The 117,707-nt window shown below is 41.8% G+C and overlaps 2 protein-coding genes across 7 annotated transcripts; one reads left to right on the top strand and one right to left on the bottom strand.

The window, feature by feature from the left end:
• The first annotated feature begins 249 nt into the window (after nt 1–249).
• Nucleotides 250–80,053, top strand: sulf1 (sulfatase 1). Of its 6 annotated transcripts, XM_080305989.1 has the most exons (21): nt 46,413–46,830; nt 59,597–59,891; nt 60,283–60,522; nt 61,210–61,361; nt 64,010–64,179; nt 66,776–66,926; nt 67,016–67,191; nt 67,345–67,473; nt 68,017–68,073; nt 69,905–70,031; nt 72,504–72,717; nt 73,249–73,495; nt 73,583–73,679; nt 73,775–73,869; nt 74,065–74,136; nt 74,893–75,065; nt 75,254–75,396; nt 75,689–75,812; nt 77,266–77,299; nt 78,216–78,266; nt 78,946–79,127. In XM_080305989.1, the coding sequence occupies exons 2-21, from the start codon at nt 59,717–59,719 to the stop codon at nt 78,977–78,979; spliced, it is 2,661 nt and encodes an 886-aa protein (XP_080162115.1). In that variant the 5' UTR covers nt 46,413–46,830; nt 59,597–59,716; the 3' UTR covers nt 78,980–79,127. The 6 variants fall into 6 exon arrangements, with proteins under 6 accessions (XP_026035279.1, XP_080162115.1, XP_080162116.1 ...); XM_080305990.1 differs by lacking the exon at nt 78,216–78,266 and having other exon boundaries at nt 78,946–80,053; XM_026179494.2 differs by lacking the exons at nt 46,413–46,830; nt 77,266–77,299; nt 78,216–78,266 and adding an exon at nt 250–370 and having other exon boundaries at nt 78,946–80,053.
• Nucleotides 80,054–82,615: 2,562 nt separating this feature from the next.
• Nucleotides 82,616–117,475, bottom strand: slco5a1 (solute carrier organic anion transporter family member 5A1). Its single transcript, XM_026179497.2, has 10 exons — nt 117,358–117,475; nt 115,381–116,863; nt 99,088–99,220; nt 98,767–98,987; nt 93,030–93,194; nt 90,201–90,399; nt 85,793–85,952; nt 85,137–85,378; nt 84,972–85,036; nt 82,616–84,124 (listed from the first exon to the last, which is right to left on the bottom strand). Exons 2-10 carry the CDS (start codon nt 116,339–116,341, stop codon nt 83,667–83,669), a joined length of 2,604 nt encoding a protein of 867 aa, XP_026035282.2. The 5' UTR covers nt 116,342–116,863; nt 117,358–117,475; the 3' UTR covers nt 82,616–83,666.
• Nucleotides 117,476–117,707: the final 232 nt, after the last annotated feature.

Below are 117,707 nucleotides of genomic sequence, written 5' to 3'. Positions count from 1 at the left end.
AACGATAAAAACGATAACAAAATAACGCTGAAAACCGATAAAAACCCTGAAAACGATACATTTCACACCTGAGCCTCAACTCTCGCGGCCCGGTACTAAACGACTCACGGACCGGTACCGGTCCGAGGCCCGGGGGTTGGGGACCGCTGCACTAAACCACGTCTTCGTTTTTCCAAACTGTCTCGAAATACGCTCAAAACAAGGATGTTACTTCAAAATATCATTCTTTATCATTTCATTTGAATAAATATTGTGTATTTGAGTTAACTTAGCTCAGTTCCTCAAACGTTATTAGCTAAAAAAAAAAAAAGTTTGAAACGTGATTAGCATCAGAAATGAGACAAAGCGACGTTCAAAATGAAGTTTGAAGGTAAGTCCAGCTGAATTATGTGGTTTGGTCGGTTAATTCGTTTGCTTTTATGAATGCTATTTAAAAAAAAAAGTTTTATACCTCCAGCTTGGCGGTGGGCTATCTGTTATTGCGGGGGAATCACATGTCCTTTGATTGTCAGCATGTCCACGTGTGTACGGAACATCTTAAATCACCCCAGTATTTAATTTTCAGCTATTACCCCAGGCAGCAGAATGAAACCGTTGACCATCCTTAGCCCAACAATGTAAACCAGAAGATATCTATCATTGTTGTGTGGATAGTTGAGGCTGTTAGGTTTGGCCGGGCTCCTGGTGCGTTGAAGGACATACAGCCTGTATTAAACAAGTGCGATGTTGTTTCTAGCTCGGCAGTTTTCCTAACGTTTACAGCTGCTCTGCCGTGGCAGATTATTGGCACCCACGCTCAACAGCTACAAATGATAGCAGAGACATTAGTTTAACGAGCTTTTTCTTTTTCTTCCGGTATTGCGATCTTAATTTTAATGATTAACGACATGGAAGTGACTCATCTCCTTTAGTGTGTCTGAAAAAAAAAAAGATCCCTATCAGGATTTGTAAATGCGTGCACGGGTCCACTGGAACAACATGTATTTAATGCTGTTTAAAAGAAAATCCAGATGGACTAGTGAGGGATTACAAAGTGGATGGATAAACAGAAATCCTGTTGTGATCTCTGGCTGAGCGTGAGGCTTTTTCCGTCAAATCTCCATAAGAATCACAGGCTCTGGAGCCCTGAGAGTACCCCTGTAGACTGCTATGGCTGAATTGTGAAACCTCACTATGTGAGAACAGTAGTCTGAGCTGTCATGTCTATATCTCTCCTTTTCTTTCTCGCAGACAAATTTATGATTCTTCTCCCTGACCGTGATGTGGTCAGTATCCAGATGTTTGGAGATCTTTTCAAAAGCTCTGTCTGTGTGTGTGTGTGTGTGTGTGTGTGTGTGTGTTACACACTGCCAGGCTTTGTGGTGGGTGAGGCTTAGACCTGGATCAGATGAATCATCCAAACTCAGCGTCTGTCTCTGGGTCAAGGAAATCTTTGTGCTAGCTTTAGTGTTATTAGTCTTTCAAATACAGGGTTAAAATCATGGTGTGATGGTGCACAGTGTGCTGGAAATGTTTGGGGTGGACTGAAATAGAATATCGCCTTCTGTTGTGGTAGTTGACAGTAGGTAGCCACCAAAGCTCCCTTAGGCTAAGGAAAATCACCTTCAGTGCCTCGGTTAAATCATACTTGGGTTTCATTTCACTATCATGCTCTCAAACAATCCCTTCTGCTCCTTTCTCTTTTGTGTTTTCATTTACATATAAAGTTGCAGTGAATTTATTGAGCTTGCACATGGTGTTTTTTACTCAAGCTGTGATTTATTACACGTTCTCATGGTGCTTTGTTCTAATTGTCTGCAGGGTACTTTTGCTTTTTTGCGTTTTCTCCCATTAATCCAAACCTTCTGCTTGGGTCGGTGTTTAAAATAACTATTTGGCCAGTGTCAGTATTTTATTTTTCTGGTTGTTTGTTTACTTTTTGGTATGCATTTCCCTTTTTCTTCATTATTCAAGTCCTTTAGGTCTCTGTCACAGTATTTTTTAGCATATTACCACTGCCTTTGGTAAATGTCATCCTGTTTGCAGACAGGTGCATTGGTGCATCGCCACTTGCTACAATAAAAGGTTTCCACGGAGCAATAACCATCTCAGAAAATGTCACGGCATACAAAATTGTGCAATTATAATTCTTTTCAGATACAATGACTCTTGAAGGAATAAAAACAGAAGGGAGTTTGGGGGTCGGACAGGCTGTTTATTATAATTAAAACTTCAATTTTCTTTTTCTTTTTAAATGGAACTCTGTAAGAAGCAGCGAACAAGTCTGAGGATAAAAGAGCTGAGATTGGTTATCTTAATCCAGATGCTTTGCACTCATGTTTCCATGTCCATATGATACTCCACTGCCAATCCCATACGATCAAAACCATCATCTTGACTGAGATGCTAATTGTATTTGTCTTGAAGTCAAGCCATTGTCATGTTTCTGTGTTCCTTTGCTGATGTGAGGAGATAAATATTTAGGATGTCAGCAGGAGAGATTTTGGGATGAACTGTCAGGTCCATAAATAATGTGGCCTTTTGTATAATGAGAAGTGACTGTTTTTGTAAACTCGAGACCTTTTTTTTAATCACTTTGGACACATCTGCAGCCTGATTTATGTCTACACTCAAAAAAACCAACTGTAAACTGCCGTATGAAAGTTGTATTCTTAAACAATATTTGACGGTCCATTTCCCGTGCAGGAGTATTTATTTTGATTTCTGGAAATTACAGCGTTGGAAGTATTACTCACAGAATATTTTTTGTCTTGGCTCCTTCTCTGATGATTTTTGTAACACTTAAGATCCATGTACTGTAGGGAGTAAGTTATCGGTTGAAATGATACTGAACTTTTTATTTATCGGATGTTCATAAATATTAGTAATATGCATGGTAATATTCTGTCAAAACACATTAATTGCCTTTACTTTCATACTGTTCTGAAAAGCCTGTTGTGAGCCAAGAAAAAATTCCAGGTATTATGTTTGTACATTAGATTAGGATCCCTCATGTGAGGAGTCGCACATCTATTCATTTGCATACATCGATATCTGCATTCAAACTGTAAATGTTGGCCAAGCATGAAGACGGAGGACTTACCCCTGATGTAGTTACACTGGAAGCCCTGACACATCCTGACACATTTGCTATTTTCCTCTGTTGCTGCTGTGTTTCCACATTGAAAATACGCTGCAAATGCAAAAGACAGCTTGACAGAATCATAAAATGGGAAGGAGGCGCAGACCTCCTTGTCCCTTACCGCTGACGGCCTCTACTAAGTGCTCATATACCCAGTCTCATTGCACCTTCATCTTCAGCTGCACATCTGTCAAGCTCTGTTGCATTGTTACAGTGCAATGTTGACACAACTGTCTACAAAGACTTTGTCTGTCCAGATACTTTCTAAAGTACTTAAAACTGCCTTTGTGGTCTCAGGGATCAGATTTTTGCTGTGATGACATGGATAGACATGCTGACTGACTCAGAAGATAAAAAAAACAATATTGGCCGTGCTGTCACAGCTGGTAATCATTTGATTTGGTAATAAGGGCTCTTTTGTAGTGTTCCTGTTATTTTATCAGCTCTCCGTGGAATGATTTCCCATGCAGGAAAAGGGTGGAGCAGGAATAAATGATGCTGCCGGCTGGTCAGATGAGGGTTAGCTGCGTGATTAGCTCTGTTCGTAAATTTGTGAACGCCTGACCACAGGAGGACAGAAAATGTCTGTAATAATGCCAAAAAGCTGCACTACACCTGCTGCCTTCACTCCCCTTTCTTCGTTCCTTTACTTTCAAGCGAGTAGTGAATGATTTACCTTTTTTTTTTTTTTTGCTGTTGTTTTGTTTTAAATTATTTCCTTCTTGTGCATCCAGTGCATTCACACTCATTCATCTGCAATTCAGGGTCACTGGCTTGTAGGTAACAGCAGGACAAATGGCAAAGATTAATTGTCACTAAGTGAGTAACATTGGAAGTGTTTGGTTCTTTGCATTCCCGATCATCAAGATGACGCCGTTTCCCCTCATCAAAGGCTTATCCTGCCAAGAGTCTGATGTCAACTTCCCAGCAATGCAGTGCAAAATGAAATTATTCAGGGGTCATGATACGTTAGCTAGGTTTTGCTGAATTGGAACACGATGGACATACTGGAACAGGAACCAGTCACATTTGTTGTGATGAAGTTTGTCATGATTTGCTTTGGATGTTGTTAGTATCAAGATACAAAGAAGATGAATCCCCAGCACGCGGTGAAATTCTGTCTGACTCATAAGTGTTTTTGCTCTGGCGGCACAAAGCGCTTTCCAGTTTCTGGGTTTCAGTTTCATGATTTTGAACAAAGAACGATTTGATGTTCATACCAGCTGTCCCAATGTATTTTTTCATCAAAAGGCAGGCTTAAATCTTGTTTTGATTTGGGGCTTTTTTTAATCTTGGGGGTTATAAATGTAATATTTATTCAAACTAAACAGGTCTGAAACCTCAGTAAGTGATTTGAAACCCCAGGGATAGAAGTGACTTGAAAGAAAATTTTGCCTTAAAAGATTACGCAGCAGGTAGGCTACCTCAAACACTGACTTTGGATTCGTTTTGCAGCCACACAGTGTTTAGCCTCCGATTAAGTAGAGACCATAAAGATTTAAAACTGTAGGTGAAAAAAAAAAGTACAATGTTGTAAAATTCTGTAACCCACAAGTGTGATCTATACAATATGTACTATACTATAGGCTTGAGAGCAGATGTAATAGTAAATGATCTCATTGGTGTCGGCACAAGAACGAACAAGAGAATAAAAAGGATTTATTGGGTAAGAGAAAGAACAAATCTGCTTCTTTTTTAATCCAAAGCAACTCTGCACTTACCATTGTACATTTAAAAAAAACACACGACTGTATAATAGGCACATCCACCAGTCCTAAGTACCAAGAGGTCTGCCCACTTTATCATTTACAACCTTTAAAAATCACTTAACCACTGCTTGATGATGATCCTCTTCTTTAGATCCTCTCAAGTGGGCATTAACAACTTAAAAGAGAGATTTATCAAATTATTCAGTCCTGAGACTGAACATGAGCCATAAACGATTTTTAATCACAGTTGATGACTCCTGTGTACCGACTATTCTGTTCTCTGTTCTCCTTTCTAATGGTTCCCATTACGGGATCAGCACTCTGAGTCCTCCTTTGTCTCCTGCTTCATGTCATAGGGCAGAAGCTGCCTGTATAATTCCCCGATTGCTTTTGATATTTGGCTTTGGCTCATTTTAAAGAAAGACCGGTGAACGAATAAAAGGAAATCACTGATAACCAAGCAATTTTACTGTTCCTCCATGATGTCAGTGACAAGTTTAGCTCATAGTTGGACTTAAGTTTATGGATATAGCGCACTGAAGTTTAATAGTCTTTCAAGTCAAGGCCAAACAATAAGGGGTTTGGGGCTGATACCAGTTACTCTGATGTATTTCATGCTGAGAGGGGTCTGGGTCTTGCCAACAGTTTTGAGGGAGGAAAAAAAAAAAAAGACGTGCAGAGAAATAAGAGGGGGTTGGAATCGCTGTTGATGAATGTGTCTTGCCAGGAGCTGTGGTCTTTTTGACTCAGATTAGCTAGTAGATGCTTGGAGTCAAGGTTTGTGAACTGTGCCATCCATCCACAAGAGGGCACAGATGATGTTGCTGGATAGCCTCCTCCCCAAAAGTGTTTCTGCTGATAAGTCTAGTGGGTCGGAAACTCCATCTTAACCTTCAGTCTGGCTCAATTCATAATCTGTTTTTATATGTAGAGATGTTGTGGGTGGTTGGCTGTTGTTCTTTTTTCCTTTTAAATTGAGCTTTAGGAAATTGCAAACTTTTAAACAAATTTCAAGGGTCTAATACATCAAAAACAATTATTATACACAATAGATCATTTAATCGGTTATCAAAAAGGATCACTTGTGCCAAACAAATGTGAATTTTAACAAGGGAAATTATAAAGGACCGTTGGTACTTGCGATTCAGTGGTGTGAATTTGCAAAGACATTTCTTGGCGAGCTCTCAAAAGTTTGACACATCTACAATGTTTGGGGTTTTTTTTGTTCTTTTTTTCCCTTCCTCAGGACAAGGCTTTGTGCTTCGCTGAACAGCCTATGATGCATTACTATGCAGTGATTATGATGATATCACCTATCCTTTAGTGCTGGATGTCAGATGTTGACACCGAAGACCGCAGGCTGGGCTTGATTTACAGGAGCATGTGGTCTGGGCTGCTGTTTGTCCTTGCAGTTGGTGTGCTATTACAAAGCCTTAGACTCTTTAGATGGGCCCATATGGTGAAGAAAGACATTCAAAGTTGTCTTCCTGTGGCTGGAGTTTGGTTTGGAGTGAAAAGTAGGAGTTATTTGTTCCAGGGAAGTGATTTTTTTTTCTTTTCTAAACTGACTTGACATTTAAAACTGGCCTAACTGATGTCAAATACAATAATCTTTCTAGATGAAATTTGGGCTTGAATTTATAACATCAAACCATATTCTTAGCCATCATGTTTTTCATTAGAGTACATTGTTAAATTCTTTTGTCATCGTCGTGCCTTCTCCGTTCAGTGTTGTCAGTAATCTGAATTCAGTCCATGTTGTACTATTAGCCTCCTTGTCCCCATAAACCTAATTGATACCTAAGGCTAGCAGTGAAGTGTAAACAAACAGGCAGCTGCTGAGACAGCCATGTGTCTTGGATGGAGCAGCCACCCAGCCCATAATGTAGTGCAGTTTGAATTGTTCACTCCCTCTTCTGTGGCTGTCAGGGCAGAACTGAGGCGTGGATACGACCACATAAAAGAAATATTTGTCCAATCTGTCCAAGCAAACTCCCCAATTGAGAACTGAATTTTCCCATCGCTTTGCTCTGTGTCTGTGTGACATGTAATTGAAAGAGGAATAATGCTTTGAACTGAGCAGGAGGCAGCCTTTGAATTGGGGAAAAAACAGAAAAGGAAAAAACAGTTGTGAAGTGTAATGACCACTTACAAACTTTACACCTGTTCTGTGAAATTTCTGGCACATTTATTTAAATATTTTTAATCAGCACAAGCTTCTGTGTGTTTCTAAAGGTGCTTTTCCTTCTTAACAACGCAACTTTGCGTGGATCATACTCATTTAATTGAATTGAATGCACTTCATGAAAGTATCTTAAAGCCTTTGAAAAATAAGCTAGATCCTTATGTTTGGTCAATGATTACCATATGCTAATGTCAAATACATTCTCATTGCACCATAGTTTAAAGCTTGCTCTTTAAACAATCTGTTTCTCAAAATGCTGCGGTCCATAGATCTCTGCAATGTTTAGAAACTGTCAGAGCCTTCAAGTTTCCCAGACGGCTTTGCTACCAGTGTCACAAAGAGCCCGGAAGTCTTTTTCTGGTTGTGACTACGAAAGCGTTTATCTCTCAGTTCATGAGAGGGTGTTGGGTTTGCTGTCAAGAACTTTGATTCGTGTGTGTGTGTGGACTCCAGGAGTTTGCCAGTGTGAAGTGAAAAGAGTTGCCAGGGTGGTGAAAGCATGCTGTTTGCTCATGTCCTGACCTGCCGAATGGCTGAGGACACAGAATGGATTTTTCTTTGGTGGACTTTTCTTCTGACCTAGCCCCTCTGTGTTTGGAGAGACATGGAAACCCCAGCTGAAATGCACAGGCATTTTATTGAATGAGGGGAAGACTTAGGGCTTTCACCAAAGATAGTTTGAATAGGATGTAAGAGACGGGCAGTGAAAGCGGGGGGAGGTTGTTAGGATGAGGTCAGTATAAAGCGAATGATTCATGCTGTCATCATGTTGTTCTTCCACTAATGACTTTGGGTCAGAAAACACATTTTTGGTCAACTATGTGTCTAGAACATGTGGTAGAGTGATAGCAAATCGTGGTCTGCACCATAGTTGTCTGATGCAACTTGGGCGAGTCTGGGATTTGCCCTCTGAGGCAGTATCATAAAACTTCAAAGCCTGGACTTAAGAAATCATCTGGAATTGTTTCTCTACATGCTCTACATGCACTTCTGGAGCTGTGATACTGTGGAGATAGTCACAGAACAGCAGCACTTTAAAAAAAAAATGGAAACGACATGCACTCAGGAATTGCATTCAAGAAACACACCTAAGGGCAACCTCATGGAAAGAGGAAATAGCTTCAGTTCAAGTCATTGCCTCATTTGCCCTTGGTTAAAATGAATTTAACATTTAAAGGAGCAGTCTGCAAATAATTCCTGTGCACCATGAACTTTTCTTCTAAGTAATTGAGTTCACAAAAGTCAGGATCTTATCCTATAATGAGGGTAAAATTGGCGTGGGGGTGGGTGGCATGGATCGCACATGGAACTGATACTTGCTAACAGGTGTAGCACAACCAGGGGTGAAAGGTCAGTGAAGTTTTAAAGGCAGTCCCAGCCTGGAATTGCTTCTGGTAATGCGCTACTTGGACAGAACGAGCAACTGACACAAGTCGGGTTGTTGGTCTTGTAGTATGATCAGGAGTCTCTTTGTGTTGTTGTTTGTGTTCTGATTTTGTCATGTTTATGTTTTATTTCTCCATTTATGGTTAAAATTGTAGTTAAATGCCTTTGAATATATGCAAGGATCACTATTTGATTGATATTTAAGTTAATATTTGTGTTTGGCAATCTGGTTTCCACTTATTTATCACAAACAGTGGAGCTAAAATGAAAAAACGAAACAATATTAAGTAACCCTCAGTCCAAATAACAGCAGCTGCTTCCTGATGTTTAGACAGGACTGACCTATGCATTGTGTTAACACTTAATCATGGGTTTGCCTGGAGTTTGAGGTAACTGGTGGGGGGTAATAACAGCTAGACTACCCACAAAACACATTGTGCAGATTCACAAAGCAAGCCAAGTATCATCAAAGTTCACAAATGCCTGAGACTTGAAACCTTAATGACCACCTCTTCCTTCATTTTTATCTTCCGCCCTCTTAACATTCTTTGCACGATACAGTTCGCTTGACAAGTGCTTGCATTCAGTTCAATATTCAAACTTTGCAAGCAAAGCAAAACAAGTGATCCAGAAACCAGTTTGACACAACATGACATTGCCCCATTGAAATGATTAAGATGTAAGACCAATGAATCCTTTAACAGGTGCTTTGGTCCTGCCTTAGGCAAACCCTGACTTTACTGTAATTGACACTGTTGAGTGTGGTAAAGAAATACATTGTCATTGGATAACAAAGGCTTTTGGAGATACAAATTATAACATTAAAAACCTGTTCCTACTTTTTCACCTTCTGAGAATACACCTATCAATTAAGCCAGTTAGCTAAATTGTAGGTTAATATGCAGCCCTGTAGGTGAGGGGCATGATTGAAGGATTTGGCTCGCAGTGAACTGTGAAAAGACCAAAAACATATTGCCTCTGTCTTTCTTTTTCTTTTCTTGAATTGCACCAGCATTTCTTATTCAAATCAAACCCGTTCATAATAGACTGATTGCAGCTTACAGCCAATCTTGAGTTTTATTGCTAGACAGAGGTTATTATACTCCTTGTCTATTGAGAGCTTTTGAAGGACTCCTCAGGTACTGAAAGGTGTCCATTAGACATTTAATAAGAGGCTGTTGCATTCACAGCAGTTGCCACATTTCAAGAGGGTGCTAGGGAGTAAAGTTTGTCTGACCCCAAACAGTTGCCAGCTGTGTCTCTCATTGTTGTGATAGTGTTACAAGAAACCAACGTTGAGCTAAAATTAGGGTTACACATCAATACGAATTTAAATTCAGTATTTGAATTCTTTGGATTTCTACACATGCGCCCATCAAGTGACAAATAGATCAGCTGAACAAGTAAAGCTAAGAACAGACAGGCTTTTTTCAGAGCGTCCTTTCTTTAGTGTTTAGATTAAGAGTCAAGAATAAATGTTTGAATAGATCTAGAAAGACAACAAGGATCTAATCAAATCCTGAGCGAAAATTCTCCCTCTCCTGATTATAAAAATAAGCCAGAAATCAGCCAGTTGTCAGAGATATAATCACTGTAGTTCACTCAATATCTCCCCCATGGCTGCAATAACACATGTGGCTACAGATGTACGAAAGTAGTCTTTCTTGTTTAAGACGGTGCTACTTAAAACTCTATTTGACAGCGGAGGTGACCGAGGCTAGACGTTCATTAGGCATAGTGGAACAGAACTTTGTTTCAGTAGCACAGAGCGGGCATATTAACATCAGGTTAAACCAACATTAGGAATGGGAAGGGGCCAAGATCATTAGAGAGGGGGTGAGAGCACTATGCGGGGTCAGGTTACATGTTGTCAACCCCAGACCTGCCCTGAACCTGTCTGTCAGAGAGGCCGAGGGTAAGAGCAGAGTGAAGACGAGGAGGAAGAAAATTGACGAGTGAAACATTTTGACACGCAGGCTTAGCTCAATAGCTTCTATTCAGCCAGACTGTTTCCTGCTTTAGGCTTTACAGTAGGAGAGGCTAATCAGACCTGATGGTTGTATTGGAAGTGTTTCAAATCAGAAACAAGACTAAGAGAATAAGAAGCATACGTACTCTTATCTTTACACTGCCAGTGTCTTTTATTGGTCTTTTGAACTATTAAAAAGCTAACAAATTAGCAGATTAAGAAAAAGAACAATAAACCATTTCAAATATTTTTAATCACTTTATTTATCATGTTATGGTAATTTTCTTTTCTCTTCGCAAACACAAGTAAAAGAAAATGTCTTCTTCAGTGAGTTAGGAATATTTTATAGTTTTTTTTGTTTGTTTTGTTTTTTGTTTTTTGTTTGCCTGTCCCGTTTGGCTCTTTTGCCATCAGAATTGTTGTCTAAAGGCAAAGAAAGATGCCCAATGGATTTACTTTACCAAATTGACCATCCCAGCCTTGCCGTAATGGTCCATTTGATTCACCTTTTATTGTTTATTTTATTTTCACTTACTGAATACGGGACAGACTTGACTGGGGGAAAGAAGGGGAGAAAGAAAGAGGGAAAGAGAAACAGCTGAGAAGAGGGACGGGGAAGAAGGGCAAAAAACAAAAACCAACAGAATGAGCAGAAAAAGAAAAAGAAATAAAAAAAGCATATATCAATCACCTGGATCACCTGCTGAGAAAGAAAAAAGAAAACAAGCAGAAGAGAACAAGAGTAATAGAATAAACAGCATCACAATGATATATGGGAATATGACAGTAAATACTAAATATTAAACATTATTGTGCAGCACATAAGATCAACAGAACACAGTGTGCTTTGAGGTAGGAGCCAAAAAGGGTGTAGTTTGTGTGTGTGAGCACCCGTGTGTACACCTGTGAGCATGGACGCGCTTGTTTTTTTTTTTTTTTAAAGGTTCCTTCATGTAATGATCTGCTAGAGGGTGTGGGGGGGCCACAGCCCCGTCCTCCAGGGCATGAAGCAGGTATGGAGAAGATCAAAACTCCAGACATCCAGAGGCCCCCAGAACACAAGAGACCAAGGAAGACCAACAGAGGGGCAGCCACGCCAAATCAAATCGAATCAAATCACTTTTATTGTCACATCACATGTGCAGGCACACTGGCACAGCACATGCGAGTGAAATTCTTGTGTGCGAGCCCCACAAGCAACAGAGATGTGCAAACACAACAACACAAACGAGCAAAATACAAGAATGGCCAACCTGAAACTAATAAATATATGTACAATATATAATAGTGTATGCATTTCTGGATGTGTATACTAAATATTTTCCTACGTGTGTGTGTGTGTGTGTGTGTGTGTGTGTGTGTGTGTGTGTGTGTGTGTGTGTGTGTGTGTGTGTATACACATTTTTACAAATTAAATAGTAAAAAAAAAAAAAAAAAAAAATAATAATAATAATAGTAATAATAAAATAAATAAAATATACAGAGTTGAATATGTGCAAAACAAGTGGCATTTATATACAGTGTGGAGTGCATAATGTTGAAGTTCCAGTAGTGAAGCTGAGGTGTCTATGACGTGTTCAGCAGTCTGATGGCCTGATGGAAGAAGCTGTCTCTCAGTCTGCTGGTACGGGACCGCATGCTGCAGAACCTCCTTCCTGATGGAAGCAGTCTGAACAGTTTATGGCTGGGGTGACTGGAGTCCTTGATGATGTCCCACTGTCCCAGAAAGAGCTGAGGAGAGTCCCAGATGAGGGCTCACTCAGCAGCCGCGGAGCAGAAGCCAGGGGGAGTTGCAGTGACGCGCCCGTGAGCTCCGCCGGCAGCCAGCCGTGCCTGAGTGACCGAGCCCCAGGCCGAGAGGCCGGGGGCACCCCGCCTCCGAAGTGGCCCGAGCGAGCCCCAGGCTCCAGGCCCCGATAAGCGGCTGCCAAGGAGTGAGCCGGTGTGTACCAGGACGCCCACCCCCGGACACAAAGAACCACCAACGCACCGACACCTGAGGGAGTCTGCCACCGGCAGGGGAAGTGGTGGTAGGGGGAGATAGGCCTCCAAACCTTGGAGGGCCTGAGATGTCCCCAGAGAGGTGGCGCCTGACACCCAACCTGAGATTACCGAAAAGCACCACTGAACGACACAGGAAATCATTCCTGCCTGTGGCCATCTCCCTGTACAACGCATCCACTTAACACACTGTTTGCTGCTACAGCTACACATGTTTCTTTTCCAACTATTTATTTATAAGTGACTTATGTATGTATGTATGTGTATATATATGTATATATTGTACTATTCTTAGTTAGCGTATTGTCTGTCTTGTCTTAATGTTGGTTTAAAATGGAGCACTGTAACAAAAAATAATTTCCCCCAGGGATCAATAAAGTATTCTGATTCTGATTCTGATATAGACACAGAAATACAGGCACACACATATACAAACATCCATTCCCACCTTCATGCTCTCATATGCACTTACTCCACACTCAACCAACGTGGAGACAGACATAAAGAGACGCTGTACACACGATCACACTCCCCAAGCGTACTCTACAAACCGGGTCTAGGTACCCTTACCCCTGTAGGGGGAACTGCACCCAGACCCAGGTGGTGTTACCCTTTTCCCTGCGGTGGGGGGAGGCAGACCGCCCCGACTCCGCAGCAGCAGGGAGGCCCCACACTCCAGACCGCAGTCGGACAGCCAACTCCTCCTCCTAGCCCCCCCCGCTCCAGCAGGTCGCAGAGAACGGGGGTGAGAGAAGATTCCAAACCTCCCTCCACCCGCTCATTGTAGTGTTGATGCATGTGTGTTCTAAGGTGCATTTAAAACCCAGGAGGGCATGGAGCTACATGCCAGAGAGCAGCAGGTAAGCGCATAGTCCCTCCTGCTAGCCCTCAATGTCTACGTGTATTTAACCTTGAGAGGTGGGCAACGACGCCAGGGGTGGGGTGTACACCCTGATGGTACTTTGATGGTAAAAAAAAAAAAAAAAAAAAAAAGGAATATTTTATAGTGATGATTTAACTTCACAGTATGTTACACACTGTATTTTTGCATTAACCACTTAAAGTGTGTTAATCTGAGGCATATAGGTGTATGCGCCGTGCTACAAGCGGAGTCCCAGTGCTCTAAGATTATAATTTCCACATATTCGGTCTCTGCATTTATTATGCGAACCCTCTGAACTGGAAGTATTATGTTAGTGATTTGTTGCTTCACTCTCTATTCAGCGCAGGTTTGTCTGTGCCCCGGATGTAACATCCTGCAGGGAGGTATACCCGGCGCTGGGTCAAGCCCTAGTGGGACCAACAGGAGAGTCATTAGTTAGTGTGAGAAAGTTAAAACCGTGGAGAGTAGCAAAAATACGGGTGGAGCAACCCCCTCCACCCCACACTCTCCCACCATCCTCGTCTTCCACCAGCTGGCTAACAGATGGAAGGACCTGTTGGCCAAAAAAGTGAAGGGGAAAGATGGAAATCAGGGCAAGGAGGGGAGGGGGAGAAAAAAAGCAGTGACACATATATTGAATGATGAGCAAATTTATGAACGCTCAAATCAGAGCTTGTGAAGCAGTTACATCTCTTCCCCCTCAGTGTGGAGGATGTGCCAAGTGCATGTGTGTGTGTGTATAGAGGTGACATTTGGCTAGGGTCGCTGCTTGGGTTATGCAATGTTAGCATTTGGTGTGTTTGTTTATCGGGCTTGCAAAATGGAGGAAGTCAGATTGTGCGGGGGAAGGTGATGAGTACGTCCTCAGATGAGAGGGAGAGTGGGTAGCTGCACAACTTGCCGAGCTGACGGTTGTGCGTGTGTTTGCATTAGCGGTCAAGGAGCGCTGCAGTCAGAATGATCTCTGTCCTGCTGTTATTTACCTTTCACAGAGGAAACCAGTGGGTGTGGTGGGATCAACAGGGACTTGTCCTTCTAAATTTATACAAACACCGCCACCTCAGATCAACTGACTTCGCCCTGTTGTGCTACTGAAAATGATATTTTTAAGCTCTGTATGTGTTAATGAGTGCAAAACTTTTAAGATGTATGCACAGGTGGTTGCAAAGGAAAAAGAAGTGAACTCCCAGTTTAACTGCTTTTTCTGGTGGTCTTGGTTTCAGTAGATATATTGTATCTTTTTAATGGTGTATTTCTCAAAAACCTGTAATTCATTTCTAGATATTTTATATAGTATACTATAGTATAGTAAACTACAGTTTTTGAGAGCCAGCCTATTTCTATTTTAGTCATAATAAATTCTCCTTTATTTGACCACTTTTAAAAAAAATAAAATGACAAGTTTCAAACAGCTGAAAAAACACTTTTCTCACTAGTGTTGACAAAGATCGTGCACATGTTTCATCTACACTGTTAAAATAAACCTGCTGTCACTGATTGAGAGACCTCTAACACACGGCACGATTGGGTGTGTTTTCTTTTTGTAAACGTCTTGTGCCATAGAACTATAAATGGCCGCTGTTGTTATATGCCCCCTTACAGATTTGTGATCGGGTTTATATGGACTCATTTGAGATTTTAGGATTAGAGATATTACTACTGCTCGTACAGCTGGTTTCAATAGGGAAAAACTTGATGCTCCCTTTCGTATTGTCTTCAGTTAATAGGAGAAGGAAGGGATTCTTGGGGGGATGGAGTGCAGGTGGGGGGTCTTCCGTGTGAGCCACTGTCTCGCATCATAATTTATCACCATGCTCTGCTTATCTTTGTTGGACATTTCAAAGACATCTTGATGTGGAAAACCTTTCTTCTCTCAACTCAACTGAGTTTTCTTTCCCACAGCTCTCGAGATATTTGGCAGTCAGACTATCTCAGCAGGAGTGCACTGTATATGCTGTAGTATGGGTGAGGAGGTTTGCTTTGATTTGTCTGTTACTGGAGCCTGCAATGCCTTCTTGTAATGCAGTCCTGTCTGATCAGTTCCAGTAAGATACCAGGTTGGTGTGCTTTACTTTCAGTGTGTTAGTGTTTGATGATTCCTGGTCTAAGCTGTTTGGAAATAACTTTCAGGTCTATTGGAACTCTTATCAGTGACTTATTTTTACTGTTTTACTTCGTGAAATAATCTCCAAACATACATTTTGGACAATTTAGCCAATTCTAACAAGCTTGAAAGTTAATATTTATCATGACCACCTCTATTCTTCAAACCAGCCTAAACTATCTTAGGCAAGATTGTATAATTTCTTTAAGTAGTCTTCAGGAAGAGTTCTCCAGGCTTCTTGAAGGATATTCAAAGCTCTTCTTTGGGCGTTGGCTGCCTTTTGTTGTTTTCTGTCGAGATGATCCCACACAACGTCAATGATATTGAGGTCTGGGCTCTGGGGAGACCAATCTATGATGATAGCAATGCACTGGCAGTGGGTTTGGGATCACGGTCATACTCTCTCCTGACCTCCTCCATACATATTGACAACTTAACCCATCCTATTTCTTAAGGATATGGCTTTCATATGCTGTTAAAAATTACTGACCTTGACCCTTAACTAACCAGATTCTACTTCCTCTGTGAACAGTTTTTCCTTTATTATCCATTTATTTAATTTACAGTGAGCTTTACAACAGTGTGAATGACAGTTCCTGTCATTACTGTATTTTTTCAAAGCCCTTGCTTCCTCTTTCCCACCATCTTCTCCTCCTCCTACCTTGTTCTCTGCTGCACCTCCTTTACAACCCACAGCTATAAAATGCTAATTTGGCAGCCTGTTGTCTTTGAGTTTGACCTGGCTTGGAGAGGTTAGGGGTAGGTGAGGCACAGATGCTCTCCAGTTCACTGACTGTGAGACAATGGTCGTCTCAAGACTTTCTCTGGGAATTTCCTGTTCTCCTCCATGTTTTATACAGAATCATATCCCTGTCACAGCGCTAACAGATCCTCTGCTGTTTCCAGCTTTAAGGGAATTAGTCTCAAAAAGCTAGACGTCACCTGGCTTCTCTGAAAATCAGACTGAATATAGCTCTGTCTTAAGGGCCACACTTTTCCGCATCTCTCTTTATTGCCGTCTGCTCTGAAGGACATTCTTGGAAAATTTAATAGTGTGAGAAACATGCTTGACTTGAAGTCCTGAATACCTCGTTGAACAACCAGGAATGTTTAAGTGAGCATGCCTTTATTCTCTGTAAAGCTTGGGCATAAAGATGGATGGCATCCTGTTGGGTTGATTGACCCACTCATGTGTGGCACTTGCATACCTTGTGTTAAATGTGTTATTTGTTTTTTGGTACTTTACAATGCACTCATTGGATTTATGTCTGTCTGAACAGTATTTTTGAAGTTAACCCCCAGAGAATGTGCTAAAGTAAACTGTTATGCTCCTATGCATCCTCAGGGAGTGCCCATAAACCCAAACTCCTCTCACAACTGAAATCCCTTGTCTCTTGTAGTGGAAATGTGAGTGGAAAATTGCAGGGCATTTGGTAAGCATTCAAGGGTTGTTTTTGTTAGGTGTTGAGTCTTTTATACTATGTTATTGACCTAGACTGTCTGCTAAGTTAGAGATTATAGATGGCTGTTGTTCATATGTTTGAGGCATAGCAAAGGTTCTTTCTGTGTTTTATGTGTTCATCATGTTTATCCATTCACAACTACATACTTTGTCTGTAGACCTATAAACTGTTTTAATTAGCTCAAGTGGTAAAAAGCTGTAGGTGAGAATGTGGAAAATACCTGAGTATTCTCAGCAGCCACAGTTTCACAAAACTGCTATTTGTGCTAATGTAGACAAGTTTAGTTTATAGTGCTAACATCCTTCATTGTGTGATTAGTCATAATGACCTGCCAATAAGATGTATTATGGGAGTACCTATTTGTGGTCCTTTTTTTTACAACAGCAACATAGGCAGCACCTCGATTATCTCACCTTTATAGACGTGAAAAAGAAAGACTCTATGAAGTCCTGTGAAAAACTAAGTACACCCTCATGATTCAGTGGCTTGTAGAGCCACCTTAAGCAGCAATAAATTAAGGTTTGCATGACTTTATCAGTCTTTCACATCATGTCAGTTGAGTTGAGGTCTGGACTTTGACTTGGCCACTGAAACACTTTTCTTGTTGCAGATTTGCTGATGTGGGATCATTTTTCTGTTGCACGACCTAGTTTTAGCCACGCTTTAGCGGCGGCCTCACATTTAGGAATTCATGTTCAGCTCAGTGACTGCAAGGTGACTAAGTCCTATGGCTGCCAAACAAGCCCAAATCATCACCCCTCCACCACCGTATTTGACAGTTGGTATGAAGTGTTTGTGTTGATATTCTGTTCTTGGTTTCCACCAAATGTGGTGCCGTACATTACAGCCAGACATATTCCCTTTGGTCCAGAGGATATTGTTCTTGTGGTTTGTACAGATGCAACTTTGCAAACCTAAGACATGCTGCCCTGTTCTTTGTAGAGAGAAGTACCAAAACTGCTTTTACAGAGGTGGTCATGCTTGTTGATGATCGGTTAATCTGGTTGCTGCTTACCTCGTAATTCATATGGAACCAGTAAGAGTGCAAAGTTCTGTATAGAGTCCTGTGAAAAAGAACGTTTAGATACAGACAGAAAAGATGTGAAGGAGGGGAATGTTCTCGACCTGAAATTCATTAAATATTGGGTGCGTGCTCAAAGTACACCAAGTTCAAAAGAGGTATACTTGTGTGCATTCATGTGACTTGATTTATCCTGTCATTCTGTACAAAGGATAGCTCAGGACTGAACAAAGCATTCCTTTTCTGAAATCCGCCCCTGTTTACAGACTCTACAAACAAAAATATCCAGTTAGTCTTTCATATAAATTTGCTGTTCCCCAGAATTTTATGCTTTCATAAGTTAATAAACTTGGCTGAGGATGAACTCTAACTGTAGATAAGCACCAGCACATGATCCTGGTTTTCCTCAATGGAAAGCCTATTTTATAACAGTGAAAAAAATCCAGAGCCCAAGTGCTGTTATAATTCATCTGCAGACTTTGTTTTTACAACTTTATATATAGGGTTTCTGGTATTCATCTTCTGAATATACAGTGTACGACAAAGGCGAGTATACCCCTGTGCAATTTCACTTAAATGTCAAATGAAACAAAAAATCCAGCACTTTAAAATAAGGTGCTTTCCAAGTTGAAAACTGGGATATTTGCTTGTGGGTAAAATGAAAAATAAAAATAACAGTTTAGAAATGATTTGTTTGAAGGCTTTTATGAAGGTTAGACAATGGAAGGCTTAATCTCTCTGTATTGTGCCTTAGAGACAAGATGGTAATACCCTGCAATTACTAACTAGAATAGATTGATCTGTGGCTCAAGAGATGAAGTAGATTGTCGACTAATCAGAAGGTCAGTAGTTTGATCAGTGGTTCCTCCTCTAGCATGCATGTTCCACTATCCTTGGGGAAAATGCTGATGGCTGAATTGCATCTAATGCTAGTGTGTAAATGTTAGGTTTAAATCCTCTTTATATAAAAATGTGCTTTTTTGAATATGTAGTAAGAAAGTGGCTTCATTGCTCAAATAGATTAGAAAAGGCACTATACAAATAAGAGTCCAGTTATTTGCAGATATGTTTCCATTTCAGTTTAAAGTAATTTGTAAATATATATCCCCCACCATGCCAAAGGTTTTGCATCTTAGCTTTCCATTAACTATTTGCTCTATAAAATGCTGACTAATTAATATAAAGTTCCTGGAGGAGTTTTGTTTTAAAGATTAATATTTGTAGCATCTAACAGCCAAAAGACATTTTTCAGTACACATATATTTAAAAGGCAGAGTAAATGAGTGTTCTCATTTAGAAAGCTGCTAATATCAAATCTATTGTTGTCATCTGAAACCGTTTTTCACTTATTTTCTCTTAATCAAACGATTTATTATTCTAGTATGCATTTCACCACTACTTGCAACATTATCCTTTTTATGAAGTGCAACCATAGGACATCTGAAACTCTTAGCTTTCGGAAGCCTAAGGCTACTGGGACTCTTATGTGACATAATGTAAATAAACTTTTGTATGTAAACTGACCTTCTAAAAATCTTTTTAAAATCTCCTTTCAACAAAGGAAAATATTAAGCAGTCCTTATGAGATGCTTGACTCGTTCTTGTATCTCAGGTATCCCTCTAAAATAGCTCTTAATATGACCCAGCCGGTGCAATGTGATCAATATGTTTTCCTTTCTTCTTTCAAGTCAGGGACGCTCCTAAATGGGTCCTCCAGCTTTGACTTGTCTGGCCTTTCTCCCAGCTTTACTAATCAGGGACCTTTGTGTATGCTTGTCTGGCTCTTTCACAGCCAGCCTGGGAGCTCTCATAATTTATGAGTCATTTCCTAAGGAAAACATGCTGCCTCAGCAAGTCCTCATACAGGGATACCTATGGGTGGGACAGTTGAAGTCAGATTTGGTGGCTGGGAGGATGGAGGGGTTAGCAAAAGAGATGCAACAGAGGACACTGAGTCATTTTTGACATGATGTGGGATTTACGAAGCACCAGTGACAGCAGTGAACATCTGGAAGGATGGCAAAGGGCAGAAAGGATTAGCGGAAAGCTAACAGAAGGAAGGAGGAAAGCTTTGGTCAGTTAAAAAAATGGTTGAGAGTGAGTATCCAGAAGTAGTGGTGCTAGGACAAAAGGAAGTCACTGGGACAGGGAATGTTTTAGGACTCATCCTGGGTGGCTACAGGAAACATCTTCATGGCAATCCATCCAATAGCTAAAAGTTAGTGTTGGACAATGTGCTCGCTAAGTGTCTCAACGTTAACAGATAGTTTTCTCTTGATCAAGTCAAGATCACCCAACTGACAGACTGACAGCACAAGTCTGTTAGCTAGATAAAAGCTCATTATATGCCCAAAACCTGCTTACGGTATTAATCATTAGTAATTTTATTCACATAAAATCATGTTATATCGTCCTCTGAGTGTTCATAGTTGGATGTCTTTATTTCTTCTATTCAAGGGTAATTGGCCCACAGCAACAGTGATCCATTACAGTGTAACAGATATTAATGATAGACTGCCATCCTTGAGCTAAATACAAATGCTGTTTAATTACTTTTACATAAGAAAATTGAGGCTTTTTCTGTTTCCTATTGTGCCACAGTCCCACCTACTTCTCCAGTCTGTCCATCGCTCTCATTGCTTTCTTTTATCTCACTTCATCACACTCTTAAATCTGCACGTCTTAAGACAGGCAGCCCTTTAACCTTTTTGTACCCTAAGGCCACAAAAATAAACATTTCCAAGCATGAGGCCCAGCGTCTGTTCTCTCTTAGTCAGGAATTATACATGGGATAATTGCCATATTAATGTGTATACATATCAACAGGTGTGTTTAATTTCCATTTCTGTTTGTCAGATTGTCATGGTTCTTGGTGTATTTTTGGTCAAAATGAATACAGGAACTGACTATAATGATCCAGAACATAATGTTCTGATTTGAGCGATTGATAAATGCCTGATTGCCTGATCTGATCTCCAAAGGTAAAATGCTTAAACTGTGAACATTTACTGTTCTGTGGAATGATTTGATTGATGTTAAGATGTGTATTTGTTTTTCATAAAGTCCATCTCTCGTTTACATGTCCTACAAAAATTCCATTGTCCATGACAAGTGGACAAGCATTAAATGTCCAGTCCTTATTACACTTTAAAGAAGCTGAGCCATTAAGCTCGGTAGTTTTGTTGGCAGCAAAATAATTTTTCCAGCATTATACCCATTTAACTTTTGTATCTTTGTATCAAGTGACTACATGATCTTCAATTAGTGGACTAATTTAGCAAATAATGTTTTATAGACAGTGTGTTTTAGAAACCCCCAGGGATGGGGATGTTATCTTCTCTTTTACCTCACTTTTGATAATTGTCTGTATTACAGAAAAGAATCTGCCATCATGGATTGGTTGTAGGAATACATAATGGAGTAAATCCACTGCCCTTAGTTGATGGGCGGTGCAACCAGATGTTTCTGAGAAGCTTAGTAAACAGAGAGCACGTTGTCATAGAAGCAGTAAATTCTGAGAGTGGGAACAAGGGAAAATGATCTTTTCAGATGGCTAATGGTAGTGGAGTAGTTTTCAGTTTACACCACAGATCTGAGAAGTACTCCCATCACAGGACTTTGTTCTTCAGTTGTGGTCTTGTTTTAAACACGCAATGACAGGTGTTTTTCATTGATGTTGTTCTTAACACAGTTTTTTAGTTTGCCATCTGTCTGCTACTATCCTCCTACTTCCCAGGGATTGGTGTTTGTCTGATCAAACCTTGTCCCAGAGAGCTGGTTCTTTTCCTATCTGGATACTCAGTAGATTCATGTCTGTTTTTAAAGGTATAGATTCAAACCTGGGCCTCAGCTCAGTGAGTGAATGACGAGCAAAGGACCCGCCCTAGCAAGAGAAAAGCAGTGACATTAGACATCTTTTTTTCTGATAATGATGAAATTATTAAAGTGCAAATAAACGTGCCACCCCCACATTAGCGCAACCCTGCAACAGGGTCCTGTATTACTAATTATAACATCCTGTTGGGTATACGCCCACAGCCAAAATGTTGCAGTTTTAAAACACCACAGCAAAAAAGTATGAAAATAATATAAATAACTGAGAGTAGGGTCTTTGCAGATTAATGGACCATCCCAATTTTTTAGTGGGTCAAAAATGATGACTTTTGTATGAGTCTACTAATATAATATATATAATACTAATATACCAATAAGCCTGCATATTGAAACCTTTAAAAGAATGTGCTAGTACTGAAATGTTTGGCAATTCGTCTAATTATAACATTTATGCATCAGCTTGCATGCATCTCACACTGTAAATAGACAAATGCATAGAAATGAACTCCCTGCACCTTATAGTAATGTTTGTGTCTGTGTTGAAATTTCATTCCTGCATTTATTGTCAAGCCTGGCTCAGATTTTTAAAGGCTCAGTTGCAATAGCACAGCAAAACTGCTGTTAAAAGTTGGCGCACTCATAAATCAGCTTGAGGCAGGACAGCCACAAAGGATCTCAAGGGCATTACTTTGAGCAGACTTTTGACACTGCTAAAGTTCTTCTGAGTGAGTTTAGCTGGATTGGTTTCTCAGTTGGGAATTCTGAACAAAGTCGTCTGGTAATAGATAAGGACTAATGCACAGATGATGACAGATGTATATGTTGTGTAGGTGCTAATGCAGGTTCATATAGCTGCTTATTTCTGAGGATGGGGAGGACATAGAAGAGTAGGTCATTGAGTTTATCTAATAGGAACCTCCCATCACAGATGTTTCATTTAATGGTACATGGCATCCTCTGAGCCCCCGGTCAAGTCAAAGTCCATACATGCTCTTTTTTTTTGCCTTGTTGTTGTTTATACTGTAATTAAATAATAAATAAAATATGAAATGCTAAAAAAGTTCAACTTGACAATTCAATTCTCAAGTTAAATCTGCAGCGAAGTCCTTTTTGTCTCCCAAGTGAACAGTAAGGCCCTAAAACAGATTCATATGGACAGCAGCGACAACTCAATTTACAGTGCAAAGTTTGGTAACATATAACACAAGTGGCTTCACCAGCATCGAATGCCATAAGCATCCCACAGGAGTTATGTTTCTGACCACCTGATAAATTTAAGTCCTGTGTTCACTCCCTCTGTAGCTGTGATGTGGTCCAGCAGCTCTTGTGAAACGATATTTAGGGCCTCAAGTTGCTGCAAGTCAAGTATATTGTCTTCTAATAAAGTCCTTTTGTGACTGTAAACTGTCTGCTTCAGTGGCTGTGTCAGCTAGATGCAGCTAAAAGCTTTGAGATGGTTCCAAGAAAGGCAAAATTAAAAATCTCACAGGTCAGATGTATTTTTAACTTTTATTCAAGGGCTACCAGAAAAGATCACATAAAAAATATATATTTTCTAAAGTTCAGAAACAAAGTTGTATCACCTGCAGAAAGATACAATGCTGTGAAAAAATATTTACCCCTTCCTGATTTTTATTTTTTGTTAATTTTTGTTACACTTAAATGTTTTGGATCCAGTTTTAGTGTTACGTTTTTAAATTATGTTTTAATCTATTAAAAACACTTATCCAAACCTACCTGGCCATGTGTAAAAGGGGGGGAAATGACCCCTCTTGTTAAATCATGAATTAACTGTGAGTAACCACATTCTTTGGAGAGCTGACTTCAATTTCACTGTCCACACCCATGACTGATTACTGCCAGACCCTTTGAACCAAAGAAATCACTTAAATAGAGCCTGTCTGACGAAGTGAAATAGGCTAAAAGATCTCAAAAGCAACATATCCATATGCCATAATTTTATGAAACTCAAGAACAGAAACAAAGTAAGTGACATCTGTCAGTCTGGAAATGGTTACAAAGCCATTTCTAAGACTTTGAGACTCCAGTGAACCACAGTGAGAGCCAATATACGCAAATGGGACACTGCTGACCCTTCGCAGGAATGGGTAGCCTACCAGAATCCTCCAAGAGCTCATCGACGACTCATCCAGGAGGTCTCAAAAGAACAGAAGAACTACTGGCCTCAGTTAAGGTCAGAGTTCTTGATTCAACAATAAGAAAGAGTCTGAGCAAAAATGGCTAACCCATGGGAGTTCCAAGGAGAAAACCACTTCTGACCAAAAAAACCCAAGAGTTGAACCTTTTCAAAGGTTTAAGTCCCATTTCATCTGCCATAAAACTAACACAGGAAAAGAACATCAAACCAACAGTTAAACATGGTGGTGGTAGTGTGATGGTCCTGGGCAAAATCATATTTAAAGACTATATTTTGTTATTTACTCTGGTTGTCTTTGTGTAATATTAAAAAATTGTTTGATTATCTGAATCTAAATGTGACAAATATGTGAGAAAAACAAGAAATCAGAAAGTTGGCAAATTCATTTTCAGAGCCCTATATCATATTACATGACACATGAGTAAGAAATCCATGTGTCATGTGGATCCCAGCTGGTATCCCTCTCAGCTAAATCCATTGTGAGCTTGTGAGCTGGTAAACAAGACCATCGATTCAGTGGCTGGACAACACGGATATTAATCAGAGGAGATGGTAGACCTTTGCCAGCTTCCAGTTATGTGCAAATAAGGACCCTGTTTTTGTTAACAGTACTGCCTTTCTTCATGTCCTTGAATAATATTACATAGACACTTCCTAACTTATGGGGTCAGCAACTTGTAGAACAAGGTTGTCTTGGAAACTTGTAGTTCCTGACTGGGAAAGTTCTTATGAACACACCATTAGGCCATAACATGGACATAACTGGAAAGTGAGAGAATTTTGGTACATAGGTTTTCAGATATATTGTCATTAATGCAGAAATGTCTAGAGAACAAAGGTAACTGTTACATTTAATTTAGGTTCACTGTTAGATACTTTGTTTGCTATATTAGCGGTAACCCTGACAGCAAGTCTGGACTTGGAAATGGACTGTAAAGAGTAGAAAGTTTTTCTAGCTCTGTGAATTCAAACATTGAACTGTGATGTGCCAAAAAAAACCCCCATCAAAACAAAATCTCTGAAGAAGATTTTGCTGTTGCATTCACTTTCTGGCCTACCGTAGAAGAATTGCTGGGTGGTCACACGTCATTTGCTTTTGAGGATATTGTCAAAGAAGTCGGTCGAGGCCAAGATTTTGCGTGTGTGTGTGTTTGTTTTTTGGGTTTTGTTTTTTGATTTATTGTTTGTGACATCCAGCCTTCTGTACAAGGGAGAAAAATATGTCCCACGCTTATATGTTGGTGGTCCATATCCAACCCTCCGGTAAAAGTTGGAATAATGCAAATTCTTTCACTAGAACATTCTGGTGGTAGTTTTCTTCAAATTTCTGTCTTTGCTCATTAGCGTTTTCGATATGGCCATATCATAAAATGTCACAAATGGTGTATTTGGACAGGTGTGAGGTTTGAAATGCTCCAAACTAGCTATGATGTCACAACGTGTCAAAAGTGAGGGTAAATTATCTTTCAACAGAAAACATTCCTTTGTTATTAAATTCTGCAAAGAACCCCCTGTTGGGCGTCTGAGGTTTATGGGATGGCACAGCGTGTGTCAACAACTGACAGTCATTACTTGCGATTTTGGTATCCATTAGTGGTGTTTTGTAATGGCCCTGTGGTGATTGTGTATCTGCCATAGATTTTAGTGGGTACAATCAAACTCCACAGAGCAGGAAGTAGGGGAGTAAATCATTTTTTTTGCCTTGCTGAAAAATAAAGACTATCATATATTAAGAACTCGCTCTGTCTTTATATTGACGAAATAGTCAGTTGAAGTTTTGTTTAACGATTGATGTTAGAAATGTTTGCGCTTCATTCAGTGCCTTATGAATTTAAGTGTGTACTGCCAAATGAGTGTAAATGCCATTACTTTGAAAGTTCTTGACTTACTGATTTATGCTTTCATTTATGAGAATGCAAAATCCTCACCCCATAAAGATCAACTGCTTCATATATAAAACAGTGTGTGCTTCTGTGCTCCCAGTGATGTGATGGAAACAATATCTTCTACTCCATCAATGAGGCAATAGGGAGTTTGATTAATGATGTTGAAAAGACATAAGTAGCAGATGGTATCCTGATTTCGTGTTTTGGGTGAACTTGTTAAGTGCAACAGCTGTGAGGCCTGTGCTTATCACAGCTGTCAGCAGAACTGGGGCTTTACAGGGAAGATGGAGTCCATGGTTGTTTTTCTGGTGGGTTGTGTGCCTTGTAGGCACAGCTAATGGGTGGGCAGATTCTTGATGTGAGCCTCATTGTGAGAGCGTGCAGTGGTGTAGAGCTGGTAAGTATGTCGGTGATTTTTCAAAAGAACTTTTAGACTGGTTTTCAGTGTGGTTATGCTTTAGGTTATGAGGTTATGCGCATGACGTAATGTCCTCAAAATGTCGTAGAACTACTGTTAATTCTTAAATGATTCTAAAGATTAAGCAAGACTTACAGGTCAAATATAGTATAGTTTCAGTATACACCCAGAATCCAGTTCATTGGATATAATTGATTAGCTAATAGCTAACTGCACATCACATGGCAGCATCTTATTGCATTAAGGCAAGATGGCCTGCTAAAGTTCAAACTGAGCATCAGAATTGGGGGGGTGACTTAGTGACTTCAAAGGTGACATGGTTGTTGTAGATGGCCTGTTCTTCAAAGTTCAGAAACTGCTGATCTACTGGGAATTTTCCCACACAGAAATCTCTAGGGTTTACAGAGAATCGCCTGGAAAAGAGAAAAAATCATCAAGCATCAGTTTTCTGGTTGAAGATGCCTTGTTGATGTCAGAAGAGAATAACCAGACTGCTTTGAGTTGATAGTAATTCAAATAACCATTCATTACAACCGAGGTATGCAGAAGAGCATCTCTGGATGCACAACATGTCAAGCCTTGAATCAGATGGGATGCAGCAGCAGAAGACCACACCAAGAACAGGAAGCTGAGGCTACAATTTGCATACACTCTGAAAAATGTCACCTGGTTTTAGGAGTCTTAATCGTATTGTATTGTGTTGTATCATTCACACCATTCTATTGTAATGGTGTGAATGATATTTTAAAAGTGCAGTGGCCTGTGGGGTTGATGGCAAATTGACCAGCGTCATGATTCCCTCTTAAAGCTTAAAGTTGTCCCACTTGTTCCAAGTGTGACACCTCGCACCCAAAAATTTCATTCAAGTCAAAATTAAGGAGTACTAAAACCCCATTTTAATTATTACCAGTGGTCATTTCAGTTGTTACCTCTGACTGTAAAATTATAATCTAAATGTCTTTACGTTGTGGGACAGGCAATTTAAAAACTAAGGCATAAAAGTAAGGTTGGATTGGATTGAACATTGTAATTTATGAATAGTAAAATTCTAAGTGCAGCATCTGTTCTTTCACTCATAATCTTAACTAGTCTAGGCCTATTCAGGGGGCTTAGATGATTATCCTAATCAGCTAAAAGAAATTTAAGTCAGTCTGTTGACTGAACGCAGGAAAATCAAGGCATCTAAAAAAAAAGAAGTCATTTTTGTACATATGATCTTTAATCATTACTTGCTTTGGCATTTGTTGTGGAGAATGGGCCTTTTAACTGAGACCTAAAAGGCTCATTTAAAAATGAGCATAATTGCCATAAATGGACCTATCACTGTGTGTTTTCTGACAGCGAAAGAGTCCTGATGGCATTAGGAGCCATTATTGTTTTCTCAGATGGAAACCAGGCCTTTCTCTAGAGCTCTGGCAGGTTCCTGTGTGTAACACACTGATTAGTGTTGCCACCACAAAGACCTAAATGAGCCTTTTGAGAATCACATGGAACATTTAGAAAGGAGCTTCTGAACTTCTGAAGAGCATGATCATCATCACCTAACCCGATCCTGAGATTGTGTAGTCATATTGAAGGTTAAGGGGCAGCAGTTAATAACATGTGACCTGGTCCCTTAAAGATGAATTGGCCTCTCCCTAAATACAGTTAGACAACATTTGGTTCTCATTTTCCATAACTGTATAGAGGATAATATATTAGCAAAATGATCAGCAGATGTACTCTGTCTTTAAGGATCAAAGGGCCAGAAAATGTAACATCATGCCTACTGTATTTCACATCTAGCCATACTGTTATGAACTGCAGCAAATGCTCTTAAATGCGAAACCAGGATTCTTTACAAAGCTGAAGATTTTCCTACTTGCGGTGACCTCTGAAATATAATTTGAATAAATGAGGTAGAGGATTTATTATACTGGTGGGAAATATCAAAATTGAATTGCTTCACTGAAAAATCTACCTTGGTGTAGGTCCTTTTGGTGTATGTAGAGTACCTCTCCAAATAGGAAATGAATTGCTAAGAAACAAATCCTCTTTTGGACAATGGTATACTTTTGCTTTAATTCAACTTCCTCAGGGGTTGTCTTAAGGGCAAGAAAAATGTTTCTGTCTTTATAGGATCAAACAAAGCTCATTTCAGCTGCTTCTAAAGGGGGCGGGGCACAGTGGGCAGCTTTGGGCGTTTGAAACGTATTTTATGTTTTTATGCTGATGCACTTCCCGACGCAACCACAAAGGGCTTTGTGGATCTTTTGCTTGTTAGGTGAATGTGTAAAACCAGCACACTATAGAGTCACTTTTCAGATAAAACATCTTCTGGTATACAAATCTAAAACTTGGAATAAAAATGTTTTAGATTGCAGCTTCTTTGCTTTCCTCTCCAGAGCTTTGGAAAGAAATGTATAATCTAGAAATGTATAAGCAGGTTTTACTGATTCTGACTCTACATCTATTGGGATACTCCATGTGGTGAGGAAGTCACCTGTGAGGACAGTCAGATAAATTATTTTAGCATTAATGATCTGTTTACATGAGCACAGCAAGCTTACACACTATGGCATTCTGCTAACACTGCTTCAGTACACATGATGGATCAGTGGTTCATACATGAAAGGAAAGTAGCTGGGGTTGTGTTCTTGAATCTTACTGCAGCTTTCAATGTCACTGACCCAAATATTCTAATTGCTAAGCTTAGACATTATGGTTTCTTGCTTTGATGAAGAGCTGCCTCACTGGTAGAGGTTTTTTTTTTTTTTTCTGAGAATAAGAAAAAGTTTTTTTTACTCTCGGGATATCTACTTTTTTTGGAGAGTAAGAAGATATCCTGTGATGTTCCAAAAGTTTCAGTTGTTATTAATGATTTAGCATATGCTGAAGTAGTTAAGTACGATGATCATTCAACTACGTTTTGTGATCTTGGTTGCAGACTTGGTCCCTGAAGCAACTATTTCAAAAGCAATCACAATTTCACTGCACACGTTCGAAGTAATCGTGGTTGTCCTTGGTCTCCAGCCACTGTTCTTTGCAGTGTTAAGGCAAAACTGAAGTAATGAAAGACAGACAACACGTTGTTTATGATGAAATTGTATATCCTGGATTTTGGCATGAACATATAACACGTGAAATGACTTTTGGCCAGCCAGCTTCATTGTCGGAATATTTTTTTGACGTTGTAGAAAAAGTAGTTTCGTAGTATTTAGTTGTCTTTTGTTTCTTTTTGGTGCTTCTTTAATGTTTCTCTTGAAATATATTTGATGTTTAGGTTTTAATGTGTAAATGGAAAAACTAATAAATAAAGCTGAATCCACTAAGCAGAAGCTGTAATAAAAGTAGAGTAGAATAAAGGAATATTAAGTGATTTCTTTTTTAAATAAATTGAGTCAAATGAAATTATTTCAGCCACCATTTGACTTTAATCTGTCTGTCTCATATCATTGAGTCTTTGTGACGATCACTGGAGCTAATTAGATTTGCATTACACGCACAGCTCTGTGGTGTATGTGTGGAGTTGAAGGAATTGTGGATACCAACTATCACTTTGGTTGGCTTTGGTCTTTTAAAAGGCATTTTGGGTTAAATTGGTCTTAAACATGACGTTGTGGCTAATTTCTATGTGTGTGTATGCACCATGCATTATTGTAAATAAGGAAAAACAACATCCTGGCCAGGCCCTCCTGTTCCTCCTCTCCTGGGCTCAGGTTGCAGCTCCCAGATGGTTCCTTAATCTGTAGGTCAGCTCCAGCACAGCCAGGTAACACGAGCCAAACTCATAACTCAACCATCCTCCAAAATGCATCCAGAAACAGATGACTTTAATGTCTTCACTTCTTCTGAAAGCAAAGCCGCAAGGAGCTCAGTGAGCTGTGGTAGCCTAACTGTAACTTATTATATACAAGACCTACAGCTGAGAGCTGAAATCCTCCCTGTGTGCTTTTGATGACAAAGCATCTAACGTGGAAAAGAGCTTGAATTTGATAGCAGTCAATTCACCCAAGACCCCGTGTGGTGTTAAGAAACACCTCATTTTCCATTCAATGCTGACATTTTTTTTTTAATCTCAGTCCTGTATAATGTATAGGTGAATAGACCTTGCACTGCGTTTAATGGTAGGACCAAACCACACCAAAACCCTCTGTGTCAAAGTCGGTGTGAAGAAATTACAGCACACTCCCAGGGGTTTGATCAACAGCCAGATAAGGAACTGCTTGATGGACTGGGTTACCCACCTTTGTAACCTTGGAAGAGAACAAGCACAACAGGTCCTGAGCCTGGATAAAATGCCTCCCTCTTGGAGTTCTCCCGTCTCCTCATGTATGATGTCTAATAATTTCCATGCTTGGATATCAGTTGACTTGACAGGATTTGGACATATTTCTGCAGCCAAGCTACAGCTGGAAAGCTTTTCAGGCCATCCTGAAGGGTGTGAATAAGCAGCTGACTCAGTTTCACATTCCAGCTTAAGTGTCTTGAAATTAGCCCCAAAAATTAAGGACCGTTGAGTCTGTCTAAATCTTTAGAATCTGCGCCTTTGATCTTTTTTATCCTGTCTGTTAGTGAATTTGACCCTTCTGTCTGACGTAAATATCTTATTGTCAGACTTTTTTTCACCCAGTTTGACTTTTTATGTGGTTGGTACTGACATTTTTTTATATATGAGGCTTTGAGTTACTCTGCAAGGAGTATTGGTGATTCAAACAGGATTATTAGTGTTTTTTTTTCCATAAGTGCAACATATGTACCTTAGCTTTTTAAAAACATAAGTAGATCCTTTTTCCTCTTAGCCTCCCTCTGGAAGCTATAAAACACCTCTTATTAAGATAAAATGTTAGAGTACAGGGCATGCTTTCAGCAACATGGAGACTATAAATGTGTCTTACCGGTGTGAGAACAGGGTCTTGTTGTTTAGAAACTGTCTCAAACTTTTTTTTAACATTTGCTTTATGAGTAGTGTACCGTCTTAGTAAATTGACGAGGGGAAACTACCCTAAACGCATTGTGTAGAGTAGTGGGGGCTCATGTTTATAAGAAGGTGCAGACGTTTGTGCTTGTCAACATGTGTTTTCTTTTTTTGCGCTGATCCTCAAAGGATTCCAGTGATCTTAATGAAACCAATTTTCATATAAAGACGCCTTTTAGCTCTGGCTCCTTGCATGAAGCCAGTAGCATTTAGGACGCAGCCACTGCGAGGAAACCTGGCCTTTGAAGTAGCCTCTGGTTATTTTTCTGCTTGACAGATCAGAGCAACTGTGCAGAAATCAAAAGGGAAGTGCCCTGCTGCCGCAGGTAAATGGTAACTCGGGACTGAGACGGCATTTTGAAAGGTAATATGGCTACTGCTGAGTTAGGGCCATCTGGACAATTTGCCCTCCATCCAAATTCTTAAAAAAAAAAGTGACACCTTATATAGTGAAATTGTGTGTTGTGAAGATTTGTGCCAGAGCTATATTGAATGACTCATCAGAAATACTGCTGCACAACTCAAGCAAGGTTTGGTAATGGTGAGGTGTTGACCAAAGCCATTCAGGCGTGTCTAACCAAGCTGCACTTCAATAGGATGAATGCAGGGGTGTGGACAAGTTCGGAAAATTCTTGGGACTCTAAAGATCCTACGTTGCACCTGGTGAAACTCATTTACTCCACTGGAACAGTAGGTACTGAGGGATGAGACACGGTCAATTTAGCTAAGTGAGATGCACTTCCCCATCACGGACTATCTGTTCTCTTAACCGTGGCAGTGGAAGGGAGGAGGGCAAAGTTTCCGCAACACTCGCAATTCATTTTTCAATACCCCCTGGAGGTTTCAAAACAAGCTCTGGGGTTAAGAACAAAATCACTTAGAGCTGTTACACTGCAATGGAAGCCTGGGCAAGTCTGCTTTTCATTGGAAAGGATCATGGGCGACGGAGATGGCTTACCAGGAAGGCTTAGAGTTGCAAACAATCAATGCCACATTGGTCCTCGACCCCCGCTAAGATCACAGATGCCATGCAGAGACACACAAACTAAACAAGATCATACATTTAAAGAGAATATAATGTTATATATATGAAAATTATGATAAATGATCCTGAGCATTTTATGTGTTTAGTAGTGTGCCCCTTTTGTTTGACCTGCATGTCTCTAATTTTCACAACATAATGGTTATCTAGTTGACCACTAACTGCACTGCAGATGTAGGGTCTGTAACAACTTTTCTATGCGACTTCAGATCGAGAAAATGTTTTTTTCTCCTAAAATTTAACATGTAAAATAGAAGTAAAAGATTCTAAACTATATGAGGTGTGAGGTTGAGGTTTGCATTTGTATTAATAAGTAGGTAGCTAGTGGCATTTATTGTCCTTTTGCATAACAATGCAGCTGTCCGAAGAGTGTTTCTGTGCATGTGCTGGCACCTCAGTCCTCAATAGCGGATGATATCACCTTTACCTATAGAGATCAATGCATAGAGTCCTCTGTGTGTATCTCCATGAAAAGGCTGCAGAGTCACAAGCCATGCATACAGAAACCATTGTGCGGTTGCATATGCTTTATATAACCATCAATGAAAAATGATTTCTTTGGTGTTTCCCGTCTGTCTGAAATCTTCCATCTATGTATCCTGGGACTGGGGCTGTGTACAGTGCAACTGCACATGTTTTTAAAAATAAATATGGCCTTTTTTGTGGTTTGCTCTATAGATTGTCATTATTTAGTGTTGTTCTTTCGCCAGGCTGTTTTTCTAGACCAGTGGTGGAGAAGATTTAGTTTTGTTTCAAAACGACAGCTTGCGGCTCTGCTGGGCTCAGGGAAACTAGGAGTTCCCGGAAAACAAGAAAAGAGTTAGAGAGCAGTGTGCGTAGAGGTTGATTTATCTGCAGTCTGAGCTTAACCTGAGCTTCCCTTTATCCACAAAACACCAGCTAGCCAGGGAGGCTGATATGAAAACATATGTTTAGGGTTTCTCAGAAAGCTTCATATCTGATGTCTAAAATTTCTCAGTAAAAAAGTGTTTTATAACAATAACATGTCTGCTATAAAAATGACAAAGATTGCACTGTTATCAGTAAATACTCTCTTCCCAGGACAGCGTACAGGTCTGTGATATGTAACAGATAACTTTATAGCACCTTTATTGTTTGAGGAAAGGGTTGCCTTAGGGTTAGGATGAAGCAGCACTGAGGGGTGATATCTGATAATCGTCTCCTATCCAGTGGATGGCCAGAACAAACTTGCCAATAATGAGTGGTATGTGTTTAAAACTGAGCCCAGAGCTGATGCTGATATTGGGGGGAGCCTGCTTTTGATTGGCTTTGCAACACATTTGCGCAAACGTCTGATCTTTTTAACCCATTGATGAGGCTCTTTTGTGTTGCTGCTTACCCTTTTCCAACATTAGGAGGAAGTGGGGCTTTAATTCTTGAATATGTTTTGCATCAACTCTGAGTATATTTGCCACCCTTGGGGAGTAAACTTTTTTTTTTTTTTAGCAAATAACCACATTTTCCCTAAAGTTTTTGCGTGCAGCCTCACTGTGTGCTCCAGTAATGGGAACAGAGTAAGGGCAGTCTTGAACTGTGTTTGAGTGCTTGAAAGTGGAAGAAATATGAGATGGTTTTGTAATTAAACAAAAACTGAGAGAGAATAAAGCGCTCGCAAATAAAAATCGATGGTTACCTTAAATACACAAAGTCCTTTGGTTTTGGCAGTTCTGTTTTTGTAGCTTTGCGGCTTGGTTTCTTTGTTCTTGTTCTTGTTAAAGGCCAGTTTTGGCTCGCCATGTGCCATTTCATCTCAAACACACTTCCAGCATGGATATTTGCAGCTCCTACTTATAGACAGAGACAGAAGCTGACTCTCCCTTGTGTCTCCGTGTGTGAGTCTAAGTGAGAGTGTGTGAGAGGTTTAGGCAAGCCCATCTTGGCTCTGTTTGAACACAGTAGGATAAAGTCTCATACATTTTAATAAATTGCCCCCATGTCAAGGAAGAAGGAGCAAACACAATGCCATTGGGGAAACGCTATTTGGTAAAAAGAATCGGCTTCCGAAGTGCAGCGCTTCATGTGTTTGTCTATGCAGAACTAGATCTTGGAGGTAGAGGGGGTGCCAAGTTAGCTTTTCAGCACCCAGATGGAGGTGAAGAATAGATTACATTTGGTTCCCTTTTTTAATACAATTGAGTATAAATTTAAAACCACTGATCAAAATTAAATTCTTTATATAGATTTTAAGAAACTACTTAAATGAAATGATAAACTGGGCCCTTGTTGACTTCATCAGCTACATTGCGACTGCAGTTTATCCGCCTGCTGCATGTGTCTCCACCTCATTTGTGCTGAAGAGGACTCTTTCAGATGAAGGGATTAAGTGAGAATCCATAACTAAAGTGTCGTGGCCTTCCTCTCGGACTCTCCCGACTCAGGTCAAAGGTCACGTGGCCGACCCAACACTCTGACTACATAAAATGTACTCGATGTCAGTTGGCCTGAAAGCAACAATGTGACGGTTAGGTGAAACAAAACATATTGTCCAAGTCTTGATGTGGAACATTAAGTAATACCACAAAGCCGCTGCATTGTTTGGGGATTATCACTGATTGTGGGTCTTATTTGTTCTATTTATAGCTGTAAATAGTGGCATTTCTGCCCCTTTCCAGATGGCTTTCATGGCTAAGACTTGCATGCCCTTGACAATTGACTCCAAAAGTTTGGCTTGTGTACAGCTCACTGGCACCACACACACATCTCAGCCAAGTGCTCTATTTGCCTGCTGTGTGTGCCTGTGAATAATTTGGACCACAGCGGTCTTGTCAGTCAGATGCAGTGCAAAAGGGCCCGGTTTTAGGTGTTTTATATTCTGGGATATATTTATGATGTCCTAACGGCGGTAGAAAAGACATTCAAGTGAAAGCCATTTGACTTCCTGTTGATCTAGATTTCTACTTTTGCGGGGCCAGAAGCCTAGTTTTCTTTGACTTGGATATTAAACTTGAGGTTGTGATTTCTGTTTGGCTGGTGACCTGAGAGGACCAGCTTGCCGTTTGACATGGAACACTATTGTGTAATGGCATAAGCAAAGATGCCAAGAACGTGGGGTTCATATGGCAAACTCAATGTGTTGTGGAAAGTGCAGAGAGCGCACTTTATAGGCAATTTCTGTCACACTTTTTGACTCTGCATATTTGTGGTTGAGCTGAGTTACTGTTTCTCCGTAATGGGATTTAGACAGCTTCCCAAAACAGAATGATTTAACCTGATTTGTCAATTAGCTTGCAGCATTTGGCTGGAATATGTCTGCTTGCAAAAGGCTTTAAAAGGCTTGATCTTTTTAGCAGCCCGCAATCCCACTTTACCTGGGCTACACCTCGGTTGTTTAAGGCTGTCCTCTCGCTAAGCCCCGCTTGGCCTGACAGCTATCTGTTTTAGGCGACACTAAAAAGCATGACGATGACCAATAACATTTTTTCACAGATCTTGTTATTTTGTTAGTTGTTTCTTGCATTTAAAAAAAATAAAGATTCAAAGTATTAAATTAGAATACTTGTCTTTATTGCTAGCTTTAAACCATCTTATATCCTGTCATTTTCTAAACGTACCTGTGCAGACAAGTGCTAAAAACTTCTCCACAGCTGCAAGGTTTGTATTTTTTTAATCCCTAAAGCATGTTTTTCTAAGCTATAGGCTATAATATTTATGACTGTTTTAATGCTGTAAGCAGATGTTTTGATTTCACCATGAGCTCAAGTGTAGTACAGTATTTGGCAAGGGGCCCATAAAGCCTTCATGTTAACCCCTTTCTTTCTAATGTGTGTGGTTTCCGTATGTCTAACACTATTACCATATAACGGAGGATGTTATTTTTCCAGTTTTTCGGGAGCTCAAGCGGACCCTCATTGAGTTCAGGATTTTTTTTTTATTATTATTTTTGAAAAAATAGTTTAAGTGATGTATAAGAAACCAGGCAAATGCCTCTAACCGACATTATTCCTGCACCAACTCACTCGTGAAAGTCTTCAGTGATTCAGCTACATTTGCACTCTAGATACCTTGGCCATCTGGACAGGAAATGAAGAACGGGGAATTAAGTGGGGATCTTTTTAGGATATGAAAGCTTGAAAAAGAAAGCCGAGCACCCCTTTTCACAGTTTAAGCTTGTCTTAGAGAGACTGAGCCGGTTTCCCTTTTCTTTTACCTTCCTTCGTACTTTTCTCATTTTTCATTTGCTCCTTCCTTCCTGTCTTTATTCAAAGGCTGGACAACTGTCACTGTCAAAACAAAGTCTGCAGTCGTTGTATATAAATAAAGGCTGACTTAAAGTTAAAAAACTTACTTGAGATCTTTTTTCTTTTTTTTTAAGTAAAATGTAAACTTCAGATGAGATTTTAGATTTCGATTTGTGCAAACTTTGATCTGTGTATGTTTTAAATGATCTAACCCAACAGATATGTAGAAAACAATTTGAAGAGGTTGTAATTGTAGCTCAAAGACCTGCTATGCCCATTTTCTCCTTTTCTGGCTAGTGTGAGATTCCTTGCCCCAAGAGGGAAGATGATCACTTGCAAGAAAGATGTTCAGAATTCCTTTATAGCTTCTGTTTCTCTTTGATGAAGTGCATTCACTCAGTCATTTCCACGTTATTTTTGCAAGAATATTCACATAATCAGAGATCTGTAACGGGAATCAGAGAATTAACGATGATATGCGGTCCAAGTTTCTTTGTCCGACAAATGAAGATTTCCGTTCTCTTATTATTCTTCATCTTGTCATTGTTCTCTCTCTATGTGAATATGAGGCCAGCTATAGAACGCTGCGCAGTGAAGGAGCCCCTTCACTCTTCTCATGCATATTCAAGCACGCGTGCACTCGCACTCACACATACTGTGAAAGACAACTTGGCTCTTGGTCAAGGGATAAAAACTAGTCCCGGGCAAGGAAGCTGATCGTCAGCCAAGCAGGACAGTTACAAAGTGGAGCACGGGAGGCCCCACCATGTTTGCAGAGATCTAAAGCCTCTTTTTCTAAAGCTTTGTTTGCGTTTTGTTCGGTGCAGCAGCTGAACAGTACACAGAGAAGTCTTTTCTTACCCGTTCCTCTATCCGTAGCCTTTTAACTTTTCACTTTTTCTGACTCGGCTGCTTTCTGACAGTCGATTCAGTTCCTGTGTACTAAAGGAAATTATGTGCTTAATTGGATTATTGGGAGTTTTCTTCAAATGAGTGCTCACCCACCCACACAGTTCCAGACTCCTCTGAATTCTCCTTTGGTAGGGCCGTCTGGTGCATTTTTTTCCCCTCCAGACTCCACAGTCTGCAAGATGAGCATAAAATGGAAAACCCTGTGCCCGTGTCACAATTTACTTTTTCGTTAAATTTAAAATATAAGTATAAGAAGTTATAATAAATACAAATATTAATTGTTCATGCTGCACTTTGTCTACCTTACTTATGCATACCATCACAGTAAAAATAAATGCTTTTGCCTGCAAGAAAGCAGGTCTAGCTGTCAGACATCTCTGCTGGCCATCACCTTCAGTGAGTGGCTTGGCCCAGTTTTAAAGAGGCACAATAGTGTCCAAGTGCACGCAGGCATCACTGGAATTTGCACCTGTTTGAGACCTAGCTTCTTTGGGGCTTCTTTTCTGAAAGCTGGCTCTTGTTGTGAAGTATACATTCTTTATAAACCAAGGATGGAGCTCTGAACTGATATATAAAAATGTTTAAGTTAATCTTAAAAGGAGAAAGGTGGTGTAGAACAATAAATGGGTACAGGGTATATGAGGAGAGGACCAGGGAGTATAAAAGAAAGGGCAGCTTAGTAAAGGGGAGGGCACCCGCTGTTGTACCTATTCTCTTACAAATGATCTCTTACGCTGTGTGGCCCTGCAGCGGGTCATAAACATCCCAGTGGTTGAGCCGTTCATCTTACTGATTTTCCCCTAGTGAGGGGAAGCGGAGTCCAGGGGCACAGATTAAAAGGCTTCTCTTCCCACCCGCGTGCGAATCACAAATCACACAGAGCCTTCCCCTTTCTCAGGAACCCAACAAACACCCTGTTAAAAGCCACAGCCACAACCCTGTGTTTTTTTTTTTGTTTTTTTTGTTTTTGTTTTAAATCTTAGTGGCCCCCAGAAAACATAGTTTGTATTCTGATTCAGATAGCATGTTTACCAAGTTTGCCATGTGGACAGCAGTGCTGCAGTAGATGTTTCCTGGCTTGTCAGTTTGCTTCTTCATCAGGCATTTTTTCTTGCTCATTGCAGTTAGTTTGATGGTTTCAGCGCATCATATCATTCGCAGTGCTGTTGTGTTGCACTACAGTATGCTCTAACCCGATCTGCCTCGTTCTTGCCCCGTTCTGCTGACAAATGAAAATTCTGTCCTTATTGTGGCCTGGGGCCAGTTAAGGCCTCTGAGGGGATAATTGAACAGCCTATCTGGCTAACGCAAATCCTAATTCTTCCTCTCAACAGGCCGCTGGCGGCATGCTTTATGGGATTATTTTCAACCAGGCATTTTGAATGTTGTAGCATACATGGCCCTTCCTTCCCACGTACCGCTTTCTCCCTTTCTCCTTGGTCTTTCCTTTCACCTTTTCGCCTGAGAGGATTAGTAAGTCAGGCTTCCGGAAATGGAGCACCACTCTGTGAGGATGAGACTTCCAAAAGCGCCTCAATGACACGAAGAAGCTGAGCATTATAACAACGGTTACTCCTTTCTCTGGGTCTTTCATGAGTCCCGGTTTTTAGAAGTTAACACAGAGGGAATATCAGTGTAAACAAACAAATTTTTTTCTGACCCAAGAGACTGTTTGGAGTCTGCGGAGCACAGGGGTATGAGGGGAAATGATTATTTGTTGAATGCATTATTGTTTAGTGGTGTGGAAACTGTTTATTTGTGGCTACAGAGGAACTCTCTCTAGAGGTCAACAATATGCTTTACCAATACATTTTTTCCTTTATCGCTGATTAATCTCTTTATGGTCAAAAGCATTCTTTGCTGAGAGTCAAAAATATCCATGTCCCATTGACAGTTCCAGCAAAAGGGTTCAAATTCAGGTTGGGCTCAGTGAGCAGAAATACTCTTTGAACAGACATCTAGTTCTTGTGCAAAACTGCAAGCCCTCTCTTCAGTGAACTGTGATCGTCTGGGTTACGTTCTGTTAATATCAGCAAATTAGATGAGCTTGTTTTAAAGTTTTGGACACTTACTAATAATTTGAATAGCCTAGTTATACAAGTTAGTGAAATAACTTACGTTTTAAAGCCAGCTTTGAATTAAGAGCCAAAGCCAAACTTATAACATAAACAAGAAGCGAGAGTTGGATGTTTTATTAGAGGGAAAAATCTGCATAGTTCCAAATCTACCTGGATGCCACCGTCTCATTGTGGAAAGTACCAAAACATGAAAATGCTGGTGTGTGAGTTTCAATGTCAGACTGATGCATGATCTACACCAGGATGATAAAAAGTTGCAAAGGTGAGCTTTGCAACAGCATGTTATGCTCTTGGATTATTTCATAATAAATGGCACTGTATGAAAGATGTATTATGTTAGATGGATTTCCAAGAGGACAGGACAAAATATGGGACTGAGAATGTGGCAAAAATGCAATAATTTCATTTTTGCATGAAGTTTTAAACTTGTGTAATTGAAATCATTATAATTCTATAAACTTTACATGCCTGAGCTACTTTTTTTCACTTGCTTAAAAACACAAAAGAAAAAAAAAGTTAATTAACTAGTTGACATTAATAGTTAGTTAACATTAATTCATTGTCAAAAGTCCCTTGGGCTTTGCCTGTGAAACCTGGTGAGTACATGATAACCATTGTCTTAGCTTTCATCTTACTTTGACCCAGGGAGATTGATCAGTATCTCTTCTCTGTATCTCATGGTTTACAGCACTGGTTCCCAGCCACTTACCGAACCTTAAGGCCATCCCAAATACATTTCCGTCATCCTGTGGTTTACCAGATCAGAACTGTGATAGTATTGATTTGTCTTGCTATCTGTTTTCTTGCTTTTCAGAAGCCCTTGAAAGGTCCTAATCCTACTTACAGAAAAAAAAAAAAAGCTTTGTGGGTGGTCTGTGAAATTTCTGCTGTTCCCTCTGCACTGTCAGTGAATTTTATTGTTTTTCTTAACTCTGTACATAAAATACTTTACATACTAAATAGAAGAATAAGGATATGATTTAGGGATTAATTGAGGGTAGCTTGTAAGAGCCAAGTCATTTCCCTTATTACAAAGAAATACTTTGGGAGGTGTTAATTCAGAACTCGTATGCAGTAGTTAGTAGGTATTTTTTAAATTTTTATTAGTACCAATACTAAGAAAATGGATGGAAATTTGTATGGAAATCTAATTGATCATTGCCTGACCGCACAGTATAAGAAGAGTTGTTTTTGGAAACGACTTGTCTCCGTGAATGAAAATGAATGAGCTACTCTGAACTAATCTGTCATGTTCTAACCTGAAGATTAGATTATCCAAACATAACAGTGTGTTTGATTGTGACCTATTACATGTTATGTCATGTAAACATCTGCCAGAGAGGAGATGGCATATGTGGCATTTGATTGAAACCTGTTAATGGGTGCTATTATGAAAAGACCTCTTAGTCCCATCACCATCACACTCAGTCAGGTTCCTGTAAATGAGTTCATAATACGTCAGTGTGTGGATTCTTGTTCTCTGCAGCGCTGCTTGTTAGCTTAATTTACAATGGGTTTGGAAGAATAGGTGTCACCTTTGATGTTTGCAGGAACAGCCTTTTTTTTATCTGCTACATGCAGTGAAATAGAACGTTTGCATCCAAACAAATTTCTCTATACAGGGAGTGCAGAATTATTAGGCAAATGAGTATTTTGTCCACATCATCCTCTTCATGCATGTTGTCTTACTCCAAGCTGTATAGGCTCGAAAGCCTACTACCAATTAAGCATATTAGGTGATGTGCATCTCTGTAATGATAAGGGGTGTGGTCTAATGACATCAACACCCTATATCAGGTGTGCATAATTTTTAGGCAACGTCCTTTCCTTTGGCAAAATGGGTCAAAAGAAGGACTTGACAGGCTCAGAAAAGTCAAAAATAGTGAGATATCTTGCAGAGGGATGCAGCAGTCTCAAAATTGCAAAGCTTCTGAAGCGTGATCATCGAACAATCAAGCGTTTCATTCAAGACAGTCAACAGGGTCGCAAGAAGCGTGTGGAAAAACCAAGGCACAAAATAACTGCCCATGAACTGAGAAAAGTCAAGCGTGCAGCTGCCAAGATGCCACTTGCCACCAGTTTGGCCATATTTCAGAGCTGCAACATCACTGGAGTGCCCAAAAGCACAAGGTGTGCAATACTCAGAGACATGGCCAAGGTGAGAAAGGCTGAAAGACGACCACCACTGAACAAGACACACAAGCTGAAACGTCAAGACTGGGCCAAGAAATATCTCAAGACTGGTTTTTCTAAGGTTTTATGGACTGATGAAATGAGAGTGAGTCTTGATGGGCCAGATGGATGGGCCCGTGGCTGGATTGGTAAAGGGCAGAGAGCTCCAGTCCGACTCAGACGCCAGCAAGGTGGAGGTGGAGTACTGGTTTGGGCTGGTATCATCAAAGATGAGCTTGTGGGGCCTTTTCGGGTTGAGGATGGAGTCAAGCTCAACTCCCAGTCCTACTGCCAGTTTCTGGAAGACACCTTCTTCAAGCAGTGGTACAGGAAGAAGTCTGCATCCTTCAAGAAAAACATGATTTTCATGCAGGACAATGCTCCATCACATGCGTCCAAGTACTCCACAGCGTGGCTGGCAAGAAAGGGTATAAAAGAAGAAAAACTAATGACATGGCCACCTTGTTCACCTGATCTGAACCCCATTGAGAACCTGTGGTCCATCATCAAATGTGAGATTTACAAGGAGGGAAAACAGTACACCTCTCTGAACAGTGTCTGGGAGGCTGTGGTTGCTGCTGCACGCAATGTTGATGGTGAACAGATCAAAACACTGACAGAATCCATGGATGGCAGGCTTTTGAGTGTCCTTGCAAAGAAAGGTAGCTATATTGGTCGCTGATTTGTTTTTGTTTTGTTTTTGAATGTCAGAAATGTATATTTGTGAATGTGGAGATGTTATATTGGTTTCACTGGTAAAAATAAATAATTGAAATGGGTATATATTTGTTTTTTGTTAAGTTGCCTAATAATTATGCCCAGTAATAGTCACCTGCACACACAGATATCCCCCTAAAATAGCTAAAACTAAAAACAAACTAAAAACTACTTCCAAAAACATTCAGCTTTGATATTAATGAGTTTTTTGGGTTCATTGAGAACATGGTTATTGTTCAGTAATAAAATTATTCCTCAAAAATACAACTTGCCTAATAATTCTGCACTCCCTGTACTGTATGACTGATGTTAAAAATTGACCTGTGCTAACTTCCATGGCTTTATAGCCAACAAGAATTATCAGAGCCTTTGTAGAATTTTTATTACATGTGACATCGAAACTCTTTTTTTTTTTTTTTTTTTTTATAAGAAATTGTTAGGAAGCTGTAGAAAATCTAAACAAAAATAGTATTTACTGATTTTAAACTTTATGCATTAAGTGAGAACATCTCAGATGCTCTTTTTCAATCACTTTCTTTATTTGAGCAGAAGAAAAATGAGACAAATCGTTTTCGTTTTGAACAGGAGGTGTTGTCTTATTCTTGCAGGGTGTTGGAATTGTGCTGCTTAAAAAATCGTAACATTTATTTGACTCATAATGAAACAGAAAATACTGCAAATGTTGTTGTTGAGTGCAGCCACGTCAATTTAGCTTAATAATTAGCCATGCTGATTTATTTACGTGAATGATGTAGTTTGGTATTTTCTTGCTAAAATAAGCAAGTCCTTGTCTTTTTTCATTTTACACAGCATCCCATCTCCCAACAATATTGCACAAATGAACCCTGGAGTACTGTTAGTTTATCTGCTCCTCTGACCAATTCAGTAGCAACAAATACTTTCAAATGCAAGCCTTGCCGCTCGGTAGCCTTCTTAATAAACCCCGCTGGCCACTTACCTCTGGTATAGAATTCCCCGGGGAGTTTTGTGGAGACTAATGTAAGGGGCCGATGTCATTGCTTACATTTGTGCTTGTATGTGTTTACGTGTTAAATACTGTGTGGCCTTGTTCCGATGTTTCATGTTTGGGGGCTTTTTTGCCTCCTGGGTCCCGGCTCTTTTTTTGTGGTCAGTTTTTTCCTTTCCAGAGGCAAACACATTTGTCCCTCAGGTTTTTTTTACTTATTCGTACATTCCCTCACGACCATTTTGGTAGCTTCAGCAATCTCCCCCCAGGAATTTGCTGACATTTGTGAGTCCTTATATTTACACTATTATTATTCATCTTTATATTGAGACAGTAATTGTTATTCTCTAAGTGATAAATTCTAAACTGCAGAAGAAATAATATCACAATATTTGCGGGCTGTGTTGACATGTAGTTGCACTTTTCAGGAGGTGCACGTGACGCTACGTGGAAGCTTACCGCTTAGGGTAAAAGGGGTTTCCAGTTACCTCATAAGTTACTAAGTCGGTTTACAGCAAAGGTCTAAATCCAGCGTTGTGTGAGCAATCATGTTAAAGCATTATCTAAATTAACTTGAATTTTAATGGCCTCTGGAATTTAAAATTACCAGTCAAATCTGATAAAAAAAATTTTTAAAGTTTGCCCCAAATGATGTATAAGAAGTTATTTCCCTTCTGACATCATCAGTTTTAGTTCAGATTGCTTTGCCATGTCTCTCTCATGTCTGGTACCGGTTCTTGACCTTTTCCATGGCACTACTAGTGTGGGTATCAGGTGAGATTCTTCCATATGTGTGGGGTATGTATTTAACGTTCACTGCACAATGACTTTAACTTTCTATTTTTTCCCTTAGACCTTCTTGCCTTTTGTCTATCACGTATTTATATCCCCTCTGCCCTCTGCTCTCTTTAATTCTTCTGCACTTTATTGACCAGCTGTGCATGTCATCTTGCATGACACTACTGTAGTACAGCTGGAGGTTAGAATGGTTTGAAAATACTTTATAAAACAAGACAAAATGACCTCATGTCTGCCCAATCCCCCCCACCTCTCAGCTTGAGCGTAGCACTTTATACTGGCACAGAGGCAGAATCACAGCTATGACACCCCTATATATCTCATTCAACCATAGAAAATGGAGCTAGTGAACCGAGGAGCCCCCCCACACTGGGCTGTGCCTGCACCTGCAAACCCAACTGATGGCTGGAAAGCTCTGAGGAAAAGGGGGGAAGTGAGCCTGAGGTCAGAAGAGGCTTGGATTCAGTTTGAGAGCAAAGCTTGCACAAGAGACAAGAGGTACCTAATAAGATAAGTATAAAATAAGAGAAAACAACTCATCTTAAAGGTAATTTATGTGCCTGATGTCCCCGCTGATGTGCCTGGTGAATTATTTGTGCAGTCAGGATAGGGAGAAGGAGAGTGAATAGGGGTTACCAGAGGACCATGTTGCCCCCCTGCAGGTCATTCAGTCATTCATAAGATGAGGCCGTTTTATAGACCTCCCCCTGCCCTTGCTTTTGTTGCCCTTGTGTCCATCAGCGGAAGTGAAAATGGAAAATAGAGATTAATGGCGGTCATGCAAAATGGTTAGCTTGTTTGCATAAACCATTGACCATTTTCTACCTTTTTGAAAGTTTGAATAGCCGTGGATAAGACTCTGGATGTTTTCTTCACAGAAACACACCTTTTAAGATGTTTACAGATGTGCTCAGCTTGTATAAAAACAGCCCCTCTCCCCTAGTGGGGCAGCCATCTTTAATCCAGTAAAGAGCACAGGGATTTGGTCGCCCCTGTCCTGCCTGAAGGCCCTTTTGAAACCTCTCGGCCGTGAGAATGGGGGCTTGGGGTTGTAGGTGTGGGTTGGGATGTGTGTAACCGTGCAGCAGGGGCTGGGGACAGTCTTTGTAAATTTAGTTAATCTAATTTGAGCTCGTTCCCCCCTCAGGCTCTTGCTCTGTCTCACCACTGCCCGTGTTTCAAACATCAGTCGGTGCTGGGAAGAGCATTACATGTCTAGGGCTTGTTTAGCTTAATGCAAACCTGCAGGGGAGATAACTAGTAGCATCCACTGAAAAAAGTCACTGTGTGTGGGTTTGTGCAGTAAAATAACATTAAAATATAAAGCTGATACAGATTTGGGACTGTTACACAATAAGGTGAAACTTTCTTTTAGGTATTAACCCCCCCCCCCCCACACACACACCCTCCCCCACCAAATGACTCATTATCAAGGGAAGTTGGAAAGTGGCACTCAAACTTTTGATTAATACCTGTCTGACAACTTCAAACAGAGGGCATTGTGTGTATGCTGCTCGTGCTTATGTAATGTAAATGAATCACTCACAAGCCTTTCTTTGCCGTTTCCCCACTCTGATTAACACATGATGATGCTGTTGCATATCAAACGGGCATCACCTCATTAGTGCTTGCCTTTGAATTTATCCCTGAATATCATTAGGGTCTCATAATCCCTTTTTAATGGATCAATGAGTAGGACAGTAGTTCAACCAACTGATGAACGTGACAACCTTTCTCACCTAACGCTCCTCGTGTTTTGAGTAAACTGAGAATTGGATTGATTTGTTTAGGAAACTGAGTAGTAATTGTGTTGCCATCGAAAGACTGATCGTCAAAGGTGTTTGCTTAAACAGCTGGCCATCATCTAGTCAAAAATATCTAGACGTCGCTTATCTCTTTTCTCCTTATCTTACTCTTTCCCTTAGCTTTGTCATTTTAGTGTATTCCCCTCTGCCCTCTTTCCTAACTTAAGGCAATAGGTGGTGAAGGGTTGGAATGCGGCCGGGGGACGTAAGGAGTTAACACACTAAGGTGTGAGGGCTGCTGCCTGCGCTTCTACGCTTGCAGATGTAACAGTTTAGTGCCAACAGCATTCCCACCTCGGAGCCAATATAGAATTTTATTGCATTTTTTGAAAAGTATTATTTCTTTAGACCACATGCGCTATAGATCCAGGGAGAGGAATTGGGCGGAGGGATTGTTATTTAAGCGACATTGCCAGCAACATAATGTGAAAGATACAAATTGTATCTCTCTATCTTCCCTACTTTAGCTCTTAAGCATGTGCCCCTCTCTCTCACCCTCTCTCCCCTCCCTTGCTCTCTCTTGCTTGCTCCCCTCCCCTTCCTCCTCCACTCACTCTCCCCATCCTACTCTGCCTCTCAGGTTACGATGACTGGGGGGTTTTCTTGCTCTCATCTCGTAGAGTGTCTGTGTGAGTGTGGGGTGGAGGCAGTGGTGTGACCGACTGTGCGTGTGTGTGTGTCTCCCTCTGCGCTATGCTGTGTCCTTGTCCCTGCCTCCTGGCAGCGAGGAGCCACCCAGCAGCCGGTCTGTGATTGGGCAGGGGAGTGGGGTTCTTGACACAGCGTGGTGCTGACTGCTTTGGGACGTGTTTCAACAGATGGTCGAGGTTAGAGAGTGTCATCACATTGGGGAGAGGATTAGAGGAGAGAGGTTGTCTTCCAGGAGCTGTGTGGTCCCCCCTACTCTTGAAACCAAGTCCCAGCACGAAGATACAAACCCCTCCATGAGCAAAGGCAGATCTGGTCAAGAAGCGTGGGGATAAAACTGAGAGGAATCGTATCCTTGCCTCTCAGTCAGCCAGCACTTTTCTCTCCTGCCTTCCAGGTACTGTACAACTTTTTTTTACTCTTTCACTTCTTTTTTTGTCAGGTTTCCAGTTCTTTTGCAGAGCGTGCATGTTGTTGTTCATTTAGCAGTAAATTTCTGATTCACATTACAGTTCAGGAGTCAGGTATAACTCAGTAAGTCTGGACTTGTGAGCTGCGCTGTTCCTGCAGCCTGTCTGTGCTGCCCGTACAGCAGCTCAGTGTGTGCAGGATCTCATAGTTTTCCCTGTGAATGACAGGAATTCCCTCGGTCGCAAATTCCTCCGTCTCAAGGGATTAGAAGGCAGCACATTCCATTAATGTCATTTTTTCCCCCAAAACATGAGCGTTCATCAGTTCATTTTTCATTTTCCGAATGCCGATTATATGAGCGTGAAAGGTAGCTCCATTACATTTTAAACTGCTCTCTCACTTAAAAGTATGTAACTGTCAGTATGGTGCAATCTATAAAAGATTACAGGTTGTATTTTTTCATGTTCTTATTTTAATGGTGTCTTTTTTTTTATCATACAGAAATCCAGTACTGAGTTTAAATTGTTTTCCTTTTCTGTAATAGCAAATGAAGACACTTTTTTTTTCGACATTTCCATAAATCAGCGTGGCATTTAATGTTCCTTCACTTCAGGCCAGATAAGTTTTTTTCATAAATCTCATTCAGAGTGCACCTCTGGCAGATCGTGTCAGTATGCGCTAAATGGATGAGCTGCTGAAGAGTTCTTTCCGGACAAACTGTCAAAGCTCAGCAGAGAGGGAGAGACGCTGGGAATGTGCACCTCACTTTAGCTATTTAGCTCAAGTCAAGTGAGAAGCGAAACTTGCCAGTGAAGTGGGAATATGATGTATAGTATTTATGCCTTGCTGCAGGCATTATGTGTGTGTGTGTATGAGGCATTTGCAAATGGAGACTGTGCAGCTGTGAAAAGTTGTGTGAACAGCAGCTGGGCTGAGAGGAGAGAAGGTTGTATGGGTGAAAGCTGCTGCTGTGTGAATTTGTGTTTACCTTTGTAAACCAGCCGTAGCTACACTTCCTGCTTGTTACTCGAAGTATTTAACACAACCACCAACAGGTAGTGATTAGTACTGCTTTAAGACCTGTAGAGTTGTTTGTATGAGCTGATTGTTAGAATCAATCAGCTGGAGACATGACCGACTGTCGTTGCTTTTGCAGTCTTAAATTTTATTAGGGACACTGAGTGAAACTGAGTAAGCTTCTTAATAAAGAAAAAATCCAAATGTGGAGTACATTTTGCCCCTGTCTGCTGTGTGTGTGGTACATTGTTGAAGTCCATCCAAGTGAACGGTTTGACTTTAATGTGTACTGGATCACTGTGCTCACCTACAAGTCCGCAAAAACCAGGGAATTTATCCTTTTGACCTAGATGGCAAAATTTTACTGTGGTCCCATTCAAATCTAGTTCTTTGAGTAGACTGGCTGACTTACATTTCAACACTTTGGCAGTGTCCATGTGTATTACTGAATGCGAGGCTGGAGAATGATGGGGAACTTTAACTTGAAACTTTCGCTACTGACAAGACTGATCCGCAAGCAACGCTTAGACTCAATATTCTGATTAACTTACTCGGAACACAGCAAAGCAGCTTTGGACTGCTTTAAAACGCCGTGCCTTATTGCCAGCGCAGAAAAGAAGATAGATCCTTTAAACAGTTTCTAGCTTAACTGTGGTACAAACAAGCGCATGAGCAGCTGCTGCAAATAATTACATTCTGGGGGGTAGGCGCTTGCCAAGACAAACGTTGTTCCAGTAGTCGCTTTGCCATCATTCAGATCTGCTTGCGGATGTATGTGCGTGTGTCTCTCTATGCGTGTGAAAGTATTCAGTGAGCTAATTTGTTCTTCTGATAAGCATGCCGAGAGACTGGGTGTAAGCGAATGCTACCAAACGTGCGTGCGTCTGTTTAAATACCAGCAGTGGATCAGAGATTTCCCAGACACGCATGCCATCTCATCATGAACAGGGCCAACACATTCATGGAAGAGTGATTACTGCAGGAAGTGGAAATGGCTCAAATATGCATATATGTGTGTTAGTCTAATAGACTGAACAAGATTCTGTTTAAACGGGATGCAAACACAGTTTTAAACTTTTAGGTAACGCTCCTGTGGGAAGTCACTTTGGAGAAAAGAGGAACATGTAATGTCATACTGATCCAAGTTTCTCCATTTGTGTGTGTGCGTGTGGGGAGATGCTTTCAGGTGAGTGCTCAGTATTTTTAGCTTTTCTATCCTTACTTCTTCCTCCAAATCAGAACCATGTTAGATGAGCTTTGACTTGCCTCTGCTTTTTGTTGTCGTCTCCGACTCATTCATCATGCTGCATTGCTTTGTGAACTTGATCCTATGTGACAGGAGTCAGATGTCTGAATTCTGTCATTTATTTTAAAAAAGAGTTTAGTTGGGATTGTGGTGACACAGGTTCTAGTATTGAATAATTATTTTGAATCAAGTAGCACTTAATCAGTTTAATTGGATTGAGACATCTTTGCTTTGAAGTCCAGTGGAATGACACTAGTTTAGTTTTTCCCCCTTTTCCCTCTCTGGAAAGTACAGAGAGCAGTGCTGTATAACTGTAGTTTGTGTGTGTTCTCTTGTGTGTGTGTGAGCATGTTAAGAAAAGATTTCCTAAACCACCCTCTCTCCTCCAGAACTTGTTTATCTCTTCAACTTAATGATAGTGTTCCTCATACTAGCCTGATTGCATAGTAGCGCTTGTGTAGATTGCACAGTCCTATCACTGCAAATGACCAGCATTTGAACAGTGAGCATTTGGCATGCTTTTATTTATGTGGGATCCAGAAAGGCTATCTTTAGATGAGTCAGCCACTTTCCCAGTTCCTTTGTTGACCTTACTGATCAAACATTGTTATGGAGTTTTGATCCATTTGCAAAGTGCACGTTAAATTAAGTCTTTTTTATTTTTATTTTTTTTTATTTTAGGCACCTATCTCAAAAGAAATCTTTTAGGCGGTATTTGGGAGCTCATGATAGCACCCCATATGTTTGTTCAGCTTGCTATTTGAATGAGAGAGGTCAGGGCATGCAAACATTACATCCATCTCATTATTGGAGGGAATTCCTTATCCCTCCAACCTTTGATGTGGTATTTAGGACACCGTAAAAGGAGCAGCAATCCAGACACACATTCAGTACTTTACTGTTTTCTATGGCTCTCATCCCCTTTGTCTCGAGCCTCTGCCTTGATGACTAGTCAAAAAGGAAAGATGTGTTTTATGAAGAAAATGTTCAGTAGGTGGTTCAGCGACACAAAAGCCAGGAATGACCCCAGACAGCCCGTGCAATTGTGGCCTGAGAATTTACACAACAGGGGTAAATGCGGGTTTGCTAATGGTGGCTAAAAGTGCACTTTAATGGGTAAATCCTTGGTGAGAGAGGGAGACTGAGAGAGAGAAGGTTTTAATGCTTTTTCTGTAATGTTCACAGCAGCGTTTGTTCAGATGTCACTGCACGTAGATGCAGCATGGACTTTAGAGTGAGAAAGAGAAAGCCAGGTCAAGAGAGCCACAGAGGGGGAAGTGGAAGCGGGATAAGATAAAGGAGAGGCCAAGATCAGAGAAAGGGAGGTGTGAATGTGTGATAAAGAGGGGACGAAAGAGAGAGTTTTAAAGTGGAAAAAGATGCAGGGAGGTTGGATAATGTGTGCACTTTTGAAACACATGGGTACAAACATAATCTTCTTGCAGGACAGGGTTGTACAAAAGACAAACACAGAAAAGCTATTTACACACATAAGCACACTATGCACGAGCTCACCCCCTCTGTCCTCCACCTCCCAGAGGGCTGGACAGTCCCTGCTTTGTCATTTCTCTTGTCCAATAATCCTCCTCCCCAGGGAGAAGCAATCTGTTTTAGATTTGAAAGAGAAAGGATCCTGCCTGTATCACGTACAATTAAGCAGCCGTCAGAATGCGTCGGCGAAAGTTTGGAGGGAGAAGTGCTGCCACTGGGGGGTTGCCCCTTTCATCCGCCGCCTTTCCAGAATGGATATAATGGGGTGGGAGGGTTGGGGGGGATGTTGTTGGGTGGGGAGGAGGCAGAGGGAATGAATATGTTTCCTCACCCCTTCATTGCGCTCTACAGCTCGACTAATAGAAGCCAGCATGCGTTTGTTTCAGCTCTTCTGCTCCCTTTCTTTCCTTCTCCCCTGGAGCGAGCAAACACATTCAGCTTCTGCCAGCGCTCTCCCCTCCTCTGCCTCTGTGTACGTACACGCACAAGCGCTTATATGCGAGGACTTGGCCGTGTTCTGCTGGTCGCCTCCAGTCCTGTTTGACCTTATTTGATCAACACGACTCGGCCGTGTGGATGCAGAATGGCTGCATCTTTAAAGTGTTTGAACAGCAACTTGCTTTATAATGAAAAGCTCTATGATGGCATGACTCACATTATTGTCATCTTGGTTTTCTCGAGTTGCCCGTGGCAACTTCAGCTGATTCTGTCTGCTGTCTCTTGAACATGTTTGGATGATGTAGTGGCTGCATTCTTCTACTTTTGGCTCAAAAGTAAAAGGCCTGGAAGGATTCGGATGGGTAAGCTTCCTGTTCAACGCTGTGCGAGCTAATTTATCTTTTTATCGAAATCGTGTTTTATTATTTCTTTATTTACAATGGAATTAAATATGGAAATTTTGCCAGAGAGGATAAAGTTAATTCAATTACAAATGACGTTGCTGCGTGCTTTGGAAAGCCACACACTAAGCCAGAGGCAATGGAAAGGAGATCTCCCCTGCGTACAAATTACAGGTTACGTGTCTGTCTGCGTCCAAGTCTGAGTGATTCATTCTCTGTTTGAGTGAATGACACGCACTCACAGAGTACATGATATCCAAATACCCGGCGTTCACACACACACATATCCAAAGGCATGATTGGGTGAGAGGGGGGGAGTGCTGAACTGGCACAGGTGCAATGAGTCCAATACATTTTTATGAGTGGTATCATGTTGGTGTGTCTGAGTCATCGAGAAGTCTGTTTATGACATTCACGGTCACACAGGCTGGTTCCCATGATCTATGTTTGTCTATGATTCCCAAAAAATATGCCTCCACATGCTTCACATTTTGGGGGTGTTTAGTTTCATGTGCCAGGAGCCGCACTACATTTAATAGAAGTTTCCTTTCTCAACTGTTGCCACCTTTTTCACTCTTTCACAGAAGTAGGGGGGTTTATAATACAACAGTTTTTCTAAGATTAAACTCATTTACAGTCACCTGTCTAGAAGCTAGATGTAATAAACTCTGATGAATTAGCATATTCTAAACAAAGATTTCATTAAATTGTTTTTATTGTCAATTACTAACTAGTGGACATTGACAGAGTAGCTCATTTGTTCCTATTAAACAAATTCACCACCTTAGAAATCCTTTGCTTTTTCAGTATTCACAGAGTGCAAGAGAAAAAAATAAAGTCACACTTTTCACATAAGGGAACAAAAATCATCCATCAGGCTTGGTGCATTGGCTCTCTCTGTGTTTCTCTCTCTCTGCCATCATGTTGCTGATTTCATGGAAAAGAAGTCAGTCTCTTTATTCTTGACAATTACCTCAGTGGAAACCCATTGAAGCAATTTGCCATAGCTCTCTTTTGTGGTAAAAGAAATAATTTATCTGGGGTATATTTGACACGTCAAAGAGACAAGAAAGCCACCCGTGAGTGAGCAATTCATTCTGCTCCCTCTCACTCTCTGGAGCACTTGTACTCTGATAGAGTGTTTCTGATGGGAGTGTGGATTTTGACAAGAACGTGGCCGGAGGAATAAAAAATGCGTTTTTATTTCATTCAGCTGAGGTCGTCTGTTGCTAATGGTTTCCATTCATGGCTTAGAATAGTTTAAAAAAGAAAATGCTTGCTTTAGGCTCGTATAACTGTGGTTGCTGATCCTCTGATTGTGATTCCATGTTTTCATATCACACTATAAATCAGTGGAGTGGTTTCCCTTCTGTTCACTTTCTTCTCTGCTTCCTACCCCCCTTACCTTTTTCCCTTACCCACGTGAACAGTAAATGAGCTTTTCCATTTGTATACTTGACCTCGTATACAAAGCCAAGCTTCTGGCTCTCTGGATATTCTATCTTTTCATTTAATCACAAACTAACTCAATCATGCTGAGATTGGGGTTGTATAAGGGCCAGACCATCTGTGGCAGGACTACTTGTTGCTCTTGTCGCTGAAGATGCGTCTGAGTAGTATGCAATTTCAGTTTAGGTCGGTTTTATTTATATAGCACCAAATCACAACAACAGTCTCCTCGAGACACTATTGTAAGGTAAAGCCCAAGCAACAATACAGAGAAACCCTGCTGGAAGTTTCTTCCTGTTGAAAGGGAGTTTTTTCTTTCCACTGTCACCAAGTGCTCGCTCATAGGGTGTCGTCTGAATGTTCCTTGAGGTGACTATCAGTGTGATTATAAATATATAAATAAAATTGAACTGAATTGTTTTAAACCAGACAAAAACCAGTGAGACAAACAAACTAAAATAAGGACGTGATGAAGGACGCCCTTCAGGCCCTCGGGGAAGAAAGCCGAAGGCAATAACATGCTATTATATAACACCTGGCTAGCTTACTTGGTGTGGTCTCTGGTTTAACTTGCTAACCTAAATTTGTCAGATACAATAATAGGACTTTCCACACGAACATTAACAAAAGTCTTAATGAGACTCTTTCGACAGAGCAATGTGCCATGTGTGGAACTCTTTAAGCTTAGCTCAACACAGTAGAGAAAGGAGGCGCTAACTTGTGGCACTACTTTGTTTTAATTACTGTGTTAAACTGACATGGAGGAAAACACCAGATTAGAAAGAAAAAACTGCCCAGCCGTCCTCCACCTACAGTTGTTTTATATACTTTGACAATGGTACAGCAGAGGTTACCAATAGGTGTAGCACCAGCACATCATAACGTTATATATAAAATATATTGATTTTAAATATTACCACTAATTTTAAATCATGGAGGCAGAAACGGGCCTCTTGAACTTTCTAAATTCCAGTCCGGTTACTGAAAGTATGATAGCCGTGTGTGAGTGATTGCCATGGATGCCTACATAAAGTTCTTGGTTTAGACTCAAAGAACTAAATAGCCGAGGATATGAATGTTTAAATACAGACCACCGTCAGACTGGGAACACACCCATACATAAATAAAATGTGACCTTTTGTGTTTTTTAATCATTTACCTCCTAATGTACTCAAAACCCACTCATGTTTCCAATAGGCTGCTTGTGGGCCCACAAGTCATTCCCACTTTGAAGTATTTTGGACCCGGATTCATTTAATTATACATTAAGATGCATCCATAATATTGATGGAGTGGAATGACAGCCATGGCACTACAAAGGGTCTCTCCCCAGGTCCGAGAGAAACATGTGGGGTTTAACTAATAGCTGTGAATGCACTAACTCCAGGTTCATGTTTCACTGAATTGAGGCCATTCTTCTTCATTAAAGTGGCCTGCATTGTACCCCAAACAAACCACATTCCAGTGAACGGGAAGCTTAAACATCTGAAGTTTTATCGTTTTTAATATTGAACAAAACAAAGATTCTGATTGTGCCTGTCACAGTAAAGGGTTTTGTAGCCATAAACGTGCTGGAACAGTGATCTCTCTTCACTACTTTGCACTTGGGTTTTCTCATTGGAATTTTTGCATAAATCTTACACCAACTTGGGCATTTTGGTCAAACAAATCAATGGAGTTAAGAGTCTGAAAACACCAAGGTTTGAGTCTTTTCCCAGTGCCTACCCACAGCCAAGTAAATGTACTGGGACAGAACTCCCCTTCAGTCGGCTCAGTGTGGCTGACGGGTGGGCCTTGATGGGTACAAGCGCTGCCCTTGGCCTGCCGGGCACAGCAGGCCCTGACACAGGCTCTCCTCAGTATAAAAGTCCCTCGTCAGCCCTCATGGCAGCAGACCAGCTGAATTCCCTCAGATTACAGAAATATTTGGACAAACCTCCATATTAATCTAAGTCCTCGTCTTATTCATTTTTTCCTCTCTGAAAGAAGGAGTGCAAAACATTGTGTCTTTATCTGTTAATCAGACCAGCCTGTAGTTTAGCATGTTTTATATCCCGACTCTGCGATGTTTATTTCTTTCTTTCAGCAGTTCTCCTATGGTCGAGGAATGACTATGTATTAAATGATTTTTACTGTTATTGCAAGTCATGCAGCCTACAGTCGCAGAGCAGCCTACAGAATTCAAACTATGCTGTTGGACTATAATTCCCCTCCATTGTTCCTCTGTGACTTGGCTGCCATAGAGATGGACTAGGCAAATAGCGAGGGAGCAAGAGAGAGACTGAACAGGAATAAGGGGGGATTTGAGGTGCTTTGAAATGGCCATTGTCCTTAATAGCAAGGCCTTTTTATGAATGACTGATTTACTTTAGAGGAGCATGGCATCTGGTTTGTGTTTGACTTGCATCTTGTTTTGGGAATGTGAACCCCCTCACCTCCAAACTCTCTGTGTTAACTTGGGCAAGATCCTCCTCTGTGAGCATGCATGCGCTCGTGGACAAACATGTGGCTGTTAGAGATACGCGAACTCTCGGCTGTCATCCTGCCTTTTTACATAAGAAGTCTTTCATGTGCGCTCTTGGGTAATCTGCTACTTTTCAGTCACAGCTGATAAATGTATAGACTGCCGCTCCTGAACGAACACGACTTAAGCCAGATGCAGACCATTGATGAAATGAAAATGTGGGCCAATCACAACCAGACAAGACTTTTGTTGCCTTCATACCTCTGTTTTCTTTTTTTTCTCTCTCGCTCTCTCTTCAGACTTTCACCTCTTAACCCCTGTGTGTGGGTAGCCTCAGGTTGCTGAGGTTAGGTTAAACAAGCCACCATCAAAGCCATAACACCACTCAGGTCGGAGGAGGGTCAGGACGCAGCAGTGTGTGGTTTGAGGCCCTAACAAGAGGGCACAACTGCCAACCAGCCAAATACTGCTGCCCTGCATGGCTACACAAGCAGCAACTCTATTATGTTCAGCTTTACTCGATGCACAAAGCACAGCTGTCTGTATAGACATACCAAATTACCGAGCAATGCTGCATGTGTTGTAGGAAAGCAAGTAAAAGAGCTGTTTTTCTACAAGTAGGAGAAAAAAATACCCTCATGAAAGCAAAGATTAGTACGGTGTTGAGGTGTGCTAAAAGTGTTGATTGCCATTAATCTGAAAATTGCACATCTTTTATGTATCTGGCAGCTGTGCATCTGAAAACTCCATAGTGGCCTTTTTGTTTCAGTCCTTTTGAACTCCTAGGCATGCTGCGTTCCTCCCATCCATGCCCAATATTTCTCCCCCCAGCTTAACCATGATGAGTACAGTAAGGGCTCATTTAAAGGGTCATTAGAGCTAATCCTTCAAAACAATGAGGAAGGAGAAACAATGTGCTCCCTAGTCCTCTGACTCTGTCCAGTAATAAAGACCTCTTGTTCGCTCCACAGATGTATAGAAGTTGCCTGTTCTGCTGATATCACGCTACATGACATAAATAAATGAGTCATTCAAAATGAAAGGCTTGCGAAAATGACATGAAAATGATCTGCGAGGGATCGTGAAATTGGAAACATGAATTTGAACTCTGGAGGCAAAAAAGAATCAGTGATGATAACAGAAGATGGATTTGGAAGCCTAATAATAACTTTCACATATCAGAAGTCATTCATATTGTTTTGTGTATTTAAAGTGTACAAAGTGCCTAATTTATGCCGATCCCTGAATGTGCCTGAAGCCATTAACTCTGTGTAACACTTTGTAAAGCTTTTGTACAAAACAAAATACACACACACGTGTGTTTGTACACACACAACTAATGGAGTTCATTCTGACATCTAGCGGTAGTTAAATAGGTGTTTAAACTATCCTGTCTGTAAAGCTTAGACACACTTTCAAATCTGGAGCAGATGTTTTTATTATACATTTTAAATAGAGCATATTAAACTATAAAGCATACCATGCTGCTCTAGAGTGCTCACAGGATGTATTCTATATTTAAAACAAGCCAAATTAAATCTTCATGTAGAGTGGACCTGTCTGAGGCAGAAATTGCTGCAGGGCTACTTATTTTATTCTGATAAAAGCACCACGATGTGGTGCATGGAAGGAATATCTCCTAAGCATCCTTGGGCAAATTACATTTTTAATTCAAGTAAAATCACTTTTTTGCCTCTTTCTCACTCTTGCTCAGTGAATTGGAAACTTTCTGCATGAACTAAAGGTCACAACAGCAGTTGCTTATCTCGACACTCTGACATGTCCTGTCACTCAGCTGCTCATTTCTAGAGGCTTTACGCTCCATATGTCACATTAGCATGAGGAAGTCAGGGCACTGAGGATATGATGCCAGCATATACTTGGGTTTTCTTTGATGATGGGTCACTTTGAGAAGGATGATCGAATGACTCAAGACCTGTAGAAGTCCTTTTGCTCCTAAGTGAACCTCAGATGGCCTAGTGAGCAAAGTGGATCAGGTGAAATGGACTACGAGCGGTAGTCCAGAAAAAGGGGAGGGGGCCTGCATAATAACAGCCCTCATTCTATTGGGGGGTTTTGTGTGGCGCTTTATTAGCCCTGCGGTCTCAGTCATTTCAGACAGAATAGCTATTGACTCCACTGTAGATCAGCACCACAAGGTTTGCATCAGACACCACAATGAACCTTCTTGTCTGTTTTGTCTAAGATGCAAGAAGAGGCCATTGCTTGGAATCGTTGGCATGTAAAATTGAATTTGCGCTGGGTGCTAACATTACACTCGCTGGCCGACTGGCTTACAGCTGATGTCAGGTCTTCCGCAGCTCTGATAGAAACAGAGACTTGAGCTTTGTCTAGATATGGGTTATGTGTCTTGTATATGGGAAGCGTTCCCAATTTGTGTAGGAGGACTTGGATCCACACGGCAGAAGAGTGTGTTTTTTGTGGGATAAAGGCTCGTCTATGAGTTTTTGCGTGTCACCATGTGTTTGTAAAGTAGTTTGTGTTGTGTGTGTAGCTCACTGCAAGGTTCTGTGCACTCTGCCACCTCGCACCAGAGGGGTGTTTGTCCAAACGGCGCCAGTGTTTGCACAGGGCTGTCACGATGACTGGGCTGGCTGGCTAGTCCAGACACAGCTTGTCTGAAACCCAGTACACCAAAGTACTCTTAAAGCTCTGTCTGAAGCTCTGCTTATCATATCTAACATCAAACTGGAGAAGCAGCTGAAATAAACAGCGTAGTAGAGCAGGGTCAACATTGGGAGGTGTTGGGTGTTTGAGATGATTTGCATCTATCTGATACACGACTAGAGTAGGTGTTTTAATTTCCTGATGCAAATTACCAAACAGAATCTTTACCGTCCTCGACTACCATCCGAACAACGCAGGTTAGTTCATTCTGGACTGTGCGATAGATCAAAATCATCAAGATACAAATCATTTATTAGGGTTGTTACTCTCTGCTGATTCGGACAGGCCTTTTGTGGAAATGATGGTAAGGGCGGAGCCACCCAGTGGGGTTTGGCCGGGCTCAGGTGTCATAGACCTGCCATTTGTTTTCAGGCCATTAACCCAGAATAGGGAGCAGTGTGGTGCCACTCAGTGGGACTGCTGTCCGCAAGGCACTTTTTCACAGGTGGTGATGAGGTTCTCATTATTACTGCATCACGGTTCATCTCACAGGCAGAAGCCATTCTTTCACATATATTTTATATATATTTGAAGGCATCTTTGAATTCTTATTACATTTTAACTTTAATTTGTAGCACAACACTACCGGTATAATGTTTTGAATTCCTTTAGACTGGCTTTTCATTGGTACAGGAATAAAATCTGAGCTCAGGTTTGTACTAGTATACATTTCTCTTTACTGATCACTGGAATTTAGTCGGAGCATTCAGCTATGATGACTGTTATAGTGAGCAAGAGGCTGCCAAGTGATGACTCAGTGGTCATCTGTGATTCCCGACAGTGGCGTTGCAGTTAATGTAGTGGAACCCTCTCCCCGCCTCCAGTGCCTTTTTTCTCCCCCCACTGGCCCTGTGTCATGCTTGACTCACCAGGGGGTGACTTTTGAGTGGCAGGTAAAAGGGGGGCCACAATTGGCTCATGCAGGCAAGTGGTTCTGGGTGTGCAGCCAATGGCCTAATCTCATCACAGTTAGCTAAACAGCAGCTGTCCAGTAGGGATGGAGACTTTCCGTGCACGAGTGTGTTCTCTGACACGGTAGAAGAGTGGAAAACCAGGAAACGATAGAGAGAGAGATAAAGAGAAAACTGTAAAAGTAGGGGACTCGCGGGATTCTCTGAGGTGAGATCTGTGTTTCTAGATCTTCAGTTTATTTGTTTTTGTTTAACTTTGACAGAGTTGAGTATTTTCTTTTCTTTCAGATCAGGGAGTTGAGGGTGAGGGATTTTTGTGTTCAGTATTAATGGAGTTTCCATCTGCACACAGCATATATTTGAACTGCTGAATAAGTTTTCCTTGCTGGACCGTTAAGGGCTAAAGCCAATCTGTTTTGGCTTCCCTGTTTATGGATAAACTGTTCTGTTTGAGTGTGATTTGTGACCATCTGCACAGAAGTTACCTGAAGTAAATGTGCTTAAATGTTCCAACAGGGATTCTGGCTTTCTGCAGGTGCAATGCAGTTTTCTCTTCCACTACTGCAAAACTGACCCTAAAGTTTCACCTCCCACCATGCTTATTGTTGTAATGTCTCCATACATTTCCCCCTCTTGTCTCCCCACAGTCCATCACTGCTGCAAGAGCTGCACAAGTGTGAGTGAGCGGCCCGGCTGGTTCTCTCCCTCCCCTTCTCTCCATTAATCTCCTCCATCTACCCATCCTCTGGCCTGTTGTTTCAGTCACCATGCTGATTCACTGGCTGTCCTGGTTGGCCCTCCTGTCGCTGGATTGGGCTCCAGGCAGCTGGGCCTTCACCACCACCAGGGCTCAGGGCCTCAGAGGTCGCATTCAGAGAGACCGCAGAAACATCCGGCCCAACATCATCCTCATCATGACTGACGACCAGGATGTTGAGTTGGGTAAGGCTGCCTGGCAGAAACCCCTGGTCTTCCTGGAAATTTTCATTTGGCTTCAATTTTTTTCCCTATTTAAAAGAAAAAGTGCACAGTTTATCTAAAATTCAGTGTTTTTCCCAGTCTTCAATCCTCTCTGTTCTAATGTGTTTCTTTGTCTTTGTGGTGATTTGCATCAGGACTTCTGTAGTCTTTCTTGGCACATTAAATATTAAGTAGAGGCCATAAGCCACACCGGAATGGCCATCTGGTCTCTCGTGTGCTGAATTGTAATTATTTGCCTTTCAGAGCACTGAATCACAGATTAAGTAAATACGAGTGAAAAACAGTATTTGCGTGTGTTTAATAAGATTTCGCTGTAACTGTACAGCACTGATCACGTTACCTCGCCCTCCAGGTTCTCTACAGGTAATGAATAAAACCCGCAAGATCATGGAGGATGGTGGCACTTCTTTCACCAATGCCTTTGTCACCACACCCATGTGCTGCCCGTCACGTTCTTCCATGCTGACGGGCAAGTACGTCCACAACCACAACACCTACACCAACAATGAGAACTGTTCCTCCCCTTCCTGGCAAGCTCAGCATGAGCCGCGCTCCTTTGCAGTCTACCTCAATGAAACTGGCTATAGAACAGGTTTGTGAATACACACTCACACAAATATAATTGAGGACTCTTTATTTCATGCCTGTGGTGTTCTCTTATTATTTATTTATGGAAAATGGCAGTTTTGATAGTGACGATGGTTCACCTGTATGAGGTTCTCGGTTCTGATTAACAGAGTGTCAGTCACTACTAGCTCTAATCTCCTCCTGGCAACGCCATTCATATGTTAGTCAATGCAAATTTATACAGTAAGCTAGACTCCACAAACCTGCCTGCCTGCCTGGCTGTCTGCTGTGAGAAATGCAAACACGTTGAGCGTGCCAGGTCGATGTCGTGTCTCATCAGACGCTGTCTGCCTGAGTGATGGGCAGGCGTTGAACTGGGCAGCTCAGTGGGGTCCTGTGGGCTGCAGCTCGACTTGTGGTTTTGGAGTCGTTGCGTTAGTCTGCAATTAGCCGTCTCTGGGACAGCCTGGCTTCCTGCCCAGCCTATCCGAGAATGTTGTCAGAGAATCCAGGGAAAAGGAGACAAGCAAAAATGTTAAACATCACATAAGCGCAGATAAAGTCGCACAGTCACACAATTATGTTTGTTTTTTTGTTTTTTTTACAGGCATCGCCTTAAGGAAGCAGTGCTTGTAAAGACTGCATATATAAAGAAACTGCATATTAAAAGAGGCCCATCTCTCCCTTCTTTCTCTCATCTTTTCTTCTGCAGCTTTCTTCGGCAAGTACCTCAATGAGTACAATGGCAGCTACATCCCACCTGGGTGGCGCGAATGGGTTGGATTGATCAAAAATTCCCGCTTCTATAATTATACTGTCTGTCGGAATGGTTACAAGGAGAAACATGGTGCTGATTATGCCAAGGTATGTGTTCTCATAATTCATACGAAAAGGCTCTATTAGCTCAGTCCCTAATTTGTTTTGCCGTTATGACTTAATATTAAGACTTCACATGACAAATTGCAGGTTCCACTCGCTTATAAATACAGACAGTGAAGCAGCTTATGGCTGTGTGGTGATTCAGGATGGCAGGAATTCTCTCTTGAGGATTAAAGGGAACGAGCTGAGTTGACGCCTCCTCTTTCTGCAGCATCCTTTTATTATGATACACCTTTCCTCAATATTTAGACGCTATAAAACTGGTGCATCTTTATGAGAAGCCAACTTGACAACTTGTGACAAAAACTGACCTGCACTTGTTTTTGTCTCTCACTCTTATTCTTCCTCTTTGTGTCTCACTATCAAGTTTTGCAGAATGACTTTGTGCTGTAACACCACTGTTTGCTACTGCTGGGGGATGACTGTGGTTACACTGTCTTTTTGTAGCTCTAGATGGCATCGGTCATCAATCTTCCCCAAATGTTTTTGTAAGAGCTGTCAGTTTGTTTTCGCAAGTCCGTGCCAATATCTCCCTAGGTTGCACAGTGCTGGATATACAAGAAATCCATGTGGCGGGCTGGCCTATGAGATGGGCAAACAAATGTTTGGATTGCTACTTCTCTGCCAACTTGGACCAAGGTGTAAAATTACCCACAGGCTTGGGCCGGTGTGTTTACATGACACGGACTTGGTCAGCAGATTGTGGTTTACAACCAAATGGACACAATATTTTCTGTTTACTGCCAAAGCCCATCAACCTGCTGCCACCAGGACAACCGCAGTTCTTTAGGTTTGGATGGGGTGAGAAGGTCAGAGTATCTGTGCAGAGTGCATCTTGCACATCATGACACTGATTAAGCTACAGACCCTGTGTGATTTCATCCAGTTAGGTCCTGTTTGATTTTTCTTCTGTAGGAGGATGAGTTAATTGAGGTTAAGGGTTTTGTCAAACACTCTTGAGTGAGATTTAGTTTCAGAATATCATCCATCAATATCAAATCCCATGACAGTAGAGCAACAACTCTAACAGCTGTGATATTATAAAGTGTCTCACTGCTAATTTGACAGATGTGCAATCTTGTAACTTTGAAAAAACAATAAATGTTGTAAATGTAAACCTATAAAACACTGGTGCATTGGCTGTCCTGTAGGTCATTTAAAAACTTATGAGGATTACAAATTAAATAGATGAACGATTTGGGAAAATGAAACCATGTACTAATGGGGTGCCGTTGGGTGAGTGCCACTTACTATTACCAATCAGCTCCAAAAGGGAAAAGTGATATTCTTCACCTCCCTGACTATTTTATAGTCACTGGCCAGGCATTCCCCACGACACTGTCACTTCCTTCTGACCTGCCAGAGCTCTCAGCAGCAGTGGCTCAGATTTGGGAGCTGGCAACATAAAGTGCACGGCGGTGCTTTGCCATGTGCACATAATCATCGGCCTCCACGGGCATGTACAGCCGCCAGGCCATTAAAGCTGGTCTAGCTGTAAAACCTATTAATAGAGACAAGATGAATCAGCCAAACCCACTTCTGACATTTCAAGGAAATCACCCGTTACCCTTTGATTCTCAGCCTGGCACTCCCTTTCATTTGTTGTATGCCAGGCAGCAACAACAGGTACAATGGTTGGTCTTCTCTTGGAAACTTGGCGAATGCTACTGTCATTTCAGTTCAAGGTGGGACTGCTGTACAGTGTTGTGACAATTTCACATTTCCTGTGTCTAAGCTCTTCACATTCATCCAGTTGTTCTCTCTTTGCCTGTGGTGTTTAATTTAGAGAAACACAGCATTTGGCATCTTGAGAACTGTTGTTGGCGCATGAGTCTACTTTCTGGTTTGATCCCTGGTTGCTCCGGTCTGTATGCCAAGTATCCTTGGGCAAGATACTAACCTCAAGTTGCTCTCCCATGCATCCATCAGAGTATAAATGTGTGTAAATGTCAGATAGAAGAAGCATAGAAAAAGTGCTTGTATGAATGGTGTGAATGGGTGAATGAGGCAAATTGTATAAAGCGCTTTGAGTGCTTAGGTAGAGGAGAAAAGCGCTGTATAATAACCAGTCCATTTACCATTTATATTACCCAAAGCCAATATCTCAGTTTCTTAAAAGATATTTTGATGTCACTTTGTGTGAAAAAGACAAAAGGAAGCAGGGAGATGTAGCAGAAAGTGAGCGAAATAAAATGAAGTTAGCAGAAAGCAAATTTATCACAACATGCTATTTAAAAGGGCCTGGCCCCTCGCCATCAAGTGGTGTCACATTCAATAGTGCAGAGATTCACTGATGAGGCAACTGCCCACATACTGTATACACATACGCACACTCATTTACACACACACACAGGCAAGCTGCCAGCTGTTGACTCGACAGATTGGTACCGTACTCAATGGCCCCACTTCATATCCCCAATGGCCCCTCTCAATTTATTTGAAAGTGACTAGACGAAGGCAAGCAACATGTCACGGTGATTGGACTGCAAATGAGTTATGAAAGCATGTGTTGTGTAATTTATGTTCTTTTTTTTTTGGTGTATATTTTCCCTCAGTTCCATATTTATTTCTAGGTTTTTTCTTTTAGACTTTTCGCCCTTTTAACGGGCCTTATTTTTGCTCTTCTTTCAAAGGACTATTTCACTGACCTAATCACCAACGACAGCATCAGCTTCTTCCGCATGTCCAAGAAGATGTACCCGCACCGTCCCGTGATGATGGTCGTCAGTCACGCTGCTCCTCACGGCCCAGAAGACTCGGCGCCACAGTATGCCGAATTCTTCCCGAATGCTTCGCAGCACATGTAAGCAATACTGAGGCTCACATTATCATACATGCTCAAACATATACACTAATCAGGGTTTTGACACAGGAATTGTAGCCTTAGAGAAGAATGAAAAATGAGTGTTTAGGGCCCAGATTTTGATTTCAGCCTTTGTCTCATTAACAGCTAAATTGAGTTTTTGCGATTTGGTTTGCCTAACATTATTACAGTAAGTATGCACCCCAATCCCCACGAGATGACAGGTTGCTCTGAAGCCGCTGGGGGCGACGACTTGGCAAGCGTGAAATCAAAATGATTTATCATCCAAGAGTAGCTGAGGCACATACCATAGGGAAGATCGGGAATGGTTTTTTAACGTAGCACTGTGCTCTATGCCAAACCCACACTGGCCTCCAGCAGCTCTCATTGAGTTAAGCTGCAGTACTTTGGGTTGTTTCACTGGCACCAAGCCCTACTGCCTCACTGCACGGCTCAATGTGTGGAGGCATGGTATTTTAGAGAACTAGATTTGGACTTGAAGACTCAATACTACCTTTTCTTTATGTTTCCCAGAGGTTTTAGTGTTCCTGCCTCTCACTTTCTGTCACACTTAACTTTGTCATCTATTTATACTACCCCTCTGTCTCTCTATCTGTATATCTCTGTTTCTATCACTCTGTTTACCTCTCCCTCCTTGTTTCCCAGTGTCATCTCCTTCTCTCTTTCCAGCTCGCTCTGCTTACCCCTTCCTCCCCGCCTGTGCAATTCGCAAAGGACTTCCTGACCCCATCCATATCAATCAGCAGTTTCGCCCTGGAGCTCCTAGGACCAGAGGAATGCATTGTGCGCTCTGGAACACCCTTTGTGACATTATTAATTTATTTTTAGCTTGAGTCTCCGGGTGAAGGGGGTGGAGCTGGGGCCCACGAGTGACTAAAGGGGTTGCCCCAGTTATTGTGTGTGTGTTTGTGTAGATTAAGTGGTACTAAGGAGAGCCCAGGTGGTTGGCATGGTTGGGTGTTTGTTTGACTATAAACTTTCATAACAGCTATGGAAACACTTTTTTTCCGATGTTCAAAAATTTCTTTTTATAGATGGGAATATTCTTGACACTGTTCCATTTTAAATTGGATTATGGAAAGATGACTTTGTAGTAGATGCCATCTACAGCTAGTGTGTTATGCACAGAGATGGAAAGAGACCGCGTGGCAGTTAAGGAGGAGCCGCTTCATAAATCAAAACAAGCGTCTGTGCTTTTGACAGCACCAGTAGCTGGGGATGGTTTGATGTTAATGTCATTAACATTCCTCAGGTGCTTTTACTCTCTCTCAGATGCGAAGTATGTTCCCGACCTATTTTAAACACCGTAGATTTGGTGCGGTTTGTCAATGGCATGTCTTTCCCTGCAGGGAGTGATAGATGCTATTCTGGCCATAGATTAAAAACTTGCTTTATGGAAACTCTCTCATCTTCAAGCGTGCCTCCTAACGTTTTAAGGTTAGGAGGCATTTTAGGGTGCATGGAGTGCTCCTGTAAGCCAAGGATAATGTAGACAATAAGGTAGACCTGCACTATATGCAACAGTATGCAGGTGTGACCTCTGCTACGGACTGGCGTCTTTCCACTGACATCTACATTCCTGGTTCCCTGGTGCTCAGCGCCCCCATACCTTGGTGGCCCATTGCCCAGAAACGGGTCCCTTTGTGGGTCTTATTAGACCGCCTGCTAAGTGGGTGAAGAGTTCACCCTTCTCACAAAGCAGTCCTGAGGAGACGAGGACAGAAGGCAGCTCAGTCACTGAGGGCAAAGTAGCTCCCAAAGCAAGTCTTCATTAAGTACGCAGATTTTGAGGCTTGGGCTGTTTATTCAGGGGTAGAAGCTGCTCATTTATAAAGTGGATTACTTAAAGCTGAAGGGACACAACTTCACTGCTACTGAGATTCTGTGGGTTTCTACATACATTATATATACTTAGTGTATATAATTTGTGTGCTATTTTGCTTTCAACTGCAGAAGATTTGCACAACATCAGATGTTCCGCTTCCCTTTACTGCAAGCAGGGGAACACTTTCCTTCAGCTGAACACAAACTTGACAAACGCAAGCACTTTTCTCTCTGTCTTGCCTTTGTCCAGTCTTGTAATTCCCCAATTTCAAATGAGCATGACTTCTTTGCTTTTTTAGACCAGAAGTTGTTGCAAACCCGACTTTTGGACCTATTATTTTCTTAAGCATGTGCCAACCCTCAAATGACTCGTCTTTGCCAGGAGTGTAGTGAAGCGAGGAGACTTGTGTCTGTGTGAGGAGGAGAGATCTGGTCTGAGAGAGGTGTGGAAAAACAGTCAAGGTGCTGGGTGCAAAGTATTAAGACATTTTCCCCCAGCAAACTGAGCGGCTATTGATGCTTGTCAAGCACAGTGGACAACTGTGACACCTGCTGCTGAGCAGAGGTTTGTGAAAAGTAGCAGACAGGTGTTTTTGGCATCTTAAATGTTTGGCTGTTAGGCGCTCTGATGTGGACACGTCCAAAATGTTTTTCGGACTTCTACGCGAGTTAAACGGCAACACAATGAAACCCAAATAATGCATTTTTTTAACATACCCGTCTCCTTTCTCCTTTCCTTTTGCCCTTTCAGCACCCCGAGCTACAACTATGCCCCCAATATGGACAAACATTGGATCATGCAGTACACGGGCCCCATGAAACCGATCCACATGGAGTTCACCAACTTCCTGCATCGGAAAAGGCTACAGACGCTTATGTCTGTGGATGATTCAGTGCAGAAGGTATGAGTAATTATTAATGGATATGTAGTTACTGTAAATAATTGAGTAATCTACCATGGATCATTTTACTGATGCTTTTTTTCACACAGATTTATGACATGTTGGAGGAAACAGGCGAACTGGACAACACTTACATCATTTATACAGCAGACCATGGATACCACATTGGTCAGTTCGGGTTGGTCAAGGGCAAGTCAATGCCTTATGATTTTGATATCCGTGTACCGTTTTTCATGAGAGGACCGAATGTGGAGCCTGGGGCAGTGTAAGTAACTACGCACATTTTTTCTGTTACTATAAAAACATTCAGTAAGTCTTTGCTGCACTCTTGTTGTCTTCTTTGAGTAAACTTCTGATATTTCAATCCATCAGTTTTATCACTTGAAACTTAATGTCTTTCACGCTTGTAATGTTCCAGAAACCCTCATCTGGTGCTAAACATTGACCTGGCTCCCACATTTCTCCACATTGCTGGACTGGAGATCCCTCCAGACATGGATGGAAAGCCCATCCTTAAATTGCTGGAACAGGAACGGACTGGCAACAGGTTTGTGTGGATCCATTATGCCATGCTGTAATGGATACTATGTACATGTAATTCCACAGCGTGCATATGTGCAACAACTCTTTCTATTGACTTCTATTGAGCAAATGCAAATTTCCATAGCCAAAATGATGGCTTTTGCTCCAGCTGGGCAGAGTGGGTTTGGGGCAATTTGGCAGATTTTCCTTGGCTGTGGGACTTTGGCTGGGAAACACTGAGTTTCTTCTTTATGAGGTTTCCTGTAGAATTTGTTTGCAAACTGAATCATTTTTTGTCTCCAGCAAACCCACTGTACTAACCGTGTATAAAAGGAATGCAAGGTTATTGTGCCTTGCACTATTTATAATAAATCTGCACGAAAATGTTTTTACAGAAAAACTTAGCACAATCCCTTTAATACTAAAAGAGCATTACGCCCGCAAGGTCCTGTTCTTGCTGTGATCAACTTCCATAATTCTGACTAGCTTTGTTCCCACCGTGCTGTTGCTGATAGTGAGTGCATAGGCCATATGAAGCTTATAAACTTTGTATGTTTTGTTTTCCCAGATTCAAACCAAACCGGAAACCCAAAGTCTGGAGGGACACATTCCTTGTGGAGCGAGGGTAAACCGGCTTTCTTTATTCCCTTTCCACACCACAAACACATCCGTGTCACTGTGTGTCACATAAACCTGATGAAAACATTTAAATGAACCCGAAATGTGCAGGGCTCGGTGCGTGTTCCCTTTTCGAGCAACGCATCTGCTTTTCCCGGTTATTTGTTATCTGACAGACATTTCCTGACCACATTCGGCTTGGACGGCAGTGTGTAACCAATTGAAAGTGTTGTAAGTTGTTTGGCGAAGCTAAAATTCCTGGAAAATTATGACAGTTCACGCAAGGGGCGCTGACACATGTAACCAGGTCATTTAGGGGGGGAAAAAAAGAAAAGAAAAGCTATCGAGTCTTTGTCTCCTCGGAGGGGAGGGGGGCTTGCATATATTAAGTACACAATCCTAGATCATAGTCCTAAACTTGACTTAGCTTGCATCGATGGAGACAGGAGGAAGATACATTTCAGTAACATGGGAGGACTAGACATACGCAAAATAAACAAAGGCTAGCCAAGCTCAGGATGATGTTACCTGAGGAATAGCTGGAAGCCTCACACTCAATCCACTCACAGGACATGTCACCAGCTTTCCCAGTGTGGAATGCAGGAGCCACACTGCAGAAAACACTTGACTATTTCCCCAAGGCTGTTTTCTGATTCCATCCAGTGTGTGTCCTTTCACAAACCCTGTCAGTTCTTTATTTAACCTCCTCTGCCACAAGATATATGTCGCAGAAAATGATACCTCCAAGCTGTCAGTCCACTTTTGTTCAATGAACATGCTTCGCTGTGCTAACGCCAGAGGTACACTGACAGAAACATGACAACCGAGGAGAGAAATAATCCCGTCAAGCTCGACTTTATGATATACAGTTGCCCGAGGGTTAAAAAAAAACATAGGTTGAAGAAACAAGAAAAGAAAGCCATGAGGGCACTCGTATGAAAACGACAGGCAAGAGAACAATCACTGGCTGAAGGCAGATTGTGCTGGCAGCACAGTCTAACTGTGTAAAAGGAGAAAAATTAAAATGAAAAATATTGTATATTACATTGTCACATTCTTCTTTACAGCTGCTGTTACTGCTACATCACCGCTATCATTTCTCACACGTTATCAAGAGAATAAAAGAAGCTTTTGTTAGCTTTACTGCTGCTCATGTCGGCCAGCAGCCTGCTGACTTTTAAATCTGTTTCTCAGTTAAACTCTAAACTTTTTTTAAATGACGTCCACAGGTCCACTTTTCTTTAAGTGATAAGATTAGCCTCCATTAACTTGACTCTATTGACACAAATACAGTAGTCGAAGTTTTATCTGCAGTTCCTGCACCAGTCATGTGATATGTTGTCTGATTTAATAACCTCACATGACCTTACAGTACTACATCTGAGCCTGTGAAATGCTGAATGACAGCTGGGACTGACTGTGTTGTTTAAAACTCCATCTACGTAATGCAGCAATCAGGGAGGGTCTTTAACAACTGTTTGCTCTTTAATCACTCTTGGCTGAAGGCAAGATACGTCAGCCAAGCTAGCGTGTGAACATTGGCTGGTTCCAGCCAAAGAAGACGGCAACAAAAAATTAAACACTGCAGTGGCCCTCCTGTGTAAGGGGACAGGCTGTTCTGTGCCTCACTGGCATCTTCATTCTGTCTGTGACTGCTGTGGCTAGTCGAGGTATAATGGAAGAGGAAGGACAGTGGTGTTGGCATGGCCGTAGCAGAGACTTAGCCAGTGTTTGTGGTGGTGGTTGTAAAGGAAAAGGGGACAGGGCAGTTGAATTTGACGCCATTTGACGTCACTCACCATTTGATATGGTTTTGCTTTCCTTGTTTTGTCGTGTAGGAAGATCCTGAGAAAAAAGGACGACTCAGCGAGTACTCAACACAGCAACAGTCTCCCCAAGTACAAGAAGGTCAGAGAGACTTGCCAGCAGGCTGAATTCCAGACACCGTGTGAACAGCCCGGACAGGTAAAGGAGAAACACCCATTTGCACACAAGCGCATTTCTTTTTTCTGCAACCTTTTGACCACATGAGTGCCCTGATATATCCACTAAAGAAAGCCGATGCAATTATTTTGAAGTGACCTCTTAGCTGCCTTTTGAACTGTTCTACAAAGCCACAACTGGTTTATAATTGGACCGCTTTACACCGTTTTGTGGTGCGCTAATTGGTACATCCCTTTGATCTATGCCCATGAATTTTCTGGCAGAGCAACAGCCAAATAGTAGAGGTTGTGGCCCCGGAACAGACAGGCCAGAATAAGACAAATTATTACAAATGTCCTGTAGTATTCAATCACAGAGATTTATAAGGGTTTGGCTAATGCAGTCCAGATCCATCATAACGAACACCTCACAGTGTGTATAACAATGAGTTATTAACAGGAGCAATAGGCATCAGAGGTGTATACTGCATCATATAATGCAAGTGAAAGCTCATCATATGTGCTCATAAGTACATCTAGTGTGTTGAAGTGATTGCAAGCAGAGATGGGCAGTAATACGTTACAAGTAACGTATTTTATCTTTTAACGAGTAAAGTAAGGGATTACTATTGCAAAAAAGGTAATTAGATTACTGTTACTTTCCCGTAAGCACGCTGCGTTACTGCGTTACTAAAACCGTGATTTTTTTTTTTTTGCGAGAGTGTCGTGACGTTCGTGGCAACAGCTGTGTGCAGATCAACAACGGATAATATATCGAGTGCAGGAGAGAGTGTGAGCGTGCAGCGTTTAAAGCGTGGAAGTACTGACCTTACTTTAAGTTTGATTCCGTAAAAAGTGACAAAAACATTAGCGTCCGCTGTTCACTGCGTGGGAAGAAAACTTTTTTTTACAGTGAAAAAACCCCTAAACTTCCGTGCAAGCACCCAGTGCGCTACCAGGGAAATTCACAGACAAACTCGCGGATTCTTCCACTGACCGCTGCGGCACACCTGCACCAGGGAAAACATCCGCCTACTATACAGGTGAAAATAGAGCAACAGGACCGCTGAGTCTTTGATTTTATTTATTTTCTGCTGTGTTTCACTTGCACTTATTTGAAAGACTGAGTGTAAACACAAAAAAATATTTTATTTTATGTGCTGGAATGTGCAGAAAATAGGTTTAAATGTTAAACAAATTTCTTCCAGTCAGAGAATGATGCATATAATTTAATGTTTGCTTGATGCATAAAGTTAAAAGATTAAAACAAGTTTTAAAAAGAGACTTTTCCATTTGATTACATTTTCTATGATGGATTACGCAGAAAAAGTAGAATTGGGCTGAAAGATCTATCGCTTTATCACCTATTCAGGTAGTAAATCATGTTTTTAAAAGGTAACTAAGTAACTAAGTAATTAATTACTTTTGAAAATAAGTAATCAGTAAAATAAAGGATTACTTTTGGGGGGAAGTAATTAGTTACTGATTACTTTTTTCAAGTAACTTGACCAACACTGATTGCAAGTAGCTTCTTATTAATGGTTTAACTATACCTTCATATAAGCAACCTGGAGGCCAGTAAAGTGTTTCTTGCTCAAAGCAAACAAATGCTTTTTCTCTCCTTTTCATCTATGCTAACAAATTTGATTACAGTTATCTTATTTTGTTAATATGCACAGTGGAAAATCTCAACATGGATCGGTCTCAGGATGAAATCCTGAAATTCTATATTATATTATTCTGCTTTTCTGCTGCTGCAGTGATACTCTTATACCTTTAAAGCACTCGCAGTAGGGCGAGGGAGAAGGAGAAAGAAATATGGAGATTGTTCTCGTCCTCCAGTGACAATACATCTCTCTCTCTCGCTCTCACGTCTTGTCTGATGCTGATATAACAGCCCTGTTTGGTCTGTAAGCTCTTCCAAAAGGAACCCGATCTGACTTATAGCCCTTTGTTTGGACCCTCGTTCCCACACTCAGCCCTCATCATCTATACCAAACTTTACTGATGTGTCTCTTTCGTTTACTCGAGACCCAACAAGCGGCACTACTCACAGCAATTAGCTTCAAAACTTTCTTTTCCCAGCGTGAATTCATGTTGGGAAATGGCGCGGGGGATGTCTGCGATTGTATGGACATGTATTTACACAATTACCCTAGTGACGCACATAGTATGGACATACCCAATGTGAAAACGATATGGCTCTCCGCTTTGTTTTCCAGAAACCAGACAGACCCAATTCGCCTCATGTTTTAGTTTTGGTTGATCTTTCTCGCTGCTTTTTGATGCCGTTCTTTCCCACAGGCTCTGATATGTCTGTTAGAAGCATGTGCTCATTTTCTTGTTTAGTTGTGAAATCTCAAATTGTGCTGTCATATCATTAACATCTAAGGCACTAATTAGCCATACCCAAAAAGAAATAAAATAAGATGTGTTCATTGCTGTTGCAAGGAAACTTTGGTTTATTTTTTTTTTTGCAAGCCTATTGTGCTACCAAAAGTAATTCTTTCTGCAGAAATGGCACTGCGTTGAGGAGATCACAGGGAAGTGGAGGATACAGAAGTGTAAAGGTGGTTCCAAAGAAGGCTCCAGGAAGAGAGCCCGCAGCCTAAAGCCCCGTGACAGTTACGACAAAAGGGAGAGGGCCTGCGACTGTGGAGACGCACAGTATAAACGATCCAAGACCGAACGCCGCTCCCACCGACAGTTTCCTTCCTCAACAAGCCGCCGTGAGTATACCCAAACCTGCTCTTTCTTCTTGTAATATAGAGGGACAGTGATTTAATTGAAACCATGGCAAAATGCATATACATGTGTGTCAGATTATTTCACTTCAAAAACAAGAGCTTTTGTTTTCTTAAAAAGTCCCATTAATGTCTGTCTCTCAGTACTAGAAAGAGAAATCTTTAAAGCCTCAAGTTTTTATTCCCGGCAATGGATTTTTTATGCTCTAGCGAGACCCATGCATGGAAAAAGCAAACATTGTTCAACAGGTCCTGGAATGTATGCTCTGGACGTGCCTTTGTGCATGCGTGGGCTGTTGGGGCTTTGTTATCAAATGGTCTGATGCCCTCTGATGTGCCTTGGAAATAGTACAACAATGGTATGAACATGTAATAAGCCTTAAAGATCCAGATAGGATATCCTACCAAAAATCAGTTGGTGTATTAGAATGCTGGCTTTTACTTCATTGCGATGTTGAAATGAGGTGGAAATGAGAGTAAAAAGAAATACATAGCATCCTTTTTTCTTTATAATAGGTTATCGCCCACGCTTCGTCCACACTCGACCTGCCAGGTCTCTGTCTGTGGAGTTTGAAGGTCAAATATATGATATTGACCTTCAGGCAGATGATCAGTCAGCTGTCCGTCCTCGTGTCATCTCCAAGCGTCACTACAACCCAGAGGAACCAGAATATGAGTTGGGGTCTGACGACGGTTCAGAGGAAATGCTGGCAGATGATACAAATGCAGTCGGATACCTGAACTCTGTGAAAGTTACCCACAAGTAAGCAATCAAATTTCCCCTCTCACTTACATTTCTCTGCGTCAATAAAGTAGAATACAGCAGGGGGTGTTTTTGCATCTTTTTTAGGTGTTACATCCTCGTGAACGACAGCGTCCACTGCGAGAGAGAAATCTACCAGTCCCCCAGAGCGTGGAAGGATCATAAGAGCTATGTGGACCAGGAGGTGAGTGTATGAGGTTCAATATGAGGCTCTTGGACAGTTTTCTGGATATTTGTTTTTATCAAAGGTCATTGGTTGTATTGCTTATGTATTTCTAGATTGAAGCACTTCAAGAAAAAATGAAAAAACTGCGAGAAGTAAGAGGTCATCTGAAGAGGACACGGCCAGATGATTGTGACTGTGGAAAGAAGAGGTCAGTCACTTATAATTTCACTTTAAAAAATGCATTTATATCTCCAGTATTGTTGGAAAAGTTGATTTTAAAGCTTGTTTTAGGCCTTATTCCAAACCCTGCTGGATTACATGGATTAAAAAATAAACAACAACAAAAAACAAAACAAAAAAACAACTTTTCTTCCACGGTCCCTTTTCTGTTCATAAAAAACAGCTATTATAGCAAAGGACACAGAAACAAGGCAGAGAGATTGAAGAGCAGGAATGATCAACTCCATCCGTTTAAGTGAGTTTCTCTTCCCCTTTTAATTCTGAGTTTGCCCTGTTTAGTTTCAGCATTTTATCTTTCAGTTAACACTGACCATGAAATCTGCAACTGATTGAAAATGTGCAAATGGTGTGTGCTGTAATGCTCTTTAACCGTACATCTGCATGGTGGTCCCTGCACGAATCCATCACTAAAGCTCATCTTCATTTTCGGTTGCTTTGTAGATCACAGTTGAAACACTCCATCATGTACGTTTACTTTGGTGTGTTAATGATGTATGCGATCCTAAAATACACACAGGTTTCTAAAGAAGGCATGCCATCTATAAATGGTCCCTCAATAGACTTTAAATGACAAAGCAGATGTTGTCATTGTGTGTCTGGAAGTGATTGAGTTGCATGGAAAGACAGAATGATCCAGCAGAGAGGGAAATCAGTTAGTCCCTCAAACACAGTGATCGGCTTGCACCAGGAAACACTGGGAACCGATTATGCTTATGTAAAGCAGCTGTTTCTCGCAGTGCCTGCCGTGTGTTCGGGCTGGAGGAAGAGGGGACAGTGGCTAGAATGTCATTCCAGAGAAAATTGGAAATACTGTAGTAAGGCCTCAAACATGAAAGTAAACAGGCTGTCATAGCCTGGCATCAGTGAGGCCTTCTGGAAGTCCCCTTTGTATCCCCCCAATTACTGCGGTTACTTGCACCAGGGAGGGTAAGGGCTGATGTCATGTTTGCATCACGCCTTTGTAATCCTCTCTCACGTTTCTGTCTGACAGAGAGGCTGCGCGGGACATAGACGGGAAGGCCCAGTTGTACAACGAGATCCGCAGGAGAAAGAAGGAAAGGAAGGAGAAGAAGCGCCAGAGGAATGGCGACGACTGCAGCCTTCCAGGCCTCACTTGCTTCACGCATAACAATGACCACTGGCAGACGGCTCCCTTCTGGACACGTGCGTTTATTAGCTTCAGTCTCCAAACATCAGCGAGATAATGATTGTTTGATCAGCGTTTAACATGATGTAGATCTGGTTGTCAAACATTCGTAAAATTTCCATTCATTTAATGAGTTTCACGTTTTCGCCTGAAATAATGGTCAGGATTAGGACTGACGGCAGCAGCTGTGTCATTTATTTCGTAGTGGGGGCATTCTGTGCGTGCACCAGCTCCAACAACAACACGTACTGGTGCCTGCGAACAATCAACGAGACTCACAACACGCTCTTCTGCGAATTCTCCACCGGCTTCCTGGAGTACTTTGACCTCAACAGTGACCCCTACCAGGTGGGTGAACATCTGTCTACAATCAGTCAGCTGTGCTCTCTCTCACTGCGTTTGTCTGCTTTGTCACTCTTAAACAATTTTCATTGGCTCCTGCGTTATAAAACTCATCTGTTAAAGAACAGGTGCTGTTAGTAATTTTGCAGGTATTTACATGGGAATATAACAAGAAGATATAACATCATGACAATAAAACAAGTGTCTGTGTGTGTGTGTGTGTGTGTGTGTGTGTGTGTGTGTGTGTGTGTGTGTGTGTGTGTGTGTGTGTGTGTCTGTGTGTGTGTTGTGTTGGCAGCTTACCAACGCAGTATATGCAGTGGATCGAGAGGTGCTGAACACACTCCATGCCCAGCTCATGGAGATGAGGAGTTGTCAAGGATACAAACAGTGTAACCCTCGCCCTAAAGGCTTGGATACAGGTAAAAAAAAAAAAAAAAAAAGAGTAATTAAAATAAAAGAATCTCCTTTCAGTCTGTTTGTTCCCCGTTTGAGTGAAGAACTGGGTTTAGTGGTGGTTGTGATGCCAATAAAGACAGAAACAGATTCTACACACAGAAGAAACAGACTGACTGAAGCGTGTAACAAGTGGTATCGTTAATATAACTCACAATCCGAGGGACGATGTGATAATATTTGTGTTCCAGTCTTCTGTGGTTTGAATCTGTCTCAGTCTTGTGTGTGTTTGTACATATCTGCATGGTGCATGTGTTTGGGGACGATCCACTCAGTTTGCTCAAATTTCAGGTGGAGGTCAAGTAATCATCACTGAGATATGCATTCCCTTTGTTTCCTGTGTTTTCTTCTCACATACCCACACACCTACACGTGCACTGTGACTTGTCTTTCAGCTCAGGATCTCCCACTCTACTGGAATATATTCTGAATTTATCAAAAAAAAAAGAAAAATACAGGGCCAGGTTACAGTTGTGCATCGTGGCCAATCTTCCCCTTTGTGAGTCACCGAGTGTTAGGGATATTATTTGGAGGACTCTGTCATCACAGCAATTGAGGCTGTCGTTTTATTCGAGCCTGTCACGCATCGGTGCTATAGGCAGCCACAGTATATTTATTTATTTATTTTTATCACCGCCAATTGGTCCAAGGATCATTAAAAGAAGACATCCCAGTGATGGAGGCGGTTAATAAGTAATGTCAGTATGACCTAAGCCTGTAAAGTCTGAGCTATACAGCGTTTGTGTGTGGCATGAACTGGCTGCGTTGTTTATGTCCCGAGGATAAAACTTTCATGTCTGTAATTACCAGCTGGAGAGTGGAGCACTGGAGCGGCCAAAGCTGCTCTGAGAAACCTGATTGTGTTTCAGCGCTGGCATGCTGGTCTTGTCAAATCCGTGCCAGCACATGTCACAAAACAGCCGAAAATCTCTTACTTGCACTGGCTGCCCTTTCTCAGTTACGGTGCCAGCTCTGTGAACCAATGAAATTACTGTTGTGGTTCAATCAAGTGATGTTTTAGTTGGAAAATTAGATTATTAAAATTTTAACTGTGGGGTGAAATGGGTCCAGCAGAATCTATTTGTGATGTGTGACTTAACCCTCAGCAATCACCTGACTGGATAACCTCGTATCCTTTTTGCTTTTGAAGGGGATAACCTGTAAAGTGAGCGCCTGATCAGACCACTTAACTCTGAATCTCCTCATCTCTAAACCCAGCCCAGTCATAAGACCTTTCAGACTTTTTCCTCCATTGTCTCCTCATTCCTCCTCCTCCTCCTAATCATCCAATGATTGCGTTTCTCCATAGCATATAGGAGCGGTGCATGAAGACGTCTTCAGTGTGAATGATCTGTTTGTTTCCCTCCCACACCTCCTTGAATCAAAACATTAACAATCGACTGCTTTTATTTTTATCAGGAGGTAAAGATGGAGGAAGCTTTGAGCCACACAGGTATTCTCCAAGTTTTTGTTTCTCTTCAGTGGCTTTTTTTTTTTTTTCCTCCCTTTAACACCTGCATGGGCCCAACTGCCTCATTCCCATTAATCCGTCATACACGGAGTGCTGACGCTTCATCTGTGGCTGCATGCTGGGAATGCGCTAACAAAGCATAACAGATATTTTGTTTGTTTGTTTCATCCTGCGCACACAGTCTGTCTTTATATTTGCTCGCTGTGGATTGTCGATTTGCAGCAGCTAAGATGCTCTCTGCCACATGTTTTCACAGCAATGCTCAAGATGAAACATTTCTATCAGTTTCTTATGTTAAAATATTGATCATTTTAGTATCTTTTTATAGGATAGCATGGCTGTTTAAATAGAATAATCCCAAGTCTTAATAATGGATATTTCTTTACTTGAGGCCAAGCATCAAGTGCATGTAAATGACAATGCATGATACCGCATCATCCCCATAATGCATCACTACCTGACATTAAAGGAATAGTTTGACATTTTTGGGAGATAAGCTTATATACAGCCCTGAATGGTGTGTACCTGCCAGGCATGAAGAATAGAAAGAGACTTCCAGGAATCTCCTCTCATCAACTCAATATATGTCTCGTTTGTTTGATCCTCACAAAAGCAAAGGGTAAAAACAGACAGAGGAGTATCCATCTCCTCATCTTACTTAGGCAAAAAATAAAGTTGCCCAAAACTTGAAACTATTCCTTTAACACTCGACATTTCATGCCATGCCAGCCACAGTCATTCCATTTTGTCCCGGTGTAACGCGACATTCAGGATAGCTCTTCATATCTACTCATGGCCATTAGCTAGCAGTAGAATGGACACTTGAGTTGCCGTGACCTCTCTGTCCAGGCACTGACCTCTGCACTTTTGACCTGTGTTTCTGGCACCTGCTTACCAGGCGGCAGCAGCATCGAAAATGGTCAAAGAGGAGAACAAGCCTCTCCTTCCTGTGAGTCCCTAAAAACCCGATGTCAGACAATCTCCATTTTCCTAGCTGCAAATAGTCCTGAAGAGAGCCGATTCCACGAGGACGGTCAACCAAAAGCGGCTCTGACGCTTCTTTTCTTGCACTTATCAAACTGAGACAAACTCTTGATTTTGGCTTTTGCTGCTACTTTTGTTTCTTCGTAGCATTTTGAATTCCTTTCTCATTTTTCCTGGGAATTACCGAGCACTTTCTCTTACTTTGCTTCATGAGTTTCATCTTTTGTTTGTTGACCATCTTTTTGTTTCCTCTGCCATTACATTCTTTTATTCCAGGTTGCCTGACTTTGCATTTCAGTTGAGCCCAGGCCCTTCATTAACTATATCATTACATATTACTTGTTAGTATATTATAATGGATCATTGAATATTTTTGTTTTTCCTCAGACTTTTTTTTATTTATTCTGAATTAGCAAAAAGCCAGCATGTGTTTGCACTACTCATGGCTTGAGCTCAGGGTGAATACTGTGTTTTTCTAATGCTACTTCTGAAGCGTGTGTGTGTTGCTTGAGGCCTCAGACTCCTATACGTTGGCTGCTTTGGTGAGAGTTGGGAGCTGAGCGTGACTGCATGCCGACTGAGTGAACCTGAAAAGAGCTCCCCGTATTTTTCTGCTCCTCACAGTCTCTCTCTTTCTTTGACAGCACACAGCCAATATGGGAAGGACAACAAGGTTAAGCTACCCAACTTGACAGATGAGGAGGTGAACTGGCAGGGACTGGAGGATTTGTATAGCATAAACGAAAGCCTGTATGAATGTAGGCCTGACTACAGCCCCAGCCCAGAGAATTGGGACAACTTCCAGAAGGATGTAGATAAAATGTTTGCACTGCGACACGTTTTTAACAACCAAACCCATAAGCTTGACGACTCCACCCTGCCAGAGCTGGGCTCCGGGGCCGGGGGTGGAGGGCTTGAAGTGGGCAGTGGAGAAGAGCTGGCTTCTGCCAGTGACGTCTGGCCGGGCTTAGTCACAGAGACTCGCCTCACCACCCCCATCCCCAGCAAAATACCATCGGCACGACCCACACCCAGGCCCACATTGGAACAGAAACTGGAGCCTGCTGTCAACGACCTTCCCGAGAGGCTTGTAAGCGGACCTGAGACGTCCGTTATGTCAAAATCAGCAGTGATATCATCACCAGGTCTGAGTAGAGGCAGGGATGTCCTCCACAGCGATACGTGGGCGCAGCTGCTTGAGGAGATTGAAGGCGAAACGTTTAGCGGGAATGGGCTGACAGAACTCGAAACGCGACACGATGATCTCTTGCGTACTCACAACAGCCTGCGAGCCCAGCTAGAACTCGGCCCCGGTCACCGAAAGACCATCAGCCCGCAGGGTCTTAGTCATAACCTGGACCCTGAAGAGGAGGATGATATTTTCCACGCCCAAGGCTTTCTCCCTTTTGTCTCGCAGACTCTGAGGCCTAAGGTCCAAGCTGGCACCACAGGGAGCCCTCCCACCACCACCATCCCCACCACACAGACTAGCACACAGAGTGTCAGGGTGGTGCTGCCTCAGTCAGCTCTGCCCATCACCTTGGACTACGAGGCCAGCGGCTCTCTGCCTCAACCCTCCAGTCAGACCCTCTGAGGCAGACTCACGCTCTGGCCAGCCAGCCAATAAACTTCCGGTCACCATAAAGACACGGTGACTAAGGAGTGCTAGCCAAGAGCGAAGCAAAAAGAATAATGCCACCTCAGTCAGTCAGAGTTGTATAATGAGTATTAAAGTTATTGTTTATTTTTTTACTGTTGCCTACAATTATTAGTAAACAGTGTTATGTTTCTTTTTCCTCAAAAAAAAAAAAAAAAAAAAAAAATATATATATATATATATATATTTTTTTTTTTTTAGAAAAAAAGCCTTAATGCAGCTAAACTTAAGTGTTGGAATTAAAAATGCTGAATTCCACATGGATAACAACACCATTGATGTTTTTAATATGTTTTTATGAAAAACGGTGTGAGTGGTTAAACCATCTCTAAATGGGTGATTAGCATCGAGTTAGTTACGCTCCATTCATCAGTTTATCCTAGTCCTGCCCAGTCGCAACAAACTCTCATCACAATCCACAAGCACTTTTAAACAGCCCTCCCCACCCAAAAAAATAACGACCCTGGTCCTCCACTGCCTGTCTGCTGTGAACTCAGATTTTATGAAATAATTTAAAAAAGGTTACAGAATCAACATAACTTTGTTTTGCTTTCAGACAATCACGGCACAGTTTAACAGTCAGCTACGAGGCGCGTGAAACACGACACCTGCTCACGTTTGTTTTGGGGTTTGTTTGTTTTTTTAAATAAAGATTTTCTTCACTGATCACAAGAAAAGCGCTCGCGTGGTAGAACGTCTTCCTCGTGTGGTTCTGTAACTTTGTAAAGAAACGTCACCGTACGACAGAGAATGGTGCTGCACATGGCCAGTTCATTTCAAGGTGGTTACATTATGACACACTGTTACAGGTTTGTCCATGTCAGTAAAAGCCTAAAAGGTTCTCCAAGGGCAACGTTTCACATCTATCTTGGAAACTGGTTTCACGAAGCTCCTTTTTCTTTGCAGCATTAGCTGTGTGTGTAGAAATTATGGAACAACTCTGGTTTCGGGAAAGCCACGACGCTGTTAAGAAATAAAACCTTTCACCCTCAAGTCTCCGTGTGTAATGATTCAAGCAAGTTCATTTTCTTTATTTATTGATTTTTTTTATTTTATTTGAATGACAAATATCAAGTATTCAAGGCATTTGTAAATCAAGTGTTCACAAACAGTAATTAGACTTTTGCTCCTGAGGAACACAAAGCAATAAAAGCTCAACTTGGAGAGTACAGGAAACTCACTTTCAGTGTAAATACTGAAGAAAAGAAAAAAGAAAGAAAGCAAATCTTGCAGTCAACACAAAGTCATCTGTGCCAGTAGCAATCCAGACATTTGAACAGCAGGACACTGAAATCCAAGTGTGTGTACAGTACAGCAAAGTCAGAAATCGCCGCCTTGGTGCGGCATTGCCGGATGATTCTCTAGCCTTCCCTGCAAGGAGAGCAGTTTGCTTCACCTCAAAGAGATGTTTTCATGCTTTAATAAAAATAAAAATCGAATTTTAAGAACACAGAAGGCCTTGGGCTAAGTAATATTTTGGAAATGTTACTGTTCTGCCTTGCAGTGAACATATTCCTAAGGTATTTTTGCACAGGTTTTAAGGATCAGAACAGAGTTTCATGAGCAGCAATCACAGTAAGTGAGCAGATGATTCGTAATCCTACGTTGCTAGTCCTCTTTAGAGTGCGTGATGAATACGACCCAGGGGAGGAAGAGCAGAGAATCATAATATAGGAGGACATTCTGGGAAGCATAGTTTCAACATTTTAATTTATTATGTTCAGTTGATGGATAACAGTTCAATAATCCCAACCTTTCCCCTTTGTGATGTAAAATGAACCTTCCCGTGTGAATAATACTGTTCAACCACTTTTTTTTTCATTTTTCTAGCTTTAAGAATTTTTTTTTTTTACCTTTTTAACTACAACATCATGGATTAGTTTATAAATATGCTTCTAACTACACGTGAGCTCTATAATATGATTCATTTGCTTTAATATTTACACAATGATGACTTATGAATATTTCATTTGAAGTCACGGTAACACTAAAAATTAATCTTTGATCTACCTATGATAATCTTTAAGTGGCAGGGCTGTTAACTCATACCAATCAGAATATAAAATACTGTTACTTTTATTAGACTTATGTATCCCCTTGCACGTGGAGAAAAAAATACTTCTAAAAATGTGGTTTAAAAAAAAAAAAAAGTCTCACATTTGAGTTTTTCAATGCACTTTTATATATTTCTAACATCAGAACACAACAAGGCTTCAATGCTCCTGATTAGAGGAAGTTAAGTTATAATTTACTTAAACAACACAAGCCCAGTGTTACGGGAAACTCAGCAGACTTTGCCAGAAAAAATTTAAACATCTGACTTAAATAAATAAATATCCAAGACAGCAGGTCATCTGTTCTCTCGATTATAACCTTTGGGGGTCTGAAGCAATTAATCCAGAGCAGTGATTAACTTAGAAACCCATAATTTCATAGTACAGTAGGTCTGACAAACAGCAACATTCACTGGCCTTCACGCGCCATCATTCTGTGTCCACTAGATGGCCCCAAACGCCCAATAAGTGACATAAGGGGTCAAGCTTGCTGCACTGCTACTTTTATATTCTAAAATACTACTATGTACATCTGATGATCAGTAGTATGGAGACGCCTTTACAATACAAAGCCAAAATTACACGTGTTCATCTGCAGGTTCATTCCATACAAATCATTTTACTCTGAAGACGACGCTTTTAAAAAGGGGTTAAAGTAAACGGGGGTTTTGCCACTTTAAAAATAAATCCTACTGTCACATCTTTGGGACATTCAGTAACTTCAGCACATGGTAAGAGATAATGTACCGTTCTTATTTCCTTTCTTCTTTTTGCCGCCTGACAAATAACATTTTAATAACACCACTTGCTATGAAATATCGTTTTCTTGCCTATAGTCATTCTACACTGTACCAACTGGTCTTTGCCTGCTTTGAGCTACATGGTTAACTTGCAGACGATCATCTGTGACGACCAATAAGTGCTGTCGCCCAGCTGAAGAAGAAATGACTGGCTTTTTAGTAGCTAGCGTTTACCCTGGTAGCTAGCCTTTTATACTGGACTGGCCGAGGCAGCCTGAGAGGCACTGTTAAGAAAAAAAAATGAAGGAGGTGAAAGGATTAGAAAGCAGTCCCACTGAAGATGTGGACAACACCAGACGAGAGAACAGGTGCAAAAGGTTCATATGCACAAGAGTATGCTTAACCTGCAAGTGAAAATGGGATTATCAAAGAATGGACAACAGTGTGGTGGTATGGGTGGAGCAGAGGAGGTACAGATGTGGAATACAGAGGGAGCTGTACAGTACTGAGAAGGGAGGAGCTGTACACAGGAGCTTGCATAGTACAGGTTGTGCTTTAGACGCTGTGTTGATGATGATTCATCTGACTGTACATAATGATAATGCCCTGCCCTTTAACAGTAGCACCATGAGATGTCTTTATAGCGTCCAAACCTGGAGGTCTGACCTTCTGTGTGGATGCCGTGTGGCTGCAGCTGATGATATGCTCTTGAGTGAAAGAACATCTTTCGCTCTCCTGTCATCGTAAAGGACGAGCAGCCCTTTAGGTGTGGTGGGCGCACTTGTGTCTCTGCCTGTCTGTCCTACAGCAGCGGCGGACCCCCCGCTTGGCGTCTGACTGGTGTGGTGAGCAGACGCCGTGTCGTGCAAATGCACAGACAGGAAGGCACGTGTCACTATGAAACCGGCGCACTCTCAGACATGGGCAGAGCCTCGGTGGTGATGTGGCAGCAAGATGGGGGGAGTTATTGCTTTGAGGGCGTTGCCTGGGCAGCTGAGGCTGCTGTGGCCGCGGTTAAGCAGGAGGGCGGCTGGCGGCTCGGGTCGAGGCGGGATGAACACGGGGCAGGAACGGGTGCGCGCGTGGCTCTTCTGGCCTCCGGCGTGGCATATGAGCTCGCTGACGGTACCCAGTGGAGGCAGGTGCTGACGCCAGCGCTCAGCTCGCGCCTCCTTGTGCTTGATTGAGTACCAGGTGAGGAAGATGAAGACGAAGCCGACGAACTTCAGGCTGGCAGCCAGGCCGAAGTAGACAAAGCGGAACGAGGTCACGTCGTACTCCCAGCAGGAGCCGTGCACGCCGCAGTCCTGCTGCCATAGCATGCAGGTGGTGTCGATCACAGCACCGAAGTAAATGGGCGTCGGTATGTAGGCTGGAGGGAGAGAGAAGCTGTAGTTAATTACTTTAATTTCAGCCAACTGAATATAAACTATACAGTGGGTTGAGGCTGACATAACAATATTTAATTGAACTGAATTAATTTAACTCAAATTAAACTTTCTTGCTAATAAACTTAATTTCACAGAATTCAAATACATCCTAATACATACAGCACAGTAGTAACAGTAACTGCACTGCAGTACCATTTCTCTACCACTTGGTGGCAATGTTTGTCTTTATGCCGATCAGAAGCGCCGCTAACTTCAGTAACATTGTATAGGTGTATATAATGAAACTCATTATTAGATTGTGTTAACTCTATAATCATACACACACAGGGTTCGGCTGTGCATCCTTGCACACATTTTGCAACTTTGTGACAACTTTATGTTCACACAGCAAGGCCAGGCTGATTGGATTCCACGCAAGGGTAGTGTTTACTCAGCCCGAGCACTTTTCTACACCTGTCTGCTCAAAAGTTCACAGAGGTGTGTTACAAGCTGGCATATCCCTGCTCTCTGTGGCGTTAGTGAGGACGAACAAGACAATAAAAGCTGGAGAAAAGTGGACTATGGAGAAGCTGTGAAAACATCAGATGACAGATTTGCTTGGCTACATGCTTGACGACACATCTTCAGCTGCTCAGAAAGCTGTTTGCTGTCTTAGTGAACAAAATAATAACAAATACTCACTTTTCACTAAATTAAAGCGTTTGCACTTCCTGTATGGGCAAAGTAGATTCAATGGGCAGCAATGATAAGAGATTCATCCAAACTAACAAGTTGGTAAAGCATACCGAGGACAGTTTTTCTATGTGGTGTAAATAATGAGAAACATACCAAGAGTTCGGAGTAAGACAAACTGCATCCCAAGAGCAAAAGGCCTCTCTTGTTCATCGACGGACCTGGGTAAAGGGAAACCACATTAGAATGAAAAACTGAGAACCCTTCAACAAAGGTTGTTAGATGTTCTCTGGCAAAACCTGGCAGGACAGCCTCCCTTACCTGAGTGTGACGATGATAGCGGAGGGCTGGGCACAGGCAGTGATGAGGGTGACAATGAAGAGGAAGATCAGGAAAGGGATGAGTGTGTTGCAGGTGCGATCACACTTCCCTGACATTGCGTAGCCGTTCTCGTTCAAGTACGTTTTAACAATGACGAGCTGGAGCTGGTTGACCTGGCTGCCGGAGGACGGGGTGATGACCTGCCTGCTCTGCACGCAGCCACAGTCGGTGTAGTTCCTGATCTGTGGGAGAAAACAACAATGAGAAATTGCAATTAAACTGAGTTAAATCAGAACAAAGCTCCTTAAAACAGACGTTTAGATTCACATACAGACTGGATGGCACCACCAACACGGTGCAATCAGTGATCTAGGCAAAGAATCCAAACATTTTCTTTCCTTGTGTTGTTATAACTTCCTCTGGGACATTGTTGTACGCTAATTTCCTCTATTTGCAGGGCTACAAGAAGAGAATGCACAGAAAACAGGTCTTTGTGTATCCATTATGATTTGTGTATCCTCTGGCAAACTCCTCGGATTTCTTTTTCCACTCATAATTCTCCGATTTATTTGACGCTTGTGCAATTATGTGACACAAACACAAAAGGAACTATGAGTGCAGCAAGTACGCAATCGCCCCCTCTATTGTGCACTCACCCCAGTGCTGTCGTTGCCGACGGTGCTGCATCCAGCCAGACAGGGGTTGAAGTAGGTTATGCCGTCAGAGCCGCAGACTGGAGCGTACTCGTGGATCCTGCAGCCGCAGTTCACGTTGCAGCTGCCCGTCAGGTTCCTGTGGGTCATCGTCAGAGTCGGGCTGCAGAGGAAAAGCGCAGACGCTAAGAACAAAAACACTGTCGCCTCACAGCAAGAAAGTCCCTGGTTTGAACCTCCTCATCGTCAGTGTGGAGTTTGCATTTCCTCCACGCAGTCCAAAGAGATGGATGTTAGACTAACTTTAGTTTTAAACTGGTTGTAGGTGTGAATGTGAGAGAATGCGTGTCAACCGATTGCGGCAGATGGCTGCCCCTCCAGAGGTTTTTTCCCTTGCCACTGTCACCAAATGCTTGCACGTTGGGGTTTTATGGGGCCAATCACAGCTTTGGCTGGTTCCAGCCCAGTAAGAGACCTCAGGTTAGATATATGTTTATAAAATAAAAATCAGTGGGTGGAAGATGCACCAATAGCAGAGCACGGTATTTTAAAAAGTGAATTTTTAATCATCATAAAGCCATTTTTTTTCCATTTAATTCAGTAATGTTATTTGTTTATTTTGCCCTCTGGCCTGACTCGGCGCTTATTTCTACCTCATATTTTCCAGCCGATTCAATTTTTCCAACTATATCAGTTAATGCTAAAATGCACCAAAGTCTTTTTTTTTTTTATATACCCCACCCCTCATTTTTAATTTAGCAATGCACACGAGCGCTGTGTTAGCAAGAGCTGGAGGCAAGGGGAATTGGCCATTCAATTTGCAGGAGAATTTAATAATTTCTTAAGCATTAATTTGTCCAGGTTAGCGTGAGTGCAATCTCTTTTTGCAAGCGTGAGCCCGCGGGAGGATCAGCACGTCACTTAGCTCCGGGAAAATTGAAAACAAATTTATGGCCCTATATGCAGCATTTTAAACCACATTCCCTGCTGCAAAGACAATTAAACTTGTCCCACTCTCCCTCTCAGCATGCCATAAAGTTTTGTTTCAAGGGTGGAGAAAAAAGGGGGGAAAAAGCATCAAAAAGCAATTAAAAAACTGAAATAGTTTCTGTGTGGAGCTGTATATTCAACAAAGAAAAAGTATTATTGAGGAGGCTGCTGATCTTCCTGACAATCTTTACAGTTGTCTCTATATATAATCCGCCTTCTGATTAACTTTGATCTAGCCGTGTGGAATGTGTGATGATAGAATGACAGAAACGAGGGGGGATGAGGAAGTGACACCTCCACTGGCTCTTTAGGCAGTGTGGGAACAGTCGCTCTAAGCCAGACAGGACTTTGGCTTCATCTAAGCCGGGAGCAGTGAAGCGAGCCCTGGGTTTTCTCTGGGAAGCTTCACTCTGAGCCCTGCGGAACAGATGGGGACAGGCCCTAACAACACAGCGGTCAGGAGTGACGCTCGCAAGCACACACAGCCAACACTGGTGGGGCCTCTCTCTCTGATTATTTTTGACATGCCGTGTAATGGTAGGTTACTCTCATTGCCAGTAATTTTTTTCATTACGTAAAATCTGCCAAACAGGGGAAAAAAATAAAAAACTCTTAAATCACTGGACCATCATTTTTCACAGGACCGGAAAGTCCAGGCTCATCTTTATTAGCTGTCACTGGAACGACACATTTGGGCTCGCCCTGACATAACAGTGTCACATTCCAGACTCTGTGTGTGTGCATACATTTTTTTTTTTAAGAAAAGGCATTTAAGGCTCATGGAGTTGCAGTCTTGCAGCACTGATTGCACATGTCCCTTTCTAGACCAAACCCCGGCCTTTAATGAACCCTGCAAATTTTGCATCACTGTGCCCAGGCAACGCTGCATGAAAAACCCAAGCACAGAGCGACGAGAGTGAGTGGTTTAATCGGCTTTGTCGCTGGCAGACAATGACCAGGAAAAGAAAAAAAAAAAAAGGACAACAACCAAACCTGTGATGTCGGCAGGTCATGAACAAAGGTCTTGTGGGAAGATGCTGTAGCTTTCAATTAAGAAAACCAGCCCAACACATTATCACATTACACTTTAGCAGACATTTAAGAACATTACATAACTCGACATGCCTCCTGGCTCTGTCCTTTTTTTGTCAGATAGTCCTCAGTCTGTCAGCAGGGGGAGAGCCGCGTCTAGACTAGCGTAAGAGTACAGACACAAAGGGCAGCTTGGGTTAAATATTTCCCGTGTGGGTGTTACCTGTGACTAGAGACCACCGCTGCTCGTAATGAGGAGGCCCGCTGGCTCACACAGTCTTGTTGACCCCTCTACAAACATGGGCTCAGACAAAAACTACAGTTACAATGAGTCAGCTCCAGGACTTTAAAGCACAGGGGCTTACTGGCAGTGTAGTAAATAGTCCCCTTAATTAACTTAGTTATGCGAAAAGCACATTTCACATAGGTTAAGCACTGTTAAGTGTATTTAGTGGGATACACATGGATACAAACTAGAGGTGGAAATCACCAGATATTATACGATACGATATTATCACAATAACTTACTTAAGGTACAATATTATGCTAAATATTGCGATATTACTTTTTTATTTTAAACTGAAAGTGATGTCTTCGAAGTTAACCTAACCCTAACCCTGTCATAAATGTTGCCATAAGACAGCGTCAATCTGATATCAGTCTGTAATTGAATGGGGTCAAGTTGGCAATTACATACAATCTGTTCTTAGTAAACTTGTGTGACAGAGCCATTAGCTTGCTGTGAATTATGAGGTCAACTCAAGTGCGTCCACTCTTGGATGGTTTTTCGGTTGAGCCTAATTAATGTAAGTTTTCTTGGCTAATAAAATGTTTGGTGTATTCACAACACTTCAGTTGTTCCATTAATTTTTCTTACAGAGCTCCTGTGTTGTTCTGTGGTGAGAGGGGAACCTTCTGGAACAGGGATGGGAAACTACAGGCCTCAAGGGCCAGTGTCCTGCAGGTTTTCAATATTATCCTGGGTCAACAGGGTGGAAAACCTACTCTGGGTTTTGCAAAAGGCACCTGAAGGATTCTCAGACCACGAGAAACTAAATCCTCTGGTCTAGTGAAACAAAGATTGAACCTTTTGGCCTGAATGCCGATTGTTGCTACTGGAGGAAACCAGGTTCTGTTCATCACCTTATTATTAACCTCTTAATTTCTCTTTGCTATTTGGGCTGATTGGGACCAGATGAGTGTAAAAACAAAGAATTACCTGATTTTTTATTTTTACCTGATTTTTGTTTCTGAGAAAAATGAGATCCACATATGAGGACATTCATTTTGAATTTCGACAGAACAATGGCAGTACAATGTCCTCGTAAGTGGATATCAGGCCCTTGTAGAGCAAAAGTTTGTATTTTGGTCTAAATAACCCAAAATGTGATGTTCACATATGTGGACGCCAGGTCCTAGGAGGTTAAATGATATCACCCAATACCATCCCTACAGTGAAGCACGGTGGTGGCAGCATCATGCTGCTTTGTCAGCAGCAGGAACTGGGAGGCTAGTCAGGGTTTAGGGAAAGATGAATACAAATGTAGAGAGACATCATTCAGTGTGCTTCAGGCTTTGGGACCACTTTGAAAATGTCCTTGAGTGTTCCAGCCAGAGCCCAAACTTGAACCTAATACATTTTGGAATAAAGCTGTAAATCTAACAAAATGTGCAATAAGTGAAGTGCTGTGAATACTTGTCATGTTCACTGCATTTGTATTATTTATCCCTGTATGCTTGCACACGTAACATCTGAGAATGCTAGCAGCAAACAGTAGGAGGAGAGGAGGAAATTATTACAGTAGATTTGCAATGTTTGTAGTCAGTTTGCAGGGTCTTTTGCATCATCCAGGGTCGCCGTGTGGATGGTACCGCCCGTCTGTGCGAGCGGGCTCATAGCTGAGTGTGCCAGCAGACCACTCCATATTTCTGCCCCCGGGGCTGACACGTCACATGACTGTTTGTTAACTCAGCAGCAGGCTGCTGATGTGCTGTCGAGCCGCAGCAGCTTCAGAAATAGAGGTGGCAAAGCGAGTCACTTCAGCAGATGCCAGTGTTGCTAATTAATCATTCACACTCCCAACACCACAACACATGAGGAAGATGGGAGCGCTGACAGCCCACACCCTTTCTCAGATACATCTTATACACAGTCTAGTCTGAGCATTCTGGCTTTGCAATGGCTCATTTTAAATGATTAATTTTGTTTTTAGAGTCACGCTTGCAAAGCAAAAAATCAAGACTTCGATCAGACTGGGAAAAAAACTGTCTAGTGTGTCTATTTTACAACTAATGAAACCTCTTAAATGATGTTTAGATATTATTTTGAATGAAAAGCAATGTTAGGTTTACAATTCCTTTCCAATAACTTCTGTTTATCTGTCCTTACCCAGTGGTGTAGGGTATGTTGATGCCTCCTAGATTAATGCTCTCGCAGCCCACTATGAAGAGAGTGGAAAAGCACAGAAGAGACACCCCACTGCAGATCATGGCCAGCTTGGCCGACTCTCTTGCGCCGAGCTTCAACTTCTTGATGATGTAGCCCCCCAGCACGATGCCCACCCCGGCACTGGGTACGATGATCACACCTGAGAAAGTAATCGGTGAGATGGAGAGGTGTTGCAAGCAGATAAAACGTGCCATGGAAAAATGATAACACTGGATGAATTGGTGTACACATCTGAGGCACAGCTTTCTAATCAGGCACACCGACACGAATGCCAAGCGAGCTCGTTATGCGTTTATATGACAGAGTTTGTGAGTTTTGTCAGAAATTGTTGCTCAAGGTCACCCCGCCCGTTTAATCAAGAATAAATTACTTTATCGAAAGCAAGAGACCAGACTAGGTTTGCTCCATCAATGTGACAAGGCCACGCTGTGGGTTAGCTGTGAGTCATTTCAGGCTGCAGCACGTGCTCTCAGTCCACCACAGCCAGTCAGACTGACAGCGAGAAGAGAGGCAACCCTGGCCTCTAGCAAAACAGGCCGAGTGGCAAGTGTCCTCATGCTGGGGTCGAGGATCAGGGTGGGTGCACATGGCAGCCCACGAGCCCGGCCGCACATGCTCACAGCCGGGTAATGAGCAAGACCGGGTCAGTCAGCGGAGGCGGAGGGCCGTCAAAGACAGAGGATTAGCAGAGAAATGATAAGAGTACACATAAATGTCATGTGGCTTCTCACCGTATCCATGGTATTTGTGTGTGTGTGTGTGTGTGTGTGTGTGTGTGTGTGTGTGTGTTAAAAGCAGAGCTCAAGAGGAAAAAACAGAAGAGAGGACAAAAGACAAAGTATCCTTGAGCATGCTCAGGGAGAACTAGGCAGAATACAGGTGTTTAAAATTATCCTATAAGTGCATGTTTCTATGCTTAAACCATGCACTTTGTGAGACATTAAACATGTACACATGGGGGGAAAAAGGCTCTTTACACATATTCTTTCCGCATTAACAGTTATTAACATGAGAGGTTACGTGTGTGTCACTATATGCAAGAGGTGCTTTAAGAACCTAAGAAGAACTATAAGGAACACAAAGGGAAACTAAAGTGACAAATAGTCAAAAAACAGAAAGCAAAGCAGCAGAAGAGGGGGAGGCTACAGCTGAGAGGGGCGTGTGTGATGTTACAGCTCTATCTCTGCAGCAACATCTAATGAACATGTAGCTGTGGCAGCTCTGTAACCAGGCATGATGCTGATCCAACAAGGTGGTAATTAATGTCATTTCAAGTTATTTCTATTTGATGTCTGTGAGACTATATTGCTATTCATTAAATGCAGTGCTAGCTCACTTTAGTTACACTAAGCCGAGTCATGTTTATTTATATACAGTACTGTGCAAAAGTCTTGAGTCGCCCCTCATTTCTTTCTTGCTTCCCAGCAGCCAGACTTTCTTGGATTTTTTTTTTTAAAAGTGATCTTTTTGATTTTTTCTTCTTTTTTAAACATCAGCCTTGCAGCGTGCACATTTTACAAGTGCTCTTCAAAAAAGCACAACTCCATTACTGTTTGTGCTAGAGAAAAACCATTCAAAGGTTCCTGAAAGATGAGATTATTTTGTATTTTACAGCCACAATAGTTCTCCAGGCTATCTGGAGGTCTTTCAAAGTTTTGTGTTTGTTAACCCACTTAACACTGACCTATGAATCACTGAAGCAAACTTAACAAAAAAACAATTTTAAATTGTACCTTTAGGCAGTTTGTTAGTAGCAGCCTGTTATAGAGACATATAATTTGCTTCCATTTCTTTCCTCGAATCTATGAAAAATGCCAAAGATATTGCAGCTTAAGAGACATAAAGGAGTATTTTTGCACAAACAATGTGATTCCAGAAGAGCTATTAGCAAAGAGATTTGGATATCTGGCATATAAATACCAAACCTACACCTACTAAGTTATAACCAACACTTCCTTTGCATCATATCTGAAATGTATTCGGTCAGGCCAGCTGACTATTTGAGGAAGCACTATGCTCCCATCAACGGGAGGCACCTCTCCTCCTCGCCTCTAACCATCATCACATCCTGGCAGCTTGGCATCATTTGAGTAGTCATGGCAACTGCACCACCCGTTTGCCCTTACCCCTTGTATCCTGGCAACAGGCAGACGAGAAGAGGCGACGGTATTGTGTGTATATGTGAGAGTCTAAAAATGACCATATGTTAGCCAGCAGTATTCTTGGACACACACACAGACACACACACAAATACCCACACCTTCATGACTTCAAAGACATAATTAAGTTTTTAATCAGTCCTTAGCGTAGTAATCCTGATACCAGATTAGTTGTGCATTAATACCGCTGGCTTAGACGCGACTGAAGGATTAGACCGGTTCTTTGTGAACCCTACGTATGTGGTGCACAAATCGTAGGCAGGGTGGAGGGTCCTGTGAGTGTGTATGTGTGGTTGTGCATATCAGAGAGACCAAGCTATGATGAATGTCGCCTGCAGAGACTTGTGTGTTACAGTCATGAGATGTAATGGAAGATTATCACTGAATGAAATCCAGCAGGACTCAAAGAGTCATAGCGATGTGTGCACGTGGAGAGGTGAGAACAAATGTGAGCTTAAGTCAGCACAGACTGAATCGACGGCTATTTTCTGATTGTAGAAAACAAAACCGACATAAGTACCATTAATAAAGTGAACCATCTGCCACAGCTTTTTCACTGGCAGCTAGTAGCAACATATTCACACCTACGAGTAAAGAAAGTCACACTCACCTGTGTATATGCTAGCATTGGAGGCAGGGATACCAAACTGTGACTCAATAAACTTGGGAATGAAGGTGATGAAGGCGGTGACAATGGCACACTCTGCTGTGTAGGACAGGCTGACGAACAGAAAGGTCATGTTGCTGAGGATCCTCAGTGCTGCCTTGGGAAGGTCTGAGGAGCGACACAAGACAAGACGGAGCAGCTCATTACCTTCGCGCTGTAATTAACGCGCAATCAATTTCTTAATTTGGCTCTCACTCTCTCCCACACACACTCTACAATCGGAAGAATCGTTGCAAGAAGAGTTGTAATTGAGAAAAGCCAAAACGAGCCCTAAGTAGTATCAGCCTTAGGTAATGTCAGAGTAAACAACACTTAAACGTCTACGAAACTCACTCAAATATTGTTAAATACAAAGATGCACTCAGCCTCGTCTCATTAGTCCGGGTAATTATTCTTGTTTCACGCACGACTGCAGAAGAAAAAGACAGTAAACAAACATGCAGATGTTCCGCGATTTCTGTGGAAAACGCTTTCTTTTTATAAATGAGCACAATTTAACCATTCATGCTGCCCTCTTAATTATCTCCCTTCATTATTTAGTTGTGCCTACATATCGTTTTGAGCTTCAGGGGTTTCACGAAGCCACCGGCATGTTTGCCATACAGTGCAAACATGCGGATCATGTGCCTCTGTGCTGCGTGCACAAAACCAACCAACCAATCTCTGCATTTACAGCCTGAATACTGTCATCCTTGGTTTATCATGACAAGGGCATTTATGTCTGCTTGAGGGCAGTGTCCATATGATTTGGTCCCCATGATGAAAACACCCCCCCTTAATTCTGTCACTCGGTAGTCATGTGGTCTAACTGCAAATGTGCATTACTGTTACCGGGCAGAACTGAGCTCCTTGTCTTTCCTATGGAGTCCAGTACATTGGTCATACTGGCTGAGAAATAGCAGCAAAGAAAAGTGGACCGAAATGTTTTTATTGATTCAAAGATAAATATCTGGTGACAATAAAAAAAAAAATGTTTGGAGCAAGTAAGGATTCAGGTACTCATACATAAACAAGCAGGGCAGATGGTTGCTGTCAAGACAAAACAAATGTGAGACTTCCATTTGAATCACTAATCAACTCCCTGCTACTAGCCTTTAATAGTCCCAGGAAATGTTTTTAAAAAATGTTTTTTATCCCAATGCAATTATGCAGTTATGTCAAAAATGCATCTCTGCATATATCTTATATACAGACATTAATGTGTGCAGGAATGATCTGGAACGACAATCCAGCACCTTTAATTAATGATCTATTAAATCTGATAGGCGGGTTACCATACTGCCAGCATAACACCGTCAAATGAGTTCATAATTTATGATGACAGAGAAATCCTTTTCATTAAATGAGAAAATAAAGACATCCCACTCACTGCTATGCCCGGAACACATTCTGTTTTCTTCTCACTCCTGTAAACCGTTCATGGTGCAAATGTAAAGTTGCGGTCAGAGCTACAGAAGAGAAGCGAATATTATCAACAACAACAATTTTTTGTTTAGGGTGGGTTAAGTTGGAGATCATTTAAAATGAAAGTTAAGAATTGAAGTACACTCATTTTGTCTCATTCAAACTTTGCATAAAAATACTGTAGGACACTACTAAGCAGTTTAATGCAGGCTAAACTGGTTAGTTTACGGTGTTGTGGTGAAGTTTACAGTCAGGACTTCATGTTGGACTGCTACGGAGCAGACGTGGTGTTCGTGGTCAATATTAGCTTACATCAAAGGTAGCAGACATTAATTTGTATTTCAAATGATGTTGATTAGATTCACTTGCTACCTTTTATAATACTTTCATGGTATTAAAGGGTTGGAAAAATCAGTGATATAAGTTGTGAAACATCGATATGTATCTTGTTGAATTTAGCTGACTAAACACACAAAGAGCAGCAAAGGTCAGCTGACCACAACCTCACAAAAGCAAGATTTTTTTAAGTAATTCTGTTCCAGATTTGACCCCTAAAATTGGGTTTCAGATTTTAATCCCTGCTTATATCTTATAAAAAGATATCAGATCAGAGGAGATGGAAATATACAGTCTCTGCCAGGGATGGCTCCCTGGTTTCCCTGTTTTCACGACATATTCAGGACATTATTTCGGTCTTCTGTATATTTTATGTGTCTAAACCTTGTGTAAGATAAGCTTTCCTTGAATGTGCTTGTAAGAGGTACAAGGTCACTGGCGCATATGGACTTCTCCATCTCAGCACAGCTAAGGTATACAATTTCAGGAACAGTTTGACAGAATGAGGATCTCTGCAATCCACAGGGACCTCAGATTCAAGCTACTGCTTCTCTATAACTACTATCCATGTAGTTTGGATGTTTGATGTGCCGTAGAACGCCCGGAACGTGCTGCAGAATCTACAGCTCCAAAGTCACCTTGAGCTGGAGCAAATCATCCTTTAAGAGTCTGTAGGGTTTCCTTTGATTATAACACTTATAACAAGAGACAAAGTGAATAGAAAGAAAAATAAATTTGGGAAAATTTCTTTTTTTCTTTTTTTTTACTATTCAGAGGAAACACAAAGAGTCAGAAAACATCCAACCAACTTTAAGAAGTCAGGTCACAAATATGTCAGTAAAGCTTCTTTATTCAAATGAGAGAAAAAAATCATTAGATTATAATGACAGCCTTATATTTTAATCATGAAAATCTTGCTCTTGCCGCTCAGCCTTTCTTCCATCTCTACAGTCTTTTTCTCTCAGTATGAGTGTGTGTGTGGTCTGATCAGTCACATCTGGGCACAAAAGCGAGAATTGGAAAACCTTTTAGCTGGAGGTGGCTCGCCTACCCTCTGCGCAACTGGCATCTCCAGTCTCTCCCTGCTAGTGTGTATGTGTGTCCAGGGATTTTAAACACAAAAGGTTTTACAGCCATGCGGCTCTCACGAGGGCTTCTTCTGACTCACACGCCTCAAAAGCAAATACCACAAAGCAAAGCAGGAACAAAAGAAAGGGCAGAAAGAAAGTGACGTTGATTATTATCGCCTTTTATTAAAGGAGGTTATTAGGAAGCCGGCCAGTGTGACTAGATGACACGGTGCCTAGATATGAGAATAGCAGTCTCAGTACTAATGCAACTGATCTTGTTGTAGGCGGGGAAATATTAGCAGCATCTGTCAGCATTATCCCAGATCAAATGGTAGGAAAAGGAAAGTGACGCTAATTATTTCATTCCTGGGAGGCGTGCTGTAACGCTGTCTGCAGGGGGACAGATGGTGAGTCCTGCTGGCATCTACAGCAGCTGCTCCCTCAATCACACAGACCACTGGCTCACAAGAGTTGCCACATTTGCTTTTCTATTAGGATTTATTTGACGACACCGTCAAATTGTGTCATCTATTTGATCAAGCCAACCAACAAGGTTGAAACACACAGACACGTTAAGCGTCGTTAATAGTCGCGTGTCACATTTCGTGTTGGTTAAAGATATAGAACGACAATTTACCGCAGTTAGTAATACAATGCACCGACCCCTATATCATTTTAGCTTTGAGTCGTTGCGCGCTACAGTATTTAAAACTGATTTGAGAGGGTATAAATGCAAAACGCATATTTTGACATGAAATGACTCTATTCTTCAGACGGATGCTGACGTTTGGAGCTAAGAACTGAGTCTTGAAATCCGTTTTATCCTGTGAGAGGAATAAATGCCAGCTGAAATACCTGTGTGTGTATTTCACAGCATGCCAAGGTAATAAATCACATATTGAAACATGGCTGTAATACACAGTATGTGTCAGCAGTTTTTTTATCCATAATGACAACATTTCCATGGGGAACTGCATTCACGCAGCAGTAGACCAAGGCCTGGAATTTCCCATAATCAAGAGTTTGTCACTGTGATGTGTAAAAAAAATCAGTGTTAGCATTTTTCAGGGTTTGCTTATGATGTGAAGGGCACAACAAAAAAAAAAGAAAAAAGATAGCTACTTCACAGCAGCATATCTTTCGCAGAAAGTGCTGAATTCGGGCTATGGACAAACAAGCACACCTCAATTGAAGGACATGCACAGTATTGTAATACATTCCAGATCCAAACACTGAACCTCCCGAGTCTGCGAAATTGGCCACAGTTTGCACAACAGCCCAAAACATTGTGCTGAGACAAATAAAACAGCCGGAGAGCTAGCTGTGGGCTGATGAAGCTATAACGCATTCATCATCATTCCAGCACGGGTGCGTCTCTCTGAGACGAAATCCTGTTCCGAATGCTCCGACGTACACACGGGGATTCATTTATAAGCGTGCAGAAACCTTAAATGCGTGTTCAAATTTACAGCTGTGATTTTCACATATGCGAACGTGCACTCCTCTGCAGCTCAGTCTGTCTAGTCCTGTGTGTGGAAATGTGACTGAACTCTCTTGAGAGCTCATTTAAAAGAGAGAGCGAAAGAGAGAGTGAGAGAGCTGTCTGACTGAGAGCAAAAATTGCACAAGAGGTAACTGGGAAACACTAGAGCAGGACTCAGCTAGAGGCTCTTCCAGGGAAAGCCGGGAGATTCCTGGGGCATCTGGCTCAGAGATGACATAAACTAGAATCACCACTTTGTAGCTGGACGCCTCCAAAAACCAGTCCGGTTGCAGTTTGCAATCACGTCTGTCTAGAGTCTAGACCGATATGTGATTTGTTGTGAAGGAGGAATTCATTGGGCGGGTCTTTAAAAAAAAAATTTAAAAAAAAATCACATTTTTAACAGCACATTTTTCATTTTTTAGGGTGGTGCAAAAACCACAATCCAGTCCCTCCCAGTTCATCCTGAGTACAAGAAAACGTTTGTGTCAGATGTAATGAAAATAATCCAGGTGCACATGAAACCTCAACAACCACAAGAATGGAACACATAAGAAGCTACAGCAACCTTGACCTTTGACCACAAAAATGCATTGCTTTGATATTACATTGATCACTGAAGTCGAACCAGTTCATCCTTAAGTGCGAGTAATCTTTGGTGGCAAAATGAACTGATGGACTGCACGACGATGATAATCATGATTATCATCATGATGATCAACACTGATTTTAATGACCAAAAAAGGAGCACCGCTTTCACTTTTGCTACATTCCTTTTAAATTTGTGCCAACTTGTGTTTGTACCTGTGCCAAACATTTGAATTTTCTTATAAATCTGTCTTTTAACTCAACCAGCTCAACCAGGCTAGTGTAGGAAGCTTCAAGCAGCACAGTGCAGGGAACAGCTGCGATCAGCACATGCAGGCACCTGGTCGGTCCTAATTTAAGGAGTGCTTAATTTGCTTTTGCTTTGTGTTTTAATTGGCAGAGCATGTATTTTAAAATGGAGATCATTTCATTGCAGGAAGCCAAAATTGTGACTATGATTAAAATTAAGTTCACTGTGCAGCCATACTGTCCTGTGTGTGACCTTTAGACATGTTTACTGTTTATTTACTAAAGTTAATAGAACCTAAAGTCCACTAACACTTCCAAGGTTTGCTGCTTCATTAGGCATCTATGTAGACACGCTCTTCCATCACTAATCGATAACATCTTTAAAGGAGAGTTCAGTGAACCTTGCACTACAGTATAAAATGACTAATCCCAGTCATTGATTGAATTAAAGGCTGTTTGGACATCAGTAGCTCATGGGTCCTTTGTGTAAGGTACCTAGAGATCCATCTATAAGGAATACTTAGTGAAAATAATGTTATCTGTTCCTCACCTTTAATATCCTTTCCAAAGCCCATGGAGGAGGAAACATTTTGGCTTTTGCTATTGGACTTTTCCTTCATCACGTCATCATCACTGGACACGTCACCCGGTGAGCCAATCTTCTTCTTCTTCCTCTTCTTTTTGTGGCGTGGCGGCAGCTTTTTAGGGAAGGCAAACATGGGGAAGATGACCAGAAGCATAGCTATGGCACACAAGAGAAAACCACTCCACCTGAAAGGAAAAGAAAAATGAAAGTTTTATAAAGATATCTGAGAAAATACATGATCATATCACAGGACAGCTGGCACGAGGAAACGAGCTTCATATTTACCAGTTTCCAACAAACCGAGGATCATTCTGGTCTATGTTGACAACAGTCTTGGGGTCAACATAAAAACCGATAAGGACGCCTCCAAGCAGGTAGCCAGCTGCGGGTCCAAGGGCTCCCATCACATACATGATGGCTAGAAGAGGCACAGACAGAACAGTCAGAAGTCTGCAAAACAAACACTTTGCAGCTTTCATTAAACATTATCAGGTATTTGCAAGTTTTGATGAGTGTGAAACCTGCAGCCAGCAAAGCCTACAAATTTCCACATTAATGCTTAATGACCGACTGTTCCCAGCAACTGACTGCATCAGACCTGGAGGAGCTGTTCGTTACATCACATTCATTATATCTTAAACACCTGCACTGAGATCAGTGGAAACTGCGCACCTACACCTCAGGTAATTTCTCACAGCTCATAAAGCATCTGAGGAAAAACAAAACAAAAACAAAAACAAAGGTCTCACGATGACCTGTAGCTCTGACACACCAGCAGACCTTGTGTGGTTGAAACATTAACTCACCGAGGTCTAAGACCATCAGTTAGAGAGCCAATCATGCACCGTCTCTTTGTTTCAGGAAGAGGAAAACTCATTAAAGTTAGTTGGACAAGTGGAAAAACCTCCTGTGGACATCCAGCAGACATTTACCAGTCAGAATGAGGGGGCAAAACTTTCTATAATTACACCTGGAACACTGCTGCTAGCACTTAATAATTACTGTGTGTGTGTGTGTGTGTGTGTGTGTGTGTGGTTGAAAATGTTGCCGTGAATGACAAAATTCATACCCACATGTAGACTTTGCAGTTAGAGATCAAAATAGCTACAACCCATATGCTTCTGTTGCTCGTCTCCCACACACACACACACACACACACACACACACACACACACACACGCTCAGATTTGTTGATTTGCGTCTCTGAACTGTGTGTTCACACATGCTGGTGTTTGCTGTTTGTGACAGAGCCTGTGTTTAGCAGGAGAGGCAGCAGGTGCGCCGTGTGTCCACACCAGCACCCAAAATATCAAATCTATCTCTGAGACCAAATGAACGCGTCTTCTCAGCCAGATTACATAACACGCACGCACACACACACATTATCCACCATGTAAGCTCGCCTTTGTCAGAATGGAAACTCAAACACCATTTCATCCCAGTCTGTTTAACCAAATGTTTCAGCTGCCGTGCCAACATATTTTCATCCAAGCACTTTGGGTGTTGTTGGACATCGTTTCCTCTGTGGATTTTGGCCAGTAAAGTAGCAAAAAAAAAAAAAAAAAAAAAAAAAAAAGCGTATTTCTAAAGCCCAAATCCTCATCAAAACTTAATTAAATCAAGGCTCCCTTAAATAAAAGCACTGAGTAAAAGAAGAGAGGAAAACATTGCTCAACAGCCTCCTCTTGCCAACCTAAAGCAGACATTCACTAACAGTAACACACTTTTGTAAGCGCAAGATGTAAGACAGCAATTCTCTGCGCTCAAAGTTTCTATATAAAAATATATTTTTTAAAAATGTAATGAAAACAAACAACCTATACACATCTAAAAAAACACATATATTAAAATGTATAACCAAGTTGTGGGTGAGCCTGGAGATCTGTTAAGTTTTATTCCAATAAAATCTACATGAACTGAAGAATTTCCTCTCCAGACACCTAAAGCTTCTCCTGCCTTTTTCTCCCTTTATCACGTTTGATCTTTTTAACTCATTTCACTTTGCCGTTTCTCATATCCTGCTGCCCGGAGAGTCGATTCATTGCCGCAGTCAAAGCATTTACACAGTGCAACAGGATATTAGCACCTGGAGACAATAAACAGTTCATTACAGTTGGCAGGGACAATAAGAGGTCTTATTGTGCCTTGGCTTTTGTGAAATTAAAAATGTCTCACAAAAACCACACATGAATTCTGGGAAATGTAGTGGAGTTTAAAGACAAGGGTGAATGTGTAGGTAAACGCCATTTTATAGATTGCTGCAGATTCAAATGATCTGCCCCCGTCACGATCCTCCCTCATAGTCGCACTGATTCATCTGCTGATCCATATTACAGGCTGATCTTCTTCTTCACTAAATATCAGTATCTGTCTTAAAAACTTCCTATCAGACAGACTCTAAATGTCACTATCAAGTACTGTAAGCTTGACAAACTTGAAGCAAACAAAGATTGGGTTGCAAAGCATTAATTAACCCATTTTCCAAATTTCAAATATCCAAGAAAAGAAAATCCACAAATCATCTTTTTATTCACTGCCCATTACATTAGTCAATAAACTATATCTGTTACATGGAAATACAGACAACTGTAATCTGTAGGTAGCTTCCATTAGCAATCTTTCTCGGTATAAGGGTATAGCTAAATAACTAGTTATAGTTCCAGTGTCTCATAGACCTTTCTATTGTCCCAAATATAACACATCACAGTGTAGACACCTTCTGGCTTGAGTCACAAATACACCAGGTGCATCCAACCAGCATGTTGTCATGCAAAAGTTAAGCACCAAGCATGGTCCTTTGATTGCCCTCCAAACTCAATCCTCGTCATACGTAGGGGTCCGGGTTAGGACGGCCATATTTTATCCCCTTTGGTGGGGGATTGTGTCTGTCCTGCTACTCCATCTATCACGTTAACGCCGTTGTGCCTGACTGAAGGACAAAGGGCGGGTCATAAACTGTACCTTTGTCGTTGCCCTATCCTGCCCACTTGGCATAGAGCCGAGATAGTTTAGATCAGCAGGTTGGGATGAAGGGATTGGAGGGCCACATCCGGCCTGAAGGGCGACCGGGGCACAGGCATCGGATTGAGAAATATGCTGGCACAGCAGCAGCGCTCCATCAAAGACACACACACAACACATGCTGCGGTGGCAGACGTCAGTGGACTGCAGGGGTGCATGCCAATGAGGAACGCATGGCGCCCACAGGCTCATTTCACTGAATTACACAATGGACCTTCACCAGTGGCACCTGAAGGACAACATATTAAGACTTGATGTGGCTTTCTACACGTGTAGAGGCACCGCGTTAGGAGCGCTGCATTGCAGTTACTGGTTTATCACTCTTAGGTTAAACAAAGTCTAAATCATCCACGTGGTTATTCAGTTTGACTTTCATGTAGGCTGAGGTAACGGCTCAGCCTTCATGGTTTCTAGGCCTCAAAAGATATAAACTGAGAATGTAGTCACACCGCATACATGTTAAGATACACAAACAGAATCCATCTGAGCCACATAATCTCAGGAAACACAATCACCCCAGCACCAAAAACAGCTCAACAAGAAGCACACAGTTTCAATTACAACTCAGTGACTTCACCGGCATCCAAGGTCAGCTCTCCCTGCATCTTAAAAACATTAACTCTAATGTGCATTCACCCGCAAGTGTGAAAGGAGGGAGGCAAGGTGCATTAAGGGTAAGAGTGAGGTTAGGGTTTTAAACGGCTTCACTGACACCAATTTAGCAGTTCAGCTCCAGTGTTTGTGATGGATGGACACAGCAGTGTCAGGCAGAGGAGAAGAAAGGAGATTTACTCAACAATAATCCAGAAAGAGAAAGGCAGTAAAGCAAGAAACCGTTTTATTTGTCTACCAACCAGTCAAGCAGGAGTTTACACCCATGTCCGTCCAGACTTGTAGTGCATGCAGAGGCTGCGAAGGAATTTAATAAGAAGGTATTAAGCATATGTATGTCAATGCAAAAAGAAAAACGCAAAATAAAAGAAGATGATTCTGCAGAAAAGTAAACAATGCTTCAAAAATCAGTGTTGCTGTAAAAAAGTTACAAATTCTAAAACGCTGGGGCAAGGTAGGCGCCTAAGATTACTTCTGCCAGTTCAGTATCTGACCAAATGTGATGTATGGTCACAATATGTGAGACAGAGAGTGAGAATAAAGAGCGAACATCAAGAAACAGAAGGAGCGCAAAAGAAAAAAAAAGAAGAAGCTTGGGTGCAGTCTGCGGTGACTGATCCTGCTGTGTAACTGAGTGATAAAGCTTGCTCAGCAGCATCCCTCTTACATCTAACCTTCAGGGACCAGTTTTGCTCTGTTGTCTCCGCTCTGCCTCCTCCACACTGCCGGTTCCTTTGTATTCACGAGCAGCAATGACTCATTCACAGCTCGTAGGAATGAATGAAGGCCAAAGAGAAAAAGAAGAATGAATTGAAAGAATTGGTGAGATGATTTTCACTGCACTCGGTCTTACTGCGTTTCAGCTTTTACGGCGTCATCTTTGGTAGTCACCAAGGCACCCGAAGCTGCTTGAATAGCTAGATGACAAGAACGGACTTTCATCCATAAAAATGCAATGGCTTCTAGTGACCTTCCACCCCCCTCCCCCACGACCTCTCCTGACCTCGTGTTCTCCTCACCAATGAGACTCAGCCAGAGCAGCAGAGGATGCAGAGCCACAGGACCTGATGAGAAAGCACATTGCGGCTAATGAAGCAGCTCCCTGGTGGTCAAACTAATTAGCGCAGATTAATGATTTGATTTAAGCACATTGACGAAATAAAAAGGACAAGGCTTGCATCGTCAGTGAGGTCAAAAGGTCGCACAGCTCCACACAGCCACATATACAAAACCAAACTCCATGCAGCGACGTTTACGTGCAGCCAAAGTAAAAATCTCATTTGTTTTTCGGGAATTTATTTCTCTCCAGTGACTGTCCTGCAATAAAGGCTGTAGAGGTATGAGCCTCGCTCTGTAATCCTTCTCTTTCCAGCTCTCTGGCTGCAAAGCTTCGTTTCAATGAATTATGTAGCGCTCCACCTGGCCATTAGCCTACACCGCTCAGTCAGCCTCTAAACAAGCCCGGGAATGGATAGCAGGCAGCAGGCAGCAAGCGAACGACCTTGGGTTCGTATTCAGCGCGTTACGTGGGAGCTGCCGATTCTCTAAAAAAGATGCAATCACGTTGTCTCGTGAGCGTTACTTGAGCTTTGCCACGTTGATTTATGTGGCACTATACATCACACGTTAACTATTCACTCTAGCCTAGGATAACAACTGAGCCTCAGAATGAGTTATTCTACTTTATTTAATAACATCTACTTTATGCGATATGGCAGCACAGAATTTTGATTTGCTGCTCTGTGGAGTTCCTAAAGCTCTTTGGAAAGTGTAGTAGCTGTTTTTTGTGGGGTTTTTGATAGATGACCTATGCGGCGTCTGCTGTTCGAAAAAGAGCCACAGAAGGGAAACGCCGCTCTATGTATCCCTGTATTATGGGGATCAGTTCAGTCATGTGACCTCTCCAACCCCGAGAGACAAGAGGAGGAAAAAACACAATGAAATAGGGGAATGGCGGCATTGTCATGACAACTTGCTGACATAGCAGTGTCTTCTTACAAGTCCTAACCTTACAGTTTCACCCAAAGGGCACACATACACGAACAGAGTGAGGCCAGTGGGGCAGACTGCTTTAATATGCATGAGTTATTTATATGATACACACATACACAAAAAGGCATACATCTCTAAGTCCATTTATTATGTGTTGATGATGTTTTTCAGGATGGATGTGGTCCCAATTATAATGAAGTACACATTCGTCGTCACAGACTTGAAGGATGAGTTGCCTCTGCAAGACCGTGCATGTGTTTAGCCCCAAGTGAATAATGGGGGGAAAGTTCTCTATACATACTTGTACAACTGCTTCCAGTCAGATAAGAACATTCAGGAAGGAGAATTAAATGGAAATCAAGAGACATGCATGAACAGATAGAGAAAATGCGATGGAGTACTGGCAGTGGAAATGCATGAGAATAAGGCATGAAAGGAAAAAAAAAAAGCTGAAAGCAACATAAGCACAACTGAGCCGACTATTACTAACTGATTACATTTAATACACTTGCACATTCACTGTGTTAGTAATATGAAATGATAAAGGAATGCCTTGTACTGCCAGCTCCTAGTTTCGGCAACCAAAACAGACTGGCTACTTATTAAAGTCAAACACTGTCGAGCAGCCGGCAGATACCGTATCTGAGATAACAACATAAATCTGCGTGGGACACCCAAACAAAGCACAGCCTCATTTAATTGCATAGCTATACAGAACATTAAATCTGGACTAGTTTAATGATGCAAATCAGATCTATTAATACACATATCCATCTTTATATTTAAGGAATAGTAGGAATAGTGCTGGCACTCTATAAATGTTCTAGATAAAGTGAATGAAAACATGCTGAACAAGCAAGACTTTTCGATTTTCTTTATGAGATTTACACCTTTTTAAACTGCGTTTTCATTTGAATTTACATTCAGGTGTCGAAAGCGGTGAAGATCTTAATGGATTAAATGGGGAAAACTTTGATCTAGCAGTACAGCAGCACAGCCGGGTACAGACCCAGACCAAAGTCTTTACCGGGAACCCTTCTGAACTGCACAATCAAAGCAGTTCAGAAGGAAATCAACATTCAGGCCACCCGTTAGACTTCTGTACCACTTTACCTCCAGGCATTCCTGTGGAAGCCCCTTAAGCAGAGACATGACAAGTCACAAGGAGCACTAAGAACTTGATCAGCATCTCAAGCCTGCCTGTCTCCTCCATCCTCTTCTACGTTCTGTTTCTGTACAACAAACTATGAATGTTTTTGCCTAATCCAGCTGTGAAAAATGCTGGTAATATGGTATATTATTGATGCCTCCAGTGTAAGACACAATAAAGGCAAGTGCAGGCCCATTCATAAATATTGCATGTTGCAGTCAAGTGGCACAAGTTGCGTCACTTTGAAACTGTGTTCTCTGTTATTACGTGTTATACCACAGCACTTTGCTGTGTAGGGTGCAGGAAAAATTCTAAATGTAATGAATTTTTCATGAAAGCTGCTCCATGCAGGGGTTCCCCAAGCTCACTTGGCAAAATCAAATATTTAGAAAACGAGAGGGGGGAAAAAAAGAACGAAAGGGGTTTTCTCTATTTTTAGCTGCTCCTCGGCTGCAGCAGAGAGCCTGAGGTACAGTAGTCAGCCAGTGAGGCAACACTTCAACCAGCCATGTATGCATACACATTTATCTGTTTATTTGAATTAGCATAAAGAAAAACATCCTAAAAGATGGGAATAAAAGATATTAACTGTTTTAATCAGACTGTCAGCAACGTCCAAAAAGAAATAGTGGTTCCAGCATGCCACTGCTCTCCAGTGGGAGCCGATCCACCCACACACAGCTTCACGCTAGCGTGCATTAGTTGCGTCACAGACCCAGTCTGACACCAAATGACCATTTTCTGCTGATTCCATTGCTGGCCTAAGGCTTCTAGTCCTGCACTGGCAGCAAAAGTCCTCAAATCTGCTGCTGCTGATCTAAAAAAATAAATAAATAAAAGAATCCACTCAAGGGGATGAAGCGATGAGAGAGCACAGCTGAAAAAGAACGCATGGGTAGGGTAAAAAGAAAGAAAAATCTCAAAATCATCTGGGAACATGACAAACCCAGCAAGCAACGCACATCAGGACTCAGCTCAGCTGCCCGCTCTTCCGTGATGTATTAAAATGTGTGAGTGGGCCTCGAATGCAAATCTGCCCTGTGTAAGATTTTAAGTTTAAGTAAATGGGAAAACAAATCTGCTTAAGTAGGATTTCCTCTCTTAGAACCACTTTCCATTTACTGTATTGCTGTTATTTATGGGTGAGAAATGTGTACCGTGTATTTTTTTTGCCACCCTCCCTTCAGTAAAACATGAAAAACAAAAGCAAACCCTGCATTAAGCAGTGTATAATTACATATATGCAGTTAATTATTACTTATAAGTAAGCCATGACGTATTTACTTTAACTGTGACGCTGCAGCAGCTGCAAGGGTGTTTTTGTGAACACTGTTACAACTGAAAATCTTTCTTCTTCACAATCTGCCCTTGTGACAAGCCAATGAAAGCAACACGGTTCTCTTTAAATGGCTTAGTGATGAAATGTCATTCAGAGGCACACGGGCTCAAGAGAAACGGATTAATTCCACTGCGTCTCCTCCCTTTTTTTATTTCTTTACTTTACTTCACTTACTCTCAGAAGTCTTTCGCGTGCTGCCACGTTTAGCAAATCCTTTTACTTAGCAGCCTAATCCATCATCATCTTTGGATTCTCCTCTTAATCCATCGTTCTTTGTGACTTCTCGTGCATTCACTTTACAAGATTTGAACAGAAAGTAGACAACTTTTTGTTTATCCAAGACTAAATGTTTATGGTTAATAAGTGAAGAGGTTTCTCTAAAAAGGTAAAGAAACATTCAGATCAACACCTTGTAAAAAAATTGCAACAAAAATGTATGTGATTTAGGAGATTAATGGTATAATTAAAGCCTGTGCTGTGACTTTGTGAATCATCACATAGAGAAACTTTTGAGCAGAGCTGTAGCATTTAAGGACATTTGAGGAGACCTTTACAGTACCTTCCTTTCATTTCTTCCCTGCCAACAGGAACATACTGGGGAGGGGTCCCAGATCCAGCCTGAAACACAACAAGCTGTGTGTTTGCCTGTGCATAGATAATGTTCCAACATTTGAGAGGGTGGCAAATAATCTTTCAGCTGATGAGTGGCCATGAATGAGGCATCTGGGGGCTGAGGGTAGAACCACATTACACTCGGTGAAGCTGTGAATTCATTACAGCAGCGAGTTAGGTTTTCAGTGTGCCACAAGCTGGCACCTGCAGCTTTTCAGTTTCTGTAAATGACAGACATGGCACACTAATCTGCTCCATGGCTCTAAAGCTATGCCCAGAATTTATTTGGCATCCTCAATACATCCTCCACTAGGACTATTACTTCTGCTACTCTTTTAAACCACAAAAATGTTCATTCCAACTCAAGAGCTCATTTTTTTAAAAAAAGAAAAAGTTGTGTTCATACTCAAACTGACGTTTCTAGTTAAAAATTTCCCCTTTATGACTTGGAAATTAATCACACACACTAAGCTAATTCTTAAACAAAAAAAAAAAAAGAAAATCCTGCTGTTTTCATTCCTGTAGGTGTGCTTTGCAATTCACAGCCATGTAAGAACTCCTGAGACAATTTGATTTCTGGGTATCTTGAAGGATGACAGGCGATCTAATGATCTCCTAACAGGGTGAATATAATCAACACAGGAGAGCACGACGAGAGGATGTGAAGATTACATAGCACAGCCATGCTTTATTCAGATTTCATTAATTTGGTGTTACGCAAGTAAGAAAAGGACTGTGCTCTGCAGCAGTGCCTCCTACACACTGTGGCAGGAGAGTATGAAGCCATACTTGACGTTGAGGATGAGACTTTTCTGCCCTGCATTTTTTTTTCTTTTTTTGTAAGTGTAAGCTTGTAGGAAAAACAAGTGTACAAGCCTTCTGCGAATACTTATCCACACTACCAGCCACCCCCCCAAAAGCCCTCAATTCTAACCCACACCCCAACTGCAGGTGCACACTCACATTCATATATGTGTACTCCCCCTCCCCCAGGCAAGCATCCTGCCAGCTCTCAACAGCTGCTCTCTCCAGGGTCACATCTGGAGCCTACCAACTCCTTAAAACTAGGTACACCCCCCCACACATGTAAACAGAAACAAAAGTGTGAAAAATGAACATTTTCGTAGCATAAAGTGTCTGTGCTAAGCAGAGGGATCCTCCGTTGTACCTGTACACCTTCCCAACCCACTAACCTCGCCACAAAGAGCAAACTCAGCTGCTGCCAACATCTGAGGACGACGCTTGTCAAAACACTGCTTCTTCAGTGAACTGTATCACAGTTGCATGTGTAGCCTAATAGTCCGTGTTGCATAATGCACGACCAGATTAATGCTACATTTACAAGCTAAACAGAGCCTGGCAGCATCGCTGCGAGAGACAGGTGAAAGCGTACAGCTAAATTCACCCTTGTCATCTGTGCGGCTGTCAGGCAACGTTTTTGGTCATAATGCCTTATTTTTTTGGCGCTTCCCGAAAGGCGCGTCATTGTGCACAGTGCGTCCAATGGGGTTAGGTCAGAGAGCGTTTAAAGACATCCATCTCATCCCACAGAGCAGCTCTGGGAAGCTCAACACAGGATTTATGTCCATTTATAAACCATTATAAAAATAAATCACTTCTTGTGAAGAGAAAAAAAAAAAAAAAGATCTGCTGGGCATCTGTATGGACAACAGCAACAGAAATATTTTCATAAACAGAACTTTTTTTGTTCTCCACATGTTCTTGCACTTATGTAAATCCCATTAGCACTTCTCCCTCCAGCCACCCTCCCTCGCTCACTCTCCATCTGAGCAGCACAGGGGTCAAGAAGAACAATAGCCAGTCTACCGCTAAGAGAGCACAACACTGGAATGGAGTGAGATTTTTTTTCTCCCTCGTCTCTGTAGCAAAGCAACACTCTTAAAACACCCTGAAGCCTGCATCAACATGGAGATTGGACTGCGCAGAGGAGGTAGCATGCACAAGAAGGAGAGGAGGAAATGCAATTTAACTTGATGTGGTTGTACGGTGTCTGGCTGGTGTAACCCTGCGATCCCAAGAGAAAAGCCACTTACGTGGAAACCCAAAGCAGCTCTATCAGACAATGCGTCTTTCCGAGAACATGGCGTGTGCTAGCAGCAGTACTCTCTGTTCTGATGGCCATCGCAGGATATACTGCACCCCTGGTAGCAAACATCTGGCAATTATTGACGCCAATTCATTTCCGGACCGGACAAAACAGGCAACGGAAGGCCATGTTTCTCATCACGGTTATGATTAGCTTAACAGCAGAAAATACACAGAAATTATTTTGAGGGTTTTCATCCAGCAGCGATGAAAAGGAAGTGGCTACTTGCAGTTTTTAAGCAATAAAACACTTTCAGAAGGATCTGACAGCTGAGTGGAGCAAAGCTATCCATATAAAAAGCTAAAGAAGTTGGGGTGAGGGATGATAGGTAACTTGTAACGGTGAAAATGTTTTTAGCAACTAAATATTCCAGAATAAACTATCATTAAATAGCAAGGTTGCAATCCTGTTTAAGTCAGCTTTCAATTTAGCCCCTACAAAGAAGTGGTGACAAAGGAAAAGCTTACTGCCTACTGCAGATTAATAATTAGGTATAAGTTAGATCCAGTCCTAAACAAGTTAAATAGCAAATGCGATACAGATAATCACTCTATTGAGGTGTCTATTAATTATGTTATACCCATAACACGGTCTTGTTTTCTACCACCAGTGTTCCCAATCCTCGACAGTGTTTCTGTGCTCTGAGAGTTTAACTACACCAAAAGGTCTTCTGAGAATTTATTTTTAATTTGATTTCCAAAAAGAAGTCAGGGATCAGTGAGGATGTGGTGGAACAACATGCACCAAAGAGGCTGCAAGAACAAAGCAAGCATTTCTTTCCCGCATAGCTGAAAACAAAAGGACTTCTAGCATTCTTCATATCACAAAAAACTCTGCTGGCATTTCCCCAGGAACCTTCCCACACTGTCAAAACAACCGGCCACCACACTGAAAAACAGCCACTGGTCAATGAGGTTAAGCAATAAATACAACACACTACAATTGCTGCGGTTAAAAACTTCCACCACTGGAGACAAATTATTATGCTCACATGAACCTTTTTTTTTTTTACATCACTTCTCTTCTTGATGCACACACTGTCATCAGTAGCACAGCCACGCAGAGGTCAGTCGTTCACAGGCGTGTCATAGTAACAGTAGTAGTCCCACAGAAAGGTCGCCTGCTCCTGAGTAACCCTGCATGGCCAGTGTGGCATAATTTAAACCCTCCATGAGGACGGCAATGAAACGAGACCAGTCTTCTTTCTATATGTGTGCCAGCTTCTGACAGATCAATGTGTACCCTAAACTGATCCTGAAACCTGAGCCCGTCAGCCCAGAGGGGCAGAGAGGAGCGGGGAGAAGGCGGGGTCTCTGGGGACTTCACTGTTTGCCTGACTATGTGCACAACCTGCATTTGCTTTGGCTGCTGCTAAGCAGACCAGGACACACAATTTAATGAAACTGACTGAGTGAGCAGAAAAAGGGACGTACCAGGTCCACGAGTGATAATCCTACATCAAAAAAATAAATACATAAACACAGTGAGGTTTAAACTGTAAACTTAACAGTCCATTCCTCTGTTGCCTCTCTAAGCTGCAGTACATGCACGCACTGCAGGAGAAAAGTCTGAGAGCAACTGTTCTTTCTAAATCTGTCAGAAAACACACCCCTTGTGTCCATGTGAGCATGTGTCTGTGTGTCAGCGTGCAGACAGCACTGCTGTTTAGGCCTCTCTTCATAAACTGGGCATCGCCTCCTTCATTTCCTATTCATCCTCCAGAGGCTTGATGCATGGTTTCCATGAGTACCTAATAAAAAATTAATAACTCAAAAACACCAATAATGGAAACTGGGATGGAAGTTTCAGAGAGACCTCTGCACTGCAAACTACAGTACTTAATGCAGAGGCCGTGAGGATGACAGCTAGGAGGAATCAATTAACCTTATCCTGTATGTAAAGCAGGTAGCTAGCTACAAGCGCCAGAGACAGCAACGTCTAGACACTGAAAGGTTATTAAAGAACAACAGAGCATAAACAAAAGGTTTTAATATCAGTGTTTTCTGTTTATTTTATTATAAATTTAGCTCAAGCACGCCATTTGAAAGTTACTGTGGAATGCAGAAGGCAGTAAAATCAAACCCAGCATCTCAAGTTATTCCATGTCAATTACACCTTCTCTGCATCATTAGCATGTAAATCACTGCGGTCATCAGTGGAGAGGGGAAAAAGACCCCATCTAATAAGCACAGGTTAAGCCACAGCCCAAAGGCTGGTGTGGAGGAAATATTCAAAGACAAACACGATTACTGATTAGTTCTATGGATCTCTTTGGAGACATTCATTTAAAAAAACAAACAAACAAAAACAACAATTTTCTCCTGTCTCCTTCCCCTTTAACCACAATTGGTCCTTCCTCCCCTCCCTTCTTGTTATAAGGGAGTTTTTCCTTCCCACTTTCGCCCAGTGCTTGCTCATAGGGATCATCTGATTGTTAAGGGTTTGTAGGGTCTTTACTTTTAACTATAAGGTGCTTTGAGGTAGTTTTACTTATAGAGAACAAGTCACAACAATAGCTGAGTAAACTGAACAGAAATAACAAGAACAAAAGTGTTTCAAATACATCTTTCTTTCATTCATCTATTGCAAATGATTATTCTGCCACACAACAGTACCCACTGCAACGAGCCACCATCACACAAATGAAGTGACTTCCCAGACAAACGTTCACCATAGTAACACCAAGAACGATATGCTGTAAATCTGTCTGAGCGAAAGAAGAGGAAAGACAAGAGGAAAGGTAGTAGCCCCTGTGTCCGTCCAAGTCATGTCTTTAGAAAACAGACGAGAGCGGCAAAACACACCATAAATGCTACACTGATGTCACCATTTGCTCTGAAAGTAGAGCAAAAAAGGTAAAGTTCAGACACCGTCCCTATTATATTACCCCAGAGATGTGGGCTGGAGTTGAGAAATGGAGTGATGGGCTTTGTGTACTCATGCAGACACAAAGACACGCATCAAATATACATCTCTCTTACACATGTGCATGCCTTCTCTCTCTCCAAGGACACCAGAAGTACCCTTCAACGTAAAGCATGTTGTCCTACAAAAGAGCAACTCCTCCCCTCTGAGGCAGAGCAAATTGAGATAGGGTTTACATTAATGGGTTTGAAGGGAGGAGAAAAGGGGAGGCTTCTTCTAGATGTGGGTTAGCCTATATTTTTACAAAATGATTTTCTGGGTGAAAACCTGCAGTCCTGCTGTAAGGTCTCTTCTCCTTCCTCTGTTCAGGTTATGTTTACACTCAAACTCACAAGAAAGCATGATAAGCCATCGCTGTCTAGACTCTGAAAGATAAGAGTTCTCAAAGTGGATACTACTGAAACTGCGTTACCATGGTTCTCTGGGGATCTACAATACAAATAACGTACATTTTTCCCCCGATTATCTGCTCCCTCTGACATGTCAGAACATGTCTGGTTTTCCAAACAATGCTTTACTGGAGTGAACAGATTATCCCTTTGTGAGCTCTCTCAAAATAGCCATCAAGGTCATCAGAGCAAGCGCTGCTTTTGATGGAAATCTGCACAAAGGGACGTCTTGAGCAGGACGACTCAGGGAGCATATTGAGCCCTAATGCATCTGCTGCGGAAATACCTTAGCAGGATGAAGGCGAAGCAAGTTGGTGTCTGAGACCGTTTGGGCCTTGTTTTTGTGGATGGTTCGATAGCTATGCTGCAATGAGTCGCTGTGATGAAGGGATCTGATCAATACTGGGTCTCGAGGGCAACAGTGCAGGCAGCAGAGCAGACCGATGCTCTGTAGGCTGCGCAATGCTGAAATAACTGGGCCAGCATCAGCAGCGTGGCTAATGATGTGAATTCATTTCAGTGGTAAAATAGGCACTAATTTCAAAAGTACTAGTAGTCAGCTGTCACTGAAACAGATGCTCATGCACACCGGTGAACATCTAATCAACGATTTCGATGACAAAAAGTGGACAAATCAAGTAAAACAGTCAGTGGTTCAAGAGTTTTGAACAGTTATACAAAACAACCATATATTCTCTGTATCTCTGAATGCTTGTTTTTATCTTTTATCTGATGGTTTTAGTGTAAAAAATCAAAAATGAAACGACTTTTTTGACCCTATGCGACCCATATCCGATCATGGTATGACAGTGTGAACGGCACAAATCCGATATTTTCAAATCCGATCGGAGTCACTTTCATATGTGGTACTGAATCCGATACATATCTGATGTTTTAGAAAGCGACTGCTGTTTGAACGGTCATGTCGCATTAAATCCGTCTTCTATGTCACTGACACAAGACAGACGCCAATTATCAGCGCCAGAGAAGCGCCTGATAAGACATCGCGAACACTTCCCGGCCATCCCGTGTAGATGTTAGTGAAACAGCTGGGAAGACAACGTTGGAGAAACGTGAACATTTTATTTGTACTGTATAATCTGCAGATTCTGACAGAAATCTGCAACTATCCTTTGAAGCACCGCTCCTCTCTAAAACAGCAATAAGGATAATTATTAGGCCATATGTAAATAACAAAATAACTTTATAACTTAAAGCAAAATTGGGAAACGTAAAGTCCGAAACAAGTCTTTATATTAAGGGCCATCAGTCAAACAATACTGGTTGGTCTGGGCCTAAACAGAGCGCGTTGTGTGTGACGTCTTCTTTTGCGCATGCGGGCCGCTTTGAGGGTTCACACTAGAGCGCGTTTGCTGTCACATTTTATTTGTAGTGCGAACGAGCAGACAAAAAAAAAAAAAAAATCGGATTTGAGCATTAAGACCTGCAGTGTGAACGTAGCCTTAGTGGCCGTCTCCAAGACTGAAGGGTGCCCCATGTCGCGGTAACCCAGCTACAGTGCACATATAGGATTACTACAGTCATAAGCTACTCCATGAGCTATTTAAAGTATGCGATACATCTACATAAATCCAATTAATCTGAGCAAACACATTAAGAGACGGGTAAAGCCCCGACACAGATAAATAAAAGGAAACCTGTGAAGAAGTACACATAAGAACAGAGAAAACAGTCTGCTAACACCTCGAACACAACCTTGTCTTTTCTGGCTTCTTCATGCACACACAAAACTTGGAGAAAACACGCACACACAGAGCCAGTTGTGGTCTATTAATCATAAGCAACCTAGTTCTGCTTCTTGGTACAGATTCATCTCTTGTGTGCCTCTGGCCCAAGGTTGACTTTGCAGTCTCTGTATTTACCTCAGCGTGGTGCAGAGGTCACATGGCGTAGAGGTTTAAATCAGAAGAACAGAGCATGAGAGTGGGGGATAAAATCTTGAGGTATAAACGCATGCATTGTAAAAATCACATGACCCAACAAATTAAAAAGCAGTCTTTTAAATCTCTCGAATTAGAAATTCATAACCTTTCCGCCTCGGACGTTCCCAACATCCAATCCATTAACAAATGGAATGAAATAGGCTCGGGTAAGCGATGCTAATTGTGTTACAAACCACTGACTGTGTAACCCAGCGTCTCGGCATTCTTCCAGCCACACACCAGAGCTGCTCGGTTTAACTGTGAAGTTGCTCAAGTCGTAGAAAGCGGTCTGTAAGCTTTACAGATTTATTTATATAAATTCAGCCAGTCTGGGCTGAGCAAAACCAACTAAGTGCTTTAGTGTTGAAACATAATTCCTTGACTTTTTGCAAATGTCAGTCATAAGCAAGGAAAACAGAAGTGGATTAGAGGACGGAACAGATTTATCCTCTTCTGAATGCAGTGCCTCCTGTTCTGCTGCTACTTACCCAAATACAGAGATGCATTTTCTTTCTTCACATTGTCGTCCAGGTAGGTGGGTCCCAGGGTGTAGATTGGCGTTGACCCCATGCCCACGAGTATCTGGGCACAGATGAACAGTGCCACATACAGGTTGTGCTCATTGCCCTCCTGGTCGCGAGGGCACGATGCCACGTCCAGCAGTTCACGGCCGCTGTTGTTGCTGCTCTGACAAAGGCCTTCGTGGCCCGCTGAGGAGTTCATCTCTTGGATCTGGTAAGGTGGTGAGATGAAGTGGGGAAGGGAAAACAGCGCTGCGCCTACAGCGATAACAACACCCCCCACAGCCAGCCAGCGTGGCCTCTGACCTCTACCGCCGAAGTACGAGATGAAGACGACCACCAGCAAGCTGCCGATGTCGAAGCAGCTGACCAGCAGGCCGGACTCGGAGCTGCGCAGGCTGTAGCGCTTCTCAATGGTGGTAATGACGCTGCTCAGGTAGCCCGAGACCATCAGGGACTGGATGAAGGTCAAGTAGCACATGCAGAACAAGAAGCAGCGCGAGTCGCTCAGGATGACCTGCACATACCTTCTAGCTGGGATGCGGATAAGGCGGGTGATGGAGAATCCAAATTTTCTGCCACCGGAGCCTGTGGCCCTGTGGCCCTCCACAGGCAGGGAGCTGCTGAGCCCCACCATGCTGGACATAGAGGGGGAGAAGTCTGTTCTAGAGGAGGGGGATTCTTCCTGGCTGGAGTCTGGGGTTTTACGATGAAGCCCACAACTGTCCTCTAGGGCCACACAAGTGTGGGCTGTGCCGACCAGCCGAGGCTCGGCAGCCTTGCCACCCTGTTGACAAGGTTCATTCAGGATTGGTAGACTTTTGGACTTGAAGCAGTTCTCTGGCTCCATGTATTGGTCCTGGAGCTCACAGATCTCCAGAGACTCAGACATATCACTCCCAGTTTCATCATTGTCCAATGAAGCCATGGCGCAGCTGGAGTTTCAGCTTCAGTCGGCCCCTGGCTGCGCTGACAAGTCTGCCAGTCAGTAACTAGTGCCACATGAGGAAAGTGTAGAGCTGCTGCAGGGCTGTGTGCTGGAGAAAGGACTGCCCTGTCAGTGATACTGAGGCAGACTGAACTCCTCTAGTTATGTGCATGTTTTATTCCACATCCCCACTCACAGCAGCACCGCTCTGTCACAAGCAGCCTCCCTCAAAGCAAAACATCAGACTCCTAATATGCTTACAAGACACAAAACAATCCTGATAGCGGTAGCTCGACTGCACACGGAAAAACATCACCTTCTTGAACTAAAAACCTGAAGTCATCAACAGAGTTATCTGTTGACAACACATTTCCTAGAATGTAATCAACAACAAAAAGATGCTGTCACAATGATTTTCTTATCTAGGATCCCATGTTGATTTTGATTTTATGGCTCTTTGTTAGATGGCAAAATTGGTTCAAAGCTTCTGTTGTTTCCTTTGTTCCCTTGCTGTGCAGCATCCTAGAAAAAAACAATACAAAAAAGGGGGGTTAAGAAAAACATAATTAAGTATAGCTACTTCCAAAGTGGATACATTCATACAGGCCTAAATACAAAATACAGCCCTTTCCTCTTATGTCAGTTTTATGTCTACACAGGATTATACCAGTCGCCTTGTAAAGCTTAACTGCTACACAGGACTGGAGAATATTTCATAACAAAAATTAAAAAAAAATAACCCACACTAGCAAACACTGGTGTCGAGCTGCCGAGGCGGTTAGGCAAAATAAAAACCCAGCTCTCCTTTGTCAAAACGAGAAATATAGCTAGAGAACAAAAGACCATGCTGTCCACAAACGTCTCAGTCATGACTTTGAAAAGAAATAAAACCCCCGATTCAACCGCAAGAGAAATATTACTGTGCTGAAGCTTAAAAGAAATCTGACCTCGAGGCTAAACGACAATTTAATATTTATTCTAACTTTAACGAAGGGCTCAGAGGCTGGAATACTCACACAGGACTGAGGGAGGTAGCCTGTTGTTCTACACGGAGCAGCCACACAGTGAATGAATCTGTGTGTGATGCGGAGGGGCTGCTACCGCTGGGGATGCTTTCAAATACGGTCGGAAATCATATAACGCAGAGTTTAGAGCCTGAAACAGTGCAGGAAAAAACTATTAAATGTTTTTAATTTTTCATAACAAAAACTCGTAAAATGGAAAACGCGCTAGAACTGCATGTTTGATATGACTATAAGCATTTTCTTGTTCGAAGTGTAAACTTAATTGAAGATTTACATGTTTTTAAAGGCCATAAGTGAAATTAGTGCTTTGTTTTTGAGTTCTGGGATATTGCAGTTCTCGG

This window comes from Astatotilapia calliptera, chromosome 9 (assembly GCF_964374335.1).
Source record: "Astatotilapia calliptera chromosome 9, fAstCal68.1, whole genome shotgun sequence".
Classification (NCBI taxonomy): Eukaryota; Metazoa; Chordata; class Actinopteri; order Cichliformes; family Cichlidae; genus Astatotilapia; species Astatotilapia calliptera.
This window is presented reverse-complemented; position numbering and strand designations above follow the sequence as displayed.

Coding starts and splice junctions, on each gene's coding strand:
- sulf1 (XM_026179494.2), top strand. CDS start 59,717: ATGCTGATTCACTGGCTGTCCTGGTTGGCCCTCCTGTCGCTGGATTGG. Junction 67,192..67,344: donor AATGTGGAGCCTGGGGCAGT/GTAAGTAACTAC, acceptor GTAATGTTCCAG/AAACCCTCATCTGGTGCTAA. Junction 74,137..74,892: donor GATCAACTCCATCCGTTTAA/GTGAGTTTCTCT, acceptor TCTGTCTGACAG/AGAGGCTGCGCGGGACATAG.
- slco5a1 (XM_026179497.2), bottom strand. CDS start 116,341: ATGGCTTCATTGGACAATGATGAAACTGGGAGTGATATGTCTGAGTCT. Junction 90,400..93,029: donor CAATGCTAGCATATACACAG/GTGAGTGTGACT, acceptor TTACTTTCTCAG/GTGTGATCATCGTACCCAGT. Junction 84,125..84,971: donor TGTCTTACTCCGAACTCTTG/GTATGTTTCTCA, acceptor CTCTCCCTCCAG/CCTACATACCGACGCCCATT.